At 40.4% G+C, this 143354-nt stretch overlaps 5 protein-coding genes and 1 long non-coding RNA gene across 8 annotated transcripts; 3 read left to right on the forward strand and 3 right to left on the reverse strand.

Moving 5' to 3' along the window:
- Positions 1–13246: 13246 nt before the first annotated feature.
- foxl1 (forkhead box L1) lies at positions 13247–14855 on the reverse strand. The gene has a single exon (XM_073472594.1). The coding sequence runs from the start codon at positions 14801–14803 to the stop codon at positions 13625–13627; it is 1179 nt and encodes a 392-aa protein (XP_073328695.1). The 5' UTR covers positions 14804–14855; the 3' UTR covers positions 13247–13624.
- A 3987-nt stretch (positions 14856–18842) lies between these two features.
- acd (ACD shelterin complex subunit and telomerase recruitment factor) lies at positions 18843–22777 on the reverse strand. Of its 3 annotated transcripts, none has more exons than XM_073472101.1 (2): positions 22509–22777; positions 18843–20987 (listed from the first exon to the last, which is right to left on the reverse strand). In XM_073472101.1, the coding sequence occupies exon 2, from the start codon at positions 20893–20895 to the stop codon at positions 19051–19053; it is 1845 nt and encodes a 614-aa protein (XP_073328202.1). In that variant the 5' UTR covers positions 20896–20987; positions 22509–22777; the 3' UTR covers positions 18843–19050. The 3 variants fall into 3 exon arrangements, with proteins under 3 accessions (XP_073328202.1, XP_073328201.1, XP_073328200.1); XM_073472100.1 differs by lacking the exon at positions 22509–22777 and adding an exon at positions 21236–21591; XM_073472099.1 differs by lacking the exon at positions 22509–22777 and adding an exon at positions 21199–21591.
- On the forward strand, positions 21847–36512 carry gan (gigaxonin). Its single transcript, XM_073472102.1, has 13 exons — positions 21847–22118; positions 22703–22890; positions 23083–23197; positions 23329–23679; positions 27364–27432; positions 27517–27668; positions 28111–28232; positions 28900–29012; positions 30236–30385; positions 31295–31431; positions 34644–34778; positions 35017–35126; positions 35213–36512. The coding sequence occupies exons 2-13, from the start codon at positions 22715–22717 to the stop codon at positions 35383–35385; spliced, it is 1803 nt and encodes a 600-aa protein (XP_073328203.1). The 5' UTR covers positions 21847–22118; positions 22703–22714; the 3' UTR covers positions 35386–36512.
- Positions 36513–46553: 10041 nt separating this feature from the next.
- Positions 46554–108033, forward strand: cmip (c-Maf inducing protein). The gene is made up of 21 exons (XM_073471599.1): positions 46554–47447; positions 70851–70976; positions 77032–77082; positions 77825–77986; positions 79717–79758; positions 80207–80269; positions 80381–80461; positions 81372–81475; positions 81710–81814; positions 84967–85416; positions 87754–87819; positions 92264–92290; positions 92382–92430; positions 92562–92669; positions 92797–92913; positions 97272–97412; positions 100835–100882; positions 101019–101165; positions 101268–101373; positions 101542–101612; positions 103107–108033. The coding sequence occupies exons 1-21, from the start codon at positions 47118–47120 to the stop codon at positions 103158–103160; spliced, it is 2448 nt and encodes an 815-aa protein (XP_073327700.1). The 5' UTR covers positions 46554–47117; the 3' UTR covers positions 103161–108033.
- An 8640-nt stretch (positions 108034–116673) lies between these two features.
- Positions 116674–117256, reverse strand: LOC141000608 (uncharacterized). Its single transcript, XR_012179557.1, has 3 exons — positions 117202–117256; positions 117015–117083; positions 116674–116928 (listed from the first exon to the last, which is right to left on the reverse strand). It is a non-coding gene; the product is annotated as an uncharacterized lncRNA (long non-coding RNA).
- Positions 117257–138186: 20930 nt separating this feature from the next.
- LOC141001652 (zinc finger BED domain-containing protein 5-like) lies at positions 138187–139495 on the forward strand. Its single transcript, XM_073472796.1, has 2 exons — positions 138187–139033; positions 139164–139495. Exons 1-2 carry the CDS (start codon positions 138187–138189, stop codon positions 139493–139495), a joined length of 1179 nt encoding a protein of 392 aa, XP_073328897.1.
- The last annotated feature ends 3859 nt before the right edge of the window (positions 139496–143354 follow it).

The raw sequence follows: 143354 nt of genomic DNA on the forward strand, positions 1-143354 counted from the left end.
CTTGTTTTCTCGGCATTGAGCCATTTCCACTACATTTAGTCTCATCATCTCCACATTCACACTACACATCTTCCTCTGAATAATGTTACATCAGTGCCTTTTGTATTTGCTCTGAATGGCCAGTGCACGCTCTCTTTTAATCAAGCGTATTTTTGGTGAAATGTTGACAGTAGATTGTCTTGTTTCCTGGATGAAAAGACAGTTTGAAACCTTACTAACTTTGTATTTAGTAGCACCCAAGTGAAATGGAACATTAAAGGAGTACATTAAGTTTTGGTGGGACTGACCTGTTGATTAACTCATGTTTTGGTGAGAATGTGGTCTCCAAATCCATGTGTCCCCAGTTGCTGATATCCATGCTAATATTCTAGCATATGCTAGGTTGAGTGATAGCTACTAACCAGCATTCCTCAAAGAGCTGTACAATAAGAAAGTACTTATAGACCAAATCACCACGACGTTGCGCTAACAATCACAGTCACTTCTGGGTATACAACTGGTGGTTGATTTGCATTGCAGAATTTATTTAGTTTGGGGTAAACTCAAACGTAGCCTGTGGTCTAACAGGTAAATTTGGTCTCAAATCGAATATGGGTGAAAGCGTTGTTATCACCAAGATATTAAAGCAATAAACATGCATTTTTGATGAATGAGACGTATATGCTTTGAAATAACATCATCATCATCACAACATAGAAAATTTTATTCTAAATAATGTGATGCTAGTGCTAGGGTGGGCAACATTTTTTTTTCCAGAGGGCCATACTTGCTTACAAAATGTAAGTTGAAGGGCCACGAATTTGGCAATTAAATCAAAACATTAAACACATGGTGCTGAATTATGTTAAACTAACTAAACTAATGTTGATGAATAATCATTGGACTTATTCAAAACAAAATAAAAGACTTTTAGCCTTTTTTTTGCCTCCGTGCCGGCGTCGGCCGTGGCGGGAGGCTGCCCGTTTGTCCGTCCGTCTGTCTGTCCGTCCCGTTCTTGTGTTAGCGTAGACTCGAGGATAATCTGATTACATTTTGGTGGCCAAAGGTCAAGGTCATTGTGACATCATGTTCATCATGGGGCCCCATTCTTGTAAGGCTGATATCTTAATAACGCCTTGAGGGAGTTTCTTCAAATTTGGGACAAAATACCAATATGACTCAAGGATAAACTGTTTAGAATTTTGTGGCCATAATGTGATTCCACCTACCATTTACATTGCTTTAGAGCGGCTACAAGTTTTCATTTTCTTCCCATTGAAATAGTGCTGGCATCATCAATTTTATTACCACAGTGGGACTTAAGAGGTATAAAAATGTTAGCTTATCATCCTAACAATTCTAGCCAACCACCACAGCAAAAAGCGTTGAGCTATATATAGATTTGCTATATCGAGATATTGAAACATTACAGCTGAAAACATGAATGTTGCCTAGGGAACAACTGAAAGCATCCATCCATTTGGGAAATCATGTGTTAGCTGTCATGCAAAGGTTAACCAGTATGCTATAATGTTAGCTAACATGGAGCCCATTATATACTGGGGACACAAAGTTAATATCAATGTTGTCATTAGCCGACTACAGAGTTGACTGATAAAACCTGGAAGAATCTTCAGCATGACAGCTCCATGTGTTATCTGCTGTCTCTGAACATGCTGAACAGAGATGTTAGCTATTTTACCGTCTTATGCTTACTTTTTTTTTTTAACTCTTTGCTTTGCTTGGACATGTCATAATGTTGATTCAAGTTGCTGGTACTATAATAAATGTATTTTTGATGTTTAATTTGTGAACTCTTCTTGGATCTGTGTGACGTGCTTTTCCTTAACCTGTAAGTAAATACGTGACAATCAAAGGGGGAATATGTAAGATGTGACAAAACATTTATAAAATGAACTAACATTTTCAACAGAGTGAAGTGTGAAAAAAACAACAGTGTTGACGTTATGGTGAAGATGTCTATGTACTGTGTTAAAGACATGTCTACTGTAATTAGGTAACGGTAGCTAGCTACAACCAAGGATAGGTAGGAAAGAGCAGCAGTTGTTGAAGGTGTACTTAGTGAAATATAGCCAGATTTCGAAGGAAGCTCCAAAAATACAGGGGGCAGCATTTCACCAGAGTACTCAAGACCAATAATACTTTTAGCTGAAGCTTCTAACAACACATTTTGTGATATGTTGCACATTTGACCACTTTGACAGTTATATTTCCCTGTTGATGGAGAAGCCTCTGAAAGACCATAACTTTTTTTTTTTTAAAGTTAACATAAAATGTAATTCTACTATATAAATATTTATAAAGCAATGAGACTTTATTGATCGAAGAGCTTGTGTAAATAAGAGTAAGCTGTTGACCGGGACCCTCTGTAGCAGTACAATGTGCAGGAGTGTTCCAGTGTTCTCAGCCTCCTCTCTGCCATTTCCAGCTCTTTGTATAAATAAACAGTAGTTACCCTGACTGTGTTCTGATTGGACACCATATAATGAGCTGTGAAAGGCCAGTCAGCAATGTCACACCATGAACACCCTCCTCCATATAATTAATACCAGAACTTAACCTACATAGCACAATGCAAGACACCTTTCGTCACTTTGTCTCTACATGTGGGTCCTCCATCAGAGGTTTTGAAGGGGTAAACAAGTCTTAATAACATCTGCACATCCTGTATGTTCATGTGTAAAATTATACATTTCATCCAATTTCTTCAATGCATGTCTGGACATCTAGCATTTAGATGTCCACCTTTGTTTCAGCCTAGGTCTTTTCTATCTGCAAAATGGCTTTGTAAAACAAAAGTGTTTGAAAAAACAATAAAGGTCAGTGCTGCAAGATCCTCTCCAATATAGCAAAATGCAGGAAAAGTTCTAGAGTTTGTGAACATTTCCAAAATACAGTACAAGTTCTTGTGTTCCTGTATTACAAAATAATCAAAGCTGAGAAGTCCACTCATTAGCTTTCATTTACATCTCAGGGTTTACATTCAAATCTTCTTCTTTAAAGACCTTTTGTGAGGCCCAAACATCACAGTGAGCGTCTATGCTGACAATTTCCTCCTGTGTTTTTCATGGGTGACTGATACTACTGCATGACCTGACGATACACAGTTAAAAATAATAATAATAATAATAATAAGCAAAAATAAGGAATATATCAAACAGGGAATAGATAGTTAGAAATAAGTAAACAGATATAAATTGAAATATGGAAAGATATAAACCTCATATTACTCTACTATTACCCAGGTAATTGTGTGGTGCTGGCTGAGTAGAGGTTCAAAGTTTAAGGCACTTCTGTTTCCTCATAGCCTTTATGCATGATATTCTGTAAGTCATGTATCTTTCTGTTTTCTTTATTGCATTTTCTATTTTTTATATAACATTTTGCTGTTGTAATAGGAGCCTATTTGGCTGTGATTTTTCTATTATAAATAATCTCTAATCCAAACATTATCACACAATCATATCTAATATCAATCTGAATCTGACTCAGTTTAAGGATAATCAAAGTGATCTCACATCAGGTGACTCCACAACTCTTTCTTCTTCATGATACGCACGCACGCACACACACACACACACACACAGACATCTGAAAAACACATATACGGTTCACTAATGTATTTTACAGCAGACACACACTGACACTCTGACAACACTCTGCCCATAGAAACATAACTATGATGCATCAATAGTGACTCTGACAATAACACATTCGCAAACATATTGGACTAGTACAACAGCAGCTGTGCAGTGTAAATCTGAACTGTTTTGTTGGAGCTGAAGTGCTCAAATTAGATGTGTGTATGTTTGCATATGTGTGTACGTGAGGACACAAACTCCGAACTCCATTGCAACACAATTCCTACTCTTTGCATAGACTTGTCTGTGTCTGTGTGGGTATGTGCATGCATGCGTGTATGCGTGTATGCGTGTGTGTGTGTGTGTGTGTGTGTGTGTGTGTGTGTGTGTGTGTGTGTGTAGGGGGTGGTGGCCCTAAGTGAGCCTGTGATGCAGCTCCACTTCCTCCTGGATTAAGTGTTAAAGTCAGGGTGGTCCCAGTCTGGGGGTGGTAATCCTGCTGCTGTGTACAAGTCCTCCTGCCAGTGTTCATACACACACACACACACACACACACACACACACACACACAAGCCTCATGAGACTGTGGATATTTATTTACAGTACGTGAAAGCAAAGCTGCAGAGATGTTGAAAAGTTTTGATGAGAGCAGTATTTCACTGGCCAGCCGCCTCATTAGTAAGGCCTACATGATGCCATCGTCTGCAGGACTGGAAATGTTTTGTCTTTAGGATTTTCAGTTTTTGGGGAATGCTGCTTTCACCACAACACACTGATGTTAAACATTAAATAAATATTTTTTTTCTGTGTGTTACACTACTGCGATGTATGTGTGTATTGAATATCAAGAAATAATCTCATTGTTTGGGTTGAATATCCAACAGGTGGAGAAAAATAACCAAAGTTTTACAGAGTTTTAGTAAACCAACCAGCTAGTATGAATGCCAAAGAGGGCTGAACATACTGTAAATGTAAATACTTGATGATTGATCTCAGCAGTGTAGGTTTAAGGACTTAAAGTCACAAAAATCAGTGATGAGATGAAACTAGAGAAGCATGTATGCTTACTGTGAGCAGTGCACTGAGTGATTTTGGATGACTAAACACTAGAAAATGTATTCCCTGCTGAAAATGCAGTGTGAATGCTAAAATGCCCATTGCTGGAAATGCAGAAATTGCCTCACACTGCCTCACCAAAAGTCAGGATTCAAATCAGTGATCTTGTGGTCCAGTGCATGGCCCTGAGTTCTATGCTCAAACCTCTCAACCACAGCTCCAGACAGACATGTTTATGTCCGTTTGTGTGCATAAAAGTCATAACACATGAGGGATGTGGAATTTGTTTTTGATTTTTATTCGTGACAGAACAAGAAAGAGTGAAAGGAAATGGAAATGGAAATGAGAGGGGATGACATGCAGTAAAGGGCTTGATTCAAACCCTGGCCCACTGTGTTGAGGACACATGGGGCACAAGCTCTAATAATATTACTACTATGGCACAACTTGTGGTATATTTTCATATATAGTGTCTGTCAAACTCGCAAAGAGATTCTGACACAGTTTCATAGTTTTTCCGGTGGTTGACTCTTGACCTGTACTCTAAGTAATAATACTGGCACATTTAACATTGATAAAGGAGAGGGGCTCTACTTGCTGTTCTACTTGAAACATTCAGACACTACTAAAGGTGTAATCAATCATCCAGTCAGCCATGTGCATACAGAGTGGTAGTTGCAGTAGTCATGATAAAGGTTGTAGTAGTAGCTGGAGGCGGGATTGGAACCAGCAACCTTGTGGTCATGTGCCCCCGTTCATTTTCTACGGCAAGATTTTGTTGAGAGGAGCTAAATATTATTAGAAGTATGGCAGGTATAAAAAAGTTGAATACAAGCACACCATTCCTGAAGGAGCTGGACATTGTGATATTTGAATGGTTTCTGGAGCTGAAAGCATGCAGGAGTTGAAAGGGGCCAAAAAAAACGTGGAATCAAAACAACAATAATAAAGATTCAAATAAGAGTATGATTGTGTCCATGTTCACAGTAATGAAAACTCATTAAGTTACAGATGTGATGGAAGTGTGTTGGGGCTTTATCATACTTCCACATTAGGCTTTAATGCATTATGATATTGGATACATAAACATGTCATCCTTATAAGCAGCTGTAATAATTAGCATTTTGAAATGTTATGTGTTGTTTGGACTGCTTACAGGTGCTATATTATAAATACACTGGGACTGAATAGGCCTCTATAGAATTAATGCATTATGTAAGACATAATGACCCATAAACACCCGGTGTCACATCTGATATGAACATTTAATATATTGACAGAAAAAGTGAAGGATAACTATGTGTATTGTATAAGACATACATTTGTAAACTATTTGATGAAAAGATATGTGGACCGAAATATGACCAGATTCATTTTGAAGGGATTTGATAATGATGGTTGGACAACATGCAGGTATCACTTTCATCATCCAGGATTGTGTTACTGTATAAAAACTAAACAAACCTTTATAATTCAAAGCCTTGGGAATAGTGGAGGGAAGAAAACTAAATGACTGTCTCTACCTGTTTGGCTTGCGACCCTTTTAAACCATGTGTTGTCTGCTAATATGACTATGACCAATTCAATCAAAGACTGAATTTTACCTTTACAGATTTGTTTGATTTTTCAGACACAAGGGGGTAAAACCATCCAGTGTTTCACAAGAAAAGTTAGAGAACCCGTTTCTACTGTGCAGAGATGTGTTTTGTTTTTCTGTTCTATTTAAGGGGGCAGACAGTGTAAGTAGGTTTGTACATTCTGTGTGTGGGGCAGATTAGTTCAGAAAGTTTGAGCTGACTTTAAATATCTTCTTCATGTCTCATTTTAAGGCATAGCTGACAAGTCTCCATAGTAACAGAGAGAGATAAATATTACTTTTACTCTAAAAAGTGTCACCTCTGTTTCATGTGCAGCTCAGTGCTAAATCACAGAGTTTAAAGCTCGCTGGTTCAAAAGGGCTCCTAATCCCAGTGTTTATTATATTTTTTCACTCTCTACATAAACCAGCTCCACTTGTTCAAATACACACTCAGCACCAGGGGAGGGCGGGGCCATGATGAAGATTGATGGACTTGGTTCAGGCCACATTAGCTGCTAATCAAGTTAGGTTTCTTGGCAGAGAACTCTATACATCATGATGTGCCTCAGATGTCCTCCAGATCAGGACTGATGCTGTTTACAACCTGGACACAAACACACACATACAGAGAGACCATGTATGCATGTGGATATACAGTACACCTGTACAATGAATGAAATTAAACACAACAGACCTGCAATGCATCTTAACTCTGTAATGTGTCAAGTGTGTCAGAGAGACCCTGTGGTTGTTTGTGAGGCTGGAGTTTGTGCATTGAATTATGCACGGAATTACACAATTTTGTATATTTTCGCAGCTTATCCCTGCAGTGACAGGAGACATCAAGTTTCTGGAGGTGGAACAACGCCTTAACACACTTTAGTTTGTCTTGATCTTTAATTTGTCACCAATCTGTTTTTGCAAATTATAGTAATATATCATTAATATAAATGAGTTAAACCATGTTCCTGAAGTCATGTACTTTGGCTACAGTACCAGTCCACCTAGCTGACCCAACAAGTTATAAAAAGGTCAAGGAAGCCCAAAGTCAGTTGTGCATGAGTACACTAAAAGAGCGTGTTCATTGAAAGTATCCATTTTCAACTAATGAATATGAGCGAAGCTAACTCCAGCGAGAGATTAAAGGTGCGCATGGAATAAGTGGAATAGGTTAATGTTACATACAAAGCAGCATTATTATGGATCCCACTGAACATGGCCTCTGATTGATTAACAAGTCATGAACACGGCCTCTGATTCATCAATAAACGCAACCCAAAGCTTCATGGGATTGCAAGTGGTGGTCTAACAATCATGCTAACAACACCAAAAACTGTTTTCAAGAAGGGAGATAAATAATAAGAGAGGACATTCAGTGATGGATTTATCATTACTGATTTATTTCACAAAGTCACCAAAAAGACACTGCAGTTCAGGCTGGATTACAAAGCTGCTCAAAGGGAAACGATCACACCAGAGGCCTTGTTAGCATGCCGGTGTCCTTCTGGGCAAAAAGCAGATTAAGTCACTAACATGCAGCTTTCCAGAGATATTTAGTTTGTCATATACAACACATGTTGATATAGTATATGACATTATGGACCCCAGACAATGAGGTTGGGTCGTAATGTGTTAGTTGACACTGTAAATGTAATAAACTAGATACCAGACTAAATCTTATGAGTAATGCCCTATATAACTTTGTTGCTGCTAAAAGTCAGATGAATATGCAAGAAATGAACCTGAACTAGTTCATTCTTTGAGCTTTCATGTTGTCTTCTATGCCAAGGTCCTGATTGTTGGCACCCAACACCATTGCCAGACTGGCCTCACTGACATAAACAAGAAGCTACATTTTTAGAGCTAAGTTGGTTTGAACACGGCCTGCATGAGTGTGTGAACCAAATGTCTTTGGATCAAATTGTGAACATGTGCCCTGGCTAAACATTTTTGCAGTAAAATATATGGACTGGTAGTTGACAGTCTTTTAACACGTGTTATCGAACGTGTTCTGCATTAGCTTTCCCTCGACATCTTCCCCAGCCAGTTTGGAGACTAAATTTAGTTTGCAGTAATAATTCACAACATCTTCATATAAATACTTGTCCATATTGCTGCTCTCTATGACCGATAACTACAACAGAGCAGTGACTCAACCTGATGAAAGCTTTTACATTCAGTGCTCTAAACACATACTGTCTGGTAGGTCTTTTCCTCTGTCAAACAGGAAGTGATGTGTTTTCTGTTTCTGGTTTGTTTGGATTCAATAGGAGAAGAACCCAGTTTGAGCAGTGATGGCCACAAAGGCCCATGAGGGAAAGGGGGAAGCCTGTGACAGTCCATTCTTGACCTTGGGAATAGTGTGACAAAAACACAGTACCACTCTACAATAAGACACCTTTTATGAAAGATATATAGAATGTAACTATTGGCTTTATAAATGGCTCATGTACTTTTTATCCATTGTTTGATGCACTATTAGAAATACACTGAGAATAGGTGGCACAAACACCAGCACCATCCTTTTTGAAGCAACAAATGCATGCTTCAAAAAGGATGGTGCTGTGTTCTTTAAACTCTTGAGGCATTTGTCCAAATCACAGACTGGTGTCGGAAAAATAAAACCTTCTCGCTTAGGATAGCAAGTTTTTTTTACCTCAAGCATCAAATGATAAGTTCAAACCTGCAGTCATTAGTGTGGAAATACAAAACTGAAAACACACTTCCTTACATCGAATAGTTTGTGTGACAAATCCAGTCTTAGCATTGCTGCAGTGATGTCATTACAAGCCAAGTTAATTTATGATAAAGAAAGTCCAGTGATATTTGTATACGCTCCTAAACTGCTACACTACAGTCACCTTACGTTAACACTGCAACATGTACATCACAGCCGCAAACAGCAACTAACATGTCATGGTCCTATAATTTAAGTTTCATTTTCTGTGTGTTTTATGTGTTTTCTAGGTTTTTGTGGTGTCTTTTGCCCTGTTTCTGTTTTCCCTTGTGCTCCTCACCAGCAAGATTTTCCTGCCACACCTGTCTTGTATCCGTCTAGTTAGTCCAGCCCTGTTACCTGTGTTTTCCTACCTATCAGCTCCTTCCCTGTTCCTACTGTTTTTCCACTTATTACCCTCACCTGTGGTTCTCCACCTCTCTCCACCTGCACCTCATCACCTCGTTAATTTAGTTTGTATTTAAGTCCAGTTTTTAGTTGTCTCTGTCGAGTCATCTGTTGAGTTTCCCTGGTTCTGCTGTCGTGTTTGCCTGAATTAAACTTCATCCAACCATCCTCCTGCCATCTACTGCATTTTAGTCCACCTCTGCTCTCATTGTGACAGTGTGGCTCGACCAGCCATGGACCCAGCAGAGACATCCCTACCTGTCTTCCAGCCTCTCATCCATCCTAACGACTCTGATGGTGAGTCAATAATTTAGTTTTTCCGGTCCGTCCCTGATGAGGATTTATGCTCTGGCCATAAGGCTGATGGCAGCTCACTGAGTCTGTGGTGTGAGGTTCCCAGCTACCAGCCCACGCCTCAGCCCCAGGTTTCCAGCTTCCAGACTGGACCTCTGCACCTCTTGTTCAATTAGGTTCGGGTTGGTGAGCCTGCTAGCCTCTGGCAGCTCAAGCTCCAGTGACACCTAGCCACCAGGCCGCTAGCCTCTCCCTAACACCTGTGCCAGCTAGCCAACGGCTGGCAGGCCCCCACTCAGACTTTCCTTGAGCTCGCTGGCCTCCAGCCTGCTGAAACATTTGTTGACTCCCAGGAGTCATTAAAGCCATTCATATAGTCTTACTTCAAGGTAACTTTACAAGCTCTATCCAACTACTTCCTAGCTTTCAAACTACAATTGTGGTATATTAACATGAGATACTGTTAACAGCTTGCTTTCAAATTGAAAGCACATCTTTCTTCAGGAAACTGAGGAAAAAAGAGTGTATGGACGAGTTTCATCTAAACAGACTTTAAGTAAGTAAGTAAATGCATTTAGGACAAATAGCAGCTAAAGAAACTTGGATTGGAGGATGCCTTTCACAAACAGGTGCAGATTATGATAAACTACATTTAGAAAAAACAGAAGTGTTGGTCTGATTACTAAACTAATCCTAATAATACAAATAATCCAGGATCTGTATCCAGTAGGCTGTTTGCTGAGAGAAAAGCACCAAAATCATAGAAGTCCCAGCCAGAGAGTTCAGACTGGTGCTAATGCTCAATGTACTGTAGGTTAGAGTGTCCAACCACAAGCCATCAGCCACAGTTTGTTTTCTCAGATCACAAATAAAACTGAGAGGATTTCCCTTTAGTCTGTGCTGCTTTCTCATGAGGATTTGTTACTGTTCAAACACTCAGACCATCAGAAAACTGTCATCTATTGATTCCCTAGTAAGACCTTGTTCACCTGAGGGTGAAGAGCCAGTTGCAGTGGTTCATGTGTTGGTACGAAATGTACCCAAATCCCAGAGACAAAGTGCAAAGCTTTCACTTTAGCCTATCTTTCTCATTTCTGTTCTTTCCTCTCCTCCATTCTCTCCCTTCTGAGGTTTTCATCATGTTTTATTTACACGTCTGACCAAAAGAATCCTATACACAGGAAATGCTTGTGATTGTGAGTTCCTTTCCTCAAATGTGGGGAAGTTTATTTATTTCAACAAACATTCCTGATTTGCACAGCGCCGGACTCGCACAGTCAAGCTTTTTCAGATGAGTGTGTAGGCCTATATTTAGACATGCCTGCTCTGTTTGTAATGATGCTGTCAGCAGAGCTCTTTGATTTCATGCAGGTGTCATTCTACTGCGAGATGGAGCCTTACTGGAAATGTACATAGGTTTTTAAAAAAGGACCATGTAGTGGGAGAGTAATTTAGAGTGACTCTCTCACTTGTCATTTAAACTGTAGTTTTCAGGAATGGGTGTTTTATGACCCATGGTCCACAGCCTTTATCAGGGGAACCAGAGGGATACTGATTCTTCTTTAGGTTCCTGGGAATCAAAAATCACAGTGAACACGGGGTCGTCACTCATCACCATCCTGCTGAAAAATCATTTTAAAAAAAGCACAGAAAATGATCTACTTCTAAAAGTTCTGGTGCTGAGTTCTCGTCGGCCTAGTCACAGGAGCAATAGAAAGCATCCTGACTGGAAACATTACAAACCGGCATAGTTCATCACGGCCCAGCACAGGAAGGCTCCACAGTGGGTGATTAACAGCACCTCCTCACTGGTTCCATCTACAGAGCATCAGCGACATCAGTGAAGTGAGACATCTGCACAGAGCCCAAAGGATACTATATGACAACTCAACCATGAATAATTTATTTTTGATTATTATATATTTATTAGTCTGTATAGCTTTTGTTTTGTGTTTGTATGTAGCTCAGGGAATTACAAGCATACATGTCCTTGTGTAATCTTGCGTTACATAATGACACATTAATCTTGAATCTTAAAAGTTATTGAAATTGGAAACGATTGTTTGACAGAAGAGACTCTTGTGTCTTACGGTCGACTGATACTACGAGTGTTGCTGGAGTTTTGTCCTCTTTAGACTTTTTTCTCTTCCCCATGCACCTTGACAGTATTGTTCCAGAAACCCTCACTCTGCTTCTCAGTTCCACCTCGGCAGATGGAGTTTGCTGAGTAATTAAATTCTATGCATGACAACTGAGCAAACTTAATCTGCTAAGGAAGACCATGAGGTGTGGCTAGACACTGGTCCTTGAGTTAAGCTTTTTTTTGTCAAGTTTACTAAACTCTAGGAAAACTCTAAAGGATGAAGTCATTCAGTCAACCAGGGCTCTTATTTCAAAGAATGCTGCTACACTTGAAGTGATCCAGTGGCAGTATTAAAGGAACAGTTTCGTAGTCTACAAAACATTTCTGGAACTTTGCAGCAAAACTGTGTTGCCATATTCTCTGAAACAACTTGTTTAACAACTAAAAAAATACAGAAAATGACTCCATACACTTCATCTGGCATATTCCAAGTCTCTGAAAGGTCCCAAACTGATTTGAAAAGACATCATTTACACAAGAAGCGGTACACACTAATGCTTTTAGCTTAGCAGCTATAGTGAAGATTTCAGCTTATAAAAGGTTGCAAATAACATTTTAATCAATCAATTTGGGATCTTGTCTCTCAGGCTTCCAGAGACCTGGACTACCAGGCGAGGTGTATGGTTGTTTTTTCACGTTCTAAAGCACGTCCCCATCTACTTCAGTTGTTCAGGAGGATGCTGCATCACTTTTTTGCTGTGAAGCTCCAGAAATGTTTTTGTGGACTACGAAACTTCACCCGACTTTTCAACGGCATGGTGGTGAGTGGATAATTCAATTATTAGGGGAGTGTTCCTTTAATGTCCAGTTTTATTTTACTGTTGAATTTTTGCATTTAAATAAACTAGTTATTGTGATAATATCCTCACACACCATTCATCATTAGTAGCACTAATAGAACTATGAGAACTTAAATACAGTGAAGTCTGTCATTTTAGGTTTTACCAACACAAAAACAGACACATTTAAGGGTGATGTGATCATGAATGATTTTCCTGTTTCATATTATTTCACCTGAGTGATTACCAGAAGAAGTCAAGATACTAAAAACAGAAAGTTGAGGCCCGGCTATCCTCAGAGTGTCATAAGATTTATATTTCACAACTGCAAAGAAAATACACAAATGAGCATGTTATCTGTCTGTTTCATGTTAGTGCAAATCTACTTTTGATCACAAACAGGAACAACTGCAGGTGACATGTCATTCAAATAACACCAGCCCCGTCTTCCAGCAGTATCTCTATTGTGACTCACAAGTTGAATTAATGACGCTATCATTTTATGAACAAACTAAACTATTTTGCACATGAAATTCAGAGCAGAGTCGAGTAAATTTGATGACATTAATGAGTACTAAACTTTATTTTCATATTGTACAGTATCTCCAGAGTTCCAATATACTGTATAGGCCACACAGGCTCAGCCATGACATTCAAGATTCTTCTTTGAATTAGGAAAACATATTTACTTCAAGGAGTCTTATCATCATGAAATAAGAGAGAAATGCTCAATATATCTTTCCCTAAATGATCATGTGACCATGACATCCTTATACACTTTGACCTTTTTAGTTGAATTGAGCAGTAGGTTTCCGTACACTTCGAGGAGCAACAGTTTGGGAAACAGCGAAAGCCATAAACCTGACAATTGCGCATGCGTAAAAGTGAAAGCCTCCCTGCTGCTTTGTCAATTTCTGAACATTGCAGTAGATGATGAAGGCAGAGATTCTGAAAAGAGCAGAACAGTAAACTGTCTCAGAGTAAATCATCATGCAAAGCTCATCACACACTTTACATGTTTACTGATCCGTGTGTAAAATACATTGGAGTCTTGAGTCATAGCTGTACTCATTTAAAATGTAGTACTTTGTCGGGGTAGGTGAGTGACATGTAAGAGCAGAAGGGGAATCCCATCTGGTACAACTGATGCGGTCGACCACCGAGGACCACAGGCGAGCTGAGAGCAGGACCTTGGCGCTCTGCGCATGTCTCTGCTGACAGACCGACGAGGTTGCTGCGCATTTCGTCTTCACTTTTCGATAAGATACTCTCGATGCTAAACCCTTTCGATTTATCCCTGCTCTGAACGTTTCCTTTCGGTCTGTCCTGTGCAAGTGCAGCAAAGTTTGTGTTCCCTGCGCATCTGACGGCGCAGAGCGGACCCTTCTCTCTTTCTCTTCCGCTGAACATGGACCTTCTCTCCCCTGGCTCCCGGCGGAGCGACGCGCCGAGGAGATGCGCACCGTCAGTCCAGAACGGAGCGTGTCTCGGAGCGGGACAAGGCTCAGTTTGGAGTGCGTCAAGCCTCCTCCCGGTGGACGCCACGGTGTCCTGGTTAGTGGCCACTTTCAGTCTCTGTATGGGGGGATTTTGTGTCTGTTCCGCGTGGTTAAATTCGACAAGAACGGCTTTTGAGTCTGGTTGCGTCTCCATCCTCCCTGTATCCTGCCTCGATGGTACCTCTGTCATCCCGGAGCCGGTGTGGTGTTTCAGAGAGGATTGAGGGTCCCTGTAGGGCCCCGGGCCCTTGGTGCGCTTGTGTCCAGCGGATTTGGCGTCCACAACCTCCTGCTGGCTCCTTGCCTTTCTCTTCCTCCGCCGGTAGTTGCCGTTCTCAAACATATCCAGGCACTTGGTGTCCAGCGTCCAGTAGCTGCCTTTACCGGGCCGGCCCTTCTCTCTGGGCACCTTGATGAAGCAGTCATTGAGGGAGAGGTTGTGGCGGATGGAGTTCTGCCAGCCCTGCTTGTTGTCGTGATAAAAGGGGAACCGGTCCATGATGAACTGGTAGATACCGCTGAGCGTTGCGCGCTGCTCCGGTGCGCTCTTGATTGCCATGGCGATGAGCGCGATGTAACTGTAGGGCGGCTTCTGCGGAGGCTCCTGGTGGGCCGGTACGAAGCTCAAACCAGCTGGTACGACCCCTCCGCTGTCCCCTCCGTACAGATAGATCAATGGGGGACCGGAGAGGCTCAGAGCCGAGGACGGCACTCCGAGCGACGACAGGCGGCCGTGGTAGAGAGTCATGACGCCGAAGTGTGTCCCGGTGAAAGTTGAGGCTGCTCCCGGAGCTCCTCTCCTCCACTGACTGACTCCTCAACCTCATGGGGCCCCAGAAAATGTTAATAATTGTTGTGCGTTTGCTGTGTTATGTTGACTTTGTACTGGGAAATAAATTGTCCATCATAAACAGTCGGTGGTGTTCTCAGCCCACCCACATTAATTAAAATTTCATTGCGCTGAAACTCCCTCATGTTCCCCCCGTCTGCCTCACAACCAATGAGGTGCCGGGTTATTCCCTCATCTGTTTATAGAATTAGTCGCTTGATAAGTCTGCCCACCCAGGTTGAATCAAGCTGTGTTTATTTGGAAAAATTTCCGGGCACCCAATACATAAACGCACTGATGTGCTGTTTGAAATATCACGTCCACCGCTGACGCTGAGAGTTGCTCACACAGAGAGAACAAGCAAACATTGCCGAGTCCTTTCTGGGAGTTGCTGTGGGTTCGCTCAAATGAAAACAAAGTGTCTAAAAGGGAAAATAACTGGAACAGTTTCTTTGACTCTTGTCAGACCTTCCTCCAGTCCGACAGAACGGACACCGAGGGGCTGTTTATGCGGCGGAACTGATTCTATAGCAAACAGCACAGAGCTTTGATTCACAGAACATGTGAGGACAGTGACTGCTGGCTGACTGACAACATGTCAGCTGAATGATCTCAGTAACGACTACAGCTACAGCTGCTCCATACACAGCATGCATGTGTGAAAGATAAGTATGCATGAAAGCATGATTATCCTAAACACCAATACAGATATCACACACAACAACAACAACAACAACAACAATACCTTTGTAAAAATTCACATTCTTGATTTTTTTTTTTTCATATTTAATTTTTTTTAGTTATTTGGTTCCAGGTTTTTAGAGCAAATAGACTAAAACACTGTCAGTTACTGGGAGTTACTTCTTTATTTTTATTTTATTTTTTCCCCGCAAACTATTCTGGTAGACTTAAACCATCTCTGTAGTTCCTATATGGTTCAAATACGTCATTTATGTCGTTACTATTAGAACTGTGACACAGGACACCGTGCTCACCACTTGTTTCCATTCCTTTTAGTGCAGTTTCCATATCCACCACCTTCTCTCTGTATTTCTGATCGTGTTTGTCTCAGTGTACTTCATGTTTACTGTTTGATGTACACACGTTTTTCTATTTCATTTGTAAAGAGACCATGTACGATATTACACTCAAAATACAACCATTTGATGTATGGTCCAAAAGTTAGATTTAAACTCATTTTCATCTGCAGCCCCTGTTTAAGTTCACAATTAAAAAAAACAATGAGCCAAACAAACAAGAAACAAGAACATTTCTTACAAAGCAGAACCAGTCAAAGTAAAGTCAGTCTGGAGCTGAGGAGCTTTTGTTTCTCAAGTGATTTGCATGGATGATTTTCTCTTTTACCAGAGTAACATATTTAACACAATATCTTCATTTTCGTCAAGTAATACATTTACTTTTTACATTACACATACATCACACTAAATGATACCTAAACCTGTAAGTGACTTGGACAGAGCCATATCTACTTGATGGTGCCTCTGCTCATTAGATACAGTAACAGGCTTTGTTTGTATCAAAGCTGAACTTTGAAACATGGACTTTTAATTTTCCTGTGAGAAGCTGCACGCAGGCTCGTGGGGCTGTATTGCCTTACAAGGACAACATAGACAGTGTATTATTTGTAGATGTGAGCATGATGCTTTATATTATGTATTTTCCTGTTTATAGGTCAAAGGAGGATTATAACAACTTTACAAGTGCGCACAGCTGGCTCCTGCTTACATTAGGGTTTTTTTGAGCTTTCATTGGATAAACGCAGAAGTTGCTCTTTTCTCTGTTTCTCTCTCAGCAGACGGTGATTCATTAGCAAATAAAACTAAACTAACATGCAATATTAGACATGTACAAACCACAGCAAACAGGATTTGACATTTTCAAAGGACATCTGCTGGGAAGTTCCTTCTATCCATATGGCAGAAAAGACATTTAATAATTTATATTGATGCAACAGACAGCATTTAGATATCAGCCAGTGCTCTACACATATGAGCCAATGATGAGAGCAGTTGGAGTATTTAAGAAGGCTATTAACCACTTATCACAGTCGTAATGCTATAGGACCAGTTCACCCAAAAATGACAATTCAGTTATTATCTACTCACCCACATGCTGATGGGGTCGCACCTCAACAAAGGCCCACATTGGCAGTGTTTACCACCCAGAATTTTAAAAATGCAATACTTGAGAGGAAAAATGTTATACATTTCTTCCTAAACTGACGACGCTAATGGCAAAGAGTAATGTCAAAGATATTATTTTCTTTGCCTTTTCTAAGTTTAGTAAACAAACATTACCCTAAAATACGTAACTCACTCTTCATTATATCCACAAGGTAGGCTATTCCTTGTAGCTACTTGAAGTTGCCCCTTGGACATGTTTTAACATGTAAAAATATGATACAGATTTTAAGATTTCATCCATTGCAGAAAGAAAAGTTTCTCTTGGCTCATCTCAAATCTCAGTTTCACACATTCAAGATAAATATAGACACATTAATTAATAATAATTAAAGCATAAAAATGAAAAGTTCATGATGGAGTGTTGAGGGTGAACTGCTCTGTGGTCTGGTGGTACAGCAGCAGATACTTCTGTATCTGTTGTCAGATGGCAGCAGGGTGAACAGACTGTGGCTGGGTGGCTGTTGTCTTTTAGTATCTTTGGGCTCTGTGCAGACATCTCACCTCACTGATGTCACTGATGCTCTGTAGATGGGTACGGATGATGTTCTGATCACCCAGTATAACATAGTTAAAAAGGTTGATGTTAAACACCACTAAACGGGACAACTACGCCACCTGCTGTTGTAAATTTTACCTGTATTAGAAGTGGAGCAAATGGAGGATTTGATGCAAGGTAACATGTCTGTGGACAAAAATAATGTAAATTAACTAGAAAAGCACATTGAAGTTGAGCTGGTTGTACTTATATTATTTGTCCTACATTAAGTTTGCAACATTTTTATTAATTTAACCACTAAAGTAAAGAAATCAATACAGAAAGTTAATATTTTTGATATTCATCTGCTGTTTGTCCACAAGAGATGACAAGTCTACCGACCCTTTTGTCCTTTACAAAATGCAGGTATGTTACCATATGTAATTGTATACAGTGCAGTAAAAGGCTAATTTCTCCTTGTAAATTTAAGAAACAATCTTTGTTGTCATTTATTTTATTTACGTGAATTTAAATCCACTATATGATCACTATGCATTGTACAGAGTCCTATGTAATAACATATCTTAATCCAAAAAAGGAGGATTTGCTGCAAAACAGAGCTCCCTACTCTTTTGTCCTTTGTTATAAAATACAGATGTGAAATAAACCTGCTGCCTGAGAAGATTCATTCAGGTAGATGACACACCACACAGGTCACACACGGATGAGCATAATGCTGTGACATCAAAACTAGTGTGGAAACAATTTACACAACTGAGTGTGTAAGAATGTGAAACCTTATCCACACTTACACTAAGAGAGGCCTTTTGTGTGATGGAGGCTGAGGGCTTATTCAGTCGCTTTTTATGCGCTTTAAAACAAGTCCACATCTACTTCAGTTGTTTAGGAGAATGATGCAACCCCGGTTTTCTGTTAAGCTCCTAGTTTTTTGAACTACAAAACTTAATCCTAATTTCCATCGGCTTGAGGGTGAGTAGATAATGACATAATAATAATTTTTATGTGAAATGTTCTTTTCAAAAGGCCCTTATGTGTCAAAAGTGTATATCTGATGTTTATACCCTAACGTTGCCAAGATGATTAATGGAGTATTAAGCATTAATACTTTTTTTTTTTGTCAAGTTCAGTGGACAGCTGAGTGTAATGTTACAACATGATCAAACTTCCTACGAATATTTCTTCAAGATGTGGTTGAAAGTTAAGGGGGGAAAAGCTGGCAAGTGAGCCTTGGGTCATGTTGAAACAAAGCAACTTTGTTGCAAAATGTGTTTTTATTTATTTTCACCGAACACGTTAAAAATTTAGCATGTACCAAGATTTTTTTACCAACTCATGTACACTCAACTATACAAAGCTGCTCTGGAACATTAACATAAAATATACAATATCGGAGATTGTAATGTCGAACATGCTGAAAACAACTACTGAAACAACAACAGAGCTTCATCTTCATCAACATTTGGAAGTTAAAGTGAGGTAACCTCGGGCCTTTCAGATGACGTCTGATTGGAGGTTCCTGACGTGTTGTGTGGATTATCTCTCTGTTTTGGAACAACAAGATACTTGACAGCCCAGTGCAGCCAGGACTTAGCTACTTTGAACTGACTGAAGTCCTGCAGATTCTGTCCCGACACTCGGTAAGAGTAAGAGAACAGCTGACCATCACTGTGAACAGTGGGCGTCGTTCTCCTAACAGTCCTTGCAGTTTGACCCTGTTGGTAACTGCTGCCCTCTGTGGAGCCTGTCTGAGTGTCAAAGAGCCAAGACGGAGGACTCCCACCAATCTGAGCTTCTGCCTCTTCCTCATCCACTACGGCAGTAAGTGCTTCTGGTGTGGGCTCACTTCTCTTTCTCTTTGCCTTTCTGCATTTTCTCTCAACAGTCTCCTCCATGTCCTGCTCCAACATCTGTCTTTCTTGGTCCAAAGTCAGAGGATTTTGTTGTGCTGTGTTGGTGCAGTGTTCATCTGTGGCAGACAGCAGGTTGATAGAGGGTTCTGGTGGCGCCACAGAAGTTGAAGAGCCAGCAGTGGTGGGGAGGCTAGATAAGTGTTGTAGTTTCTGGTACGGCGGGAGGTAGCTGTGTTCTCCCTTGCTGTGCTCTGATGTGTGCTGGGATTCCTTCGAGCTGTGGACAGGAAGTTGCGTGCTGGTTAAGATGACAGCACAATCGGGCTTGGCCTCAGCAGCAGTAGGATTGTGTGGTGAGTGGGTTGGTGTTGCGTCTGGGGATGGATTAGAGGATGAGGAGGTGTCACATGGTGGAGGAAACATATCCCAGGGGTTTGATGAGGATCTGATGCTTCTGTCAGTCATCCCTGCAATCATGACCCCATGTAGCATGCTGTCCTCCACCAGAAGAGATGAGGGCTCAATGGTGTTGTGGCCTGTCACCAGAACTGCTGGCTTGGCTATTCTCCACTCTGCATGATCAACAGAAGGCTGTGTGGTCTCTGATGGCTTGGAGACCTGAGGCAAATCTTGCTTTCTGTCCCCCGTAGTAGCAGGGAGCCCACTTGCTGAACTGCTTCCAACATTTGGTGGTGTTGGCAGCTGCATAGTATGTTCCTCTGGGAGGAGAAGATACTTTATAGGGACTCTAAAACATTTCACTCTTTTATATCCGACCCTTTCAACGTCCCAGCTCGTGGCTGTGGCTGTGTCCGCTTGGGTTGACAGTGGGGTGTAAATTGAGGTTGAGGGCTGCGGGTTCACAGGATGGCTGCTCGCTGTCATCAGCCTCTCCTTAACATCCTCCAGAAGAGCCTGCATACAGTCATGCTGCCACTCCCCCAGCAGCTCTGACAGATCAAACCCACACTGGCTTGCCTGAGAATCCTGCACCTCCTGACCCAGCATGGCCCTCCATGTCTTAAAGATCTCCTGTCTGACGGAGGGCAGTGTCGTGCAGCAAGGGGTGTTGTCTTTCACTGGACCGGCTGCAGTGGTAGCCAGCTCTCCAACTGATAAGAAGAACCTGCATTTAGTCTGTTCGTGGGCCATGAAAAACTGCAGCCGGTAGTCCTGAATGCACACTGTTGTGTTGACCAGACTGGTGAAAGTCTCGCGGTCCTCCTTCTCCTGAAGATGCTCCCAGGCGGAGGCGGTGAGGATGGCAGGGATCTGGAGCATCCCGTCGGACAGGAAGAGCAGCCCTGTGGGGGTGTCAGAGCCCTGAGCCTGGTCCTGAGGCATCGCACCCACCCCGATGACATGAGCCTTCAGCCACCCGCTGCTCTCCTCCTGGGTGCCATAACTCAGGATCAGACTCTCTATCCATGGAGACAGCCTGCTCCGAGCAGGTCGAGGCATGTTTGTAGTGTCAACCTGTGTGTCGCCAGTTACGTTCCGTCAGAATATTTACGATGCACAGTAGTTCCTCCACCACAGCATCACCACGGGAGCTAGAAAAGAAAGACATTACCGTATAAAACACCAATTTGCTGGTTTAACGGGACACATTATTAAATCGCGGGAAAAAGATATCATTGAATCTAAGCGTTGCAGATTTTGCACATTAGTGCGTCTCCACTGTAGTTTTACAGTAATGTTGCACGATGCTCTTAGCTAGCACAGTACAATATACTAGCCTACACAAGTAGTCGACACTATTACCTTTATATAATCATGCGTAAAGCGTGATAATATTTACGTTTGTCCAAAGTAATGGCGTCGACGTTTGTTTTCATATTACCCAGAGGTAACAGCGGCCAGAGTGACGACAGGTTTTCCTTCAAATTAAAAGCGCAAATGTTAGGTCTATGTACTCTTGCACAGACCCGTAACTTATGGCCATGAATATTTACGATGAAAATAAGATTTGCGTATTCATTAATTTTTTATTACTAAATTATACGCTTAAGTATACCCACACAATACGAGTTGGGTTTTAGATTTTACTCACACCGGAAATACAATTTTGACGGCTTTATGTTGTCAAAGTGGTTTTGGGGCTCCGTTCCGCTTCTTTTTGAAACTCACTGCTTACAATCATTTCGACATCTAGAGAATAAACACGCAACACCGTCTTAGTTGTCTTAGTTTATAAAACAAATTACGCGAAGTCATCGGTACAACTTAACTAATATCTGTTACAGACGTTACAGAAGTAAAATCCTCTTCCTATAAAGGTTCCTCCCAAAGTATTGGGACGTTGTTTATCTACACGGTTTCCACCTAGCTGATGGTGCATTCAGGTGCCAGATGAATTCTAGCATGGAATGGCTGTGATTGTAAACGTCTTAGATTTTATGAGAGCTTTGATTACACAATACTGTCGTATGGGAATATATATATTTTTTTTATCGTTTAACTTTTATTGGATATATAGCCAATACAATTTGTTTCTCATACACACAAATACATATCAACATGGTGGAGGCGTATTTCCCATATTTCCTTTTGCAGCGAACGCAGCATAATACATGTCTTCACGTCCACTTGGAACATTTTCGCATGGAGAGATTTATGTTGTCCTGACTGTAGTTAGGTACAGCGTATGCCCATAAAAGAAAAAAACGTGTCGTAGTATTAAGGTAAGACACCTAGGAAGAGTAAACTTGAATTGCTAAAATGAAAGGACTGACATAACAACTTTGAACCATTTTAAACGTACAATGCAGGGCTGCAGACTATGTTTATGTGTTTGTAGCTTTACCCATTTGCCAATTATTTGGCTCATTGACTGTCGGCTAAGTCACCTCCTCTGCTACTGAATTATGAATACCATGGCTAGCGACATTTTATCGTCTTCGACATATGAACTGTTGTTTGTTGACGGTTGTTTTGCTACTAGCATAGCCCATACGCACCATTTTCTCCAGCACCTTCGCCAAACTTAATCTAGAAACCTGTTAGTGAAAGAGACAGTTGTGTTTTTCCACAGTAATCAACAAAACCTCCTAGCTGCGCAGTATTTCAGTTACCTTGTAACGTTGAAATGTTAAGCACAGCTCGCTGCTGCCCACCGTGTTGTGTTATGTTGTGTTGTGTTGTGGCAGATGACTAACTAAGGGAGTAGCCTGCAAACGCATTGTAAAGCCATTTTTAATGTCAGTGTTGTGTGTTGTCTTTTTGTGCAAACCGCACTGAAGACTGTCTCCTGTTAATTTGTTTGAAGTCAGGTGTAGCCATGCCCCATTCTGAACCCGGTTCGACGGTTTCGGACCCTCAACATTCCCAGAAACTCCTCCGAGTGCTTCGCGTCTTCTGGCATGAGCAAAGTTTTCACGACGCGCTCCTGGTGGTTGATGGAGAGGAGCTTCCCGTCCAGAAAAACATCTTGGCTGCTGCAAGCCCTTATATCAGGTCAGAACATGTGCCCTGATCTTTCAGCGCTGACTCAGTTACACCAGCCCTAATATGGTCATGCATTAGTTATCTTTTGTAACATGGGTGTGTCCACTTTCACAAGGACAATGGTGCTGCCAAGAATGATACATGTACAACAGGTTTTATTGTCATAATTGACATTAAGTTGTGTTAATGGTTTCCTGTTAGGACCAAGCTGAACTACAATCCTCCAAAGGAAGATGGGTCTACATACAGGATTGAGCTGCAAGGAGTCTCCATGTCCATCATGAAACAGATCCTGGACTACATCTTCAGTGGTGAAGTGAGTGTGGAGACTTTTAAAAAGCAAAATGACACACGCACTGTTTTTTTGGTCTGGTAAGCATAGGTTATTGTTTGCGTCCCCACCTTCGTCTTTGTCTCAACACCTGCATGTCTGTCCTTCATACACAGATCACTTTGAGTGAAGAGACCATCCAGGACATGGTGCAGGCATCTGACCTGCTCCTCATGACTGACCTCAAGTTCCTGTGCTGCCAGTTCTTGGAGAGCTGCATTACTGCAGAGAACTGCATAGGCATCAGGCTCTTCTCTCTGCACTACTGCCTTCACCATGTCCACTACATCGCCACCGAGTTCCTGCAGACACATTTTGCAGATGTGGCTGTCTCTGAGGAATTCAGGGAGCTGCCCCCGAATCGGCTCTGCGAAGTGCTGGCCATGGAGAAGTTGAACATAGGCAACGAAAAGCACGTGCTGGAGGCTGTGGTGCGATGGTTCGCACATGACCCCGAGGGTCGCAGGGTGGGTGATGAGCACTTCAGGTTCAGTGTAAAGATAAGAGGCTATGAAAAATGTAGACCTGCAACTCTTTTGCAACTAGGAACTGCTGATTTGAAAAATACTAATACATTTTAGTGATTGATTGAAAAAAAAAGTTTCAAGTTTTAACTACAGTTATATGGTCAAATTGGTTAATGAGGGAAGCTTTATAATAAATAAGAATGAAGTTCGTATTAAGATTAGATCAAGACATTTACCTTCTCTCTGATACCTACTCAGCTAATTCATTGCAAGAGTTTTCTGAACCAAAAGGTTTATTTGATAAGTTGGTTTATGATCTTTCTCTGATTAGTAAGTTATACAATAAATGAGTTTTCTAGCCTCAGATATTTGTGACATGGCAGTAGAAGTCACTTTGCTTTGGCCTTAAATAAACATGAGGGTTTAGGAGGTATTTGGGGATAACCTCTTACTGGATCATATCAGGGTTTCTTCATGTTTTAATCCATTTAGTAAAAATAATATAACCACAGTATTTAACCCAGATTTTGAGTTAAATCATGAAAATCATATAGTCTGTAATGCAGTACAAACGTTTCAAATCTATTTGCACTTAAACTGCTTTACTGCTATGATGAACACTGACTAAGATAAATGTAGAGTTGATAACACAACTCAAACTAGTCTTAAGAGTTGATTTTTATAAGGATGAAAACAAATGGCTACCTGAAACAATAGGCCAATACAGGACAAACAATTCTATTAAAACCTTAAATAATGGTTATCTTCCTTTCAGTTAGTCTAAAGTAGTCCATCATTTCAGTGTAGGGCTGGGTAATATATAGATATTTTATCATTATTGTGATATGACACCATGTATGGTCTTAGACTTTGGATATCATATTGTGATATGGCAGAAGTGTTGACTTTTCCCGGTTTAAAAGGTAGCATTACAGTAAAGTGATGTCACTTTCTGAACTAACCAGACTGTTCTACTTGTTCTAATACTTGCCTTTGCCCACTTAATCCTTATATCCACATTACTGATGATTATTTATCAAAAACCTTATTGTGTTAATATTTTGTCAAAGCACCAATATTTAGCCATACAATACTGTCTCGATATCTATATCGGGGTATTTGGTCAAAACAATCGTGAGTTTAGATTTTGACGCCCAGTCTTAGCATTTATAAAAATGCTTTTGAGCAGATTTCAAGGGATTGAGAAATAAATTGTGTGTCACGGTTTAGCCTAAAATGTGGAGATACTATTTTAAGGCTATGTCGCCCAGCCCTTTTTCAATATCTTTTGTAGGTTGTGTGTCCTTAGACTGCTTTCAAGGGCCTGTCTCTGCAATTCCTATTTATTTTTTCGTGTAAAACTCCTCATGATACACAATTATACTTATCCATTAAGACAGATGACACTAATCAGTTAGCTAAACGTCAGGCATGTCTGAAGGACATGGATGACCTGCAATTTTCTGCTTCTAAACTCAGACAGAACAGAGGTTATTGTGCTGAGCCCTAAACATCTTAGAGGCACACTATCTAATGATATAATAATAATAATAATAACTTTATTTATATAGCACCTTTAAAAACAGGGTTTACAAAGTGCTTTGACAAAGAAAGCAGAAGCAGGATACTCAGGAACAATTAAGACAAACAGAGCAATAAAGTGCAATAAAAACATTTCATATAAGAGCAATGGAAACATATAAGAATTGGTAGATCATTAAGTAATTATATAGGGTAAAATACAGAGAATACAAACAAAACTGGGAAGATAAAAATAAATAAATAAGAAGTGATAAAATGAAACTTAAAAATTAAAAAGTAAAAGAGGAGACGACATCACAAAAAGGCAAGTCTATAAAAGTGGGTTTTAAGAAGTGATTTAAAAGAAGTTACTGATTCTGCAAGCCTTATCTCCTCAGGTAGGTCGTTCCAAAGTCGAGGGGCTGTGACAGAGAAAGCTCGGTCGCCTTTAGATTTAAGCCTCGACTTTGGAACAGCCAGGAGACATAGATATAGCTACTCTGGACGTTATTTCTCTGGCCTCCAGCATCACCGAAAGGAATCTGGGAGTTATCTTTGATCAGGATTTGTCCTTTAACTCCCACATGAAGCAAATTTTAAGGACTGCCTTCTTCCACCTACGGAACATTGTAAAAATCAGGAACATCCTGTCTCAAAAAGATGCAGAGAAATTAGTCCACTCTTTTGTTACCCAAATGATGGATTATTGTAATTCTCTTTTATCAGACTGCCCCAATAAGTCTCTATAGTCTCTCCAGCTGATCCAGAATGCTGCTGCGGCTGTTCTGACAGGAACTCATATTAGAGAACATATTTCTCCCATATTCGCTTCTCTGCACTAGCTTCTTGCAAAATCCAGAATTGAATTTAAAATCCTCCTCCTCACATACAAAGCCCTTAATGGCTAGGCACTGGCATATCTTCTAAAGTACCATATTACCCCACTCATACGCTGCGCTCTCAGGATGCAGGGTTTCTTGTGGTTCCTAGAGTCTCCAAAAGTAGAATGGGAGGCAGAGCCTTCAGCTATCAACTCCTGTTGAACCATCTTCCAATGTTGGTTTGGGAGGGAGACACCCTCTCTACGTTTAAGAGTAGACTTAAAACTTAAAGCTTATAATTAGGGCTGCACATTCATGTATCATTAATTAATTTTACTGACTGGCTTCTTCCCCAGAGTGTCTGTGTGCTCTCGTCTCGCAGGTTCCCATAGATGGTGGTCCTGCTTGAGTCCTATTATTATTATTATTATTATTATCATTATTATTATTATTATTATTATTATTGTTGATATTATCATCATCATTGTACTTTTAGTATTATTGATACTCATATCTCAATTAGTAAGGCTGTTATTATTGCTGTGGCTGCTGTAGCCCCCCTCTTCCCTTCTCTCTCACTGTTTCTCACCCCTGCTCTCTCCCTCTCCCTCTCCCTCCGTCTGTTTCACTCTCAACCCAACCAGTCGAGGAAGATGGCAGCCCACCATTGAGTCCGGTTGTTCTCCGGGGTTTCTGCCTGTTAAAATGCAGTTTTATTTTTTTGCCACTGTCGACAAAGTGCTTGCTTAATCGGGGAATATGGTCTAGACCTGCTCAATTTGGAAAGTGTCATGAGATGACTTTTGTTGTTAATTGGCGCTATACAAATAAAGATTGATTGATTGAAATGCTTACTTGAATAGTGAATGTGATGTGGGAGGGACGCTTGTTACCAGTGAGCTCAGAGGGACAGTGTAGCAGCTGTAGTGGTGAGTAAACACACACAAAGTCAGTTTAACCAGCTTTATTAAATCAACCAGGGTTTACTCACCTTTTTATGTATGGGCTGCTTCATGCAGCTTGTGTGTTACACGTGCCACCCTGTGTTGTTCAGAGGATGATGCACTGAAGGACTACACAGTGTTGTAAATAAAATATTCATATTTTTTTTAATCATTTAATTTATGTCAAATGTTGAGGAGTCTGCAGCCAGCTGATGCCAATGCCACTAATTTTAGATTCAGGTTACTGGAGCTACTTGAGTTCCAGAGGTATCTGTATATCAAAAGTTAATTGACACCCTCAAGCCAATCAGAATCCAGTATTCACCCAGATCACGGTATAAATGCCATTGTTTGTTCCATAAACCACAAAGTGAGTCTTATTCTATCTGTATTTGCAGGTACACATGAAGGAAGTGATGTCTGCAGTATGGCTGCATGGCCTGGACATAGGCTACCTGAGAGAGCAGGTAAGGAAACACTAAAGTGTTGCCCAGATTTAACTGTATACCTCATAGTATTACCAGTAGTATAACAACATGGTATCCCATCAGGCCTTGGGAGAGCCGCTGATGAGGGAGGTGATCAGAGAGCACTGTCAGCCGGTGCTGACAGAGGGTCAGCTGCAGGGTGAGGCTCTGCTCGCTGCGTTCAAACCCAGAGGTTACTCTGAGTGTATCGTTGTCGCAGGGGGGGAGGATCGCAAGTGAGTCACTGTCCACCATCTTTATTTTATCATTTATATTCTGTTTGGACATGTAATTATTTATCAACATGATGACACATTCTGTCCAATCCTGGCCTACAAAGAAGCCTCTTGAATATATTTCACCAAATTTTGAGGGAAAACACTAAGCAATTCAAATCTTCAGAATTTCTTTGGCATGAAAATATGTAAATTCAAAGTCATTTTATTCAAATAGAACAATCTAAAGTTGCCTTGTGAACAGTCTTGAATTGTAGTTGGTATGCAGCCATTTTCTGTCATGTGTGAATGATGTCCAAGACACATAATGACATGTCTCAATGACAGATAGAATAATGGTTTATTAGAGTAAAATGTTGAAGAGATTAAAGTAGTGCTTAGTTCACCCAGATCACGCTGTCTGCTCACATCCTGTTCGGTCTGGTGGTTTTGTCTTGTACAGAAACAGGAAGGCGACTGCTGTGACGCGTTGCATGTGTCCACTCTACGACACCAACAGACAGGCCTGGATCGAGCTGCAGCCAATGAGCATAGCCCGCCTCGGCCACGGGGTGGTAGCTGCCGGTCAGTGCTGGGCTTAGGCCAGGAAAATCCATCATCACGGAAGTGATGCAGATAAAATATGTGTGCCCCATGTCATGAACAGTGTTGAGGGTAACACACTACAGAAGTAACACATAACAGTTATATATTACTTCATTAACATACAGGTTCAGTTACAATCTGAGGCAACATGTTGCCACCCGAAAGAATCCTGCTAAAGGAATGCAAAAATGGCTGTAGAGTCAGACTCTAAATGGATATACTCTCATTACTTAGAGTTTATCTGAGAACAGGGCAAAAATGTAATAATCAAGTGCAGTCTTTGTATTGGGAACTCTTTACAATGTGACAGCAGAAGTTTTCCTGCGGTGAGGCAATATTACCCTCTTACATTTTATAATGCCTTGTTATACTTCTGTGGTTATTTTGGTGAAAGTAAAGCAAAAGTAGTGTAATCACTAGCACATTACTCTACACAGACCGTAATATTTTAAAGTAACTTGCAAATCAAAGTAAGTAGTAATAGGTAATACATTACATTTTGAAAGTAACTTGCCAAACACTGGTTATGATGATTTCCTTCAATTAATGATTCTTTCATCAGAATTAGGGTTTTAATAGAACAGTGCAACTAGCAGGTTCAGTAAATATGAAAGTCCATGTTAAGTCCATGTTTTGTGTCTTTTAGAGGGTTTTCTGTTTGTGATGGGAGGAAGAGATGAAAACAACACTGTCCTGGACAGTGGAGAAAAATATGACCCAGAATCCAACACCTGGAGCCCCATACCAACAATGCTACAGGTATACTCAGCCCGTTGTCTGACCTCACTTTTGGTGAGGTTTCAGGAGTTAGAATTATCCCTCCATTAAATGTAGATTAACAGCTGAGAATGAACTTTGAAGTAGAGTTTCTGTCCCTTTTTCTTATATTGAAAAGGTTTGAAAATGTGTATTTTGTTTGTAAGTTTGAATTTGCTGCTGTTCAATTTGTTTAAGCAGGATAAATTATTTGTCCATCATCCAAACCATGTTTTTGCAGCCATGTTACATTAAAGATGACAGAATATTTTTGCTGACTTGTTTATTTAACTTTATGACCACTGGGTGTCAGCATTGCTGCAAAACAGGTTCAGTTTAAACCATGCTGGCAGAACAGGCAGATTTGACGTGGACTAAACTACCCCAATCCTCTCCTTAAATTTCATTGGTAAAAGTGAGTCATTCGTATTGATTATATATTGTTGAACACTCTAAACAGTAGTTATGTGTCAAAATTATATTTCAGTATATGACCCGAATTCTAAAACTGTTGGGACGTTGTGTAAAATGTAAATAAACTCAGAATGCAATCATTTTTAAATGAACTGTGTTTACTAACAATAGTTTTACAAAGTGTTCCTGAGCCCATGTAGTAATATCCTTTATACAATCATGTGTTTTACAAAGTGGTGAACCTCACCCCATCCTTTCTTGTGAACGACTGAGCCTTTCAACAATGTCCGTTTCATACCCAATCATGATACTATCACCTGTTACCAATGAACCTGTTTACCTGAGTGAAGGTGTTTTGGAGCATTCCACAACTTACCCATTCTTTTGTTGCCCCTGTCCCAACTTGTTTGAAACATTTGCTGCGATCTAATTCAGAATAAGCTTATATTTTTACCTAAAATTCAATGATGTTGATGAGATAAAACATCAAATATATTGTCTTTGTACTGATTTCAATTTAGAATCTTTCAAAAAGAATTAGCAAATTATCACATACTGCTGTCACATATCACATAATGTAAGGTAAGTCCAAAGATTTGGAACCTCATTACGATTTGTCAGCAATGTACATTTTGGAATTGTTGATAAAAATTGTTTTACAAACCCCAGACTGTATGTGGTCAGAAATGGAATGGTGTAATACCTGTGCTTATGTGTGATTTCAATGGAGCATTAGACCCCAAAGAGTTTGTGTGTAGTTGAATGTGTGGGACATTGCTATGCTTTGACTGTCATGTCACTGATGTACATAGGCTCGTCAGAACTTTGGTGTGGTGGAACTGGACGGTCTGATCTATGTTCTTGGAGGAGAGAATCAAGAAACGGAGCTGATCACTGTTGAAGTGTTCGACCCTCACTTCAATACCTGGAAAATGCAAACCAGTATGACCATGATCCGTAAGGTAACAACATGCAGACAAATGTCACATTTCAAAGAATAGGCATAACAATGGCACAACACAGTACTTTACATCTAACAAGTAAGCGGGGATATAATGTTATGTTGTCAGTGCTATTTATAAATAATATCAGACGTGTAGGAGAGCTGGGCAATATTACCAAAAATGTCTTTGTACTGAAAATGAACAGAAAATCATGGAGGCAAATGTATTTAACATTTTCACTAAGACACAAGTATTTGTTTGCTGAAGAAGGGAAATCAAACTAAGAAACAGTATTTCAAATTTGTTGCCACTATCAAAATATTTCCTATCACAAATGGATCCAAATAAGACTTGAATGACCTGTTATTTCATTCTATTAATGGTATGTTTTAGGTTATGGAGTGACATTAATTTAACATACACTTGAACAATGGACTGCAGTGTCAGTAACAACCTCCTTCAGCCTCCAGCCTGAGGCTAGGGAGCACAGCAAAGACTCTTAACAGCCCCAGTGCTTAAGTTATTGGTAGCTTGTCAGCCTACCGCTGCATAACTGCTGCTAAACAAAATTCTGAAAAGCTGTAGCTCAAAATTAACATTAACTTTTAAACTCACAGTTTACTGGTCAACAGGTAAGACTAAGGCAGAAAATGCCAGGAAAATATTTCTTTGAAAATGTTTGCAAAACTCTCATCTTATCTCATCTACTCTTATTCAGTTGTTGCCTGTTTTTGGTCTCTCACACCAGATTGTTATCTTTGTCATGACCATGTATCAGACACACCTAACAATGTCACTAAAATGACCAGTTAAAAATTGCAATGCAATTGTGGAAATTAGACAGAACTGAGATCAAGATATTCATTTTCCACAGTGAACCTTTTTATAAATTCTGACTTGTACAGCCTTGTCTGACTTCTGTTTCAGGTCGGCTGCTACGCCTCCATGAACAAGAAGATCTATGCCATGGGTGGGGGCTCCTACGGGAAGCTGTTTGACTCTGTCGAATGCTTTGACCCCAAAAACCAACAATGGACGGGCCTCTGTCCTCTGAAAGAGAGAAGGTAAAACGAACTCTGATTGTGTTAACATACAGGCAGTTTAAAGTCAGCATCTCTTTTCTTCTTGTCATGTTATTGTCTTGTTATCTTCTCTTTTTGTCACATGTTTGCACTTGCTTGTTGTATAATACATTTAACTTCAGCCTGTATTGCACAACAGGAAATGAAACATGGCTGCGTGGTCAATGATGCTCTCCCAGAACTGACGGTTTTAGTTTCAGTTTGACATTGACATTCATTATGACTGTCAAAATGTTACTCAAGAAGATGAAGTAGCTATGACTGAGGCTGTTGAGTCATACCATGTACATTTTGTAGTAGTAGCACAACCTGTGATCTTAAGGTGTGAAGAAAGAAACACACAACATTCAGTCTTTGGGTTTGCATCTCTCTTGATTGGTTGTACCATCTATGTATTTAGACTTCCAGAGACAATCAAGCCTAATGTATACACTGAATCCTTAAGGAGGTGTGTGACGCCCTGCCTTGGAGAGTTTCCTTTTGTATTGTCACCAATTTCAACCCAAATGTCAACTTGAAACAGCACTGTAAGGAACTGATTTATAACTTTACTTATAGCAGTAAATAATAGCTGAAGTCAGTTTTTTCTTTTTCTTGGTTTGGAAAGAATTTATTTAGCTTTTGTCTGATCATGTTTGTGTAGACTCATATTGCCTTGTGATTCCTGGATTAGTCACTGTGCTGTGAAACCTTTGATGATAAGTAGGCCCGTCCCTCACCCTGTCAATACTGGCCTCTTGATGGTTAGTTAATCGCTTGTGTGCCACGATTCTTTGACAGTTGAACAGCCCCATTCAACTGTTGGCCTAATAGGCTCAGCATTATATCTCTAAATAGGGGTTGGCGATGTGACAATATATACAGCATGACAATATAATTTGTCAACAGAGAATTCTTGCTATACAGCAGCGTCTCTCCAATATCTTTGGTTGTATTAGGTCACTGTGAGCAATGTTCTGAAGCAGGACTGTTTTATGACAGGGTTGTAATTTGTGATTTTTGCTTCATTTTGATAAATGACTATATCTGCATTTGTTAGGAATTAAATGTGCAGATAAAAATGGCAAAATAAAATCATCAGTTTCAGAAGTTTTCTGAAATCAGAAGTTTAGATTCACCTGTGTTGGGGCATTACGCAACATTTATAGGGGAATTTGTTTAATTTGGCAATCAATAATAATGATAATCAGAGATAATTATTAATTATAATAATATTGAAATCTAATTTACATTAGATTGCCTCAGGAGGACCACCCTTGAAGAAGGGAAATGATAGCCAATTCAGTCTCAATAAAGGTACTAAACTGTCAGTTTGGAACTCTGATTAATAATTGACTTAATAACTACAACCAAAATTACAGCTTACGCACTTAAGAGTCGAAAGATTTTGGAGTTCTTAACACAGAAGAGGTTGGCGACATTCACTCTTGTACAATATTAGACAGCATGTAGGTTCAAAAGCCTTTTATTTAACACAAACTATGAAAACACACAATCTAACCAAAATGTACTATATACAGGTGTGTGTGTGTGTGTCTGGAAGAACCGAACAAAATGGTGTTTAGGGTTAGAAAAACTACAAACAAAATGACTGACTGAAGGGAACTACGACATGGCTGATGAAGGGTGGACAAAGGTCCAAGATGGCGGCTCACCACATGTTTCTCTGACAGGAGAGAAACAAAGAAACAATGGTGGTGCTCACACCATGTGCTGGCTCTCATCACATGTAGGTGTGATATGGTCGAGGCTGAAGAAGTGAGTGTGTGATGTGGTGCCAGGTTGTGAAAAGATGGTTAGTTGCATGCAGGATCCTTAGTCTGTGTGAAGCATAATTTAACTAACATCAACTTAGCCGTGTGGTAGAGCCAACTACCAATACCTACAATAACACCCGAACAGTGAAAAACCGCATAGATTCAGCACATGTGCATTACATTAAAGGGGTGCTGGTGGTTCCTTAGCCGATGAGCCAAGCAGGACAACATTGTAATCCTAATGTTGGAACAGTGCTGTCCTTGATGTGCAGCGTTCCATGAAACTTGGGGGAACCAGTTGCTCCTTTCGTTGATGCTAACTGAGCTAGGGTACTAGCAGGACGTCATGGCGCTGCTGTGGAGAGAAGTCATGTGGGCCTGCTGGACCTGCAGCTGGCAGCTCTGCAGCAGCTTTTGGGTCACCCTGACCAATAAGTAGCTCACATCTGGGTGTCTGGGCAGTCTTTGCAGCTAGGTGTGAAGGCCTGGGGAATTCTGGGGGACTGAGTTCATTCAGAGTCCATTTTGAAACCCACAATGAACGACTTCATCTGTGGATCCCAACACCTGATGTTTTTGTAATCTTTTGCACACTAATGGCTAAGTCTATTTTATACAAACGTATAATTAAAAAAAAAACAATGAGCAGTGATTTCTTATGTTCTTATTGAGCTGTTCTGCTGTGTCTCATCTTTCTGGCCTGTCAGTTGTCATTCTGGTTGAGTCATTGTACAGCATTTGTTCTTAATGTACAAAACATTCCTTCTTTTTGCAATCACTTTTTACCAATGACATCTATTTGGAAAGATGACTTTCTACAACCTAAAAGCATGAAAGACCTTTTTAAAAATAATGTCCTCTCTGCACCACCAATTGTAAGATTCCAAACTTTTGAGCAGCAGTGTATATCCAGACAGAAGATATGATCCATATTGCTCACTCCTATCCAGTGTTGTAAAAAGTAATGTCATACTTGAGTAAAAGTAAAAATATTATGTTAAAGTATTACTTTGGTAAAAGTGGAAATCATTCATATGCATATAGTACTTCTATAAAAGTTTTGTACAGTATCTGTACGTAAGTGTCCAAACTACAAACATTATACATATATTTATATGTATGGATATCATCCATGTTGTTTTTTTGTTTTTTTAATCGATTGCAGATAAGATAAATTAATTAAGAAATGCACTACTTTGGCTCTGATGCAGCAGTCTGCAAGGTAACTAGTAGTGTCATTATCAGACAAATGTAGTGGAGTAATAGGTACAATATTTGCCTCCAAAATGTAGTTGAGTGGAAGTGAAAAGTAGCAAAAAATGGAACTACTCAAACTCCAAGTACCTCAAAATTGCACCTAAGTACAGTACTTGATTAAACGTACTTAGTTACATTCAATAGCTGCTCTCTTACATGCCCTGTAATTTTCCTTGTCAGGTTTGGTTCAGTGGCGTGTGGAGTTGGCCAGGAGCTCTACGTGTTCGGTGGAGTTAGAAGTCAAGAGAATGACAACCCCGATCAAAGACACATGATGACCTGCAAGTCTGAGTTCTACCATGACGAGATGAGGAGGTCAGTATATGGAAATGCTGCTTCTGACGAATTTGTTTAAAAACAATTGAAAACTTTTACTAAATATCTAGTATAAATATTGAGTTTAAAATAGGATTCTTAGCAACCTGGAAAATGAGAGAAAACTTTTTTGTTATTATAGAAAATCAAGAAACTAATCCAGGAAAATGTCAATAAGATTACAGAATGATTGTCATTTTTGTTGATACCCATATCTGTTGTTGTATGATGGATGCAGGTGGATGTTTCTGGATGACCAGAACCTGTGTATACAGACCAGCTCATCCTTTGTTTACGGTGCTGTGCCCATCGGAGCCAGCATTTATGTAGTGGGAGACCTGGACACAGGTCAGTAAGACAACAACACAGTTCAGATGGGGTTACAGGAACGTATGTATTTGAATGTGAAACACTGGTGTTTTCTTTCTGTACAGGAACAAGCTTTGACTACATCCGAGAGTTTCGCCGCAGTACCGGGACATGGCATCGCACTAAGCCCATGTTACCCAGTGACCTCTCCAAAACAGCCTGCGCCGCCCTGCGCATCGCCAACTGTCGACTGTTCCGCCTTCAGTGGAGCCAGGGCATGTTCCGAATCCGAGTCTGAGTCCACTGTTGCACACTGGTATTTTCTACCTGCTCTAGGTCTGGGTTAAGGGATTTTATGAACACTAAAGTATTATAGATGTTGAAGATTGTGACTCTCTGCTCTGGGGTTTCGTACTCGGACCCTTTTCCTGTATGACTTGAGGGGACAAAAGCTCATCCAAACACATTTTTGACATTATAGGTTTTATGGCATTTTTTAAATAATTATAAATATTTTATTCTTTTTATCATGGGATTGGATTTGGGCCTACTTCTTTTTTTTCCTTTCTTTTTAAAGGACATTCCTCATTTATAATGTTTACAGGTGATCGGTTACTCTGGTGAGAGATTTAAACTTTAAGCAACATTTGACAAATTAACTACCACATTATCATTTGAGGGATTATGTTACACATTTTAAAAGTACTGTTGTGTTGCAATTTGCATTTTAGGATCTATTATGTTGTTTGGTGTTGTATTGGTGTTGTATAGAGGGGGGAAGTAGTATGGGCCAAATGTAGGCAAAATGATAATTGGTTTAATATGATTTGATATTTGCGGCAGGTACAGAGGGGTTTGAGGGTAGGGATTGTTTTAGTTATCTAAATCTTGAATGGGAAGTGAGACTTAAGTGGAATTGGAGAGCAAGCCGTCACATTGGGAGAAATCCAGTGTCGAAAGCAAATACCTAACTACCTTTCACTCCTGCTACTTACACGGTATAGACCAGAATGCATTGTAACCACAAAACAAGCCATTTTGAGTAATGGCCCCTACACACTGTACTATAATAATGACCTTGTGGGTCCAGTGCACGTCGCTCTCTGTAAAGTCTGTGTGTTGCAATCTGTGTCAGCCTATACAGTATCAGTTTTGGGACTTGTCAGACTGTGTGATGATGAATGCCTGGTGAATTGAAGTGCTACGATGTAAGTTGAAAAAAATCAAAAGCTCAACTCACATTAACTCATGCCATTCATACGTGTTACTTTCTAGTTTTGAAATGCAGCAAAACAAAACCAAGCTGTGGACATGGTGTGGGCACTGTTGTAGCTTTATGCACAAAGTGGTCCTGATAGAATTTGTGTTTTTGACTTGCCAAAAAATCATTTGTTCACATTCTAGTGACAAAGCCCCCCCCCCCCCCCCCCCCCCCCATCTGTAGGAATCATTTCTGTTGTCCATCAGAAGAGAGGGGGGAAGTAGTATGACATTTTTATTGAAGCACAAAGTCTGCGGAGGGAGGAGGAGAGGCTAGTGTGGATAGATAGGTCAGACTTTAACATGGGAGATTTTGGGAGTATGTTTTCTGGCGACAGTCGATGTTTTATTTGAACCATTTCCCAACATTAACAAAGGACTTTTCATTGTAATCATGGTGGCAAAGGTTTCCTAATCTTACCTAAGCAGCAATTTTAACCCAAAGCATAATCTTTACCTGACCCTAACCAAGATGTTCAATTAAATCTTAACTATCAGATAGAAAACAGTTTTGAGAGGCACAGACAAATTATGTCCTCCTGTTGATAGGGGCATCGCAAAATACATGTACATGTTGGTCTGGATGTTGCAAAGGACATATATTGTTTAATTTGGAGGACTTTTTGACTGTCTTGGGTTGCCAAACCTGTAAATTGGCCATCAGTCTACAATGTTTCATCCTGGACATCCCAAAATCACATAGTGTATAAGGACCTTTAGTGCCATGATTGTCACTGTAAACCTTTGCTCTGCTGTGATGCGGCAAATTAATCACCAACAGTGTAAAAATCATTTAAATAGTAGATGATAAAGGTTAAAAGAAATTTTACAGTCAGTGTTTATCTTTGACTGAGCTGTGTGGGCCCAGCCTGCTCAGAACGTCGCTGCGGGTGACACTCTTGAGTTGCTGGATGTGTTGCTGCCTTCACGACCTCTGACCTGGCTTTCCAGTCAGTACAGTTTTGGCATCCCTTGACGGCATTTGTTCTGTGTGAGTTACAGCTGCTGCTGTCTGTCCACAGCTCAGGGGCAGCACAAACAAAGTAGATACACACTCAGTGGAGTGTTAATACAAGCTCACTTAAAATTCTAAGTAATTCTGCAATACAAAAATGTAAGATAACCCTGTAAGTTTTAAACAAATACTGTGCAATGATGTGTTCAATGTGCAAAACTAAGAAAACTGTGGCATTAGAATCAGTTGGAGTCAGAGTTGTATATCACTTCTATAATAATCTTGTAAGCCAGTAATTTTTAAAAAATATTTGAACATTTTTGAACAATGGGAATCTAAATAGAAAAAAAAAACACCACCAAAATTTAAAACACAGAATTCTATATATCTTAAACTGACAGAGGAGCACCAGCTGAGTGTGGTGCTCATCTTCAACATTAACTGTTGTAACCTTGTAACTACAGTAAACTCGCCACTTAGTTCACTTTGCCACCATTTTTACTTCGGTCTACAGCTTCATTAGGTGAACTGTCATCAAAATATAAATGAGAGTAATATGAGAAACTATTAGCAACAGAAAGTAAAAGACTTCCAATAGTTTGTCTTTGTAACATCACCTCATCAGATATTCAAATATCATTTGTCGACTGTTTTACTTTGGTGTTCTTTTGTTTTTACTGAGGTGAAGATGGCTGTATCACACATGTGCTCATGTACTCATAAATAGTAACAACACTGTGCCAGAAATCAGATTCTGCTGAGGTCAGCTTCTTAACAGTTCGAGGTTCCCTGTTGCAGGTATTTTCTGCTGTAAATGGTTTATTGCCTTCAGTAATGTTGTATACACAGCCGGAAAACAGGCTTTGATCGTCAATGATGATCAACTTAGAAAGCTATATCAAAGATCTTTTTGAATATTATGTTAGATAAATGAAAGGGTCTCTGTTGCTACAGTGTCCCACCCTAGGTCAAACATCCATGTCAGAAAAAGAACAGTATTGTACAGTATCTTCACACTGATATGACACACCAGCTAAAAAAGGTGTTTCCTGGAGCTCTACAAAGCAGCAAGACAAGTCTGCTGAGGCCCGACTGAGAATATCATGCTTCCTTATTTTTGCAATGACACTTAACATTCCATAGTCTCATCATTTACAGTAAATACACTCCATTTCCGAGCTGCTCTGTATCGTAAACAAAGCTTGTTCTCACATGTTAGAACTGTATGACTGTCTGTGTTGTGATACACTGGAACACACCATAAGGGAAAATAATAGCAGTCTAAACTGAGTCATGTTGTGAAAGATGGGGAGTTAAACTCCCGTTTCAGTTTGTGCTTTTGTAACTGATGAATGCTAAAAATTTGTTACATGTGTGTCATTCATCTACGTCAAAGGAATTAAACACCAAAGTGGTCAACAATATCTCTCATCCCATTTATTCCTATTTTTTGTTTGTATGCAACCAAACACCAGATGCCAATATTTTTTATGAGAGCTAGACTTTGATCACACAACTATTTCACAAGTATAAGTAAGTATAATCTGTTAAAATCATCCTCTTACTGCCCCTTTTATACTCTATGATGTACCAAAAGCTGAGTGACTGCCATTAATAATGTTCTCTACTCAATAAAAATATTTTTTATTTTACTGTAGCTTTGATTTCTGTGGTCAATGTTAGGATTGAAGATTTGAAGATTTTACCAGAAGTGAGGCTAAAGTTCATAAAATTTCTTATTCCTTATTAATGTCCTTATTCAAAGTCATAAAATTTGAATAAAACAAACAACTTTACCGTTAAACAGCCTTTTCCTTTGGCACTACATTCCCTCAACAGTACAACATCTGGCGCTGCTTCTCCACTCCGGCAGCGAGATGACTACTGCAGGTAATACATGACTAGGGATAAGTACCTCACATAACCCCACATCAAAAGACCTGAACTGTCACTTCGCCCGCTGCTGATGCCCAACTCTCTCACACTCCACTGCTGCTTCACACCTCTCCTGTTCCCACCTGCCGAGTCTTCTCGTCCACCTGGCTCCTGGTCAGAGCCACTGTAAATCACCTCTGTATTGTAGCCCCTGTTCTCAAACTGGCATCTGTCAGTCTCAGGCTGCTAGTTAGTTGCTACAACCAAAGATAGCTACAGCAAAGGGCAGCAAGTCCAGTTTTATGAGCAGCAGAAAGTGGTTATGCTGCCCCCTAAATATTTGCAGCTACCTTCTAATTCTGGCAATTTATTACAAATTACACCTCTAACATGAAGATGGCGCTGCAAAAGTGAAGCATAAATTCTGCTCTCTAAATGTTTAGGCTAATCTGTCTATCTGTTTATATATTGATACTTCTTTTGAACAAGTGGAAATTTGAAAAAATCTGGTGGCATCAAGCTAATTTGTCATGGACCAAAGTGAAACTGACCTGACAGTGGTTCTGGCTGAGAGGTCAACAAAATCATTAGGGATCATCTGTGGACCGTGAGTGTCCATTATAAATTTCCTCTCGATGTGGCCGATAGTTGTTGGAATATCTTGTTCTGCATGAGATGGATTCATAGCTGGTTGGTCCCACTTAGAAGCTGTCATTTCACTCTGCCACTGGGAAGACTAGAATGCCTCCTCTGTTCATTTCAGCAGTTCAGTACTTTGGTAACTCTCAATGTTCTCGTTTCCCTTGGTAAGGGTTTAAATAACGCTCTCTTCAGCAGGTTGTGTTCCACACAAAATTTCTCCTGATTACTTTGAATGTAGGTGTAAATTAACAGATAATGCTTTATGTGTTCTTCCTAAATTGGAACAAGGTAACAATGTGCTTAGTGTAAATTGAGTGTCTAGCCAAGTTTATCAGTATCAGCAGTATACAATGTATGTGTGTTGATCAGGAAAAGTCTAGACAAGGGATTAACAGGATTACGTAGCAGGACCAGGATGGAGGTAATTCAATTTAAGTGAGCAGCTCTCGTGACCACTCCCAGGACTAGGTCCTGTGACTGATGTGGGGTGGGGGAGGGGTTGCTGACATGGCACTTAAGAATCAGGTACATTATCAGGTTTACAGTAAGATACTGCATGGCTTATAATGGCTAAGACTGATCAATGCTGCACCATTGATTGAGATAACTGAGTGTTAGACAGATCAAATGCTTTGAATCAGTCAACTGTGTGGTACAGTACAGAAATCAGTCATGTTATGAAGGTTCTTCACTGGACCTGAACATTGGACAAAGAGACCATTGAGAATCTGAACGAACAGCAGATACAGAATAACAAATTAATAAGTTAACTGCAAAGCATTGGTGTCCATCCACAATAGTTTCTTTTCTCTGAAGTCAAACCTATAATAGGAAAAAAGATTTCATTCAATCTTATTTCATTGTGAATCATTTTCATTTCATGAAGTGTCTCTTTGAAAGCATTTCAGTTTAAGGGCTTCCTTCCCAGAGACAACCAGCGTTGTATTGATCGGTTCAGCAACAAAATACAGCATGTAATTAAATTGTATCAGGTCCACTGATACTGTGCTGAGCTGTACCAGAGAATGACATTTCAAATGCTGACATCTTATATTCACAAATTTAATAGTTCTGTTTAACGATGTTCATTATGGATTTCCAGCACTAATTTTGAATGTCCTCAGATATCAAGTCATTTCCATTATTGCCAAATCAGTACATCAGTATGGCTCAATGACACATTACATTCTTACTGCATTGTTTTCTTCCCCCTTTGGTTTCCATTGACTGTTGTCAAAACAGCAGACAGGCTGCTGACATGTTGTAACCCATCTCCAGAACAATACTGGCTGGAGTCACAGTGGTGTTGCAGCAGGAGAGACTCCACTGATGGGGGACTGGGGGTGGAACAGAAAGAAAATGAGGCTTGAGGGGAAGTGCAAGGCAGCCCGGTGGGAACATGTGGAAACCTCAGAAGTAACACTGAGGTGGTTGTTGTTGTGAGTCAGACCCTTGAGATAGGGAGCTGATTCCAAGTCTCAGTCAAGCAAATCTTGGCGGTAGTAGCAAATATTCAACTAGAACTTTGAAGGCCGAAATGGAGAAGATTTCTATGTGAACAGCAGTTGAACATGGCTCAGTCGGCTCTGAGAGAGCAGTAGTATACAGACTGTTGCACCTCGCTGCTCAGCCTTAACACTCACCAGCGTTTTAAAAGCCTTGTTCCCTTGGGCTCATTCCTTTGTGAGTTTCAGAACAGTGATGTGACGTCATCAAGCCAGATTTTTTTCCACCTGCATTTGACATATGATATCATCCCTTCATGTGTGAAATAGAAGCAACAGTACATTCAACCTGAAGTGCACTTTTCAGTTTGATTTGGGCGATAAAAATGGCAATTTTCTATGTGTTCAGGTTATACAGTATATGTAAAGATATGAGCACTCAGCAGAGACATTGTAGAGAAAGGTCTCAGAAAAGAGCACATTTTTGGGCTGGAAATTGCAACGCTTAACCAACTGGTCAAACATTACATTTGCTAACCTCAAACAGTCCGGTTTTATGGACCCCTAGAGTGTTCAATTTTATATAAATGATAAAGGAATTATGAAATAAATAATATGAATAAACTAAATTCATGGTTAATTGAACTTAACCTGTTCTTTTTCTTGGGAACTTATGTCAAACTATCCTAAAACACCTATCCCAGTCTAGCACAAAGTAAATTCAAATCTGTTGTTAAACTGTTTGGACTACAGGCATGGTTTTAAAAGGATATACGCTGATTTCTTTTCCCCAAGCTATTAATCTCAATCTATAGGAGTCTGAACACACGGAATAATTTATTTATTTTTCTCACCTGCATTTTTTAATGCCTGCAGATACCTGCCCGCATTTGATGGAAAACACAGTGGGTCCACATCATATAGTCTTACATGGTACAGGTTCAAATTCAATAACAACATTACTGAAAATGGACACTTAACATTTGTTTTTCTGAGGAAATATCTAGGCACCTGACAAAAAATGCAATTTTATGACCTCAAAATACCTCTTCCTGAGAATAACAGGGGCAAAAACTCATTATAGTTTTTTTTTTCCTTATGTACATTTACTTTATGCGTATAACATAGTAAAAAACAAGTGCTGAGGTGGGAAAACAGCCTATGCAAAGAGCAAACATAAAATGACATAAACTTGCATGATTTTCAAGTTTATGGCTTTAAAAACTGATCTAAACTATATATTACTGGATTTGAAATCACATTGACTATATGATGCATCAGTCATCCGGAGGCTGGCATGTACGTGGCTCAGGAGTGGGGAGAAAGAAGAGATAGTGATTCACATGTCTACACGATCACTCATTGGCTGTTTTAGGCTCTAGGGTGGGCTTAGAAGCCCTTATCTGATCAAATGAGCTGTCAATCAAACGTCTATCTCAGGATCTCTGGCGTAGAGGGAAAATGGTGTCTGCTGTGAAATGAGTCTTTTTACAGATAGTTAGTTTTTTGCCATTTTGTCACCATTTAATCATGAAAACTGTGTTTTGGACTAAATATGTTACTGAAATGGATCTACTGGACATTTGGGAATAAGAGAAGACAGTTTTTGTTGGAGTTTGATGCACATGGGAACTGTTAGAAAAGTGAAGAGTGACAGTACAGATAGAATGTTCCTACTGTCTATTTTTTTCTTGTAGATGCCCTTTTAATGTGATATGATCAGGTGTGACTGTTAAGGTGGTTGCTGGAATGCTTCAGAAGAGATGACACTACAGCAGAGGGAGATTACACAGGAAAGACATTATCAACCCCTTCTGCCGTGGTTGACTTTCTCTGTAAACATGTTTTTTATTCTATTACCTCCACCAAGGAGGTTATGTCTTCACCATTGTTTGTTTGTTGGTTCTCGGTTGGTTGGTTGTTTTTTTCAGCAGGATTACACAAAAACTACTGAATGGATTTCTACCAAACTTGGGTGGAGGATGGGTCTCAGCCAGAATAGACCCCATTAACTTTTGGTGCGGATCTAGATAAAGGCACAGATCCAGGAGTTCTTTTCTCACTCTCTTCAATATTGTGAGATTAGTTTCTCAGGGAATAATGCATGAATCTTGATGAAAAAATCAGGGATATTTAGGTGGCTGGTGTTTATGAGTGAGTACAATTTGATGCAGATCTGGCAAGCTTAAATTAGTTGTTGGTGGTTTGAAATTTAGAGTGATGCAGGGCTATAGAATTTGATACTGGATTAGACTTGATTGAAATAAAGGTGAAATTTTCTGTTGACCGGACTATAGGATTTACAAATTATGCTGTTCAAATGATGACAGCAAAAAATAATACTCAATAATTGAACTAGAGACCAGACCACACCAATCTTTGAACTTGGCCTTCATTTTGATCTCAACTACACACCTGTAAAGTTTTGTGACTGCATCGTACACCTTTATGGCACTATTGCAGTGACAAAATCTATGCACAGACAGACAGACAGACAGACAGACAGACAGACGGACGGACAGACACACATATACACACCTGACGACCAAGAACTCAAAACTGCTTCTGTGGTAGTTCCCACTATAATAGGTGTCTCCAAGACCGCAATGTGTCATGATTAAACACAGATACAGATACACAGACAGACACAAGGTGAAAAAAAACTGCTCAACTGCTGACGCAACCTTATTAATCAGCCAGTGACGAGAGTATGAAACCATTAGGACTGATAGTACAGAAGGAGAACTTGTTTTTGAGTGCATGGAAACATGAGCATTGACTGATTCATAAGTGACTGAGTGTTAGGGTTAGGGATGGTTCTTACAGTGGAAGGCATGACTTCAGGGCCTTCTGCCCAGCTGGAGTGTACATAACAAAGATGATAAATCTCTGCCTACGTGTGGCAAGGCTGTAACTCAAACTCCAAACTTGACATGGTGGAATTTATCACTGGGCGTAGTGAGACTGATAAAGTCAGCTAATGGCCCCTAGAGGCTGCAATATTCATTACACACTATGATATTTATATTCTGAGAGAACAAATAACATGCTGATGCTCCTGTTATTCTTGCTGCTTGGAGTGCTAACATGTCACGTTTAACTTCAAGGTGGTACTGCAGAATGGATCATAGTCTCACCAAATCTCACCTTATGGACCATATTGGGTAAACTACTGGATTGTCCAAAATAAAAAGGGTTCATAGTCTGCGGAGCATGAATGTGCTTTTTCACAGGAATCTGTACAGTTAATTTAGCTAAAATGATGTACAAGAGGAAATGTTGGCCACATGATGATGCAAGAGGAATAGTCATCCTAAAAGGTGTGTTCAGACAGAATGTGAAACAGTTTTAGACTCAGTGCAATTACATACAAAGATAATGGAAAAACATTTGGTGAGTATTTTATAAGCTCATTCAATATAAATAGACGTAAATGTTTCAATTTGACTAGATTTAGGCACAAGCTATGATAATTAGTTTAGCTTTAAAGGTCTTATTTGTAAAATATAGCCAAATTCAAAGGATAGCTCAAAAAATATAGAGGACAGCATATCACTCGAGTAACCAACAACTGCTGCTCTTTGCTAAGGACAATTAGTTAGTTAGCTAATTAGCTATTGGCACAGTTAGCTGTGGAGCCAGTGGCCCCAGAGTTTGCCTGGACTGGGACCTTGGATCACAGAGGGAGACTCCAGGCAACTTGTCTCTGCTTAACTGGGTTTAGTAGCCTGAATATGGCTTGATACCAAACTGGAACTGAACACAGCCTCCAAAACCAATAGAGGTCAGTTTGAACACAGGGGATACAGTATGGAGGTGATTTACAGCAGCTCTGACCGGGACTAAGACTCGGGGGATGAGAAGATACTGTAGCCATGCAGTGGGGGAGGATAAAAAGTATGTAGATATCTCTGCAACACAATACATAGGAGATCTATGTGACCGATCTATTTGACATAACGTCAACTCTGTTGTTTCTTCACATTCTGTTGATAATGTTAGTTCTTTTTTTAATGTTTTAAACTAAGATTCTGGCTATGTCTTAGTTTCACATTGCTCCTTTAACAGTATAAGTCTAATTGAATAGTGTAGGAGACATGAGACATTAGTTATTCCAGAATCTGAGCTATGGCCCTGAAGGACAAATGCAATTTTGAATGATTAGTCTTGAGGGAACAGTTAAATACTTTATATTGTATCCGGCGCAGAGTGTTGTATTGATAAATGAAAAAGTACTTTCAACCATGACCAGTTTGTAATTATAAGGAAAAATGACTCATAATAGAACCCAGGAAACACAGTTTTTCATGTTTTCAGATTTATATCAGCCCTTAGGGTGTTAAAACTGAAGCTGAGTGACATCATGTCCTGGTTCTTCCCTTCAAATAACCCACATGTTGATGTGTCAGCACCTTGTCAATCACCTCTGTCCTCCTTCCCTGGAAAAAGGATGTTGATGTCGACTAGTGGTGGGGCAGCTTCCTCAAGTAGCTACTGTACTTGAATACAGTTTTTAGAGTTTACTTGAGTATTTCCATTTTGTGCTACTTTATACCTCCCTTCTACTACATTTAAGAGGCAAATGTTGTAGTTTGCAGATTCAGATTAATAATACAAAATATAATAATAATAATAATAATAATAATAATAATAATAATAATAATAATAATAATAATAATAATAATTGTTATGTAGGTAAAATTATAGGTTAAGATACAAATGTATTCATCCCTGAGGGAAAATTCACAAACTACCCAACAGAATAATTGTAATCCAACAATATAATAGATAATAATACATTATTATAAATAATGTGTACTTTTACTTTTGCTACTTTAAATATATTTTGATGCCAAAACTTTGGTATTTTACTGAAGTACAAATTTGAATACATGACTTTTACTTGTGACCTAGTATGTATTTTCTGTGGTATTGCTGCTTCGTTTATACACAATCACTGACTCTCATCTCTGATGTCGACGCTGCATCATTTCCAGTGAAAGGAAAAGAGGTGGATTCACTGGAACTCCGTGCGCCCTCCTCCATTTTTTGTGCGCAGGGGGGTGGGGCGGTGCGGGGCGGGGGTGAGGTGGCGGAGGAGAGGGAGGAAGAGAGGGAGGAGGACGAGGAGGAGGAGGGGGTGAGGTGAGCGTGCGCCCTCGGCAGACAGTCAAGCGCAAAAGACACACGGCTCATCCGCTCGCCTCCCCATTGACGTCAGTCCGGTATCACATGAACGAGGAGGGACCAATCGGCGCGGCGCTGCCGGAGAGTGCTGGCTCCTTTACACCAAGATAGGGGAAAAGACTGAATAAAAGGAAACCGAGCCAGGGAGCCTGTAATGACTACAAAACCTAACGGAGGAGACGAGACTCGCCGCCTTTGGATATTTCTGTCGTTTGGTCGTTACTCCCATGCGTTCCTTGCTGTGGATTATTGTGTTTGGCACCGGGGCGGACGGAATGGATAAGGCCATGGCCCTAACATATTGAATAGCTCGTTGGTGGTAAGGGGGAGGCAAGACGCGCACCGTGGAGACAATTCATGGGGCATTGTACGGGGAGGAAAATGGTGGATTATTTGCACTGTATCATAAAAACCTTAGTCCGTCTTGATATCCTGCCATAAGACACTTTGGTGGCATTTCTGCGCCTGTCTCCGCCGTGTCTACAGCTACTGAGGTCTTGTTAAAGCGGTCGGTAGGTAGGTACCCCCCCCTCGAGCTCGATCCCAACGACCTTATCCATTTCTATTTTTTATATACATGTAGGATTGTTGTTTGGTCGCGACGCGTTCACCCTCCCCTGCCTGAGAGGAACATTTGGAAACAATAAACTGCTGGATTATTGAACCATGGATTTCAACAGCGGCAGCGGTGGCGGCGGCGGGGGCAACGAGCTGCACAACAACCAGTTCTATCAGTGTGAGGAGAACAAGCCTCTGCTGGGGGAGATGTCGGAAGGTAATAATAACACCAAGCTCGGCGCAGGGCCGTGCAAGAGAACCCTGCACCACTGCAGCAGCAGCGGGATGCGATACAAGCTACTCCACGAGGGGGACATCCAAGTGTGCGTGGTCAAACACCCCCGCACCTTCCTCAGCAAGATCCTCACCTCCAAATTCTTGCGGAGATGGGAGCCGCACCATCTCACGCTCACAGAAAGCAGCCTGACCTCGGCCACCGTGAGTTGCTTTCTTGTGTGTGTGTGTGTGTGTGTGTGTGTGTGTGTGTGTGTGTGTGTGTGTGTGTGTGATAATATGCTGCGTTTCACATTCCACAGGCAGCTTTGGTGTTTGTCTTTTCTTGTCTGGACGCAGCAGTCGCACACCGAGATTACGCACTGTCTGTTGTTGACGCAGTTTACAAGAAGGCAGCGTGGCACTGCCTCCATCGGCCGGTCTGTTGATAATATCGGCAACACTGTTGCTGCGGCCTACATCCACTGCTCTCCATCACTTCCGCGTGCAACACTTTACTGTACCTGTGACCTCATCTGGTTCTCACACCGGGGTGCAGGGGACGCACAGGTCCCCCTCAAGTGGAGGTGTCAGACACCTGTGGATGTGTGTTTTAGGGGTCTGTTTGTGTGTCTATATGTGTCTCTTATGGGTCATTGTCCCCAGGATGCTTTTTAGAGGATTGATTTAAATAATTCAACAAAAGATCTTAGTCCCAGGAAATAAAAACCATCAGCAGGGGGTCAGAGGGGCCTGTTGTGTACGCCTGTCATGAAACCAGCTGAGATCCTCTCCTGCAGCAGCCTGCATCCCCATAACAAACTGCTGTTTATGTTTTGCATTCTGACCGTCTTATGGAAGGATTGCAGAATGGAGAGACAGGATGATGCTCTAATAATGTGCCATCTTCAGTTATATTAGTATTATTGTTATTATAACAACCTTACAAGCCGCTTTAGCATTAGGGAATACATAGAGTTGCTGATATGGCAATCTATATGTTCTGCTGAATAGCTGCCAGGCCTATTCTCAGCCTAATCACTTCAATGTCAACAGGCGTGTACAGTATGTCATCATAAATATTCCTCCAGTCACCAGAATAAAATATGGCATTTTGTTTTTCTGTAAACCACTGATATGTTCAAATGTGTACCTGTCATATGTATCATATTGACATTTCTACAATTCAGTCATATCACGTTCATATTCATGTCAAGAGGTGGACAGGATGGTGGTGGCGTGACAGCTGGGCGAGATGGTTGCTAAGCCAGAGATGGCTAGCGCTGCAATGACTAGTCAATTAATTAATTAGTCAATTAAGAAGGTTAATCAGAGCAGAAACGTAAATTGCCAATGTTTGTTCTAGATATTGTATTGAAATATGCATGGATATTACTAGGGATGCAACGGTAGAGTTTTCCCACGGTTCAATATGCATCACAGTTTTTGGGCCACGGTAACGGTACGGTTTCGATATCTTAATATAAAACTACTCACACTAGCAAAGGCAATATTGCATGTAAAAATAATTAAAAGCAGATATAGTCAAACCACAAACCTTATTATAACAATGTAACACTTATCTTAATTGCCTTCCATAAAAAACATATGCAGTATCCAATCAAGTTAAACAGCAAACATTATTGTAGTATTGTATTGTACTGTATTGTATTGTGTTGTTTGCCTTTGTGTATTGAACCTAACAGGGCGTATTGAACGGTTCGATAAAATATTGAATATTGTTGCATCCCTAGATATTACTATGCATGGCTATTTTAATACCCAATGGTGAAGTGATAAATGAAAAGGTGTGTGAGAAGAGTGTAATTGAGAGATCTCTAGACAGCAGCAAAATGATATATGTTTTCAGAAACTCTGGATTTATTATTTTCATTAACATAAAATATCCTCACTGTTTTCTTTTCTATACTTTACTAATCTAAACACATGAAGTTTACAAGCACAAAAGCCTGGAGAAATCATAGACACTGTGTTGTTGGTAACCACAACAGGAGTCATGTCGGTGGTTATCAGTGGTAATTGTTAGTTATTAAGCAGTATAATGCCAAAATAACAAAAGCCTTTATTTCCCCTTCTGTTGTTATCAACACATCTGACATTTTCCATAAAGCCAGGCCCATTGTTTTATCATCACACCTCGTTAGAGGCTAGGTTTGCCTATCACAACCATGCTACAGGAGTTTGCTGAATTGTTTACTGCGGTGTGCTGTTATCATTGCAGAAAAGACTTGTGGATGTAGCTCAGGCTGAACACACCTGAACTCAGTTTATGTGCTTGTTTGAAGGGGATTTATGCATTTTTAAAGTCACCACACAATAAATCTCCATCATTTATCACAATAAAACATTTAAGTGATCAAAGGATATAGGCCTTTAATGGAAAATCCTTGAACAACTAAATTGATGGATGGTTGGTTGATCTGTCATTCTGATTAGTTTTGCCTTTTCATTTTTTCTCATCAACACTGATTACTTGTTGATTGCTTATATGCATTAGCTTGTTGGCGAGGGTGTAACTTGATGATATAAGTTAGTGACGCACTGAAAGGGTATTATGAATCAATGAATCCATGAAAAATGTTTGGGTAGATAACACTTGATCGTTATGCATTATGTAATGGAGGCTTCTTTCCGTCGTTAGCATACACTGGCTATGATGATAAAACTGATGGCTTAGTTCCTTGTGTGTTGTTCCTGTTTGTTAACACACATTACAAGCTCTGTGCAACCTTTGACTTTTTGGCATCAACATTAAAGCACACTTCCATGTAATATAGCCTGCTGATTAGCTTTTGGCTAATGGGATGCTGTTTGCGGCTATTAACCAGTGTTGGGGGTAATGCAACTCAAAGTAATGTTAGATTTCCTCAACTCAGTAATCACATTGCAGTTACAAATCAAACGATCGGTTGTTACTTGCATCAAATAAGTTCTTCAATTACCTGCATAATGGGCGGATAGAAAAAAACATGCTAGTGACTTGAGTACATTTGTTTGGCCCGTTCAGCAGCTCATATGCCATTTAAGAGCATTAAAGAAATCTATTGTGTATGTCCTCCCCATTAGAACAGGGCTTATATTTGGGCATATCTAAGGTTTAACTTTATATTCATTATATTCTTCATCCTAGTGTGAGCTACAGAGACACCTTAAACTTGCTTAGTTGATAAGTATAGAAGATTATAAAAATGGGATTAAGGACCATTTGAGCACTGATTGCACATGCTCTGTTACTTAACACTGGTGAAGTCATTGTCTTGATGCAGTTTGCTGATTGTTTCCAGTCCAGTGTGTCTTTTATCTAAACATTTTTATGATGTTTGTTTAATTGTTGTTTGTTCCTTTTATGTGCTACTGTCTTGGCCAGGACTCCCTTGTAGAAAAGATTCTTAATAGTAAAGGTTAAATAGAATAAAATGGAATGTTTACTATTGTGTTTAAATACAATGCTGAGGGACTTAATTATATCCATCCTGCTTAAAACTTCCACTCCACTACATTTATATTATAACTTTAGTTACTAGTTACTTTACAGATTACTGCATCGGAGCCAAAGTAATCGATTATTTAATGTATTTGTTTAATCCTCAAAAATAAAAACACTTGTTCCTATAATCAAACAATTAGAATATAGAATATATATATATATGTATATATATATATATGTATATGTGTATATATATATATGTGTATATATATGTATATATATACATATACATATACACATATATGTATATGTATATATATACATATATACACACACATATATATGTATATATATATATGTGTGTGTGCATATATATATATATATATATATATATATATATATATATCTATATACATATAATACTTGCAAAGTCCAACTGACCATGTTGGTTGGTGAGTAGAATAATACTGGCGTGCCTACAGTACATGGTGCAGCAGAGACAAGGAATAGGCAGCTGTTGCCTGTTTAGCAGAAGAAGAAGCTGCCCTGTTTACCCTGAGAACAATTCATTATCAGGGACAGAAGAGACCATACATCTACTGTATGTTTTGAAAGTTTAACATTCGTAATGAGTCTGACAGTATGAACCCCATGATGTCTTATGTGCACTTAGTCAGTTGAGTCACTTGTGGCAGAGACAAGGCTTCTTGGTTGAGTGATAAGAAGAGCCACGCAAACACTTCAGCGAACATTAGTTTGACAGGTCAGGTATGTGTGGGTCAGTTATATTTTATTGTATTATACTGGTAAGAATTCACAGTTGCAATTAACATCCAGTGAAATAACTAGTTTGGTGGCTTTTTGGATTGCTCTGATCACATCTCCCAGATCTGGGTTGAAATAGTTTGCTGTGAGCTCCACTGCATATAAGTGAGTCGCTATTGATTGTGGCAGCGACGTGAAACATGGGCAGCCTTCGAACTTTGGCCAGTAAACAGCTGGGAATCTGCTCTGTGGGAGAAGAAATCAGGCAAAACATATTTCTACATATCTTAAGTCAGAATTCATGGAAAGTGTCTTGCATTTGTTGGCCTTGTGCACTCAGTGCTGTGGTGTTCTTGTAATGACACTTGCCAGGAATTTCTCGTCACTCAGAAAATGAAGGGAATATATATAAGCCTATTTTTCAAACCAACCACCAACCGGAAAGCAGTATGTCAGTACAACGTTGTGACAGTATGTCATTTCTGCCATAAGGGTCTTTCAATTACAACAAAACATGTAAGTAGCGTTGGATCATTGGAATTGTTGTCAGACATTTTGAGGTTAGGGTCGGTTAGTTATTCCAGGAACACTTTTTTTATGTTTGTAGAAAATCTCTTAACATCCTGGCAGCAAATAATAAATAGAATACTCTGAGAAAAAAGAAGAAGAAAAAAATCCAGTATCTTTAGTAAATCACAGGCCTGTAAAAAGCCCATTCAATTCTTCCATTTGAAAACTAACAATAACCATGTTCATTGTTTAAATTCATTATGATAATGTTAGGTGTTTGTGAGACATGAGGTAATGCTAGTTGGATATGTTTAGTGATGACAACAATGTCCTATGCTCACAGTACACAGCCCATGAGCCTTGTTGTTTACCAGCTAGCTAACTCAATAGCACAAAGCCTCCGAAAAAATGAGTGAGCGGCTGGAAAGCTAACCCAGTTAGCACAAAGCACATATCCACAGCAGTGTGCAGTAACTGTGATGCAGGATAGCCTCTGCTTCTCTAATACTGACATCTTTGTCTGTTTTTCTGGGTGTGCTTCAGCATGAAAGTTAATTCTATAACTATAAAAACTGTAGTTAGACAAATAAAAAAAACCAAACTCAATGTTATTCAGAGTTGTAGCAATTAGAAGATCAATCAATTAGTTGATCAAAAGAAAATTAGCTGCCAGCTATTTTGATAATCAATGTTTCAGTCATCTTTCAAACAAAAATGTTCAGCTTCTTAAATGTGAGCATTTGCTGCTTTTCTTTGTCTTGAATGACAGTAAATGGAGAGTCTTTGTATTTTGGAATGTTATTTGGGCAAAAGAAGCAATTTTTTAGTTTTTCCACAATTGTTTGGCATTTTCTAGACTTAAAGATTAATCTTGAAAATAATTGGTAGATTAATTGATAGTGAAAATAGTTGTTGCTGTATATGAGAGTCTAGCTTAAAAGACATTATGTAAATTGTACTTTTGATGCCTCATGCTACTATGTCAACCATATAGTCCTTTTCAAGCAGTATCTTTCCAGGGACCTCACATTCTTATAGTAAATGCTTTATTGTTCTTGCTTTAAAGAGCCAAATGCTAACTGTCATAATTGACCCTGTACACCCCCCGAGACGAATGGAAATGTTGTTATGCTGTAAGGGGACAAAGTGATTTTAGCACATTTAGCACATCGTAGAAAATATGTTTATTACTCAAAATGGTGTAGTGGTATGGTGGTGGTATAGTGGAACAAGTGGTGGTATAGTGGAACAAGTCTGTTTTGTAGTCATGTGGATAATTTATCCAGAAACTCTCTCAACTTTTTTTTTTATGTGTGTAGATGGTGACGGCCTCTATACAGCAGTCATGTGTCTGTGAGTTGGTTTGTCAACGATGTCACATATTCTTCGCTCTGCAAAGGCTGAAATATGAGGAAGAGGGTTTTGTTCAGGGCGAAGCATGAATGTGCATTTCCTGAGTAGAGTTGTTGTGCTCGGTGTTGAACAGAGTGGTTATGTGGGCAGAAGAACAATGCTGACCCATTTGCTCTGCTTTCTCACAGAGAGACTACTTCTAACAAAGAGGCAAAGAGCGTTGACTCTGCGTCTCCAACAACATCCCCACACACTGTAAATAATTGAGATGATTGTGAGAAAAGAGCTTTGTGAAAGTGAGTATGGCTGCCAAGAGGCTTTTATTAGTTTCAGTAACAAAAGTTGCAGCAAATGTTAAAGCAATCTCCATTTCCCCAAAGCTTAAATCCTGCCAAATAACTTTTTCTCATTTTGAGAAGTTATATAGAACATTACATTGTGTCAGTGTTAAATGTAGTTGTTAAATTCTTTAATGTTTATTGGACAATGCTTCATTCTCCATGAATTGTGTTTTCCTTAATGTACAAAGCTAGAGAGAAATCTCACTGGGCAACAAGTGAGAGTTGTGACTCAATTGTCTTTCCACTCCACAGACCTGCCTGCCGCATCTATAAAGAAACCCAACATACATTATATTTACGTAAGAAGGGCACTAGTGCAAGCAAGCACTTCCTGTGTTGCGCCTCGCTCACAAAAGCCCTGAGATGAAAAGAAAGGCTCATTATTTCTAGCAAGGCGCGACAGTGGATCTTTTTAGAACTCAGTCAGTTAGACCTGAGTGTTTTCTGGTACCATCACATCACCCAGCTGTTTTTTCCTACTTTTTTTTAGGATTGGTGTGATCGTCATTGCTGATTCTTTTTGGTGTTCAATTAGAAAACAATAATAAAATACAGAGGCCATAACATATATATAGAAGTGCACCTGTTGTATATGTGTTTGGGTGTGTGTAAGCACACAGTGGACAATAAGAAAGATGTTCCCCTTTTTTCCATGTCTACAGTGTTGCAGTTCCAGTTTAGCCAAAACAAAAGCAAACCACAGCCACTTCCTTTATTGGGGGAACACACCATTTGACATGACACCTTGACTGCTTTTTGCTGTTAATGAAAAATCTTTCTCTGATGACTCTATAAGTTCTCAAAGTTGGCCAGCCAGTTGTTTCTAGCACAAATAAAAAGATTAAATTAATTAAAAAATAATTTATGTTAATCACTATTAGGCTGTTTTATTTTTTGAGGTAAAAATGCTTGTTAAATATGTAGGACCCCGAGCTATTATTACTTTTCATAATCTGAGCACAGCGAGCAGTTTGTCACTTTGTGTCAGTCAATTAAGGGAACTTGGGATTCTAGTACTACAGAAGCCCTGACAGGCAAGTGAGAAAAAAGAAATTTAAGGAACTTAGAAAGATTTTCATACAGGGTTAATGTCATAAACAGGAGGAAAAAAATGCAGAATGTATTTTTCTTATAGTACTATTTTGCATCTTAACAATACATAGGTGCCTGTTTTTGGCTGGTAGTCCACCACAAAGTTTCAGCTCTCGCCCCCTGAGGGGAAAAGGTTTAGGCACTCCTGCTCTATAAATTCAGAAAAAATGCACACTATCAGAACAAATGTCTGAAGCTCAATGTACATGCTGGCGACACGCCCCAAGATTGTGTGGGAGGTGAAAAGTTTCACCTTTACGATGTATGAAAGCCACAAGCAAAAGCACGTGCTTAATTCCCACAGGAGAGGGCACAGAGCCGTCTTCCACTCTGCTCCACTGTGTAAAGGAGCTTTAAACAAATGTAAATGTAAGGTAAATACAGAGGGGGTAATGAATTACTTTGTCATGTATGTGGATAGTGGCAACATCCAAACGGCCTAATCAGACCTGAGTATATAATAAGGCTGCACAATTAATCAAATATAATCAAATCACAGTATGGTCAAGAGCAATATCCAAGAACAAGCTTAAATTTTTTGTAAAGATAAAATGTGTGACAAACAGCATTATAATGGAGTACTGCAGAGCTGCAGAGATGTCCTGGCCTACAAGTCCTGGTCTCCAGATGTAAGAAAACATGTTTGTTTGGTACAGACCCCAACAGATGTCATATCATCATGATTTTAACTGTTTGTTTTTTTACAGTAAAAATAAAAATTGTGATGCAAAAATTATCACTCCCACTAATTGTGAATCATATCGAAATTGTAATATCTGCCAAAAGAATCACAGTATGATTTGTTTTTTAGCATATCATGCAGACCTAGTATGTAAATTAAAGTCGGACTGCTTAAGGTTTGTAGAACAATTGGATAAGAGGCCACAAGGGACATTAACAGGGGAATAATAGAAGCTCAGATATAACATAACAATAGCAGAAGTTGAGAGTAAAGCAAGCAAATTGCTATATCTACATTTTGCCAACATTAGCCACCATAAGCTACTGGTCATACCAGACTGAGTATGGGAGAATGTATTGACATCAACAAGAGTGTGTTTTATTACTCAATTTTAGGTACATATACATGTATATGTTTATATATGTGTGTGTGTGTGTGTGTGTGTGTGTGTATACATACACACACACACGTACACAACTCAACTTCCTGATGAGGTTGGATGTTCCCTTTAAGTAGGCCTCAACCCCAACCAAGCATGACCCTAATCCTAATCTCAGCCATCTTGAAACTAAACAGAACAATTTGTTATTTAATCTAATGGCACATGTACTCAATCAAACCTACATTTGGACTTGAACTGCAAGTCTAAATGCTAACTGTTGGATTGTCTTTTAAAAATAAACTAAAGTTTACTCTGTGGAATCTTCAATGTGGGACAGACATAGTGGAACAGGACATGTATATGATAAAGCTTCAGAACAACGAAGAGAGTGTGTGTCTTAAAGCATAACCAGATGATGATGTAAATAAAGTACACATCCAGATCAGCTGATCACAGAGCACGTCACACTGCTCCTCAAAGCAGAAGCAGCATAACATAACTGGGCTGCCAGACCCTGCTGGTGGCATTGTTTTAATACAAAATAAAGGAAGAGAAACGACATGTGGTGAGTACAATCTGTGAGCTCACACACACACACACACACACACACACACACACACACACACACACACACACACACACACACACACAGACACACACACACACACACACACACACACACACACACACACACACGGCTTTAAAGGCTGTGGACAGTCCTTTAGGACAAGCTGCAATACATGTTCATATTCAAATAGCTGATCCTACCAGTTTTGTTTGAACACTGCAGCCAGTAGAACTTTAGTTATAGTTTGGAATGATAGTGCTTTCAGCCATATTGATTTATGATATTTAGAATAGATTGGAATTGGACCTCGTTCTGCCTTGTTAAGAGTGTGTGACTGATGGATAGTGCAGGAATCCAAACAAGAGAGTATGCAAGGAGCTTGACATGGAATGGAGACTGCAGGCCTGCAGTGGTCATTCTGTGTGTGTGGCTGTTTTTAGTCATGTCTTTCAGGGAAACTCTGAGTTGTTTTTAACCACAATACCAGCCAGATCCAGTGACAAGTGACACACACCACCTCTTCTAAGACTGGGCACTATGAAACTTTATCTCTTGTGTCTTGACAGCCTGCTTCTAATTTACATCTCCCATAACCTTCTTTGCATTTGAATGTTCATTGATGTCACACTGTGACACTTTGCCTTCTAGTTTGCATGATTAGCAGCTGCAACAGCATTGGCTGAGAGAGAGAGAGAGAGAGGGAGAGGGAGAGAGAGAGAGAGAGAGAGACATTATGGCAATATGTGGTCCTGGTGACGCCTATTGTATGGTGAACTAAAACAGAAGAGGTTTTGAGTAATTTTGCCAGGTGTATATATGTCTGTCTATCTGTCTGTCTGTCAATGTGACAGCCATGCAAGATACAGTCACAAAACTTCACAGATGTGTAGTTGAGACTAAAATGAAGACCCAGTCTGAAGATGGGTGTGGTCCGAACAAGCAGGGCGATCTAGGGACATAAGAAAGGGGCCCATGGCCTCCACACTTTATGGCCCTGGCCCACATTTGATGAAACTATTCCTTGATTAATAAACTTATGAATTTATATTCAAAATTGTGATTCATAAGTTTAATTTCTTTCTACTTGCTCATTTAATAGTTTGCAAGTGACATGAGCCTCAAAGTGAATTCAGAAGATGTTAAAATAAGGAACTAAATTCAAATGAAAGCAAAACAAAGCACAGAATATGCTTAGAAGAGTATTTTATGTTGAAAACACACTGCAATGTGTTAAAATGTTAGTTTTTCATCCTCAGCAGGAGCACTAGCTGTGGACTGTTCTGCATGAGAGCCGACAAGGGGATGAAGAGAAGAGTTTTTTTAAAAAAGCGTCAAAGATAATAACAAGCATATACACAGACAGGATATGACAAGGTCATGAAACAAGCATTTCACATTAAGACGGGTCGAAGTTCAAGTCATGTTTTTAGTTCCTTCATGATTCCCCAGATAATCCAACAAGCTGTTGTGAAAGAATATTATATAATATAATATCTGTAGGTAATAGACCAGTTAAAAAGATAAAGAGAAAGCAGGGTAAAGGGTTGGGTTATGAACAAAAGGCAGCCTGGTGTACTGTGTGAACCCACAATTCATCATATGTGATACATTTAAAATGCTATAAAATGAAGACACATGAAGTCAACACTGGTCTCCTCTTATTGGCTGCCCTTGAAAAAAGTATGTAGTTTCCTTTGGTGGAGGCTTTGATACTTATGACCATGTTCACAGTTCAAAGGTTCCACTATATACTCGACTATTAAGAGATTAAGGTGTGTAGACTTCTTTACAAATTGGTGTTAAAGGCCTAATTTACATCTATTTCAAATACAGGCCTGATGATTTAATGCTTCCACCATTATGAAAGATATACCAGCTGCATGGCCTATATTGGTGGCTTCAGATGTGTACAGATAACAGTTTGTGGCTGTTTTTTATGCTTTTTTTCAGCCTGGAAATGGTGAAGTATGTTTAATCAGGTGTTTCATTATCAGATGTCTGATTGAAAAAGAGAACTGTCAGTTATAGATTCTCCAGCCTACTTGAAATGACGTCCTCGGGTCATTCATCTGTGGCCTTGCTACACCACAATGAGATGTGAAACTGTGTCATAACTCTGAGCAGCTTCCCTTTAAATGTCAGACTGGCTAATTCAGACCATCATTTCAAAAAAATGACTTTCTTTAAGTTTCTGTTTCTGTAAGCCACATTCCTAAGCTGACATTACGTTGTATCTAATGCAGTCAAAGTTTTCATCTGTTGTTCTATTTTTGTTACTTTAAAGTGTGAAGAAGTCATTTAAACATGAGAGAGTTCCTCGACCTGTCAGTCAAACTGAGCCTCAACTGTTAAATTGCAAGATTACCTTCGTCAGTCTGCACTAATTACATGTGGAACAGTTTTGCAGTTACTCCACAGTATCTTTGCACTTTAAGGGAAGAAGCAGTCATTATCTACTCACCCTTTCACCAATGGAAAGTAAGGTGAAGGTTTGTAGTCTACAAAACATTTTGGGGGGTTCACAGCAGAGCAGCATTGAAACATTCTCCTTAACAACTGAAGTAGATGAGTAAAACAACAGAAAAAAACACCAACAAACACCAAATGGCTCCATACAGCTCGTCCTGTGCAATCCAAGTATCTGGAAGCTCCGAAATCCCAATTTAGTTGAAATGATTTATTATTGCCACCCCCGGTGCATGGTAATCTTGTGCACCCAGTTCAGACAGGTAATGCTTTTAGCTTTGCAGCTCCAGTGAAAATTTCATCATCCAGTAAAGGGTGCAAATAACGTCTTTTCAAATCAATTTAGGATCTCAGGACTCTTTAGACTTGTATTATGCTGTATGAGTTGTATGGAGACTCTTCTGTTGTTTACCCCCACCTACTTCAGTTTGTTTGAAGAATGCTACAACACTGCTCTGCTGTGAAGCTCCAGGAATGTTCTGTGGACTATGAAACTTCACCCGACTTTCCGTTGGCATGGGGGTGAGCAGATAATGACTATGACTATTTTCTTTTCACTGTTCTTTTAACATCTTGCTCTGACAAGTTACTTTTTTCTTCCATCTGGTAGTGTGAGCTCTTTTGCGCTCCAGTTTATTACATGGAGGTACAGATTGACTGTGTGTCTGTGAACAATACATTATACATATAGTTTTATATATTGAGAACTAGCAGTGTTGCATTTTTATGTAAATAACTGAGCAGTAGAAAGATATTTAGGCCCGTTGACTTGCTGATGGAACTGTGTGTTTGTGCACACATCTGCCATGTGTCACAATACCCAGGGGCGTTGCACCTCCCACCCATTTTTTCAAATTAGTAGTTTGGACTAGGGCTGCACAATTAGTCGCAAAATAATCGAAAATCACAAGAACTGCAAATATTTTCTACAGGTAAAATGTGTCACAATACTTTTGTAATGAAATGTTGTACTGCTGCAGAGATGCTCTGGCCTACAAAGCCTGTTCTCCAGATGTAATATAACATGTTTGTTTGGCAGAGAGAGACCGGGAGAAATGTCTCATCATCATGATTTTACTAGTTTTTCAATGACAATGAAAATTGTGATGTAAAATATAATCATCCATAATAATCATGAATTATATCGCAATATCTGTCAAAGATAATTGCAATATCACTTTTTGACCATGTTGTGCAGCCCTAGTTTGGACACCCCCACTTTTCTGCTGGGTAGAGCAGACAGGCGTACTGCCGTTCGGCTTCCCTGCCACCTGACCCAGAGACACTGCAGCTGCGACAGCCAGTCTTGGTGGTGTGTTTGGCTCACAGTCCTCTGCATTAGCTGCACTGCTGGCTGTTTGATTTAAGCAACCGCGAGAAAAACACACACAAAGCACGGGGCATTGACACCACACAGCCACTGAACAAACAGTTAGGAAATAATAACGTGTCACTTACGCTGACAGAGATTTTCGTTGTCCAGGTAGTCCACTGGAAAAGAGGGAGGGAGATTAGTGGGACCCACGGCTGAGTGCCTGTTCTCAGCTGTCCTCCTGTGTCCACACCGCCCTGGGTGACTGAGAGAGGGAGGGGGCAGAGTGAGCCACAATGAATTTACTGTTTAATCAGACTACAATAGAGAAGAATTAGTTTTCATCAGGCTATTTCCTAACTGTATATTCAGTGTGGTGTTAATGGGTTGATGTTGTGTTGTATGAAATATTGATCAATTTACACTTACTTTTTAATTACAATTATAATTTGATGCAAATAAAGTATTGCATCATTTAAGCTGATATACTGCGATCATAACATCATTCTGAGTACATTTCAATTCGGAGAGCATTTACTTTAGTGCCTTGCTGTTCAACTCACCACCATTTTTATTATAAATTAATCACTGAATCAGTTTACACGCTTTTTAATATATATTCAAATATGTGAGCTGCGGCACTTCCTCTGGATGAAATTGTAAAATGCAGGCCTACTGATCATTTTTGTCATGCAACTATATCCAAATAAAGTATCAGTCCATCTGTTTAAATTCACCACAATACATGACATGACAAATACACTTCATACAAATGCACAAAAATTGTAGGGTAAAACCCTGAAACCTCCAGTAATTTTGTCCCACCGCCATTTTTAATGCTTCCTATGCTCATGCACAATAGTGAATGTTGGCCTGCTGCTACAGTTTGTAGGCTTATTTTCCACTGTATCCTTCCTTGATAAGTAGACCCGCAGATGCACGGTTCTTCAGTCTGATTTACAGTTCTGTTTGGGCTGGCGTTATATTTGGATCTAAGCTCTTACACTCCCATTTGCTGTGTAAGTGGTGGGCTGAGCTGAAGTTACTCCCATAATTATTGTCCTGCTGGTTTTGTTGACGGTGGGCTAATTTTTTTCATGTGATTTTTGTTTATTGTAGCGATTGTTGTAGCGGTCTCTGTTTGACTGTTACTGCTGTTGTTTTAGTTGTTGTGGTTGTTTCTGTTTTATTTTTAGGCTGGTTGTTGTTGTTTTGTTGTTGTGGTGGGTTGTCACAGATGTTGTGTGTTTAGTTGATATTGACGTCATTCTGTGCAGTTGCTAAATATTAACTTCGGCCACATTGCAAGATCTCTTCATGTTTTAGTTGAAAGTCTATGATAGTCAGCTTATCAAACTTTTGAAGGCATGTATTGAGTTAGTTAGCCTGGTTAGCCATGCATTCCATCCAGACTGAGCTCAGAGCACCAGAACTTGTTAAAGACTTCTGGAGATTTCTCTGCAACACAATACATAGATGACGTAATGTTGAAACTGGTATTTTTTTTCACATTTTGTTGATAATTTTAGATGTCTTTTTAATGTTCAACAAAAATGCTTAAATATTGCACCTGTAAAACACACAGGTCCTCTCTAACATTACCAGCAGAATGTGAAGAAACAACAGAGTTGACATTATATCGAAGACAGCTATGAACTGTTGCAGAGACACCTACTGAAGGTAACCAGCTAGCCTCGACCATTTTGTACCTCACGAGGCGACAGACTGCTTCTGTAGTTTGCAATTTGGGAAACTCCCCTGGGACCTCCAGGGCCCCTGGCCCTATATGATTCATATAATGTGTGGTAATTTGATTATTTGCAATTTTTTTGGTGATGTCTACTAATATTCTGTAAATAAACTGTGGAGGGTTTTTTGTAAACTAACAGCTGTGTTGACATTAACTTTAAAATGTGTGTGCATGGCTACATTTCTTGGCACATTCTCACCACCAACTGACTCACCGGACATAGACTGTTGATATAAGCCTGCCAATGGCCAACTACCAAGATACAATTTCATAATCCCCCTTGCCTGTGGGAAACGGCACCTTCCAAGTTAGCAGCCTACATGCTACACACTAGCCTGTTGTTAATGATACCAACCTAAACAAGCTTACAGCTCTGACCTTTTCTTTTGTAGGAATGTAACCATGTTAATGCTAGTTTGGCTCACCTCCACACATGCCGAACAAGTCCCCAAATTCAAATCCCCAACAAGCATCAAATTATTACAGTTTAGAAGCACAAAACAGCAAATTTTTACTTGAAAAATAGATTGAACAATTGTGAAACTGTTGACGATCGTATAACCAACTCACCATTTTGTAGTACTGAGGTAGGGTCTCATAGGACTGTATTGCTTCATTGTTTTTATGGACATGCAGTCTTACTTCTTGATAACAGACATGGCTGTAATTTGTAGAAGCTGTCATTAATTTCTTTATTTAGGGAGTCAAGACTTAGACATATAATTCTTTGGCTCTAGATGTTTCTTGTAACTGTGTTTTCACAGAAAGTAGCAGTGTCAAACCACAGATCTGCGTCACCAAACAGCTAACTCAACAGAAATGCTCTCTATCATCCACTCTGTGCAGGCCTACACGCAAGCTGACGATGATGCAGCTCAGCTGTGTTTTTGTCCTCCAAGTTTACGGGCAGCAGTTTTGTTGTTCCTTCCCAAAGCGAGAAGTAGAGCAGCTTATGGTTCAGGGATCTGACTCCTTAATGCCCGACAACATCACAGACAAATTCAGTGGTGTGGCTAATACCCTGAACAGACATTTTTCTGTTTGTGTGTGATCAATGTGTTGTCCACAGCAAAGGTCTTTGAACAAAAAGATCACATAACCTCGGACACCCTTCAAATCTGGGTCACTGCTAAATGTCCTTTTGTTTTGAAACTTCTGTTGTGTGATTATTGTTAAATATGAGACAGGATGTGAAATGATAACGCTTGTTTAATGATAGGAACAGGAAGAAATGTGCACTCAGATGCCCTCTTGTTGACTGCTATCTGCCATCAGCAGGAGGGTTGTTGTCGCTCTGTGTGATGCAAACAGAGTGGCTGCAAAAGACCACGGAGACTTCCTGCAAACCAAACTTTAACCAGTGTCCACAATGTCTTTGTCTCGCTCGATGTGCTTACATACTTAATGTGTAACAGCTTATGGATACAGATATGTTATAATTTGTAACTTTGCTGCTTTATCAAAACCAGAGTTCTTTTTTTACAATGTGATTAGTCGTTTATTATTATTAGGATAAACAGCAATGATGGACCAAGGTTACCAAGACTAAAAAAGTTTAGAAGGGAAGGGAAATAAAGGTTTAAAAAAAGTTTGGAGAACAGAAGTAAACGAGTAAGAAATAGGCCAGGGAAAGAGGGAGCAGCGGAGTAAAAGAAGTGGGTGAGAGGACGACAGAAGAAGGGATGTGGAGTAAAAGCAGACCAGGATAGAAGGATTATTTGGAGTTTGGAGAAGAAAAAGCATGAATGGTGAGAAAGGAATGAAAAGGGAAAATAAGAGAAAGGGAATAAAAAGAAGAAACGGAGACAGCAAAGGAAGGGTGAAAGGAGGAATAGAAGGAGAAGAGGAGTGTAGGAGAATATAGGTACAGGAGAAAAACGAGATAGCAAAGGAAAGAAGAGAAGGAAAAGGGGACAGAGAGTGAAGGAAGGGAGAAAGAGAAGAGGTGAGATGGAAAAGAGGGAAGAGATGAGGAGGAGACAAGAATGGCAAGAAATGGTTGAGAAAGAAGGAAAGGAGGGACCAGAGAAGGAAGGAAAAAAGTACAGAAGGAAAGAGGGAAACCAAATGAAACAGAGTAGCAGTACAAGAGTAAAAGAAGAAGAGGGAAGGAAGAAAACGATCGTAAAGAATATGGCGGGATGAGAAAAGGAAGATAGGGAGGACCTTTTAAATTCCTTCTATATAAGCAACTCTCAATATGAAACGAGAAATAATAAACCTTACTCCAGTCTCAACATGCTAACACTACTACAGTGTCTATTGTTCCAGGTATGTATGTAGTGAACTGATCTTTAAAGTGCCTGCTCCACCTCTTCAGTGAACTGACGCAGTCAGCAGGAGCTAAACACCTGATACCTGCTGCCTCCTCTGCAGCTCAGACTGATTCAGTCAGCTGTTTCGCTCCTCAGTCTTCCTCCGTCTCCTCACTATACATCCTCTTTCTTCTGTCTCTGTCTTCCACTCATGTGTTTCCTGCTCTGACTCATCAAAGGCCCAATTAGAAAGTTTCCTGGCCCTGCAGTGCTCAGTGAACATAACATATCAGGAGCTGATAGGCAGTGACTCAACTCAACTTTACACATGCTGACACTCCTTCCAACAGCACACCTGAAGGTTAAAGGAGAAGGCTGTTGTTTTTCTATATTTTCTATATTTTGATTTCGACTTGAGCCTTCCCTGTCCTGTCTGTGGCACACAACCCCAAACCCATTTGTTTCGACTAAAGACGTACGAAGCAAATTGTCGAAATGTAAAAATAAATAAATAAATAAAAAAGGTCAGTACTTTTCTAAAACAGCTGGGTATTGTAGTTTTTAGAAAATGTTAGTCAAACAGGAGGAAATTGTACATTTATAGGGGACTATGTTCAGTGTTGAAATAATACACATGTATTGTGCTTTAGTGAGTATTTCTGGCAGCAGGATAGTGAATGCGGGATTGAGTCAAAATAAACAACAGTTCATGGTAATGAAGGAACACGTTAGCCAGTACCACTGTGTGGCTCACTGGTGTGTTTCTAATCGTGTTGGGCTCTGTGGAGCTCCACGGCACAGAGGAAGAAGATGTAGCAGGCTTTGGATAGACCGGGTCTTATCCTGGCATTTACTGACTACCTTTAGTCCCATCTTTTAACATTTCAACATTGTGTTCAGTACTATTCAAAGGACTACAGTACTACTATATCGGTGTTGTTTGCTCGCAGGTTTTTAAAAACATTGTATGTTTTCACACCCTACAGTCTTACCACTGGTTTCCATTCTTATCTGCACAGTATGAAAGTGAACCTGCAGACAAAGGACTTGCTTTATTTAGGTCATCATGTTTGCTTACTTACCCTCTGTAGTGAAATGTATGCAGGCTAATGGCTGCCTGAAATGTCAGAAAATACACATTTAAACACCTTTGCACTTTGCGAGATTGTTTTAATGATATGTGATAGTAAACACAATGTGCAGTAAATGGTATAAGTCATACAAACTTACTGATCCTTTACTATGGGGGAAATATTACAGTAACATTCTTGTAGCCCACAAATTTATACAAACGTTATGTTTTGACGTCAGCTGAAGGATGAAACCCTGAAACAAATTTCAACTCTACAAAGGTGACATTTGATAGAAGGTTGTCACCCAACAGTGAGACATAGTTGTTCATGTCCCCCTCGGAGTGATGTGTTGGGATCAGAGTTGGTGTCTTACATATTTTTGAAAATACAGTGCATAGATTGTGCTTTCTTTCCATCTGTCTTTACCCTCCCTCCTTTCTTTCATTTTTCCTTCCAACATTGCCGCCTGTCTGCTTCTGGAAACAGAAAAAAACATAACATACATCTCCATCCTCTTGTTTCTATGGCAACACAGTAGTGAGGAGAGGAGACAAGAGGAGCTGTAGCCTTCTCCAACCCTCCTCCACGATGGAAAGCAGAACAGAAAGAGACAGAATGAGAAAAGAAAGAGAGACAACTGTGAGCAGGAAAACATTCAATTTGAAAACAGACAGACAGACAGACAGACAGACAGAGTCATAGAGGGAGAGAGAGAGAGTAGGGTAAAGGGAGGCAGGCAATCACTGCATGCTCTTGTGCAGGATGGAGTATCTATGGTAACCTCAGCTGGTTATCAGAAAATTGAAGCTCCTTCTGTTTGTCTCCATTCTGCTCTGCCTCTGCCTTAAAACACTATTTATCTCTTTCAGCACATAATTGCATATTTTGCTATTTGGCAGTTTTGTCGTGTAAGTGTGGTGTTTGTGTCCAACTCAAGCAAGAAAACTCGTTCAAAAACAGCAGACACGCAGACACGCAGACAGTCAGATGGACAGAGGCAGGGGCTGACGTTTACTCTTCCAAGGAAATGAGACATCACGCCCAGACCCAATATTTGCTGTGGACGTCGTCTGTAATGAAAATCCTGTAAGTGTGCAATTTCACAATAGGGATTTTGTGTGTGAGGAGGGGGTGAGACAGAAAAGCCAGCTTGCTCAATCAGCGGCGGAGGGAGGTGTAAATAAAGGAATAGCGTGTTTGTTGGTTGGGTGGGGGGGAGGGGTGGGTTGCCTGTTTGCTCTATAGAGAGTGAGATGGAGGCAAATACAGAGAACCACCTGTCTGCTGGACTAAACTGCAGAGAGACGCTCTGGCAAAAGCAGGCGTTCCATGTAACTACTCAGATGTGTTTGTGTTGAGCAGAGCCGTGACAGTGTGTGTGGAGGAGGCCAGAGACAGGCTGTTTATCTGTCTGAGAGCAGCAGCAGCAGCAGAAGAAGAAAAAGAAGGGAGGCAGCGGAGGACTGTTTACTGAAACACTGACTGTAGCTTGACAGTACCAGTTTATTCATATCATAATGAAAGTAATTATTTGGATGTTTACCTCTGATGAGATGGACACTGTGCTGTATATTGACATGTATATATGTATCATGTATATGAGCAACATATTTCTCAACCAGTTCAAATGCGACAATCAGACTCAAGTCCAAATAATTAATTCAGGGGCAGTTTGGCCAGATCTTTAGCTAAAAACACAAGATAAAATAACTCCCATTATCAACAGCATGTGAAGAAACAACAGTACTGTACTGTTGCATATGTACTGTGTTGCAGAGATGTCCCCTAGCTAACCCTGTCCTGTCTCCTAAGACCACTTTGTACCTCAAGAGGTGATAACTGATAGGCCTCGTAGTTTCAGTTGGGAGATGTGTGTGAGTTCACTACTTATGCTAATAAGTAAACACAATGATCAACAAAATGTCAAGAAAATAAAAGAAATGAATGGGGCGCCCTGGTAGCTCGTTTGGTAGAGGCTGTGTCCTCACTGCAGCGACCCATCCCACTTCCTGTCAATTACTGTCACAATTAATTGTCACTGTCCTGTAAATTAAAGCCATGAAAGGACAAAAAATAAGATGAGCTTCGTTCCCTTGTTAACTCAGCATAAAACACACTTTATTCAAACTCAACGGAAACTCATCAAAACAGTCTTTGTATTTCCACAATCACCAAATCATCAAAATAAATCCTCGACTCACAGAATAAGATATAAAATAATTGCAGCTCTGCACATTGTTTTCACCTGCTGTTGACGTCCAACTCTCTGTCGCTCCTCTGCTGCTTCACGCCTGTTGTGTCCTCTCATCTGGTCAGAGTCATAGTCCTGACCTTAGCCCTGTTTACTGTGAGCTGAGGTTTCAGTGCGGACAGACTCCCCATAGGGCCATTTAGCTCCACTGCTAACTGAGCTACTTGCTAACTGCAGCTAGGTGCTACAGCCTAAGAGTATAGTGAGCCACAGCAAGCAGTTAGGCTGCCCCCTATAGTTTAGCTACCTTAGGATTCTGGCCATTTCTTATTAATTACACCATTCATTTATTATTTTCTTCATTCTACAGTGTTATTATTTCTAAATTTGAGCCTTTCCCTCTCTGACAAGAATTCGATATTGGAATAAATGGTTGTATATTTACATTTTGAATATCTGTAAATATTGGCCTCAGTTAAACAAGACAAGTCAAGGCCTTAGAATGCCTTTTTTGGCCTCAAACTCACACCCATGATGTCATGAGTCATAACAGAGCACACACTCACACATGATACTGTAGAGCAGTGGTTCCCAAATGGTGTGGCGAGGCACACTGGTGTGCCGTGAGGCAAGTCCTGGTGTGCCTTGGGAATTTGTTACCATAGATTATTATTGAAAAATACAACTATACAACAAGTAATGAATGAGTTTTTAATTTACTATATCCTTTAGTCGTACCCATTTGCTTCCTAATACAGAGGCAAAATCTATACCCTAATAAATACTTTAAAAACCCCTGAGGGAACTAAAAATAAACATGTAGCTATACAGACTGCAAGGAGATCCTCTAAAAAGTAATTTCAGTGTAAGAGATGGGGAAAAAGTCCACAGTCCTGTATATCTTACTTAACCGTTATCCCTCAAAATGTTTTATGCACAATCAAATTACATACAATGTGTTTATAAGTTAGCTTTAAAGGTGCTGGTAGGATTTTTTTCTTTTTCTTTTTTCTTTTTTTTTTTTTTTAGACACAAGCTAGCTTTTCCTTCTTGTTTCCAGTCTTTATGCCTAACCAATCATCATCTTCTCTAACTCTTAGCAAGAAAACTAATAAGAGTATTTCCCAAAATTATTTGTACATAATTACTTTAAAAGCAAACCCATGCAATGCCTGATTTAAGAGTACAAACTGGACACTAAATATTAAGGATGTGCACATGTGAACTGTATATTGCTTTGCTTAAAATGGCTAAATCAGACAGAAGGCACTCAACTTGATATTCTTTGCCAGTTTCATACTGAATCAGCCATTTCCAAGACACAGTCAACAACACTTAATTCACTTTTTTGTTTTGAGCTTCCTTTTTACTTTTCACCTGATGGAAACCTGCTGTGTCCTCATCCAGTTCCCATAAAAACTACAGTTTTGGTTTTACTGTCTTTTAAATGAAATGTCTTGGAGATCCACTGAGATATGCTGTTGTTTAGGTAACACTTCATTGTACAGGTCTGCAAAATTCATGGCATTTCAAAGATTTCAGTTTTTCTTTGAAGTTACCACAATAATTACCTCAACATTTATTGAAAATTACCCCGATTACGTTTTATCTGCTGTTTTACAATAAGCAGTTAATAAGAAGCTGGTAAAAATCTTTTTTCCAGGAAACTTCCAGCTAGTTTCTACTTTACTTCTGTCGATCATGTCATTTTAATTTCTATCTAGTTTCTGTTTAATTGGTGAGAATGTACTACAGTTTACTGACTTGCAGAAGTTGGACATAAACTAGCTGGAAATGAATCTGCAGCAATTCACTTCAATTCAGTGGCCTGCTGAGGGGAAGTTAGGCAGAAAATAAATGTCATGATCAGCAGAAATTAAGCGGAAACCAGCCAGAGGTTTCCTGGAAATGTATTAAAGACATTACCAGCTATTTATTGACTGCTTATTGGAAAATAGCAGCATGTTACTATTAAATATGGCTAAGGTAAATTTTCCTTACATTTTGAGATAATAATTGTGGTAATTTGGGATGAAGTTTCTGGACCCATAAAATGGAGTTGTATACACTTCTTCCATTATCTTCGCTGTTGTCTTTATCTGTCACTAGGTGACGCACTCGAGAACGGTCAATCACACTTTAAAATCTGTTTCTCCACTGACAACACAGAATAGAATCCATGTATGTAAGACAATCATTTTCTGAAATAAGTTGCACAAAGGTTTGTGACTACATTGCTGCGGTCTGTAAGGACCTGATGGCCATATCCAGCTGAAACCTTCTACTTTCACTCAGCTGCAGAGAGCTGACTCTTCTCTTCTATTAAAAGTCAGAGAGATAGAGAAAATATCAACCAGAGCATTCTCAGAACACTCTGAGTATCTCAAGCTTTCTTAATATAAATGGCCTCAGAAAAATGAAAAGTAAAAGAAAAAATGCTGCTGATAAATGCCAGAAAGCATTGCTGTCTGATTAGGGTGCAAAAGCCACTGCAGATGACAGCTGCAGGGCCCATTTGTGTGGATATATACAGTTGGTCTCCCAACAACAATAATTAGTACTAAGTCATGTAGTGACGCTCATGTCTGGGAAATTAACTGGTGATTCATTTACTGCCATTTCTGCATTACTGACAGACACGTCTTATTATAGACATACTGTGGCATTAAACATTTCTCTTCAAACTTCTCCTGGGGGTTAGAAGATATACAAGCTCGGTTTCCTTGTGGCTTTCAGTCAGCCTCGTTATTTTTATCTGTTTAGGTTCTTTTTTTTCGCTCTAAAGACTCCTCTGTTCCTAAGTCCGGAAACTTGTGGTCATTTGTCAGCATTTCTGTAATCATTTTGAGACTAGCAAACAGGTTGTGGCCTGTCACTCAGTTGCATCTGCTTTCAGCTCTCACAGTGGTGAGACTGGGATCAGAGCTCTGTATCACACTGGGTTGTGTGTGTGTGTGTGTGTGTGTGTGTGTGTGTGTGCGTGTGCGTGTGTGTGTGCGCGTGTGTGTTTGTGTGTGTGTTTGTGTGCGTGCGTGCGTGCGTGCGTGCATGTGTGTGTTGACTTAAAGCTACATGAACAATGTCTTTGTAGGTGATGTTTGTATGTTTGTGTGATTAATGCTTTTGCTAAATTGATTTTCCACTTTGTTTCAGCATTCAATGACTGTTCACTTGGAACTACGTCAAATGTCACCACAGCTGATAAAGACTACTCTGTGTACTGTATAACAGCATTTGCCATGCAGTGTTTGGAGGTTTTGTTTGGCCTTGTGTTTACCCAGGGCAGGTTAGCTCAGGATATGTTTCTTTTTGTCTTTCCAGCAGACTGCCAGTAAAATGAATGCCTTTCACTCCTCTGGCTCTGTTTAAATTTACAATATGTACTGTAAATGTTAGACAGTGGCAGACTAATATCCTCTTGCTTTCTCTCTCCTCTCCAGCCCACTGGTTACATGGAGACGTCATTGTCCTACAGCTCCATAGAAGACCTGCAGCTCCTCTCATGGGACAATGCTCCAAAGTACTGTGTCCAGCTCAGCTTCCCTGGTGGCACTGTCCTGCTGCAGGTAATGCATGTGTCTACAGTCTGCTTTTTGCTTGTTTAGTACACTTTATATTAAGGTCCTTGTAATTAGTAGGGATGCAGCGATATACAGAATTTAGTGATACTGCAATTAAAAAAATGCCGCAATACTGTCGTGGGAGTGTGATATCGACCAACCTATCATGTGGTTATTTTGCTTGTAAAGTTCATGGATCTAACAAAGGGAAATCAGTATGAATGCATTCTACTATTGCTCCTTGTCATTGTATTGTTGTGTTTGGACAACAGAGGATGCAGTCATATTTCTCAAAAGTCAGACTCATTCTCATAAGACCCGCCCTACTCCACCTCTGATTGGTTGGCTTCGTTCTCAATGCGTGACTCAAACTGCTAGCTTACACAGATGTCTGTTTTTGGCAGTGTTTGAGTTGTAGTAACACTCGGACCTCTTCACTCATTCTCCGGACACACTTTTCGCTACCAGAGTGACTCTAGGCTCGTTAGGTGGAGCGAGCAGGCTGATGGTATGTAGGGTGGGCTGCCGTACCGCTGCTCCGCCACCTGTCCTGTCTGCTTCACCTAATGAGCCCAAAGACACTGCAGCTGCGACAGCCAGGCGGTGTGTTTACCAGCGGGGGAAACTACGGCTCACAATCCACTGCATCAGCTCAGCCGCTGGCTGTTTGTTTTTACAAACCAACTGCGAGAGAAACACAATGCCATTACCACCCAACAACCACTGAACACACAGTTAGGAAAGAGTAACGTGTCAGTTACGCTGAAATATTTTTATGGCCCTGGTCATCGCATAGTTAACTGTTTATAAATGCATACTAGAGTATGAATTATTCTTGAGCTGTTGAGAACTAGCCTCTATTTTGGGTCTGCTCGAAAATTACATGCCCACAATTAACAGTGTATCTCTGGAACTACAAGCTCGAATTATCAAGGTATCATAATAAAGGGAACACTTGAAATATTTGGTCAGATGTGTAAGTATAAGTATATATGTCACTGGGTCTGAGTAAATGAAGTGGACACACAACAAGCTCGCAATCTCTAGCATACCATAGCAAAACATCTCAACATTACCTCTGCCAACTTTTATGCTAATAAAGTGAATCAGAGCAAAATTAGAGAGGTTTTAGTCTAGAGTACTCAGGCAGAATCTCCAAATGTGTCATTTTGCCACATTTTGGCACTATCTGTGCCAATTAAAATTTCTCCGGTACCAAACTATATTTTTCACTTATATGTTACCAAGTTTGGCTCTACTTGGGCTTAACAAGTTACATAAGTTCCCTATGGCCATTCTGTTCAATGTTATTTTTTTAAACAAAGTTTTTGTAGACAGATTTTTTACATATACCAAGCAAAGGAATGTATCAATTCTAGTATTCAACCAATCAAACTCAGTTTATATTGTCACAGGTAAAATAGGCTGAATATTGGCTATTTACAAATCCCAATTTAGACACACCGAGTCTGAGACTTTAGTAAAATAAAGAAGCCTTTGTTTACCTAAATGCACTCTCCTGGTAAGAATGTTGTTTATTAGCTCAGCTAACGTTACTTGATTAAATATAATGTACCTGTGTTTTAAGCCTAACTGCACTGTCCTTTAAAGTAAAGTAACATAAATCATAGTTTGACGCTTTCAGTTGCTATTGTAAACCATATAAAACCACACAGGCCGTCATTTTTGGCCCTGGGTGGCAGAAGATATCAAAACAGGCCAACAGATAGACATTCAGCACCATATCACCAGATAATGCTTTTTGGCTAACATGTAAGCAAACAATGTTTGCCTTTATATCTGCCACATTAGTATCCCACTAGAGTCATGTTGTATCCACTGATAAATGTAAGTCCAATATTCAATCTTCTTTTAACTCTGTTTTGGTCTCCAACCCCTGAAAATAGTTGCTAACTTAAATGCTCATCTTTCTCTGCAAGCTAGTCATTCACTTCTGCTCTCTGCTGGTACTGGACAGGTAAATTAGCTTATTTTCTCAAAGTACTTTCTGGAAATAGCTGCCTATTAATATGATTATAAGATTAGAGTTGTGAGATAAATGTACAATTGAAAAACCAAAACATTTTTAGCATAGCAGTTAATAGCAGTTTAAAGTTTTTAGCCTTGAAAGCTTTTTCTGCCGAGCACTACAGTATTGAGTCTGGTGTTCATGCATCACTGTGGTGACACAGAAAAGCACACCCTCTCATGTAATATTGTTCAATTTAGTAATACAAAAAGAACAGTCTAAGATTGTGGAAAAATAAATGCGATCTCATGATAGGCTAAGTGAAAAAATTAAAGTGGCTAATTAGCTCAGCTCCTCGATTAAATACACCTGTGTGTTTAGCCTAACTGCACAGTCCTTTGTACACTGAGTAAAGTTTTTGGTTGGTTTGACCCTTTTAGTTGCTAGTTTACAACATAAACTATATAAAACCAGTTCCATTTTTGGCCCTAGGTGGCAGAGAAACACCAAAACACAGGTACACAGTCAACACCAACCCCTGAAAATAGTTGTCAATATGTTCAGCTTTCTTTGCAAGCTAGTCATTTGCCTTCTCCTCTGCTGTTTAATAATATACTGGTAATACTCAACTTAATATTCGGAAAATGGTTGCATATAAGTATTATTATAAGTTGTGAGACACATCTGTACTGTTGATAAACTTTTAGTAAATGATGGCTTGAAGTCTTTAGCCTTAAAAGCTTTTGGCTGCGGCTGCATGTTAAAGAGTTGGGTGTTCATTCTGTGTGTTTGGTGCCATAAGCGGCCCTTTCGCATTACACAGGGCATTCCATTCATTGGTAATAAAAAAAATATCACATCATGCATGTTTGGGGTTACTAATTAAAATAATTATTTTGTCACGCTGAGTCCTGGGTATATCAGCAGTGCAGCAAAAAGGATACGAACACATGATCCCTGCCTGAAACTGCCAGTGTAATCTGGCATTAATTCTGGGGCACCAGTTCATTAAAGTATAAACTTTCGCAAGGTCATTGTATCCACTATCATGTATCACAAAACCCACTTGTATAAACAGATTGAATATCTGGGGACAAGGCAGAGGCCTGCCTGATTACTGACCACTGTTTGGTCAGTGGCCTGTGATAATTGATTAGAATGCTATTTTAAAGATAACCCTATAGTGGGAACTTGGGTCCTGATTACTCCCCATTGGTATCTATTTTTAGTAGTAGATTTGTGGTGGATTTGGTTGGTGATACTATTATGATCAAAAAAGTGCGAGAGTAATGCTTTAGACTCAGTACAGTACTGGAACCGTACTGAACACCTTACACCATGTGCTTTCTGAGCTCTGAGAGACTTCTCTGAATTCCTGAGAAAATGTTGTATCCACTTTAACCAGAGCCATTGAGTGAGCACATTTGGTACTGTTACCCATTAGCCCAATTGCCTCAGATACACAATTCAATCCATTATGGGGGTCAACCGTGTATATCCATGTCTTCAGCTGTGTTTGCCAATGCCTGCTGCCAGCTGTTTGGACCACTGCCAGGGCAATTCAGTTTGTGCCTCAAAGGAAAATATGTGCTGGTTTCCATCCACAACCCAAGACATGGTTTTCTGGCTATGGAAAGAACCTTTGAAAATTTGAAAAAGATTTAATTGTCATGGAAAACTGAGGAGGGTAAACGTTTAGAGATCAAGATAGTAAGTCAACCTGAAAACTCTAAAGAGAGTGGACACTGAAATCCCAATCTGCCAACATACTGGCTAGGGCTATGGCAACACATTACTCATTGGTTGGAGAGGAGGGGAGGGGAGGGGAGAGGAGGGGAGGGGAGGGGAGGGGAGGGAAGGGGAGAGGAGGAGAGAGGAGGAGGGGAGGAGAGGAGAGGAGAGGGCTGTGTTGCATCTTTAACGTTTTATTATGTATTATTTTTGATATGAATACACAAGTAAATACTTTGCAAGATCCTAGTTAATATCGTAGGTATTTGACATGAGCCGACATTTTCCTCATCATAGGCCTCTTGCTGTGAGCGAGGGGCACTGTGACACGACAGCTGTCAATCAACGGCAGTCCACAAATTTCCTCAGAGACAGCCTATTAACCATAATTTAGACAGAATTCCTAAAAGACCGTCATAAATTGAAGTTATTTTATCCCTGAAATGTCATTAAATGTAAGCATATTAACATTGTTTGATAAAACAGCACTGGTGATGTAAATTCATTTTAGAAAAAAAGGACAGTTAAGAATTAATAATTGGAAGAATGAATTAGAGATTTTACAATAAAATCTTTTCCGATTCCGATACCTGGGCTTTGGGTATCGGCTGATACCGAGGACCGAACAAATACCAGTGGGTGTTAATAAAAAACAAAAGAAGAAGATTTTTTTCTTTGAACAGCTGCATATACTACCAACCCTGTATGGATATGATATGATTGCTATCATTGTTGTATGGCCTGGCTCAGGTAAAACCTTGCAAAGAATCACTGCCATACAACATTCTTCTTAGAATAAATAATTCCCTTAAAACAGAACTCACTTCCTTGCAGCACCGCACTTGGAAGGACAAATGTTGACGGCTATACAGTGTCCACCCAGTGTGCACACTCAGCAAAGACATGGTGGACACATCAGAGGTCCAAATGTCAGTAGTAAAGCTGATTGCCTGCACGTCTTTCAGCCTACATGATATGTGTTTCCTCACTGTCTCATACAGTTTGGGGAGAGCAGTTTGTCGTGCTCTCTGCTGGTGTTGAAATTGGCAGCACTCGTGCCACTCCTCCAAATGACAGCCTTGCATACTGAACATGTGGCTGTTTTACTGGTGGGGTTATCCAGAGTAACATATTGCCAAATAGCTGACATGTTGCGAGCTCCGTCTGACTCACGTGAAATCAACTTCTTCTTCGCTGCTCTAAAAACAGTAGTTGCCAGGGGCAACAAACGCAATTTCCGGTTTGGCTTTTAGAGCAACGCAGAAGAATTGATTTCCAGTTTAAGCAGAGGTGACAGAGCTAAGTGGGATGTAGCAGGGTCCCATTTCTAAATGATGTGGTATCGGATCGTTGTAGAGACCCGCCAATACCGATACCTGCATTTTCGACAGCATTCCTGATACCGGTATCAGAATCGGAACAACTCTAGAATGTTGTAGTGACAGCTAGCTAACCTCTAGCTAACACCCAGTTAATGTAAACGGTCATGCAGTGGGTGATAGGGGTCATACATAAAATAATAGCTTGTTTGTAGGGGTGTGCATCTCTCCCTTATAAGATGATCCGATTTGTATCTAGATACATGGGCTACGGTACAATTCAGGGATCATACTTTGTATTATGGACCGATTCGGTACAATTCGTTATGATTGGGTACAACCAGTTTCACACGCACATGTTCTTATATTCATGACTAATATTAAGTCTTCACAGCAGACACTCACGGAGCTGATTTAAAAGTGAAATCAACACCCTGTGCATAACAGAACATATAGGGATGGGACAGCATTTGTATGGAGGACTGAAAGCATTGAAATAATAAATAAAATAAATAAATGTCTCGATAAATTGATTAATATGCATTTAAATGCACCAAAAACAATGTATGAAATAAATGTAGGCATAAAATAATATATTATGTTAAAATGTTACATGGGAAAGGACAAAATAAATAAATACATTTTAAAATGAATGAATGAATAAATTAAAGGGGAAAGTAAATAAATAGTTAATTTGATACAAAGGTATTTTTTTACAGCAGAAATATTAATTTAGGTCACACTCTTGTGAGTCAAACCTGTAAATGTGAAGGCTTCAAAATTGGATTAGGTCTTGAAAAAAAAACTGTGTTTTGACAGACTGTAGAAAATGACTGCAGTACTTGTTGACTTATTGTGAACCTTTTACACAGATGCCGACATTTCTGTTTTGCCTCTTTCAGGACTAAGAGCCAATGTTATGAATTCATTGTCTGTGGGTTTGCTTTCTATTACCTGAGATCACATTTAACAAATTTATTGTGTCTCTCTGTATTGGCGTGTGTGTCTGTGTGTGTATTTATGTGTGTGCGCGTTGCTACAGGCTGCAAACAGCTACTTGAGGGACCAGTGGTTTCACTCCCTACAGTGGAAGGTAAGGTTACTGTCTTTAACTATTTATTTTGTCATTTTTTTCATCACAGCGTCATGTTGAGGCCTTTAACCCCCTCTCATCTTTATTGTTCCATATGTTTTAGACTTTATTAGGATGACCACACGCATTAAACTTGATGTTGATTGATCATGTTGAAGTCCAAAAAATGGGTTCTTGCTGTATTACAAATTTTCAGTCTTTCAAACCATTTTATGGCACTTTGCAGACCTTTATGAGGATCAAGACTCTAAATCTGTCAGTACAAGAGCCATGGTGTGCTCACTGAGCTAAATAAAGCTATACAAGGAAGTATGCCTGAGGTAGTTCACAATGGTAGAGCTCACAGTTACTTCCTATAGTTTTAATTTTTTTCTGTTTAATTTCCGACACACTCAGCACTGTTTCTCAGACACTAATCAAAAGCTGTCACATAGAAAGCACTGCCCATATACACAAAGGGACCATCATATGTAGGCTTAACAAACATTTCCTGTTTGTGTGTTTTCACTGCACCATTTTGAACTACAATCTCCTGTGCCAAACCAACAAGCATTTGAGAGGTAGTGACATGAAAGAGGCCTAAACTCAAATTACCCAAAGGTGAAAAATAGGAAATAATCATTCTTTGTATCAGATGTGTTGATGTGCTGGTTTCACAGAACAATGCAGTCAGCAGCTACAGAAAACGAAATGATATTCTTAATGCTTGCTGTGTAGTCATATTATATCATGTTTCTGACAGAAAAAGATCTACAAGTACCGTAAGGTCCTGAACAACCCAAGTCGCTGGGACGTGGTGCTGAAGGAGATCAGAGCGCTGGTGGATATGGCTCTCACTTCACCGCTGCAGGATGAGTCCATCCACCAGGCTCCACTGCACATCATCTCCACCCTGCTGGCTGAGGTAGCAACATGCACACACATATGCGTGCATACTTGTCTTTTATTAGTCTTGTAGCTAAAGCTAATCTTAATTGTTTTTCTTATTTTCTTTACTTGATAAATGATCCCAATAACAAAAAAATAAATAAACTTCAGTTGTGGAAAGTAACTAATTACACTACTTGTTGATGAAGGTTCTCAGTCATCCAGGTCATGGTAAGCAGCTGGACCTGTTTCAGTTTCCTGTTGACATTTCACCTCTCATCCAAGAGGCTTCCTCAGCTCAGAACTGAAGAAGCCTCTTGGATGAGAGGTGAAACGTCCAGTTGCCTACCGTACTGCACTTAGAATTACACTACTGTACTTAAGTAAAAATTTGCCCCACTTATTAACCAATTTACTTAAGTATAGTATGGAGCCTCAAAATAAAAAAGACATTGTTAAATAAATAATCAATTTTTAAAAAAAAAAGTTTTTTTCATTGTTAAAAAATACTTTTGAAAAAGGGTTAAGGATGATTAATGAACTCTAGTAAAATGATTTATATGATAATAAGAATGGTGAAATAAGAAGAGCTGAATTTTTATAAAATAAAATAAATAATAAAATATATATATATATATATATATATATATATATATATATATATATATATATATATATATATATATATATATATATATACATTTACAATTATTTTAAATATGGTTATATTCATTTCATATTGAACACTCACTTTAGGGCTTCATATTCTTGTAGTGCTACTTAATACTTCTACTCCACTACTAATCAGAAGATATATTATACTACATTATATTATTATATACTTTACATGTTGAGATTTTTCATACAGAACATCACTCACAAAGCTATGATGATTAGCAGTGCTGATTGGTCAGGTTGTGTTTATTTCAAACAAACCAAGCCATGCAAGTGTTTTTTGCTTCACGTCTTTGTGCTAAGCTAACCAGCTAAGCTAACCAGCTGCTGGTAGGAGCGTCAAGTTTATTACACAGTTTTATCAATTTGCAGCACAATCGAGAGAGAGAGAACACAACACAGAGAACATGACTTCATTGACTTTTTTGTGGCTTATTTAGTGTTGTTTCGGTCATAGATAGCCCTCTCACATTCCTGGATTTCTCAATAATGCAAGGCGGCGTCATACGCATGATTATACTTCATGTCCACATTGCGCACCAGTACTTGTGCTTGTGCATGAGCAACCGTACCGTGCCGAAGCACACCTCTTCCAAACATGCCAGGGCCAAGAAAGTGTACTGTGCTTGAACACGGTACGGAGCGCTCACACTAGTCAAACAAACTGCACTTTGGGGGTCAAACGTGCTTGGGCATGGTACGGATTGCCTTGTGTGAGTGTGCCCTAAGAGATGATTGCCTCATGTAAATGCACTGCATGATCTGACTAATCTCTCTCATTGTCATGTTGGGATTTGTCTATTTTCTCTGATGTTGCTGTCATATCCTCTAAGGCAAAATTTTCCAGGGAAGCTGTTTGGATAGTCTTGACGTCGCATGACACAGTGCCATATAATATAAAACAGGAATCTCAACCACACCTTAAACCAGTCCCGGCTCATACCTAAACGTGACACCAATCCTTATTTGACCATAAACCCTAAATCCTAATGTATAATTCCTAATAGAGTTCCCCTTTATTCTTTGCTTGTGAGGATATTTGATTGTACATACACACATACTGATGTTCTTTATTCTTCTTCTTCCCCACAGAACTCTAATCTCAGCACTCAGGATCATGAGAACATCATTGTGGTGAGTATGAAGTTCACTGTCACCACAAACTGATATCTGATGTCAGGCTCAAGTTAATAATTAACACCCTTGAGTCCGACCTCTTGTTGTTTCGGTCTTTAAACTGAAGAAAAATATTGATTCTCATCATGTGTTTGTTCATGTTACACTTGTGTTTTTGTGTGTTTTCGATTGTTGCTGTCGATGCCCATATGGCGGTATCTGGGCAGAACAGAAGAGTTTGATGCTGAGAGAGGTCGTGATGTTTGTGTAGCTCACCTGTGGGCTGTTTTTACAAGGCTGCTGCACCTGACAGCCCAGATCTGTACTGCTGGCTCCCAGCCAGGGTAAATAAGAGATAGGATATGGAAATATTCATCTATCTGTGTGTGTGTGTGTGTGTGTGTGTGTGTGTGTGTGTGTGTGTGTGTGTGTGTGTGTGTGTGCGCGTGTGTTGGTTTGTGTTCAGGCCATTGCTCCTCTTCTGGAAAACAACCACCCACCACCTGACCTGTGTGAGTTCTTCTGTAAGGTGAGGTCCCGTGCTTCTCAAACTGCACCAACAGCAAACTTACAGCTACTTTAATAAAGTTAAACAGATTGAAGCATTTAAAGTGCTTCCTGTCATTCCCTTGTGTTGCAGCACTGTCGGGAGCGGCCGCGGTCGATGGTTGTGATTGAAGTGTTCACTCCTGTGGTCCAGAGAATCCTCAAACATAACATGGTGAGAACTCCTCTGTCAGGAGCTGCCCGGAGCCCTCAGTAGTAGGGCTGGCACTTAGACATGTCAGTTGTCATTTAGTACTGGTTCTTCGCTGCCCAGTCCTCTTTTAATGCCTGTTAATTACATGCATATAATGATTTTGGTCATTATGTGAAAATGCTTCTGTTAAATTAAGGTCTTTTGTAATAAGAGTTATTCAGTAGGTAATAAGGCCCCTTGAGACCAAATCAGCATGAAGTCGTCACCTCTGGGAAGAAAACAAGCCATTTTAAACATATATGCTAAAATATGGTTGTACGGCTTTCTGATGTCTCTGCAGTGCTTATTTCATGTAGTGTGCTGCTTTGCTAGTGTCTTTGAGATCTACCTTAAAGCAAAATCTCATAGTTTGGGATAAACTCATTCTCTTTAGTCTGTGGCCCAATAGGTGAACAAGGTTACCAACCTATCATCAGTTAAAGTGTTGTCATTAATGAGATATGAAAGCATCAAACATACAGCATGACAGACACAGATAATGAGTTTAACTAACTTACCTGTTATGTCACTGTTAAACCTTTACTCTGCTTTTTTGTTGCTTTATAAAGATTAATACCGACTTTACTTTGCATTTATTAGCAGTTAACTAAGAACTAATTAACACTATGCTTTTTTCAGCTCCCAGATATAAAGTGAGAACAATGCCTATGGTTAATAATCCCTTAGTATTCAAGGTTAAACTCGATAAATGTGTTTGTAATGATCACACAAGCAGAATTCAGATGTTAAGTCTTCACACGCTCTGTTTTAGACAAGTTCTTTCCAAAGAAAGTTGTGGTAATTATATACACATAATCCTCAGGTTCTGTTTTTCTGTTTTTGCACTTTGATTTAGTTTATGTATTTTTAACACTGTGCTTGTTTTTGGCAGGATTTTGGAAAGTGTCCTCGACTGCGTCTCTTCACTCAGGAGTACATCTTGGCTCTCAACGAACTGAATGCTGGGATGGAGGTCGTCAAGAAGTTTGTCCACAGGTAAGAAACTTTAATGCAAATACACAAATAGTTTTTTTTATTTATTCATTATAAGTAATACGTAATAAATGAATTGCACAGTAGAATGTGAGAACATGCCCTGTCTGATTAGATTATGTATGTGTCAATATATATAGATAATACATAATTATATATTTCAGTATGAATATTTTAAGATTTGGATTTATGTTAATGGTTTCCATGGTATCCAACCTGGACCTCTGTGTGTTGCAGCATGCACGGGCCAACAGGGCAGTGCCCTCACCCACGGGTCCTGCCAAACCTGGTGGCAGTGTGTCTCGCTGCCATTTATTCCTGTTATGAGGAGTTTATCAACAGGTCAGTATTCGCTATATGGATGGACACACACATGTGGTCGATTCCCATCTTTTTTCCAGAGTTTGTAAACTCTTTTTGACCCTGTCAGTTTTTCAACTCCCCCTCAGCTTATACACTTACCTTTCCACTCATGTCAGGACATCTTGTTTATCTGACTGCTGTAGTTTGAGCAGCTCAGATCTGTCGGGCCTGAAGGTCAGCAACATGGAAGACTAGACAAGGTACAACTACCCTGGGGCCGTAAAAAGGCTACCTGAGTGCACTCTACATTACTTAAAGGGACTATTTGTAAGATATGGCTGAATTTTACTTTAAAACATTCAAAAAAATGAACATTATCGACAGAGTGTGAAGAAACAACAGTGTTGACTTGTAGATGTCTGTGTACTGTGTTGCACAGATGTCTCCTGAAATTAGCATGCTAACCAGCTAGCGCCGGTCCGTCCTAATCCGTGTATCATTCGTTCATTCGTTTTTCAAAATAAAACCAAAAATAAGAAAACGAAAAAACAATTCCTTTTCTCAGTATTCGTTTCCTAAACTAAAATGAAAAAACGGATAACGACTCGTTTTTTTCAGTTTTCGATTTTATGCTCAAATGAATAATAATTTCCCGTTTCATGTTTTATCCCATTTTGATCTGAAAAAAGTTCAATGAGCCGGAAGCGGAAGTGACCGTCTCTGTCTCTGTACTGCGAGGGCGCGCAAAACAAAAATAATGGCAGGACTTGAGGATCATGCAGATATAATTGGACAGCTTTTTGAGGATGGTAAAACGCATGCCGAGATTTCTACCACGCTCTGGTAACGTCAGAGAATTGACTGGCTCTGCTAACGTTAGCTTTGCTCCAGGCCACTTCCGGGTGACGGTAATTTCCGGTGTAGGTACCAAATGCTTGCAACATGAAACGGGAAACGCTCGTTATCCGTTTTTTCCATTATTCATTTGAGCATAAAATCGAAAACTGAAAAAAACGAGTCGTTATCCGTTTTTTCATTTTAGTTTAGGAAACGAATACTGAGAAAAGGAATTGTTTTTTCGTTTTATTTTGAAAAACGAATGAACGAATGATACACGGATTCGTCCTGTCTCCTAATACCACTTTGTACCTAAAGATGTGATAGTCTGATCGCCCCCGTAGTTCCAGCTGAGAGATGTAAGAGTGGCAAGTTCTCTACTTAACTCACAAAATGTCCAGAAAGGAAACATTTTACACCTTTTTTCCATATTAAATAGAAAAATAAAACCATACACCCTCCAAATTCAAGTTTCTCTCTTCTACAGAGTAGGAAGCTGAAGCTATGTTCAGTCTCAGTCTGGTGTCTGGTTAGCTGAGCCCTGTTGCCTGCAGTGAGTCTCAGTGTTGTCAGTCAGAGTTAATGCTGTCCCCTGTAGTTTTGGAGCTACCTTCAAATTCTGGCCATTTCTTACATTTTACACGTTTAATGACAATGTACGAACATCCTGACAAAAATAGCCTACCCAACATGAAACATGCCTAAAAGCTGATTTTATATTGTCTTTACACCAGAGATAGCTCACTGCATTGTCGTTTATTTACAGACAGTGCTGATGTGCTCGTATAAACCTTACAATTGTAGGTTCTGTAAGTCAAGTACTGTAATCACATGTTGTGGAATTTTTTCAATTTTGATCAGAAATGAGCAAATTGTTGCAGCTATAATCCCCTAACCCATACCATCTGATACTGTACATTCTCTGTAACACCTCTGTTATAAAGAGAGATATACAGCCAGTCACAATCTGATTAGAATCTTATTACTGGTGTGAGAGAAAAGCTTTGCCACTGTTAAGGTTGAAAATTCCTATTATCTATTACCTGTTTATCCGGCTGGTGTGGCAGGAGGCTCAGTCTTTTGTTTACCTCAGTCCATTGGTTCATTGATCAATTAATATGAATATTATATATTATTAATATTAATATGAAGGAAACAGTATGAACAGTACATTGGAGATGTTACCAGAGTGCAGGTCAGTTACCATAATGTCATCAGACCACGTTGTTCCATTTATAGCCTAAACTAATTAGCAATGTCCCAACATGTTCATGTAAAGAAAGAATACCTCTACAGTACAATAACGATACATCAACAATAATTTAAAATACAAACATTAAATAGAAAATCATTCAAATCATGACATGATTATGTTTCCCTGACGTTGCATATAAGGCCTGGTTGTTGTAGTGGTTTGTCTTGGCCGATAACTGACCTCTTCATTCTTTGGACTATACACAGTATCACAAGTGACGAAACACACCGAAGCCTTCAATAGCTATTTTACAAAATTTGCTGCTATGAACTTTATATTTAATCTTGGCAGAATTATTGAATGTGGTTGGTATTTAATTCAATCTCATCTTCAAATATATAAATTCATGGGAATGAAAAGCAGTTGCAATCCACTCTGTGTACCAACCCTACACTAAACTTGTTAAAAGGTAGAATTTTCTTTGCACAACATCTGGGATTCCATTTTTTGCATAATGGTACAACAGAGCAAACTATTTCCAAGACATAGAGCACTTTTCCATAGTTGAAAGAAAATCTTTCTTATTGGCCTCATTCCAGTGATGTACATTTAATCTTATTTGTATCTGTTGTGTTCCATAGGGGTTTTTGTTGACTGCAGATGTGTGACTTAGGCTATCTTAACTAATTAGCGTCATCTCCTTAGCTTCCTTTGCCACAGGGAGGGAAAGTGTTAGCTAAGTTTTCCGAAACTCAATGCACACAAGGGAACCATCACTCTGGTAGCCATCTCTCGTGGCTCTGTATCGCTCTCTCTTTTATCTCCCAACTGTAATTGCACTTTGTTATTTTTAAGCTTCTTGCTAGTCTTTCATGGACATTGCTGTTCTTCGACACTTGAAGGAACAGTTCACCCAAAAATGAAAATTCATTCAGTATCTACTCACCTCCATGCCAATGGTGAAGTTTCGTAGTCCACAAAACATTTCTGAAGCTCCAGAAATGTTTTGTGGACTACGACACTTTATCCGACTTTCCGTTGGCATGGGGAAGTGTAGATAATGACTGAATTTTCTGTTTTTGGGTGAACTGTTCTTTTGATGTCCCTTTACTGAGTATAGGTTTCATATATGCTCCTATCACTTTTCCTCTCCCTGCAGTCGGGACAACTCTCCCAGCCTAAAAGAGATCAGAAATGGATGCCAGCAACAGAACGATCGCAAGCCCCCAATGCCACTCCGCCTACTGCGCCCTGAGCCTCCTACGCCTCCTGCCACCCTCCTCCCCCTCTCCACCAACCCCAGTCCTCCTCAGCCACCTCCTCCCGTTCCCACAAACCCTGCCCTGTCCATTCCCATTTCCTCCCCAACTCCTTCCCTGCCCCTTTCCCCTCCTCCATCTGTCGTTAACTCCAGTGAGATCCTGGTGGAGCTGGAGCGAAACAACAACTCGGCCAATGCCAGACGAAAGGGCGGGCCATCAGGGGGTGACAGTGAACCGAACCTCATCGACTGTCTGCTGGTCAGCCCGGCTGTCAACACTCTGTCCATCCAGCTGCCAGCTCAGGCCGACCGAGTGCTGGGCTGCTTCGCTCTTATCCTCAAGATGCTGTGAGTTTACACAGAAATCTGTCACTGCTGCTCAGTATTAATGTAACAGTCCACACTTTTGGTTTCAGTTGTTTTCATTGAGTTGATGAGGTGAGACTAGCATCAGTTTTAACTTTAAGTACCATACAGAATCCAACCACAGACTAGCAGTTTCCCTCTGCATCCAGTCTTTTAAACAGGTTATTGCAGAGTATCTTTGCAAGTACACTGATTCTTTGGCACAACATTACCACCCCTTGAATTATGATGGACTTAAACTGATATCGCTTTGCTGGAAACAAGCTTAAAAAAAAGTCTTCGTAGAGCTAAAACTGTTTGTAGCCCTCCCATTCCCAAAGTGTTTTACTACATGACAACATGATGACAGACTACAGGATGTTAGCATTATTTTTCAGCAACAGTGGATCATGGGAATGATGGCTATGTTTAGACCAAAATACAAAGAGATTCTAAACCTGTTTGTCTATTTTCTCAAAAATTCAAAGCCTAACGTGATGTGGTGCAATTTCAAGGACTCTGTCTTATAACTTTTAAAACTTAAGTTGTATTTTTCTCACGAGACTGGCGCTTCATATCCAGAACAAGTCCCACACATATGAGTAAAGCATTAAGCATATACATGAGGAAGCACTTACCTGAACATGTCAGCTCGATGATTATAACAACAATCATCAGGTAGATTTCAGCATTGAAGCAAGGAACTATGAACATTGATTCATGATTATCATTCTATACACAAGTATACACTTATTTGTGAAATAAACAACATTTGGAAGATCCAAGTTGAAACAGTAGGTATTCCACATGAACCCACATTTTCCTCATCCTGGAGGCCTTGATGTGAGTGAGGGGCACCGTGACACGACAGCTGTCAATCAGTGACAATCGACAGATTCCCTCAGAGACAGCCTATTAACCTTTATTTAGACAAAATTGGAAGAATGAATTAGTGACAGCTAGCTAGCCTTTAGCTAACACTCAGTTGATGTAAACGGTCAGGCAGTGGGTGTTGGGGTTCACACATAAAATAATAGCTTGTTTGTCGAATCACATAGGCATAAATTGCAGGGGGACAAGGGGGCACGGCTACCCCATCCTGGGAAAAATATAATTTCCCTCCCCAGAATATCACTGTAAACACAACTTCCAGTGTTTGCAGTAGCAAAGTATTTCTTGTTAGCTGGCAGGGAGTATTAGCTACTCACATCGGTTAGTGACAAGAGATTTTACATTCAAGATATTAAATATTTTCTATGGAATAGTTTTGTGATTCATACAACTCCATACATTAATCTTGCCATAAGCTTTCAGTCATTTAGGTTTGTTGTCTACTCCCAGCATGTGCATGCAAGTCATAGTGAAGTTGCCCATCTACAGATTATACAGTTAGCTTCCATAATACACAGTAAAGTGTCAGCTCACCTGTCAGAGGAAAGTGCGACACACTGGAAGAAGCTTTTTCAGCTTTGTGTCTTGGATATATATTCTATGCTCTTTTGCTCACAATAAAGAGATAACGTAGAAATAATTACTGCATATTCAGCTCACTTTTGTCAAATCTACTTCCGTGTCAAGATTTTAACTGTCCACATGGCCAGTGACAAACAAACCTAATCGTAGCCATTCCCCTGTACTAAGATGAAAAGTGGCACAGATTAACAAAAGCATTAGTCATTAGATATAAGGCACACACAGTCTCACCTAATTGTGACGTGTGAACAGATTTGTGAACAGCGCTTTTGTAAGGCCTATTAACAAAACTTGTGTCTTGATGAAGCTACTTTAAACTTACATAACTTCAAACCAATTTCATATTATAGATGTTAAATGTCAATAACCCAGGAAGTGTCCTAGTTAGTAAAAGTGACATTTTGTGAGTGTGTGTGTATGCCTGAAGAGCTGATCAGTGTAAATGGGTTAAACAGCCCTGAATGAATGAATGTATTAGTGGCAGTGCTGGTTACACAGTGTGAAAGTGGAGCAGCAGTTACGTGTGTGTGTGTGTGTGTGTGTGTGTGTGTGTGTGTGTGTGTCCTTCTGTCGGGCTGTAGGTGTGGTAACCAAACGGGATGGCCTGAAAAGTGATAGTGTCTATGCGTTTGTATCGTTTGTACAAGTACAGTGTTACTTAACTCACAGTAATTCGATGCAGCTCTAGTTTCTGTTAAAACAACACCGTAGCTCTGCGTCATCGCAACACTGCTCATATTTCAACTACTGGTCAGTCCTTTAGTGCCTCAGCCCCACTCCTCCAGACTTAACCCTTGTCTTTATATCATTGAGGTCACTCTCTTCATTTCTGTCTTTTTTCCTTTTCCGTCTGTCTATCTCTGTCAGGTCGGACTATGATGACTGGAGACCTGCTCTGGCCAGCCTGCTGCAGCCCATCCCCTTCCCTAAAGAGTGAGTACTCACACATACATAGCTCAGCTCACACTTTCACTGTAGGCATCAAATGCATTTTATTCATTTATCTAGTATTCTGTCACACAAGGGACTTACCTTACCAAACTTCAATAAATTCATATTCTCCAAAAAAGAATACTGATGCCTTACTGTATTTTAATGGCCTCATTTTAATGTTGTTTACACATATATACTATTGTAAATATTTAAGTACTTCAGAATTAAACTATATAAGCAAGTGGAAAAGTGAAACAACATTCCCTGGGACAGAAACATGAAGCAAACACACAGGTCACTTCCTCACCAGGTTTTGTCAGTATATGTAGCATCACTGGCAAAATGTGAGCTTGGATTATGTTTTCTGATATTGTGGAGTATGTGAGTTTGTATATTGATGGAATGGATGTTATATTGTCTATATTTAAAGAGACAAATGGCAATTGAAAGACAAAGATGGAAAAGAGAGACAAAAATCAGCTGTTTACAATATTTTATCAAAAATAGCATTATCCAGGAGGATTCTGTGAAGAGCAGTCATGTTTCACTGCCTCGTCATTTTTGTCCCGTTTCCAGGAAGAATTGCCTTATTGGTACCAGCCCTGGTACCTGTAACATATATACATGTAGAAAGTAAAAGTAAGTAAGTAAGGAGTAAGTAAAAGTAAAGATCGTTCATAGTATTTTCTGCAACTAAGCAACCAACCACAGAGTATACAGTCTTCCTGTTTACACGGCACACACATGCCCAGTGAACGTGAATGGTCATGTGACGTTTTCAAGTGTGTTAGTGTGGACGGAGATGATGTTTGAAACAGTGCTAAAACACTCATCTGGACAAAGATAGTTTTTGCTTTAAAAGCCTGTTTTCATAACTACCTGTGTACATGTGGATTCAAGTGTTGAGGCCTCAGCTTGACTTTTAATTTTCCTGTGATCATCAAATGCAATCGTTTCAATGTACACAGCGTCTACACAGCCTGTGTGGTGAAAGTAGCAGTGGCTTCAGTCCTCCATATATGATATTGAGGTTGTGTTTCAGCACCGCACAGCCCACCCTACTACATCACTGTAGTTACACATTTAAAATACAAGAAAATAGATAGTGCTAAGAGGGAAAAGAAAGTAAATCACAGGATTTCTTACATTTGATAGAGGGAAATCTGAAGTATGTCAGTGACTCTGCTATAAGAAGAAGTTGTCATATTAGTGGTTGAAACGGTATAAGTAGTACTAGCAGTAGTTGTCTTAGCATACTGTGTTTCAGTGCAGTCTAATTGTGTTTCAGAAAAATATAGAATAGACTCCAACAACACCAGTGCAGCCATAACCATAATCACACTGTAATCATCAGTGCCGGCCCAGTGCTGCACACCACCACCCTGCACTACCTTCCCTCCTGTCTCCTACCTTCCACTTTCTCACATCAGTCTCTGGGGATGTATACATGTCTCCAGCAGGGTCCTGATGGGGCCCGGCTGCTGACGTGGATGGGGTATCTCACCATGCCTCCGGGGGGTCCTAAACTGGAGGGGTAGCTTTTCTCTCTCCAGAGAACTTCTTTAATTGGCTATAAGCAGCCCCGAGCCTTATTTGTAATTGGTGGCTGACTTAGAGCTTCATTAGTGTTGACGCACCTGTTGCTTACCTGCGCCACTGTTACCTGGTAGATGGCTGCAGGCGTCATTAGGAAAGGGAACAATTTTCCCCAGCACACTGTAACTAAGGATATAATGAGTCACACCAGCGCACACACTCACAGTGATGTGCTCAGATGAGTTCATGCACTCATGTGCAGAAAACATGTAACTAGATTCACCACCTCTAAAGTTGACTAATTAATGCACTATATCTTCTTTGCTTCATCCACATTAAAGCTGAAGTCTGGAAACACACATTGTAGTTTTATAGGGGGGTTATTTGCGGGTCTATTTCTTTGCCCGGAGAAGTTACTCCACAACTAGTGGACACACCAGGAACTGCTTCCAGGAAAGAAAAAGTCCAACGTATAATTCAAGTAGAAAAGCAAATTCTATTTGCACCCTTGTTTTCTATGGATTTTCTATGGAGATATAGTTGTGTTATTTTGTGACCTTACAGAAACAGGCTACTGTTTTCAGCCTCCTTTATGCTATGCTAAGCTAATTTAACTGGCTGCTGACTGCAGCATCATATTTACCATACAGTTATAAAAAAATCCATCAATCTTCTAATCCAAGTCTTGGCAAGACGCTGAATAAGTTATTTTTTCAAACTAGTCCCTTAATAAATAAACTGATGAATTTTAATTTTTTTTCTAAATGTCATGAATTAGATCTGCCATGCAGCTGAATGTGTATTTATCTCTCCCTGCCCCTTTAAAGAGTAACCACCAATTTAACACATTAAAGTGTATTTACAGGTCTGGGGAGTATGACTGCACATGTGAAAAAAGTAGTATAAAGCCTTTTGTGGCTCCAGAGGAAGCTGCACTTAATCTGCTACTTAAATTGCCTCCGGTGATGTCACTCAGTGGTTAAGTTGCATTGTGGGTAATGTCGACACCAGGAAAAGATGACATTTCAGTATGGAAAGTTTAAAGGAATAGTTCACTCTAGAACGAAATTCAATCATTATCAACTCACCCTCATGCTGATGAGAAGTCCGGTGTAGTTTCTTATTCCTCAAAGTGCAGCTGGAGACCCGCGGGGGTACCTTCCTGCAGCAAAAATCCATATAACGGGCGTCAATGTGCCCGAGACAAAAAGGTCCATAAAACTACACAAAAACTTTGTAATATTCCTCCATACTGCTCGTCCGCTGCAATCCAAGTGTCCTGAAGAGGCGACATCCAGAGTTTACTCGAAACGACGTCATTTAGTACATTTTTCTAGCCTAAACAGTCACTATGCTATATCTGCCTGGAGGCACCCTTGCGCGTGCACGCGAGTCTCCCTCACAGCCGCTTGCACTACGGAAGCCGCGCCAGACAAGATCATATTTACATCGATATTTACATCCAGCTGTGAGCGACCGAGCGACACGCAAACACAAGAGGGATCTGCCTGCACTAGTGATTTGAAACTTTGAAACTCACAGCAGGATGTAAATGGATGAGATACCAAAATTAGCAGGTTTAGCTACATGTTCACGTGTAAAATGATGAACTACACATTTGAAGGTTCACCTTTAGTGAATCAGTACAACCTTAAAAACATAATGTCATTAAATTAAAATTATTTAATCTACCAGGATTTTGTCAGTTCAGAATGTAACTCTATTTGTCTGATGTGATTTATAGCCACTGTCACCACAGTTAACCTCTCACAGCTGCTAAAACATAATTGTAGTGATTCCCCACTGGGATCATTAAAATATCATCTAAAGTAACAAACAATCCCTGGAACTGCACATGCTCATATGTGCACATGTGCTGAAAATGTCATAATGAGCTCTGCACTCCCCCTGAAACTGCATGTTGACTCCATCCACCATTATAAAGTAACATTGTGCTACTGTGTCATCAGCTCAACATCACCGTAAGAGGTAGCACAAGCAACACATGTTAAACATCAACCGCCTCCGCCCCTCCCTCACCCCCCACACTGCCGCCATCCTTGTCCACAGCCTTGTCACCTCCCGCCTGGACTACTGCAACTCTCTCCTCTTTGGCCTCCCTCACAAATCACTCCATAAACTTCAACTGGTCCAGAATTCAGCTGCCCGCATCATAACAAGAACCCCCTCTATCCACCACATCACCCCTGTCCTTCAGCAGCTCCACTGGCTCCCGGTTCATTTCCGTATCCAATACAAAGTCCTCCTGGTAACATTCAAGGCCATTCACAACCTCGCCCCCCCATATCTGTCAGACCTCCTCCATGTCCCCACTCCCTCCCGCTCCCTCAGATCCTCCTCCTCCATACACCTGTCTGTCCCCTCCGCCCGTCTCACCACCATGGGGAGCAGAGCATTCAGCCGCTCTGCCCCCCGCCTCTGGAACTCACTTCCACCCCAACTCAGAAACATTGATTCACTCCCCAACTTCAAATCACAACTCAAAACACACCTGTTTAAAACTGCCTATTCCCTCTGATGCCACTTGCCCTGTCCCATCCCTTGAATCTATTGGAATTGTTCTTATTTTGTGTGTTTTTTATTTATTTTTTCATTTATTGATATTGATGTTTATTCTAGATGTATTCTTTTATCTCCTTTGTGTACGGTGTCCTTGAGTGTCCAGAAAGGCGCCTTCCAAATAAAATTTATTATTATTATTATTATTAAACTGACCTCTAAATATGATTGTATGCATTGTAAACATCAAGTCTAAGCGACCTTGCCAGACAAGCATGCATTAAATTAATGTTTCCAAACAGAAAAAGTTTGCTTTGTCATGTTTCTCAGTTCGTAAGTATTTTGGGCTGTAATATTTCACATTTCTCTCTGTCCTCCCTCTCTCCAGGGCCCTTGCACATGCCAAATTCACAAAGTAAGTAACTCTGACATCATAAACAGATTGAGTCATTCTAGTTTAAAAAACAATCTGACATTTGTGTCTCAATGTTTCTCTGTCTAAATAGGGAACTGAAATATGTTATTCAGAGGTTTGCGGAGGACCCGAGGCAGGAGGTGAGTGTGTGTTTGTGCATGTTTTCCAATGTTTCAGCTTTGGAGCAGCTCTAGAGCTGAAAGAAGGGTGTTTTGGGTGAGATGTTTCTTGATACGGCCCGGAAAAATAATCATGTGTGTTTGTGTTCCAGGTCCATTCGTGCCTGCTGAGTGTACGTTCAGGTAAAGACGGCTGGTTTCAGCTCTACAGTCCAGGAGGTGTGGCATGTGATGATGATGGAGAGCTCTTTGCCAGTATGGTGAGTGTATGGACACACACACACACAAACACACACACACACACACACACACACACCCATAGTCAACCTGAACTATATATTGGTGGTTGTGGTTGCTAACAACTGCCCCCCCATTCCTCTCCTCCAGGTTCATATCCTGATGGGCTCCTGCTATAAGACCAAGAAGTTCCTGCTCTCTCTGGCTGAAAACAAGCTGGGGCCCTGCATGCTGCTGGCCCTGCGTGGAAACCAGACCATGGTGGAGGTACATCCATGCTTGTGTTTCTATGAATTCTTCAATAAATAATTGTATTTATTGCCCTGATTTATTCTTAATTATAATAATTTCATGTTCTATTGGTGCATTAACATGTAGTTTAGTTTATTTACCATTTAGTGTCATTGTTTTCTTGTTTTATGTGAATCAATTGGAATCACATTTTCCAACAAGTTTATTATTTGGAGAATCAAGTGTTGTTGTACTGGTATATATTTGATCCCAGCGAGCACTGACCAGGATTTCAAAGTTGATTTCCATTTGAAAACTGGGTGCTATTTGGTCTGAACGTCTGACACCTCCTTTCAACCAGCTAAAATGTGGTTACAACATCAACCTGTCACAAAACATTTGTGTGATCATTTTGATAATTGTTCATTTGTAGGTTGAAAGACAGATGATATCGATGAGTGTGGATGTATTTCTATCATATTGACATATTGCACTGGTCAGAGACATATGGTCCACATGAAAGCGTAATTTCAACACATTTAAGGTTTCATATAATATGTCATAAATATGGAACTATTTAGGCTGTGAGCAGCAAACAAGAGATTTCCAGGACATCGTAATGGGAGCAGTTTTATACAGTTATGTACAATAAGACATTGGATTCACTGTACCGTACCATAAAGCATTACAGCTTTGACTTGTCCAATTAGTGGCTTCACATCTAGGGAGTACAAGGTGCACTTGTAGCTCAGAGGGTAGAGCAGCCATCCATCAGTCAGAAGGTTGGAGGTTTGGTCCCCAAACCCTTTGGTCAAATGGCATGAAAGGAGGGTAGGCTATTTCAAGATTTGTTATAGTCATTTTTCATCTTCTATAATTTGCAAATAGTCATCATTTCATTGCCTGACTAAGAAACCAAATCCAGGTTGCAAATCCTGGTGACATATGGTCTCAATGTAAACGTTTAGTCAACGTCTTCAGATAAGTGAAAAAAAACTTTCACCTGTGACCATAGCTGTTTTTTAAATGTCTTTACAAAAGGGAAATGCTCACTGGGGCGTAGTAGTACAAGTAGTAACAGTTTAAGTAGTAATGGTTGCAATTAACACTGTACTAACATTTACTGTATTTCATTATTGATTCATATGATGATTCTACTCTGAATTGATAATTATTTGTTTGATAACTTGTGTTGACATAGTTCACTATTTTCTGACATTTTACAGACTATAAAGCTTCATTTGAAGCTTACTATCGTAGAAAACAAACAACTATTCACATATAGAGACTGGACACCTGTTTGGCATCTTTTTCTTTACTACTCAGTTCTATCAAAATATTTGCTGATACATTTTCTGTTGGTTGACTAGTAATTGTTTCAGCTCTAGTTTTTTAGTTCTAGTAACACAGCTAATTAAAGGAAGGTTACAGTGACTGAATTAAAGGGATATTTCAGTGATTTAGTATTGCAAGGGGAGACAGACAATTTTTTTTAAATGGTCTAAATCAAAGCAGCCAATGTCAAAATACTTGTGCTTAGTATGGGTCGATCTTTACAAATGCTAGGTCATACATTTCCCATAATGCAACCAATAGAATTTTTCATTATATCCCTAGCTGGTATGGGATGTATTGTATCAGTATGGCCAGTGTAGTATTTATTTTCTACCCTGTACACAAATTCATCTGGGAGAAAAAGTTGGAATTTAGGGGGCAGTGCTTAGAAAATCGTGCAATGTGCAAAACTATAACAAAATAGCTAAGAGCAATGTGTCCATCTGTGGGACAGAAATTTTAATTAAAACTGAATGTGGTAGTAATGATATGATTGGATGTGTCCTCTGGCATTTGCTGTAATGACTTCACTGAAAAAAACTATTCTCTCATAAAAGCTCATTTATTATCTATTTTCTTGATGAGTACGTACTAAGGGGTTAAATACAGTTAATGTTTAATATTTGTCTCTGCAGTGCAGTGTTGTAAAAAAAAAGAGTCACAAAAGTCGTACTAATTTTGTGTTAAAATATTACTTTGGTAAAAGTGAAAGTAACTAATAAATAGTATTTGAGTAAAAATATTATCTGATAGGGTTGTTGCTCGAATGAAGTGATGCATCCCTAGTTTGTAACATAGGATTCCTTTTAATTAATTGATTAATTAGGGCCAAAGCACCAACCAGTGCGAGGACTATATTGAAACGATCTATTGAGAGTTATTATTTAAAATTGCCCGAAAAAAATCAAAATCAAAATCTTTTTCCTCCTAAAGAATTAGGTTTTTTTGCCGATGTGCACGTGTTGTACTTTAACAAACTCCTCCTACATATTTAACACCTTTGGGATGAAAAGTTATCAAAGGTTTTAACTTTCATTGAAGGCCATGGCCATGGCAGTGGGCCAGCGTGGCTTTTTTTTGATGATTCACCATGAAACAGGAAGTGCCTGAAAAGCCACTGTACATGGTCGAATCTGCACCAAACTTCACACATTTGGTAAGAGTCCCTGACATGTTGTGATGTACTCAGATGACCTAGTCTGCCTCAAGCATGGTGAGAGAACACTCAAGACCTTGATGACGCTGTATTGTGAACATTGTGAGTTTTGCCATAAAACAGGAAGTTGTTGTAACTCCACTGTCCATGGTCTTATCTGCGTCAAACGTCTCATTTTTGATATGAGTCCTGGCCTGAACTCAAGTACCTGCTAATATCCAGTTACAGAGCACCACCTAGTACCAATAGGAAATTACATTTTTCTATACTTTATACAGCAGCCATGAAAGAGGAAGTTGCTGGAACTTTACCCAGCCTGAAGACATAAACATGCAAATATTAAGTTGAAGTGATGGCGCCTCTGGTGGCAACAGGACATTTTTCTATACCTCTATGTACTCTTTATAATTAACAGGTTGACCAGATCCACCTACATTTGCTATCTACATTTGCTCGGAAAATCCTTAAGGCTGTGATGATGGTGTGTTTGTGACTTCTGTGTTTGTGAACACTGTGACTTCTCATTGGATTCTGATGATGTGGCAATGTGTTAGTCACCTTGAAACGGGAAGTCGTTGAAACATGAGTGTACATCGTCCAGTCTTTCCCAAATTTCACATGTTTGAACAATATCCCGCCCAAAACACTTCTACATGCCTATTAGGAGGTATAGTCATTGCCCCACCTACTGGCAACTGGAAATAAGCCTTGTCTGACAATCATTTCATTTACACCAATTTTTCAAGGTGTGGTCTGTCCTTGACGATGCTTAAACCCAACATGTAATTACTCAGTTTTCTCTAGTGCCAAATAGTGGATACAGGAAGTTACACATACATAGTATAGTACAAGTATACGTATGCTGTTTTTCCATTACATCTGCCAGCCTGGCTCTACTTGGTTTGACTCGGCGCCGGAAGCCTGGCCGCGGCTGAGGTTTTTCATTTACATCACAACTGGGCTACCTGCTTGATGGTGTGTCTTAAACCACTTGTCCCAATCCTTGCAGTACTATCGAAGGATCACCGCTGACAAAGTGGCTCCGCTAATTCAGTTACAAACAACTTTCATTTACTATAACTACTTCACAATAAAAGCCCCCGTTATTTAGTCATTTAAAAGCCTTTATTATGAAGCAACATTACAGGAAATGTTGTGTTTTCACCAGCAGTCACTAAAGATGACTCCTGAAACGGCTGAAAGCAAACACGATGAAACAGTAAAACACAGCAGATCTCTGAAAGTATAAGCAGGACAAGGACAGGACTGAAGAGATTCAATTAGAAGCTACAAGTGTATTGAGAGCTTACGACAGACTTTTAAAAACGTCTTTCTCTCAGGTTTTCCGCACAGAAATGAGTTCAGTATTAATTTTAGGGGGAGACGGGTGCTTGCTTACGGGTTGGCTGTAGTCGTGAGTCGTTGTAGGTGTAGCTGAACTTGGTGCAGTAAAATAGGTGATGGAAAAGCAAATCAGCGCGCTGCGGTTTGACTAGGAGCGGCAAAAAGTGCTAGTGGAAAAACAGCAATAGCAAGCAGTGATGAAGCGGCCCTGGCACCCCTTGGCATGTGATGAAAAGTTATTAAAAGCTTGAGTTTTCCTTGAATGGCGTGGCCGTGGTGGCATCGCAGTGGATATCAATGATTTGCCATAAAAGACAAAAGTATAACTCGACTGTACATGACTTAATCTGCACCAAACTTCACACGGTTGATAAGAGTCCTGTTCCGAACACATTTATATGGTTGACGAAGCTCCTCACACCCCAGCACGTGGGGTTGCACAAATATTCCCTCAGGCTGAGCTGTACTCTGCATAACAAGTAAACTGTTTGTCACATGTAAAATCTGTGGAGTGCCCCTTTACCTCTTACAGTGTGTATGTGTTTCCATGTGTGTCCAGATCCTGTGTCTCATGCTCGAGTACAACATCATTGAGAACAAAGACACCCAGCTGCAGATTATCTCCACCCTGGAGAGCACCCAGGTGGGCCTGCGGATGTACGAGCAGCTCTGCGACCGACAGAGAGAGCTCAAAGAACTGGTGAGTTACTGCACCATCACACACACACACACACACACACACACGCACGCGCGCGTCACCTCACGTCATTACTTTATAAGGTACACTGAGGCCTGAAGTTAACACAGTGCTGTTCTCTTCGGCAGCCTGCAATTCTTGTAGATCTGAACTCAGAACATCTTGTCCAACTCATCCCACATTTCTGTTGGCTCCAGCTCAGTGGAGTGAGGCCTCTGCAGGAAAATCCAGTCACCAGTTTCTCATTACATACGCATTCTTGTGTCCTCAGTGACGCATGTGACTTACTTGTCAATCCACAATTCTGACAGCGACTGTAATAGGCCCCAGAAGTTCAGCAATAAGCATGCACCAGTGTTTCCCACAGAATGAGCCTTCCCGTTTCTCCCTCCCAGCATGTGTCTGCTCTATAAACTGTCTTCATCAGCAGAATCTTTCATGAGGTCGCCCAGTGAACTCACCTTTATCATAACAGTGGGTGAGGCGCGTGTTTGTTGTTAATGAGGGAGCCTATTCAAACTGTACAAAACCATTGTGGTACCAAATGACATGGCACCAACCACTTACAAGCATTTAAGGAACAACAGTATACGTAGGCCTACAGTAAAGAATAACTCTCTATCTTGCTCTCTCTCGATTTCTCTGAAGAACTTGTGAAATTTTCAGTAGACGGGAGGGATAGACCGAGGGCAGATTGTCCACTAGTGAATTACATATGGACTGATAGAAGAATAAGAGTAAAAATTGTTAAAATTGGTCGGCAGGTATACCTGGGCAGCTGTTAATATAAACAAATGGAGGACACAAGATTCATTTAGGAGAATTATGTTTCATGTATGAACAGCTCCATCGTCTATTGTATGGTTAGGCCTAGATGAAGACAAGACTAGGTATGCACAGATATATGGCTGAATGTCGGTACAGATATTTTAAATATAATAAAATTAAGCCTTGAAAATAACCTTCATAAAAAAGGTTATATTCAAGAATTCCAAAATTCCAAATCATGTGCTCTCTTCGCTTCACCCACTGCTGTAGTTCATCAAATTGTACAGATGTCCTTCACATCTCTTGTACTCTCATCCAGCAGGCACACACTAACTGGATAATTCTTCATTTTAAGACACCTCTCAGTAAACATCAGCACTGGAGTGTGTAAATTAATGTAGCTCGTCTGGGTCTAAAATGCAAGTAAAGATCAGGGGTCTCAATTATAAACATTGTGTACATCACAAAATGGGGTCTGAAAGAGGCGTACGCCACTTTTCCAAAAGTTGTGATCTATAAAAACAAAGTTGACGGGAGAATGTGCGCACCTGTAAGTAAACTGTCACCCATGCATACAAACATTTTGGAGACAAGGGCAATTGGCAACACAGATGTTGTTATGTTATGAAAATATTATCATCGGTTGTAGAAATCGCACAGCCAATTGTGGCTGCCACACACACACACACACACAAACACACACACACACACACACACACACACACACACACACACACACACACACACACACACACACACACTGCCTTCTCTAGTCAGCTCACCTGGTATAGCTTCAGAACCAGTACATATGGATTGTGTAAATTAAGAACATGTGTAAATAAAGTCAGTGACAGCTCTCGTACAATCATTACACTCTACATCCTCATTATGAGTCTTAATCATAATGCAGGCCGCGGTCACCGTAACTAAACTTAAATAAATAATTATTGTTCACGTATCAGACTTCCACTTTCAAATGATATCCGAGGGTCGGGGATAACACCGATCCTCGTGATTGTTTTGTCAAGTGGAACAGTCAGTCCGATCGCTGTAAACATATAAATACTGTGGTGCCACTAGTGCGAAACGCTGCATGGACTGCACAGACTGTCACTGTCCTCACAGTACTAGAGGACAAAATGAATGAATGTATACAGTATGTTCTTTGTAACCTCCACCTCACCAACGAACACCTCGTTCCCTGTGCCAGGAATGTGTATTTTGTTCGTCTTTGATTCACCGTAAAGAACCATCATGCAGCGGCTCATTTCCATGCATTAACATTCATGAGGAACTTTGCATTGACCATTTATTGTTGAATGTGTTTGGAGCGGGCGGTATATGAGGCGGATCCATGTGCACACATTTCCAAGTTGATTTGGGATTTATAAAAGGAAAATGTGCACTGTTGGGCGTAAGCCAGGTTTTATAAGTCAGAATATTTTTTGGTGTACGTGCATTTCCTCATTTGTATGTACGCAAACGTTTAGTGTGGATTCTCTGCTGAGTTTTATAAATGAGACCCCAGAGCAGTAACAGTAACCGGCCCTCTTAGCTCAGTCTGGATACTTCACACACTGAGTCATAGCCACTTGACTCTGTCTGCACAACTGAGCTTCCATTTATATGTGGAGGTGGTCCACTGTGCACTTTGTGCACACTTCAGCATAAACAAATAGAGCTCATACATACTGTGTACATTATTAAGTATGCTATGTATCGTATCCAGTATGTCCATTACAGTATTTATGTTCTAGACTACTCAGATTCATCTTGATTTAGGGGCACTACTTACAAAATCAGGCACTGTGCAAAACTTGCAATAACCAACCAGCTAAAGTCTTGATGAGACTGTACTTCATGGTTAAATAAATGGTTTATTTTGTCTGTGCAGTGCAGTGCAGTGTTGTAAATCTTCAAGTCATACTTGAGTAAATGTAAAATTGTTGTGTTAAAATATAACTTGAATGAATGTCACCCATTTAAATAGTATTTGAGTCAAAATCTTGAAGTATCTGATAAATGAACTAATGAAAGTATCAAAAGTACAAGTAAAAGTGAATTATACATATATTTGTATTTATTCTATACTTTGCATCGACTGACTGTTTGATCCCATATTCAGTATTTTCCTGTTTATGGAATCAGTTTGTTTTGTACGATTTGCTAATTAAAAAAATAATTAAAAAATGTGCTACTTTGGCTGTTTTGCAGCAATCTGCAAAGTAACCAGTAAATAAATGAATCAAATAGTTGTAGTGTAGAAAAAAAGGACAATATTTGCGTCGAAAATATAGTGGAGTGTGAGTACAAAGTACCAGAAAATGGAAATACTCGAGGAAAGTACAAGTACGTCAAAATTGTCCTAAAGGACAGTACTTGAGTAAATGTACGTCATTACATTTTATCACTGGTGCATTGCAGATATCCTCTGGCAAGGAACTCTAACAAATACAGTCAATACTAATAACACCATTTAAAAATGGGATAATTATATTTTTAAAATTAGGTGAACAGTATTCATGTCCCAGCTCCTCAATATGATATGAATGCAGCATGCGTGCAAACCTGCTCACACACACCATCTACTGTCTGACAAGGTTCCTGCAAGGCCCTCAGCTCAGACGCCATCTTTTTTTTTCTGTCTTTCTTCACAGCAAAGGAAAGGCGGCCCCACCCGGCTGACTCTACCCTCCAAGTCCACGGTGAGATTATACTGATTCATCACTGCTGCACACAAAAGAGTTTTAACCTGTTCTGTCCTGGCTGATGTCAGTGCATTCAAAATACTTGCTTTTATTTATAAAAGGCTCAATGTTTTTTTTCCTCAACACTGTTTAGGATGCGGACCTGGCCCGCCTGTTGAGTTCAGGTTCTTTTGGGAACTTGGAAAACCTGAGCCTGGCCTTCACCAACGTCACCAGTGCCTGTGCCGAGCAGCTCATCAAGCTGCCTTCACTCAAACAGCTCAACCTCTGGTCCACACAGGTGAACACACAGGAAAAACAACTGTTAACACACACACTAGTAATCACTAATGATTCGGTGTCTAATGTATGTCCTGTCTTTATCTCTTATGCCTTCCTTCAGTTTGGGGACGCAGGGTTGAGGTTGCTATCTGAGCATCTGGCCTGTCTTCAGGTTTTGAACCTTTGTGAGACTCCTGTCACTGATGCTGGTCTGCTGGCTCTCAGTTGTAAGAAAACACACACAAAATGAGTCATGTGACTGTATTTTATAGAAAGCAGTGTCAAGAATGGCTAGAAATGTCACAGTAACTAAATAATCCAGAATACAAGGACATGCTCAGAGTTAACATGTTAACAATAATTTGTGGCTGATAATAACTGTTTGTCTTTTCTAGCTATGAAAAGTCTGTGCAGTCTGAATATGAACAGCACCAAGCTCACAGCTGACACGTATGAGGACCTCAAGGTAATATTACCAGACAGCTCATGTCAAATACAATTGGTTCATTCACAGTATAAATATAGAAATAGATACTGAAATTATCTTTTTCACAAAATGTTAATAAAAAGGAAATACATCTATTCTCCACACTAAACAGACAGAAAGTACAACCATACACCATCTGAACTAAATGAGCCATGAGCTAATTAGCTAACTGTAGCCCGCCACAGCTAAGGATATTTAGCAGGAGCATCTTTGTCAGTTACCTTGGTGATATGCTGCCCCATGTATTTTTTGATCTATGTTCGAATTCTGGCCATATTTTCCAAAGTGCACCTTTAAAAAATTATGCAATACACATTTCTATATTTTCTAATTTGTATTTAAGTTTATGTTGTCAAATGAATTTACATGGGCTCAATCTTTTCACTGTAATCTGTATTGTAGAAAAGGTCTAAATACACAGCAGGTCCTGTCTGTTTATCAAAGACCTACAACCTGTCATGGGTCGAATTCACAAACATTTTGTTCCTGAAAAGAACTATCTGTGTAATTTATTACTCATTAGAGAGAAAGAAATGTTACATTTCCAGTTGGTTTATTCTAATTAACTGAGAATGTAAACCAGAGTATTTCAGGGTCATGTTTTTCTGGACCAAGGAAAGAAACTTAAGCTTTGTTGCAATTTAGTTCTGGTCCGGTTCCTGTTCACTGTGACTTTTTACAAATGAACCTAGAGGAGTTAACATTAAGTCATACAGACAGGTTAGGGTTAGGTAACACATTGATTCAACAGTTTTGCCGATTGTCATCCTGCATCATTAAGGCATGGCAGTTTCTGCAGCACTTCTGATGTGTATTTATGTTCTTTTGTGTCACAAAGAAATCGTGTCACAATGAAAATTATTAGCATTAGTAGACTGCTAATCAACATCACACATATCAGTAATGATCGGGAGGCTTTTTACACTGTCACACATCAATTAATGGACTGAAAGTACACTGAGTATGACACAGCACAGCAGTTTTAACAGCTTTGACCTGTTAATCAGGGAGTGATGATTTTACATAAATGCACGGCCTATAGGCTACAGATTGGTCGTAAGATAGCTTTCTCAGCAGATGGATTTATTAGAAGGCCTACTTTAGCTTTTAAAAGCAGGCTAAAATCACATATGTATTGTCATAATTCCTAATTCAGTTATGGCGGAAAGGAAAATGTCCGCCATGAGGTGTTTTTGCGGTGGCTCCATATGTGAAAATGTTCAGGGCCCCAAACTGTAGAGCTGTACCAAGTTTCATGCTTTAATGAAAAAGTGAACGATTTTTTCGCATATCACCCGGACTGTTAAAGTGTACAATTCCAAATTAAGATTAGTATAACATTTCCAACTATAAATGAATGATTGATGACCTCAAGATGCACTCATCAATATTTTTATTTGAACAATATATTCTTGATAGTGAGAATGTTTGAAGGTATTGAGGCAGTGTCCATCTGTCTGTGTCTCTCTGCAGGCCAAACTGCCCAACCTGAAAGACGTTGATGTCCGGTACACAGAGGCCTGGTGATTAGCCATGCTCACACCCCCCCATACATAACCGGACACACACATAAACATACTCACACACTGCACACAGGCTCAGATACACACCATGAAAATTGTGTGGTGATGTCGTCTCCATCGCCGCCATCGTTAGGCTCTGACATCATCCCAGCGTGAGGATCACCTGATGTAACCAGAGGAGGAGCCTTCATCAGCTTCACACATCATCACCCACCCCTGTAGTGATGCCATCACCAGGAAGGAACTGTCTAGTCAGCATCAGGATTACCTTTTTTCTAAATGAGAAATCATTATTGACCTTGCCGCTCCCCTTACTGCTGTCACCGATGTTTCAAGGACCTTGTTCTTACTGACACGATCAGAGGAGGACCCGCTATATTGTGACATAAGAGACACTTTTCTCTCCGTCTTTATCCTTTGCCCTGTCTTTTAGATGTGGTCTCTCAGTTTTCATATTCAGTCTAACTCCAGCTCTCCAGCTGTGCATCCATGTCATGAGATCAACCTGAATTGACCCTCCCCCCTCAGAGCCTTCCTCTCTTTTTCTCTCTCCTGCCATCCATGCGAAGAAGGCTGGATACAGCAGCTCACATTCCAGTTCGTCTCCAATCTGATCCACAATGTTGCTCTCCAAACAGATGTGTTGAACTGTTAATCATGCAGTCCTCACTCTTGCGATCTTTGGCTCCAGTTGTCAGGTTCAAATTTGTCTTTTCAAGTATTTCATTGGGAAAATGAGGTGCTACCTCAGAGAAAAGCAGAGTTGCAAGACTGTGCCTACTCCTCATTTACACACAAAAAAGAAAACGGTTTTTATCAACATATTTTTCCAGACATCTGTGCTTTCATATGTTGTGTGTGTTTCTATATAATTCTATATATGAACATAACCCACAGTGATGACATTTCAGAACCATTTCAGGAGCTCTGCGGCAAACTTAAACGCCAATGGTGTTTTACAATTACGATTTGTTCTTTTTCTTTTGTCCTCAGTGTATATACTGATGATCTCCCATTACTATTTAATAGGGCAGTTGTGTAGCAGTAGCTGGGTGGTCTGGGACTGCCTAATATTTATAAGTTGTGTCTTTCAAACCTCCTTTACTCTGCCTCTCCTGGATTCTGTCCGGACAGTAATGAAGTACACAGGCCCAGTTGTCTTTTTTTTTTTTGCAACATATAACACAAGAAGCCAACAAGAGGGTGCCTGTACATGGATCTCTCTGTACCATGCCATGGTGGTAATGTAGACCTGTAAAGTGGACCTGTAAACAAGACTCATCACCAGCTGAGAGTTGTATATTTTCATATCCTCTGCTATTTTTTGGCTCTGTTTGAGACTGTTTTGAAAAGAAGAAAGGACACTTGCCAAACATCTTCATCAAACGTAGTTTTTGTTTTGTGCACGTGTGTCATCAGGCCAACGTGAGTGTGGTTTCAGTACTGATCAGGGTTTCGAGTGGAACCTGTCATGACCTGTCTGTGGAGAGACAGTGACACCGCCGCTGACCTGTTGAGGTCAGGGTGGAGAGTCGCAGTGCCTCTAGTGGAGCTGTTGATGAGTTGCCTATTGTTATCTTTTTATCTGTCACACCACCTGTTTTGAACTGTTGCTGTATTTATATTCCGTCATAATACATGGGTGACATTTTTAGGCTGTATGGAGATTCTCATCCAAGGATGGTGATAAAGTTGATGTACATATTCCATCCCAATGGGCTATAAGGGACAAAAGATTGGAAAAAGGCACATTTAAGCCATATTTGCCCATCTACATTCCTTCTAAATGTTGCTGTTTTATTGTGGCAACATTTCATACGATGTGGTAACTGCCCTGACACACTGCAAGTCTGTCAGAATCTCTTTTTCCTCTCTTTATATTGATTTGTCTTCTGTCAGTGACCCTAGAACACGAGAAGACGAGTCAGGTTTCAACCCCTTTTCCAGTCAGCCTAGCTCTGACTGCATCCATCCATTTTATTTATTTGTGTCGACCTCCAGAGTGCTCCGGATGTTTGTTGAATCAAGGCAGAAGCTGCAGCAGAGGACAGGATGCCGTCCGCTATGAGATCATTTGTTTCCTATTTATTGGGTGCCATGACAGATTTCTGTTTGGCCTGTAGACTCAGTTTGTGTACGGCCATCTTTGGGTCTGGCTTTAGGACCTTGTGCTCTCTTTCATAGCCTGTATGATGTATATACGAGTGTATATAGTCGTCTCTTACCTTCCTCTCTGAACCATTTTTAAATCCCATTCTGTTTTCTTTTTCTCTTGGCCTCCCTTCATCGGCAGGCTGGTGTTGCCTTCATCTTAATGTGTGTGTGGTTGTTTTTTCACACAAAGTGCACTGTAATCTAACAAATTATGTTTTCATAATATCTTTTAAGTTTTCAGCGTCTTTGATTTGATCACTTTAATCAAACATTTGTTTCCTGTGTTCTTGTGGTTTAGTTTATTATGTTTTTTTGCATGTACATGTTGCTGTATCATCTTATATTTTTATTTTGTAATTTTGTTTTATAAAGGTTTGAAATATGATAAAGGGTCTGATCACTATTCACCGAGGTTAAGGACTGAAATGGAGAGATCCAGTCTAACTGTTTGAGTGGTTGTTGAGCCTTGACAGATCCTATTGGTCAAGGCAGTTAGGGTTTGATTAATATTGATTTTCTAAAAAGCCAATACCAATACTGGTACTTTTGGACTGAAGCTGCCTGATGAGTTTAAGTTTGACCATTATCATATCAAAAAATGTTCATATTTCTTGTTCCCACAGAATTTTGTTCTAATCCTGCCAGATAATCATATCAGAGGTGGACCACAATGACTGGCCATAATCAAGTTTAAATAAAGTTGTGGGTTCCACACATAGTAACTGATAAGTCAGTGTAACATTACTGTAGATTTGTTTTATCCCAAATATGTTGTCTGAATGTTTGAAAGGAATAGTTTGACATGTTGGAACAAAGGTTTACTTGCTTTTTGGATGAAAGAAGGATGAAAAGATTGACATCAATGCCATGTCAATCCATATAATAAGAAGCTAGTCAGTTAGCTTAGTTGACCATAAAGATTGGAAACTTGGGGAAACTGTCCTGGCTATGTCCATATTATATCTCTTTTATTTAAGAAAATCAAAGTGGATAAAGTCTTTCCTGGTTGCCTGGCAACGTCACAGTGATAACATGAATGCAGGAAGTCACTGCGCCCAGTCAAGGATTTGAGAGCAGCACGGACAACATATTTTTGTAGGCTAATCTGGAAGTTAGTATTGCCCTGGTTCCTTCCTCAAAAAGCCTAAATGATTTTCCAATTAGAGTTTAGATAAATGCAGAAAATAATATATGTGTCAAACACAATTTTTTATCACCCGTTGTAAAGCCTTCCTGTCCTGGGCTGTGCACGAACAATGCTGGTTTGTGATGTTTTCAGTCAGGATGCTTTGTAATGTTTCTCTGTAAAAGTTGACCAGAATCTGGCTCCATAATTTAGCCTTCCTGGGTTTTTGTATGAAGTAGAGCCTTTTCTGCACTTTTTTAACCAGGGTGGTGATGTGTGATCACCAAGATAGGTTCTCAGTGTTGGTGATACCCAGGAACCTGTAATTGTTGACCTGCTCCCCTCCAGCTCGACCAATGTAGTGTGTGTCTTTGCTAAAATCAACAATCAGCTCCTCGGTTCTGCTGACCTTGACCGTAGATTGTTCTCTGTGCACCACTCACTCCTCCAAATAGAACTCCTGAACTCTCATTATCATTTACAATTCACATGTGGGTTGTCTAATGATGTATTTTATGTCATAGAACAAAACACAAAAATGTCTCAAGCTTATATTAAACACAGATCTTATTTTAGGCAACTGAAAACCCATTCAAAAATCCCACTAGTTTAGAGGTGAGGGAAATGCAAAAATGCTAACTTATTTTCCTGCAGAATGATTCCTAAAACACAGTCCTATAGTCAGGCACATAGAACTCCTAAATCCACAATGTGGTTTTGTTTGTTTTGTTTGCTTAGCTATTGCAGGTGCTGGTAGGTAGATTGTGTTACCTTTGGACAGAGCTGGGCTATTTCCCCCCTGTTTTCCTGCCTTTATGCTAAGCTAACTGACTGTAGCTTCATACAACGTACAGCCATGAGAGTGGTATCAATCCACTCATGTAACCCTGCATGTAAGCGAATAAGCATATTTCTCAAAATGTCAAACTATTCCTTTAAAGAAGTGGACAGTCTCGAGGAAATCCTGTCACTGAACTCATCCCACGGTTCTTAGGCCATTATGAGCTGCCACATGCCCAGCCTGGGTGCCAGCATGTTGAGGTTATAATGTAAGGTTTTTGTATTACTGTAGTACATGCAATGGTTGAACTGACACTTCTCTTCTGTTCTGTCATGTCTCCGTATCCTGTGGAGCTCACTGTGCTTTGTTGCTTTCCATTCCCATCCTGATTCCTCCTTCTTGTCTATGATCTCTGATGTTTTTTTATTCTACACAAACTGTTAAGAGTTTCTACCATGTCCAAATCCTGTACAGCTGTGCTCGAGTCTTAAAAGTTGTTATGGAAGGAATGGGGTCAGATGTGGCACAGCCTGAGAAATCTGACAGACTGAAGATAAAAAACAACTCTATATCCCATAATTCCTTGTAGTAAAATCTTTTTTGGCAGCTGGAAAAGGGGCGCCCACCATGTTTCACTCTATTTTTCAGTCTTTCTCCGCATTGATCTGCTTCTCCTGCTGGGTTATTATTATTATTGCTGCTGCTGCTGCTCTGTGGCTGTTGTAATAAAAATACAAAAGATCTTCAACAGGAAAAATAACAACTATGATGTGAAATAATTTCAATGAAAAATAAATTGTCTGTGAATATGTTTCAGCTGTGTGTGTGCTGAGTTCTTTTTTATCTTCACTGATACTAGAGATGGCTATAGCACTACAGTACTATTACAGTAATATCCAGCCACCTCAACAGTCAACAAGTACAAAAAATATAAAATACATGTCATCTTTATTTTATGAATTGCTGTATTGTGGTGCAGTGCACAGTGGATCATTCTCTAGTTAGTTAGTTAGTTAGTTAGTTTATTTCGAACATGTAAATAAAAGAAATAAAAAAAAAAGCATTATCAAACAAAATAAAAAGACATTCACCAATCAAAGAAAAAAATAAAGGAATGAAGGAAAAGCGAGAAAAGGAAACAAAACAAAAACTTGATTCCTCCATTCCCCTTCATCATCCCAATTTTTAGACATAATTATGGCAGTCATGATACACACATCCTAATACCCAAAATAATAATAATGCTGAAATGAAATGAAATTACATGTCCAAAAAGGAGTAGGAAGAAGTGTAAAACTTATTTACTCCTACCCCCTCTCACCCACATTAAATACCCATATCAAAGTGCTTCCCTATTCATCATGTGCATCTGGGGAGTAACCTACCAACAAGAAAACAAAGACAATTGCAACCAGTGAAATCCCCATAATGTTTGTTTTTTTTCTCAGTGCAAAATTTAACATTGAAGAATACATCCACGCACACATACATACCCACATACAACACACGTATACAAACATAAATACACACACACACATATATATATACGCCTACATACACACATGATTCACCCATACATGAACATACTTCCATGTACAGAGGTAACATAAAAATCCGTAACAAATAAATTCGATGAATAAACAATGAACAGCTGGTGATATTTAAACACCTTCCTCACTCCTATATTGTATAAACATCTTTTCCTTATATTTCTTTTTGAACTGTTTTATGGTCCTGCATTCTTTTAACTCCACATTCATACTGTTCCATAATCTTACTCCAGCAACACAAACACAAAAACTTCTCATTGTGGTGCGCACCCTCAAAGTTTTGAAATTATATTTTCCTCTTAAATTATAACCCCCTTCCCTTTCCGTGAATAGTTTTTGAAGTTTTTCCGGTAATAGATGATGTTTTGCCTTAAATATTACTTGTGCTGTTTGAAATGCCACTTGGTCTATAAATTTTAGTAGTTTTGACTGTAGGAATAGTGAGTTAGTATGATCCCGATATCCAGCTTTATGAATGTATCGTATTGCTCTCTTTCGAAGTATGAACAGTGAGTGTAACCTGCGTTTGTAGTTATTGCCCCAGATTTCAGCACAGTAGGTGATATATGGAAGGACTAGGGAACAGTATAAAGTGTGAAGTGCTTTATGATCCAAAAGCCGTCTTGCTCTGTTTAAAACTGCAGTGGTCTTTGAGACTTTTTGTTGTACGTGCTTGATGTGGGATTTCCATTTATTTTTTCATCTACTGTCACCCCAAGAAATTTAATTTCATTTACCCTTTCAATCACAACACCATCTAATAAAACTTTTATCTGTATATTATTCCTCCAACTACCAAAATGCATTATCTTTGTTTTGTTCAAGTTTAATGATAATTTATTTTTATTAAACCATAATTTTAGTTTATCCAATTCTGTGGTGACATTAAGCATTAATTGTTGTAAATCATTTTCAGAGCAAAACAAATTTGTATCATCCGAAAATAGTACAGGTTTTAATATTTTAGACACATGGCATAAATCATTAATATAAAGTATAAATAATTTGGGTCACAACACTGACCCCTGGGGGACACCACAAGTAATTTGCAAGGATTGGGAACAAAAATCACCCAGTTTACAGTTTTTTTTACAGTTTTAATATACAGTTTTACAAATTGCTTTCTGTCATCCAAATAGCTTTTCATCCACTGTAAACTTAAACCCCTGATTCCATACCATTCTAATTTATTGAATAATATTTTATGGTTAATTGTATCAAATGCTTTCTTTAAATCGACAAATATTCCTAGTTTATGCTGTTTTTGATCTATAGAATTTATTATTTCCTCTACTGAATCCATTAGTGCCAATGCCGTTGATCTGTTTGCCCTGAATCCATACTGACTGTCGGTGAGAAGTTTGTGTTTGTCCATGAAGTTGTCCAGCTGTTTTGTGAAAAGTTTTTCAAGAATTTTGGAGAATTGTGGAAGCAGAGACAGGTCTATAATTTGTAGAGTTTGTTTGTATGTTCCCAGATTTGTATAAAGGTATGACTTTTGCGATTTTCATTTTATTAGGAAATATACCGGTTTTAAATGATAAGTTGCAAATGTATGTTAATGGTTTTGAAATACCCTCAATTACACTTTTTACTTCAGTCATGTTGATGTCATCACAGTCTGTTGATTTTTTGTTTTTACATCCATTGACAGTATCTACTACTTCTTTTTCTTTTACTGCTGTAATAAACATTGAACTTAGATTCCTATCCATAAAATTGTTCTTCCATCCATCAGGAGTTATTTGATCAGGAATTTTGTCCACTAACTCAGGTCCCACATTAACAAAGAATTCATTGAATTTTTTGACAACATCAGTCATGTTTTCTTTGTCATTCACAAAAAAAATATTTCGGATGGCTGTCCTGTCTTGGTCCGTTCTTTATCACCTTATCATCTAGCACTGGTCGATATATGCTGTAACACTAAGTGAAGTATTCAAATTCAAGATTTAATGTTTTTATGGCTGCACTATTGTGTCATATGGAAATATTTCATGTATGTGTCTGACATATTACTTGAGGCCTATCTGTTGGGTAACTTAAAGCCACAAAGTTAACAGAAACCTAAAAAAACAGAATAGAAATGAAAGGTAAATGTAAAATAATGAATAAATAAATAAATAAATAAAATAAAGAAGCACATCCCTATTAGCAGTCAGGTCAGTTCATCATTCAGTCCATCATTTTGTATGTCATTGTGTTCCAGGAAATTGTGTAAATAAATACAAAATGTTCCAAAACGTATCCATTTTATTTTTTGTAAAACAACTTATTCTTAAAAAGGTAAAAAGTCATTCCCCTCAGCCACTGAGAAATTCCACACTTGTTTGTTTCTTCCATGAACAGTCATTGCACCCTTTGGCCTCTAAAAGACAAAACATTATGCAGGCAGCCTTACATTATGTGAGGTTACAAAATTATCTGGGTAAATATTAAGAACACAAAGTTTAGGATTAAGAGGCACCTCTTTGCCAATAATCTGACTAATCAGGTTCAGCACCTTTTTCCAAAAACAGATTATTTGAGGACACTCCCACATACAATGAAACAGAGACCCCTTCTGGTGATTACATGTAATGCATGTGACAGGGATATTTGGGTTAAAGTGGTGCAGTGGTGCTGGAGTAATGTACTGTCTGCTTCACCATTTATACTGTAGTAATTTGGAGTGTTTGTTTACTGTTTGGACTTGAGCTAAGGAGCAAGGCTCTGACCATTCCTCCTTTGTTACATTCTCTTTCAAATCTGTTCTCCAAGTACGTGCACTTGCTCACAAACATTGAAAAACCTGTGTCGACCCGCTAATTTCGGTGGAAAAGCAGCAGTCAAGAAGTCTTCAAGAAACTCACCTTAAAGTATCACAACACTCAAGTGCAGATGGGTGGGTCAGGTTTTCCATTCTTCATTTCAAAGTAAGGCCAGAGGGGTGGCTATTTTATTCCATAGATCTGTAACTTTTACGTGTGCTGAGGTGATTGCCAATTGTTGGTGGTAAACTGTTAAATACAAATGTTAAATACAATGGTGGCTTCTTTACATCTGTTTTTTCCATCGTTCCTGATATATTTACCTATATGTTAATCTTAAGTGGTGATTTTAATTGTTGGTTAGATCCACATCTGGATGATCCTCCACTGATCGTACCGTGCCATCTTCTGCTGGGACTGTCCATACGTTTATGTCTGAATTCGCTGTTTCGGATCCTTGGAGAATTTGACCCATCTGGTGAGGTTTATTCTTTTTTTCCTGTGTCCACCACACTTTAACGCATATAGATTGTTTACTTGTAGATTATACTCATTCCATTTCTTTAATTTTGCTTAATCCCAACTGTTATGTCTGATCACGCATCTGTTACTATGGAGGTGACCTTTCAAACTGTCGAGAACTTGCGACCGTCTGGGGACTAAACACTCAACGACTTAGCAACAAAAGTCTGTCACTTTCAGTTTGGATCAAACTGAATTTTTTATAAACACAAATTCGACTCCAAACATGCCTGCATCCATAATCTGGGAGGCCCTGTGGGTTTATATACAGGTGAAATTATTTCCTACAGTGTACATGAGAACAAACTTTAACAATTTTTCGCAATAACACGTTTTTTCCCCAGTTAGATGAAATTTGTGCTGCATCAGCATCTCCACATATTTATAGAGTGCTTAACTCTTCTAACAGAAATTGACTCACTATTAACAGATAAGGTTACTGAACTACTCATTAAATCCAGGAGCATTTATTATGAACAAGGAGATAAGGCTGGTAAACTATTAGGTTACGTTACGCCAGTTATCATCACTACGCCAGATTACTAAAATTCATCTGGGACGTCAATAGACCACAGGGAGATTAATGACGAGTTCAAGAGATTTTACCAATCCTTATATACTTCTGAAAATGAAATGGATGCTTTGGAGTTGGATGATTTTTTTCCAGTCACTTGCAGTGCCTTTCGTTAGCTATGATCAAGTTGAAAAATTAGAACAACCCATTACTGTTGAAGAGTTGTCTAGTGCTGTCCAATCTCTCCAAACCGGGAAAAGTTGAGGATATTTGGCTGAGTTTTAGAAAGATGTTATAAAAATGTTCTTGAAAAATGTTCTAATGCCCCTATTATAATTGAAGCATAATGAAGCATTCACAAATGGTATTCTTCCACTGACTTTAACTCAGGGATATAAACAAAGATCCGCTTTGCTGTGCTTCATACCGTCTGTGTTATGTTTGGTGGCTGGCGGACCTAGAAGCAGAGACATGAGGTTAGGTGTTGAGTAAAAAGGTTTATTTTCACAATGAGGGAATTTGACGAAGACGAGGGCAGGCGGGTGAGCTGGTTGAGACGAGAGTCAGGGTAGAGTGGTCTCACTGGGTTTCCAGAAAGGTGCAGGACTCACAGGTGAAGGCAATGGAGCGGATTGCTGAGCAGAGAGATACCAGAGCTATCTGCACGAGAGCCAAGCAGGGAAATAATGTCACAAAAATACATGAGAAATCCCACATGATCAAAAGATCTCTGCTTATTTTATGGAACTTGACTGTGTAACCACAGACATTTTACTTTTTCATTATTTGTGGAAAATCAAAACATGCACACTGTTGCTCACTTGTACTGATTTGTGACACCTGACGGCTGCATATTTAATACTGCAATAATGTCATTGCTAAATCTATTAGAAATTACACAGGCTTTATTTTCTTTAAAATTGCTTCTGTTAGAAATTCATATTTTTTTTCCTTTCTTTTGTGCTTTGTGTAGTTTTGTGCCATTTTAAGATGTTCTATTGTTTAAAAAATGTTGACACTTTTACACAGTAAATCTATTTATACAAAAAAGTAGTAATTTGATCAAATTGAATACTGATTTGATCAAATATTCACTGATTTGACTAATATAAACAGGTAAAAACAGAACAGACTAGATTAAGTCTAGTTTATGCTCTACCACCCACTAGACACCATTTAGACAAAATGGAAAAGGACCGGTACATGCTGAAGCTCTGTGACAGCCGATCAGTGTTAACCTTTTATTATTATTATTTCTTTTATTTGAACAGAGACAGTGCACAATAAAACATTAACCCTGTATATAACAAGGAGAGATGCATTGCACCGGGTTTTAGCAAGTTGCTATTTTCCACCTGTAGTCCCTGGGCAGGTAGATGGAACATACAATAAATTAAAAACAGTTACTTCATTCACAGTTGTGCAAAATTTCAATTACAAAGCTATGAATACACACATTCCCACATCATCAAAACAATTTAAAACAATTTACCCCCCTCCCGCCAACTTTTATAAATAAATATGCCCCCCCATCAAATACACACACACACATACATCCACCCACACACACACACACACACACACACGCACACACACACACGAAACGTTTTGTGTGACATGAAAATGTTTTAAAATCCGCACATGTAATCAGCTCTGTTGGAAGTGTGTTCCATTGATTTGTTGATGATTTACCAAATGAAGTCCTGTGTTTAGGAATACTGCACTCTCCCCTAGTAACTGATCGGGTAGCTCTTGTTGTTTATTCTGAGCAAAGTGTAACCATTTTTTTCAAAAGGAGGAGCAGTAGCATTATGAATGATTTTAAACAGTAGGCATACATTTGTGTGCATTATTAGATTTTCAAGATTTAAAATACTGTATTTGGTGAGTATATGACAGTGATGATACTGACGTGTTTTTTTGTCGTAAATCTTAAGGGCACTTTTATATATTGATTCAAGTGGTTTTTAGGTTGTTTTACATGCCTGAGACCAACTTGTCATGTAATAGAAAAGATGTGGGAGAATCATTGCATTTAAATATGTATGTGATGCTTCAACAGTAAGAGAACCTGGGGTCCGTTCCATAAAGCAGGCTTACCAAATAAGCCAGGCTTATTTGGTAAGCCTGGCTTATTTTCCTGTGGATTCGGTTCCATAAAGTGAGCTCAGCATAGTTCAAACTAAATTACCATGGCAACTTATGCTGGCAAACTAGCCTGGTCTGGACCAGGCTAAATGTCAGGCTTAGCCTGAGTTGCCGCTTAACCATGACACTTATCTGAAAGAAAATACATGATTAACTATATTTTATGACTCCATTAATCACCATCAATAAAATATTAAATAAAATACATCATGAAACGCTCTTTTAAAGGCTGTGTGTTGGTTACATTTAAAATATTAAATATTACAATTAGAAAAATGCCTGAAAAAGTAAACTAAGACAGTTCTAGGGGGTGTTCCCCTTTTTTTGTAACTAATTAAGTTCCAGCCTATATAAACTACCCCAATCCACGCCATTTGTCTGGCAGTCATGGCATGTCCCCTAATAGAAGAGGTTGTGGACGAGGGCGCTGCTCTAATACGCAGGGCACTGCGACGGGAGCGCATCTTTAGAGATCGGGCTGATCCGTTGGCTCTTCCGGACCACCATTTAAATGAAAGATATAGGTTCTCCAGAGAGGGTATCCGTTATCTTTGCCAACTGATCGGCCCTCTCCTTGCGCACACCACACGGCGTAATCGTGCGCTTACAGTCCCACAGACTGTGTGCGTGGCGCTTCGTTTTTTCGCCAGTGGCACATTTTTGTACACAGTCGGGGATGCAGAAAATATTGGCAAAGCCACAGTGTGCCGCGCTGTGCGCATGGTCTACGTGGCTTTAAAGAGCTTGTTGAATATATTTATAACTTTTCCCGGCCACAGGGGAATTCGTGCCACTAAAGAGGCATTTTATGGAGTCGCAGGTAAGTTCAAGCATTAATTATAAAATTAAATATTTTAACTTTTCATGTTAGGCGACAATCCTGGGACAAACCTGTGTCATTTTACTTTTCTAGCTTTTCCAAACATCATCGGAGCCTTGGACTGCACTCACGTGCGCATCAAGTGTCCGTCCGGTCCGCATGAGGCCAATTTTGTCAATCGAAAATCACAGCACAGCATTAATGTGCAGGTAAGTCCCACTGCCTACTACGAAATGAATTGCGCCAAATATCATGGTTGCAAGAGTGCTATCCCAGCAATTAATCGTACATTTATGATTAAAATTGTGGCTCAAGAGTGAAATGTTTCAGTTTAATTATCGGTTGTTTCAAGCTGCCCTCATCCTTCCGTTAAGACGTTTACGTCTCCAATGATGTATATTCTTTTTTCCCCAGATGATCTGTGATGCAGAGTGCGTAATAACCAATTTGGAAGCCAAGTGGCCCGGCTCTGTGCACGACTCACGGATATTTCGGGCCTCTTCAATTTCTCAGCAGCTTTCACAAGGTAAGCTTGTAGGCCTACTATAAAATACAGCCTGATGTTAAATCCTAAACAGACCCTCGTCAATTTGGCTCTTAATTTTGTCCAGGCCTATATTCCGGAGTGTTGTTGGGAGACAAGGGCTACCCCTGCCTGCCCCATCTCCTCACGCCCTATCAGGACCCCCAGACAGACGCAGAGCGAGAGTTCAATGTGGCACACAGTCGCACCAGGGCCCGGATTGAGATGGCATTTGGCCTGATAAAGGCAAGATTTCAGTGCCTGAAGCACCTTCGGGTGACACCACACAGGGCGTGTGACATCATAGTCGCATGTGTGGTGCTTCACAACATCGCCTGCCTGAGACGAGAGAGGCCCCCAAGAATGGCTGTGGAGGAGGACCTGCTGGCACTCGAACAAATTCACGATGACGACACGGGTAGAGCAGTCAGAGACTCCTATGCAAACAATTTTTTTAGTTAAGTCCTCATGTTGTTTTTGTTGCACGCCCCACCCCCCCACACCACACACTTACACAAGTCATTATTTCAGTGTTTTATTTCAGTCGCAATTAGCCTGTTGAGAGAGCGTGACACACAATTAAACACAATTCAAAATGCGACAGTGTCATGTGATTATATTATGCCCTTACATCTTTCTCCAATTGTTGCATTTCCAGCTTCAGCTTTCTAATTTTCAGCCTTTTATACTCCATTTCTACATCAAGTGCTTCAATCTTCTTGTTTAAGAAGCGTTTGTAGACAGCTTTGACATTTTCCTGTGGGAAGTTTAAGTCACTTTTGAATGTTCTTGGCATTGTGCTCGACATTGTGCTCTTCTCATTTTACACTCACTCTGTCAGCTGTAGTCCCAGGCTGAGAGGGAAGAGTCTCACTGTACTGCGTCTAATTGTTGAGGTGGAGAGTCAAATTCATGATTAATACCGGAGCACCCAACTGCACACGAATGGTATTTGATGTGCAATTATTACCTCTGGCCTCCTTGAACAGACGGACACAGTCTCTTCATCCTCCTCCCTGAGTGCTGATGTGCCTTCACCCTAAAAGCGTCAACTGTTAAATCACTTTACAACGACCTTAACAAAAACTAAAGCTCATTTCAGATCAAACTGTCATATTCAAAATGAAATACAATGAGTAGAAACATAGGATACTTACAGGATCCACACTGATTCCCGGGGGCTCCAACAGGCGCACGGTGTCTCCCACCACTATGGGGGAAAAGCTGTTAGAAGGGTTTTTGTATCTACCAAATTTTTAAATTGTAAGAATCTTTACCTTTTATGTAGTCAGCCCTTGTACTGGGGGGCATAGTTTGAGAGGATGTCCCCCCTTCAATCCCCTCAATAACCGGACACCCTTTATTCAATTGCAGAGCCAGCTCCTCCGCTGGCGTAAATTGTGCAGGTGGTGGCCCTCCCCCCGTGCCGGTTATGTCGTTTTTTTTTTTTGCTGCTGTGAAAAAAAAAAAAAAAAATCACAACAGAATAGATGATATCCAAGTCTGTTTAAAAGTAAAAAAGGTTTAATGTTACATTTACAGCCTGTAGGTTTTGTTATATAGCCTCTACTCGGGCAAGATCTTTAAACAATACGTTCTCATAATTATGGTCAAGCTTTTAATCAGAATCGTATTTATTTGGTATTTATTTAATGTGAATTTACTTACGCATTTAATCGATCAGCAATTTCCTGCCAGCCTTTCTCTCTGGCTTTATTTATTGCTGCTGTATTACCTTTCTTAGTTATTAGAGGTTTAAATTCCTCATAAGCCTCCATTATCAGTGACTGCTCCGAGGCAGTGAATATTGCCGCTCGATCTTTATGACATTTCGCCATTGTGAATCCGGTTGATCTGTGTTCGACCTTATGGGCTGCTTATGAATGGCGTGCACACGCAATTAGTCTGGCTTGCTGAGCCTGTCTTGAATTAGTCTGATTGCGTAGACGTGGCTTGGCCTTTATGGAACCGCTTTAGCCTCATCTCATTTGTTAGGCTTATTCAAGCGCCGCTTTTCTGAGCTTGCTTTATGGAACGGACCCCTGGACAAACAATACACTGTTTTTGTTTGTTTGTTATTGTTTATTTAATTGATTTAAATCCACGGGCAAGAAACACTGAACTTTTTATTGTCTAAATCGGACACTAAAGTGTATGTTCTACATACCTCTGGAAAAATAACTTGACGGGCAACAAGCTCTTCCAGTCTTGCAATGAGTTCTCCTGTCTAAAATAATGTTTGCCTTTAGGTATTTCATATGTAGTGACACCATGAACTTTTTACTGGGTAACATAGGGGTTAACATTTAGCACAAAATGCATGCAAAACCTTTATGTCATTAAGAACAAACAGGTGGTCGGCATAGTGTGCTTTAAGTGTTGGGTCATATCCTTCATTTCTGAAAAGGTATATTCTGTCAGGATGTGAGAGGAGGGGAGATTCCCCTTCAACTCAGGTGTGGGGAGTTGTCAGGGTTAGAACAGGTCAGGAAGTCATATGAGGGGCAATGTCCCAATCAGTCAGTCTGTGTTGTGCTGTGGTGTTGTTGTTCCTGTGCTTGTTGTGCTTTTCAGAGGTGCACTGAGAGGCTGGGCAGGGTTTCCTCTCACCAGAGCTGCTGACACACACACACATACACACACACACACACACACACCTGCAGCAGATTGGCAATCGACGCCTGCTGAAAAGCCCTGGGGCCTGTTTCAGGAAGCAAGTTTAACAAACTCTGAGTCAAAACCTGAACTCTAGGTTGACCAACTCTGAGCTGTCAAATTCAGAGTTTTCAGTTTCAGAACAGGTGTTAACAATTAGTTCAATCAACTCTGAGTCAAGGTTACCCTGAGTGAAGCTCGTGCATGAGGATATAAAAAGCCCTCATCAGTGGAATGCAGATAACATGATCCACCATGGCAACAGGTGAAAAAAGCCTCGATCCTCCTACTTCTCCCCAGTGGAGTTGGAAATATTAATGACTGCATATGCAGAAAATGAGCATATTTTCAAAAGAAAAAGCAATACTGGGGCAGCAGCAAAATAGCGAGAGCTTGTGTGGCAGAAAATTGCTGACCGAGTCAATGCGTGAGTATTAATTGGAGAAAAAAAAGAAATGTTTCGTCTTGAGTGTTCCACTCATTCAACATTTATATTCTATGTGTGTTTGAGCGCACAGGTGCAACCCAACAGGCACAAAACGGACTGCAACGGGCAGCAACTAAAGATGAAATATAAAAATATAGTCCAAACAGGTAAGGTATAATTTAATTACAAGCAATTGTGGTGTTGTTATAGCCTGCTCTCATTAAACAGCATTCAGTGGCTACATTCAACATGTGATAGCGATATTTAAGTAATTAGGAAAATCCCCTAAACAAAGAAGAAGCCAAATCTTCAGCCATCCCATCACTGCCAGTATTTAATATTGTCTATATGAAAGCCACACCTAAATCCCTGTTGTACATGCATGTCTCCAAATTTGTGTTTTTTGGATATGTTCAAATTTGACCTCCAGTATAGCCAACAGAAAAAAGGCTGAGGCCCGCAAAACAGATGGTGGTCCACCACCACCACCACTCACAGAGGCTGAAGAGATGCCCTCAGTCAGAACAGTGGGTGACCTATTGCTGAGGGCATCTCTGGGGGGAGCTCATCAGAGCCAGCCACGCCCCAGGACACAAGGGCCTACATAAGAGGTAAGTTATTCAAATGAATGGCATATTTACATTCATCCTTTTTCTACTGTTAGCTCAGTAATGGCCATCCATTCATCATAGACACAACTTGGCACACTGATTGTTCTTGTAGCAGTAGGCTACAGTTCTGTTATTGACTGCTGTTGCTCTCAGATATCAATCTATTTCAAGGTGACTCGGAGTCTGAAAAATTGTGATGGGACCTGCCCACTATTGTAAAAAAAAGAAAAAAAAGAAATGTACATTAGGTGGGGCACTTTTCTGGGTAATCATCAACTGACTAATCTTCTTCTACCAGTTACTGATGGTGTAATCTGTCTCGTGGAGCCTTCTGCTATAAGAGACCTCCATGATGTTGTAAGTACTCTTAATATTCCACAGAGTTGTCATGATGGGTAGAATATAACACAATAATTTCTTTTTATTACGGGAGGATGATGAAGACACCCTATCTGCCGCCACAGAGAGGGAAGTTGCAGAAAGGCCTGTTGTGGTTCACACCTCTTTAAAATAACTTTGGTTTCAGTTAATGAGTGTTGTTCCACAATGCAACTTGCAGCTTCTTTCTCTCTAACAGAGCAATGCTGGAAATTACAATGAGGAAGAGGGTCCATCAACCTCCACAGCACAGCTTACCTCAGTAAGATGTTGTTCAGCATTGACCCACAACTTACTATAATACTAAGTAGACATGGCACTGTGAAATTCAACGTCATTTGTGTTCCTATAGCTCCCTGTGAAACAACTGTACAAGGTGAACTTGCAGACACAAATCAATAAGTCAAATCTGGAAATGGATCACATAAGGCTGCAGATTAAAAAGACACAAATGGAAATACAACTACTGGATCATCAGTTAAGGGTGGGTGATGTGCCCACAGGTGGATGATTTTCAATTGTTTCAACAACAAAAGATTAACTGTACAACATTTGTACTTCCAGGAAATAAAGAAGACCTCATAAAATAAGAGGCATATTGTCTTTCTTTGACACTGGGGAGGTGATGGGTCAGTTAGAAATGGTTGAAGCATATCATGTCTCTAACAGCTCTTCCATCTCGTGCATCAGCACGGGGGTTAGGATTATTGTCTGGATCATCAGACCGCTGATAATGATAAAACATCCAATCGGGGTCTGATAATCCTCTCCCGACGGAGATTTCTGCGGAGTATTTGCGCTTCGACATCAACTGGCTCCTCGAGAAACGGACACGCCATGTCTGCCACTGCCTTCAGTCTGCAGGCTTCAACTTAAGAGCAGGGGAAACTCAGGGTTAGTTGAAGCAAACCTGCCAGCGAGCAGGTTTGTTTCACGGAGTATGTTGCCCGGGTAACTGACTCAGAGTTACACTGAACTGGCTCTATGAAACCGAAAAACCAGAGTTTCCCTCATCTCAGGGTTGACTAAGTCAGGGTTTTCACTAAACCTGCTTTCTGAAACGGGCCCCTGGTCTCCACTCTACCTGCTGCCAGATGATTTTGTCAGTACTGCGTGGTACATTCACGCTTGTGCTAATCTCTTGTTTTCTCGTGTTTTTCCCTGTGGTTTCAACTAAGAGATCTAACTTCTTCTGCCTTCAGTGATCTACCTCGTTTCATCTTCCAGCAGCACCATTTCCAGTTACCCAGCCTTCAGCACCTCTGCAGCCACCAGCCTTGCCCTGAGTTCCCCTGAGCTCCACACTCCACGCTATCCACCAGCACCACCATGAGGTACCTCTCCTCCTCTCCGACAGATTCTCCAGCCAGAGCCTGTCACTACTCATACCTGCATACTCCCTGTGAAGCCTCAATAAATTTCCTTACTGCTCTACTTCCTGCCTTGTTGTCCCTACTACACTTACAAATTGTAAGAGGCAATTCTCTTTACCTAAGGTGTTAACAGGATGGTAGATAGGATGACATTTATTGTCCAATAAAACATCAACGGGTCACTGCCCTGGATCAACACAAACATCAGGGGAGGGAAGGAGTACAAGTATGTAACCACTGTTCTGTTGTGCATAAGACTGCAGAGAACACTGTGGGTCTTCTCTCCATGCTGCATGTATCAAAGAGATCTGATTCGTCACACTGAGTCTAAAATTCTTCAGGGATTTAGCAACTCTCTACCTCAACAAGGAGAATTTGTCTTACACTTTGTTAGCCAAAATGCTGTCTGCCTGGGTGGATTCCAGACTATCTATATGCCTGCAAGAAGTAAAAGCATAAACTATGTGGTCAGCTAGTAATTGTAATACAATACATTTTATCAGAGAAAACTGTCAGGGTGTGTGCCGTGTCAGTTTTGTTGTGTTGCTTACCTGTTGTGTGTTTGCTTGTGGGCTTGTTTTCCTACCTGTGTCTGCCCTCCTTTTTCCCCCTCACCTGCTCATTCCCAGTGTGTGTGCTTGTGGGCGTGGTTTTGCCGCTGCAGCAGAGAGACACACCTGTAATTCATCTACTCTTCAACTGCCACTACATAGGCCTGGGGCCTCATGTATCAATGTTGCATACGCACAAAAACGTGGCGTATGTCATTTTCCACGCCAACGGTCAGATGTATCAAAAGTGAAATGACCGTGGAAATGTGCTGTGCCCCACGCCAGCTTCATGGCTGGCATACGCACGTTTCTACAGCTATTGTTCCTTTGGCGACACTTTGAGGTGATGCTGGGAAACTGTTAATTATGTGAAAACAATTAGTCCTCAGAGTAATGTGCACATCAGAGACACATTAATGGACAATTAACACACACGTGTTTGCAATCATATGGATGGATATAAAAGCATGCGCAAAGTGATGAAAAAATGGCATTAACAATGGCAGCCTTAGCCTTGTTAGAAGACATCGCAAATGGCAATGTCAGACGTGAGAGGGTGTTTAGAGAACGGGAAGATCTGTTGGCGAATGACGACAACTGGCTCATGAGTCGTTTTAGGTTGCTGAGGCCAGTGTTACTGGAGCTGTGCGCAGAGCTGCGGCCGGCCCTAGAACGAAACACAGCCAGGAGCCAGGGGTTGTCCGTGCCCACACAGGTGCTGACCACTCTGGGGTTTCTGGCAACAGGAGCCTTCCAGAGGGAACTGGCCGACCGGTCAGGAGTGCACCAGTCCACTCTGAGCCGAGCCAGGCCAGCTGTGTGGGACGGGATCATAAGAATGTCATCCAGGTACATCAAATTCCCATACAATGCTGTTGAACAGGCCAACATTAAAGCGCAATTTGCAGCAAGAGCCGGTTTCCCTAATGTAATCGGAGCTATTGACTGCACACATTATTCTGCCCCCAGTAATTACATTAGAATGCAGTGTGCAGTGCCCCCTAGTGGTGGAGGTAGTTAAAACCACTCAAGATTTAGCAGGGCAGCCATTTTGAAGTTAGCAGTGGAGAGTTGTAATCACATCTACATCCACCCTCTTTCTTTTGACACGATCAGGCACAATCTGTAAGTACATTTACACAGTTATACGTGTTACTGTTTGTTATGTAGATTATTCATATATAATTTTTCACCAGTTAACTCTCTTCAAATACTTACCATGGAGTTGTTGAATATTCTTAGATGAAGACTATTAGCCTACATGAGTGTGTTATTTCGTCTGTATAATTTGATGCTGTACATACTGTACATTGATTCTGTGTTTCTGTTTGTATGCAGTTTTACAAAAAGACTTCCATAAAAATACCTAACGCTGGATTCCCATCTTCGTGTTTTTACTGGAAAATTGTTAAGCTCACTGTCTACACCATGCTCTCATTCCAACACATGGTTAGGGCAGAAGAGTAAAAAGATTACCTATACGTCAAAAGCATAACTGTGGATTGGATACACATTATATCTCCTCCAAGAGCAAAATGTCAGATAACAAGGAAGTGTCCAACCTGGAGGTCAGGTCAGAGTGTGGAACTTCAAATGCTAGCCAGTCATCATCTTCAAAACGCTCTTCCAAGTCAAAGTCGAGCCAGATTGCAGCAACGGCACGGGCAAAGGCGGAAGCCGCACGCAAAAGAGCTGAATATGCAAAACTTAAAATTGACATGGAAGTTGAACGAACCCGTATTGATGCAACATTGAATGCTCTTAAAGAAGAGAGTGAAGCTGAAGCTGCACTGGCTGCAGCAAAGGTGCTCGAAGCTGCTGCAGAAAGTGAAAGTGGTAAAGCTGACTTGGCCATTGGCCCCCCTTTATCGCCGGCTGTATCAAAACAACGAATTAATGACTACATTGATGCACACTTCAGCCCCCAAAAAGATGATAAAGGCGATATCAAAGGGAAGTCAATATACATTCCACAGCCCCAATACAAAGCCACTTCACATAATACCCACAGCATGTTGCGGCCTGTAGCATCTCATACAACCCAGCGTTTTGAGCCACCCCAGGCCACACAGCGGCCAGTCTTCCCTCATGCCAGCGTCAATGCTTTCAGTCCCTACACACCACAGGGCAACAACGCAGCAAGTTCTCCACATAAAGTCAGTGACAGGCTTACACCCAGGTCCACAGATGTCTCTGACCTTGCTGCTTTTCTCGCTCGTCGTGACCTTCTCACAGCAGGGTTCAAGGTGTTTGATAATCGGCCTGAGAACTATATGTCGTGGAGATCCACCTTCTGTAACGCCATAGACGGCTTGGATCTCAAACCCAGTGAGGAGCTAGACTTACTTACCAGGTGGCTTGGTGGGGAGTCACTTCAGCATGCCCTGCGGATCAGAGCAGTCCATGTCAACGATCCAGCGGCTGGACTCAACAGGTTATGGCGACGGTTGGAAAAGACTTACGGTTCTCCAGAAGTTATTGAGGCTTCACTATTCAAACGTCTTGAGAATGTACCTAAAATCTCTCCCAAAGACAACCAACGTCTCCAAGAGCTTGCAGACCTTCTTCTGGAGGTAGAAGCTGCAAAGAACGAAGGTTACCTGCCTGGCCTCAGTTTCCTCGACTCAGCTAGAGGCATAAATTCAATTGTAGAGAAGCTTCCATACAACCTCCAGGACACATGGGTTACTCAAGGGACCAGATACAGGAGAGAGAACTTTGTTCATTATCCACCCTTCTCTTTTTTCGTTGAGTTTGTGAACAGTCACGCAGAAATGAAGGTGGATCCCAGTTTTGCCCTTCAAGGCTCTAGCACAGCACCCTACAAAGATGAGAAACCTCCCACCAGGCAGTGGAAGGCCAGGACTCCCATCTCTGCTAATAAAACTGAGGTTAAAGCCTCCAACTCTTCAGACAGTGACAAGTGTCCTATAGATCCAGAGAGACATTGTCCGATTCATAAGAAACCACACTCTCTCAGGAAGTGTAGGGGTTTCAGAATGAAGAGTTTAGAAGAGAGGAAGAGTTTCTTTAAAGAGCATTACATTTGCTTCAAATGCTGTATGTCCACAAACCATAGAGCCAAAGACTGTAAGACTGTAATTCGCTGTTCAGAGTGTGACAGCGAACGTCACGTCTCAGCTCTTCATGATGGTCCACCTCCCTGGATGGCAAGAGAGCCTGTGACTTCACCAGAGGGAGATGGCGGGGAGCAAGCTGAGGAGAACTCCCCTGTAACTACATCCAGCTGCACAGAAGTTTGTGGGGAGGGCTCGCTCGGAAAGTCGTGTTCCAAAATATGTCTGGTCACTGTATATCCCAAAGAATATCCTGAACAGAGAAAGAAAATGTATGTAATGCTGGACGACCAGAGTAATTTGTCACTCGCCAAATCTGCCTTCTTCGACATGTTTAACATTCAGGGAATGGTCTCTCCTTATACATTGAAAACATGTTCTGGCATAACAGAGACCAGTGGAAGAAGAGCCACGAACTTCATCATAGAGGCTATAGATGGCGGAGTATCGATGGCACTGCCAACACTCATTGAGTGCAATCTGATACCTAATAACAGAGAGGAAATTCCTACTCCAGAAGCTGCTACACATCACCGTCATCTCGAAACCATCGCCACCAAGATACCACCTCTTGACCCCTCAGCTGAAATCCTTCTGTTGCTTGGAAGAGATATCATCCGGGTTCACAAGGTTCGCAGTCAGTGTAATGGGCCACACAATGCGCCATATGCCCAACGCCTCGATTTAGGATGGGTAATTATAGGAGACGTGTGCCTCAGGGGAGCCCACAAACCCATTGTGAACACTTTCAGGACGAGTATCCTGGAGAATGGTCGAGTTAGTTTCTTCAGACCCTGTGAGAGCAGCATATATGTTAAAGAGAGGTTTACAGGAGAGCACCCTAAACAACCTCCTCTGAAGCCAGTTCAAGATGGTCTTGGCAAGCAGATCTTCAGTCACACCGTCGAGGATGATAAACTGGCACTGTCGGTTGAAGACGAGATCTTCCTCCAAATCATGAATGAAGAGTTCTCAAAGGACGACTCCAACGGTTGGGTGGCCCCCCTCCCATTCCGGTTTCCAAGGCAGCGCTTGCCGAACAACAGGGATCAAGCCCTCAACCGTCTCCTGTCTCTTCGGCGTACTTTGAAGAAGAAGCCGGAGATGAGAGATCACTATGTAGAGTTCATGGAAAAGATCTTCTGTTGTGGACACGCAGAACCAGCTCCCCCTCTGAAACATGATGAAGAGTGCTGGTATCTGCCAAGCTTTGGCGTCTATCATCCGCAGAAGCCTGGGCAGATCAGGGTCGTATTTGACTCAAGTGCCCAGTACAACAATGTATCTCTTAACGATGTGTTACTCAGAGGCCCGGATCTAAATAACAGCCTGATCGGTGTGCTTGTCCGCTTCAGGTCCGAACCTTTTGCAGTAATGGCTGATGTTCAACAGATGTTCCACAGCTTCTTGGTCAAGGACGAGCATCGTAACTACTTGCGCTTTCTGTGGTTTCAAGACCACCAGCTTGATGGGGACATCGTGGAATTTCGTATGAAGGTGCATGTGTTTGGGAATTGCCCGTCCCCAGCCGTTGCCATCTACGGCATTAAGAGGACGGCCATGGAAGGAGAAGAGGAGTACGGAACTGATGTAAGACTCTTTGTCGACCGCCATTTTTATGTCGACGATGGACTGAAGTCGTTCTCCAGTGTGGAGGAAGCCGTTGATGTGCTGAAGAGAGCACAACACATGCTCGCACAGTCCAATCTCCGATTGCACAAAATTGCATCTAACAGCCCAGACGTCATGAGAGCCTTTCCAGGTGATGACCTTGCTAAAGAATTGCAAGGCCTCGAGTTTGGGCAGGATTTCACACCCATGCAGCGCAGTCTAGGACTTGGGTGGGACCTGTCCACAGACACATTCCACTTTCGAGTGGCTATCAGTGAGAAACCCTTCACAAAACGTGGTGTGCTGTCCACTATCAATAGTTTGTACGACCCTCTTGGTTTTGCTGCACCTGTCAGCATCCAGGGTCGTTCAATACTAAGAGACATTACCTCCGATGCCAGTGACTGGGATGCACCACTCCCAAAGGAGAGTCATGAGAAGTGGCAAAGATGGAGAGATTCCTTGCAGGACCTACAAGAGTTGAAAATTCCGAGAATGTATACGTCACTCCCATTGTCTGCAGCTCAGAGAAGAGAAATGTGCATTTTCTGTGACGCATCCATCAAAGCAGTAAGCGCTGTTGCTTACCTTAAGGTGACAGATGACAGAGGTCACAGCGAAGTGGGGTTCATCTTCGGCAAAGCAAAACTTGCCCCAAAGCCAGAGATCACGGTTCCACGACTTGAGCTCTGCGCCGCCGTATTGGCCGTGGAGATAGCCGAACTGCTCCAAGAAGAGTTGGACATGAAGCTGGATGATGTCAAGTTCTTTACCGATAGCAAGGTGGTGCTTGGCTACATCTTCAATGAGTCAAGGCGGTTTTATGTTTATGTCCACAATCGCGTGCAGCGAATCAGACGGTCCACAACGGCAAGTCAGTGGAACTATGTGTCCACCGACCACAACCCAGCTGATCATGCTACCCGGTCGCTACCAGCTGACCAGCTGGTCTTCTCTTCGTGGCTAACGGGACCTGCTTTCCTCACCGATGAAAGTCAGACTCAAGCATCTGACAAGGGTTTCAGCCTTGTCAACCCCGAGTCAGACGCAGAGTTACGGTCAGACGTTACTACTTGTGTCACCAGTCAGTCACACAGTAAGCTTGGCAGTGCACGCTTTGGAAGGTTCTCTTCTTGGAGTCCTCTCTTGAAGGCTGTTGCCCGGCTTGGACACATTGCCAAGTCCTTTATCAAGGATAACAAGGACAATACTTGTCACGGCTGGCATAAGTGCAACAAACATCTTGATGAAGAGCAGCTCAATCGGGCCAAAGCTACAATCATTCGCACTGTCCAGAGAGAAGTGTATGCAGAGGACATCAAATGTCTCCAAGAAGGGCGGCCTGTCCCTAAGTCAAGCCCACTCAGCAAGCTTTGTCCCTTCATCGACTCAGATCGTATTCTTCGAGTCGGAGGTCGGTTAGCAAGAGCCCATCTTACATCAGATGAGTTGCACCCCATACTCATGCCAGGCAAACATCACGTCGCTCTACTACTCATCCGGCACTTCCACGAGAAAGTTTGTCACCAAGGCAGACATTTTACGGAAGGAGCTGTAAGAGCAGCCGGTTACTGGATCGTTGGGGGAAAGAGATCGATCAGTAGCATCATCTTCAACTGCGTCAGTTGTCGCAAGTTGCGAGGCAAACAGGAGAAGCAGATCATGGCTGACTTACCTGCTGACCGATTACACACAGATCCTCCTTTTACATATGTAGGACTGGATGTGTTTGGTCCCTGGTTCGTCATGTCACGGAGAACTCGAGGTGGTCAAGCCAATGCGAAGAGATGGGCAGTCATCTTTACTTGCATGAGTACGCGGGCGATCCACATTGAGGTGCTGGAATCCATGGATACATCATGCTTCATCAATTCTCTCAGGCGCTTCTTTGCCATCAGAGGCCCTGTGAAACAGTTCAGATCTGATTGTGGTACCAACTTTGTGAGTGCCTGCAGGGAGCTTCAGATCGACAAGAAGGGTTGCCACAACACGAAACTCGACAGTTACCTCACAGACCAGGGGTGCCAGTGGAAGTTCAATCCCCCACATGGTTCACATATGGGTGGGATCTGGGAAAGAATGATTGGTGTCGCACGCCGCATCCTGGATGCTATGCTCCTGGAACACGGCCATGCCAGGCTTACACACGAAGTTCTGGTAACTTTCATGGCTGAAGTCACTGCAATTGTGAATGCGAGGCCACTCACTTCAGTCTCCACAGATCCAGATCAACCTGTCATACTCACCCCAGCCATGCTCCTCACCCAGAAGGTTGGCACTCCTCCTGTACCACCCGGCCAATTCGACAGCAGTGACCTGATGAGAAGTCAGTGGCGGCGGGTCCAGAGCCTGGCTAACATATTCTGGGATCGGTGGAAAAAAGAGTACATAAGTGGGCTTCAAGGACGCCGTATATGGAGAACCAAGAGGCCTAACCTACAAGAAGGCGATGTTGTTCTTTTGAAAGATGCCCAAGTAAAGAGGAACGACTGGCCGGTTGGGCTGGTTACTAGGGCCTTTGCTGGTGAAGACGGGTTTGTCAGAAAGATTGAGGTGAAGATCATCCGGAAAGGTGAACAGAGACTATTTCTGAGACCAGTGTCAGAGGTCATTCTCCTGGTTTCCAAGGACACTACATAGAGAATAAGACACTGAGACCTACCCTTTGATGATGTTTGTTGTTATTCCTGTTGGTTTGTTGGGTTGCCATCTCATAGATGCCAGGCGGGGAGTATTCTGCCCCCAGTAATTACATTAGAATGCAGTGTGCAGTGCCCCCTAGTGGTGGAGGTAGTTAAAACCACTCAAGATTTAGCAGGGCAGCCATTTTGAAGTTAGCAGTGGAGAGTTGTAATCACATCTACATCCACCCTCTTTCTTTTGACACGATCAGGCACAATCTGTAAGTACATTTACACAGTTATACGTGTTACTGTTTGTTATGTAGATTATTCATATATAATTTTTCACCAGTTAACTCTCTTCAAATACTTACCATGGAGTTGTTGAATATTCTTAGATGAAGACTATTAGCCTACATGAGTGTGTTATTTCGTCTGTATAATTTGATGCTGTACATACTGTACATTGATTCTGTGTTTCTGTTTGTATGCAGTTTTACAAAAAGACTTCCATAAAAATACCTAACGCTGGATTCCCATCTTCGTGTTTTTACTGGAAAATTGTTAAGCTCACTGTCTACACCATGCTCTCATTCCAACACATGGTTAGGGCAGAAGACACATGTTGCTATAAAAGTGCCATCACAGGATGAATTTGTTTTTGTGAACAGGAAACATTTTCATTCAATTAATGTTCAAATAATATGTGATGCGCAAATGCAGCTCACCAACATCGTGGCAAGGTGGCCTGGTTCAACGCATGACTCGTTCATTCTTACCAATAGCATGGTTGGTAACAGGCTGGAGGCTGGCACGGTGCGCGATGGGTGGCTTCTCGGTGAGTAAATAATGTATCTGTTTAATTGCTCCCCGAATGTAAACCAGCACAATGCCCATTTGGGCACGTGCATTCAAATATGTGCATTTGTTTTTCCCTGGTGAAAATAGAGCGGCAGAGCTATCTAACAAGCCCTTTATTGTATCCTTGTGTTCAGTATTTGTGTCAATAAACGCGTACGTAAAGTTGGAAATGTCACACTGCAGTAGCCACGGCGCACTTCTGCAGTCATCAATATAAGTGCGATCAGTCTTGTCAATCCTTGTAATGAAGTTGTTTTGTCCTGTTTGTTTCCCACTAACGGTAGCACATTTTATATATATATATATATATATATATATATATATATATATATATATATATATATATATATATATATATTAGTGATTCAATCAAGTGGTGCATGAACAAAGGAAACTAAATCTATTTCACATGTTGTATACTTCCTTCATTTGACTCCAGGGGACTGTGGCTGTTGACCCCTCTCACTAACCCCGGCACAGAACAAGAGAGGAGGTACAACGACCTCCATTCCCGAACTCGGGCAGTGGTGAAGAGGGCAATTGGCCAACTGAAGGGGCGCTGGCACTGTCTGGACAGGTCGGGGGGGTTGCTGCTGTACACAACGGAGAAGGTGTGCCGCATTGTGCTGGCCTGTGGTGTCCTGCACAACGTGGCACACCGCCATGGCATACCACTGCCTGAACACATCCACCCACCAGAGGAACCGGATGCCGGACCCGTCAACCTCGACCCACCCCGGGAAGCGATACGGGCCCGGCAGCATCTGATTTCAACAATGTAAAGAGGCAAGGACACAATTTACTTTTTAAGTGCATTTATTGCGTTGCAAATATCTCCAAGGACATTGGTAATTTGATCTAGACGATCACTGACGCCACGGATTGCTCTAACAATTTCCTCCTGTGATTCCAGCACAGCTTGTGTGAGGACACGGCCAGTCGGGCGGACGTCAGCAGCTGGCGTGGAGTCGCCGGGGCACGTGGTGCTGGTGGAGCCGGTGGAGACCCCGGGTAGCATGGTGCTGGTGAAGGTGCTGGTGGAGCCGGTGGAGACGCCGGGGAGCATGGTGCTGGTGGAGGTGCTGGTGGAGCCGGTGGAGACACCGGGGAGCATGGTGCTGGTGGAGGTGCTGGTGGAGCCGGTGGAGACGCCAGGGCGCGCGGTGCCGGTGGAGGTGCCCTCTCCTGGCTCATAGTCTATTCATAAATGATGATAATAAAAAAAAAATGAAGTAATTAAACATGAGTCAATGTGGTTATATCCTGGCAACTTTACGCACGAGCATGTGTAATGTGAGCAGCCTATTGTACGACCAGTATAATGACAACATTTCTGAGTTTAACACATTTACCTTGGGGATGATCTGTGTCGCCTTCATGGGCCCCCACAACTCCGGTTAGAGCTGTGTCCTCCGCTTCACCTCCACGTCAGCCCATTTTTTTTTTTATTTCAGTGAGTGTGCGCTGCTCCGACCCCACAGCGTTCACTGCCTCACACACACGCTCTCACTCACATTTCTTTTTTTGTGTGTTTATCCCTGACGAGAGGCTACCAAATAATACAGGTCTTCTTGTCTCAACTTCATTTAATAGCATTTCGAGCTCAGACTCGGTGAAGTTGCGCTTCTTCCCTTTACTCATGCCGTAAATCTGATGGTGCAGAGAGGGGAATCCCCGGTGCAGGCCCTATTTAAATCAATTTGCATATTTAAATGGGGGCGTGGACAGAGAGGAGTTTAGCACTTATACATGTGCGCTCAATTCCATGTTGATTGGGATGTACAAAGGAAAAGTGCTTGGATCCATGCGTACGCACATTTTGATACATCTGATTTTTTTTGTGCGTACGACAGTTTCTGGATTCTAGCCTACGCCATGTTTCAGTAGGAAATCCATGCAAGTCTTAGTACATGAGGCCCCTGGTCTTTTCTTCACTCCGGTGCCAGATTTGTTCCGTCTTATCCAGTGACTCGCGAGTTATATCAGCATTATATCAAGTATCCTATCTCATGGTTTTGATCTTGTGTGTGATTTTATTTTATTTTTTTCCTGTCTTTGTGTGACGCTACTTTTCTGCTTGGCTCTTGTGCAGATCTCTCCAGCGTCTCTCTGCTCAGCAATCAGCTCCATTGCAATCACCTGCTCACCTGTGTGTCATGCACCTTCCCCGAACCCCAGCGAGACTACCAGCTACCAGCTTTGTCTATCCACTCATTGTGGAAATAAACCTTTTAACTCAACACCAAACCTTGTGTCTCTGCTTCTGGATCCACCAGTAACAAAACAGTAACAGCAAACACTGACTTTTGAGCTAAAATAAAGCACTTTAAAAACAGTGGAATTTGTTGGATCCAGCTTGCTACAGTACAGTACCACTAGAACTATAAAAAAAAAAAAAAATCACTGTTCAAAAAATGGACTGTCATTTAATGTAACAACAGAGATGGGTTTAATTAAAGCAAATTCTGAGATTTATCAGAATTTCTTATTTTGAATGAGTTTATTGAATAGAACAGGAGCATGCGTCCTATACTTACAGATATGTACTAAGGTCTCGATGACAGCCGCATAGGGAGTCTTTGGTGGTTCAGTCTCCATGCACAACTGCGCATTTAAAAGTGGATCCATCTTCCACAGGGTTTACACTCCAAGTTTTTTACTCGACTGTGTAGTGTTCTACAAGACGAACCGAAATGGTCTATCCACTTATTTGGCTAGTATTACCTTAAAACTGTACAGACCTTAATTATGCTCTGCTTTTGTAACAAAAACATGGCATGTATCATTACAAATATGCTGAAAATTGTTGTTTTGGCTTCTTCTGTAAAACCTCTTGTGTCTGGTACCCACTGAAACATGCAGGCCTTTTTTTTCCTCAGGCCAAGCAATGACAGTTGGAGTCTCACTTTTTTTTTTCCTGGAGCTGAATCCTGCTCTCCTCATTGTGTAGTTTTTGGAGGTTTTCTTTTGTGAGTAGGACATTCTGTGTGAATGAAACAAAAAAAACACAAGTCTGAATTCTCTCTGAATACACATTGGCTTTAATCAAAGAGTTTAATATATCTGACCTGAACACTCAGGCCTTTGGTCATCTCAGCAGCATTCTGTCTCTGTACAGTTCAACACTGGTTGTGTCACAGTCTCCCTAACTCCTCCAGCCACATGTTTCTCCAAGGCTCTTCACTGAAATGTGCCCCTAATCCACCAGATGCCCTCTGACTTTCCTTCCTTTCTATATCACCTAACTGCCCCCACATCCAGACACCAATCTGCCCTATCCATCCACTCTCACCTGTTTCCACTCTCCCTCATCAGTCAGATACTCAGGCAGCTCATTCCCACTAGGACTCTTCCAGTTCAATCCTTGTTCCAAGTGCTGTATCCTAGGCAACTGGGCTTGTTTCAGTTTCTTGAAGATGTTTCACCTCTCATCCAAGAGGCTTCTTCAGTTCTAACAAACTGGAGAGAAGTTGGCTGGCTTTAAACTCTGTGTGGGAGTGTCCTTACAGAGTTGTTTAGGTCACGTGAGCTCTGAGTTTCAGAGTCGTTAGGGCTACTTGTGGGTCGCTGACCCAACCAGCCTTCATGTGGATTGTTTGGGCTAGGTGAGCCTAGGTGTGAATGGTTGTTAAGCTGTCTGGGGAGGGAACTCAGTACTGCATTGTAGGTGGGTGATAAGTAATGTCTTAGGCCACCTCCTCTGTTCAAAGACGGTTGTTCCAGTTTGACATAGATGGATTCTTTAACTCCTCTTTTAAACCATCTGTCTTCTCTAGCCAAGATGTTTACATTGTTGTCCTCAAAGGAATGATGTTTCTCCTTCAGATGTAAGTGGACACCAGAGTCTCGTGTTGGTAGGTTGAACCAGTATATGATGTTTATTAAAGATCCTACTGAGTTTCTCAGATGTTCCTGCGACATAAGGAATGACGATGTTGTTATGTTTTCTTGTCTCCTCCTCTCTGTCTGCTCTGGATCTTTTACAGGTTTTGACAAAGGTCCAGTTTGGGTCGCCACAGGTTTTAAATGCTCCCCTGATGTGCTTCTGTTCCTTCTCCTTCCCCTCTGACTTAGTGGGCACGGTCTCAGCCCGATGGTTTAGGGTTCTGATGAGCCCCAGCTTGTGCTCCAGTGGGTGATGAGAGTCAACCAGCAAGTGCTTTGTAGTACTTGTATTTCTGTTCTCCACACCTTTTCTTGTGAACCTGCCAGCCTGTCCATTTACCCCTGCCTGTCTGCCCACTGATCTCCACGTAAGCTTTCTTTGATAAATCACTAAAGTGACCCTGCTGGCTTGCCTGTCTTCTGCGTTTGAGTCTAACCCCTGTTGCTCAGCATACCAGCCCTGACAGTTATTTCTTTTTATCATGGGGTTTTGACTTGATAAAAGCTACTGTTAAATCTACAAAAGTTTACTTACTGAGAACACACAGATCCCACAGTTATCATGGCCTCTCTGCCTCCATTGCTTTGTTTGTAATTAATTTGTCTAATTTAAACCACTTTGTCTGAATTTGTGTGAATCTTAATAGAATCATAAATCTGATTTCCTGGTTTGAAAAGGCTGGTAACTTAGGGATAAAGATACAAGAAGCACATACTGTATATCTCTTTCTTTCTTTCTTTCTTTCTTTGACGTGGACAGTCCCCTTTAATAAACTTTACAGTCAAAGGAGCAGCTTTAGCCTTTACGGCTAATTTCCGGCTGTAGTCCCCGGACGGTTATCAGAGTAGGAAATCTAGGATACATTACATAAACGAATTTCAATGTGAGTAGCTTACATTACAAGGAGAAAGCAAGGGATAAAAAGATCGAATGCGAAGGATAAAAAAAAAAGGTACATACACGGCATGGAGCGGCAACAAAAAATTACTATGTCACATATTACTTCTGACGGGGGTTAATGTTTGTAGTTATCCGATAGCCATGTTTTGAGGTGTTTAGTGAAGGTGGAGTATGTATTTATGTCTTTGATAATGGCAAGCATTGAATTCCAGTTTTGTATTGCTCTAACTGAGAATGATAATTGACCGAATGTGCCTTTCCCGAATGGGGTTATAAGGTCACTTCATGTGCTTCTAGTGGTGTGACTGCTGTTACGTTGGATTATAAATGAGTTAAGAGGGGGAGGAGTGATGTTATGCAGGACTTTGAAGACCAGGTAGATGTTTTTACATTTGATTATATCTTCCCAGCTCAGTAGTTTGTTTTTTTAAACTGATGCAGTGATGTGAACTGTTAGGCTTTTGATCCAATACTTTGATTTTTTTTTTTTTAGAGGGTTGCTAATGGTTGTAATGACAAGCTGTTAGTTTGTCCCCAGCTTGTCAAACAGTATGTGAGATGTGACATGATCATGGCATCCATAAACAATTTTACAGCATTGAAAGTTAAAAGTGCATTTCTGATATATTTAAAATTGGCCAAATTAAACTTGACCCTATTGCACACTTTTTTAATGTGTGCTTTAAAAGAGAGATTGGAGTCGATGGTACTACCCAGATATTTGAATTGTGGCACAATACTAATGATTTTACCGGAGATTGTGATGTTCGAGACGATGTTACATTGACTTTTTGTGAAGAACATTCCTACAGTTTCATTGAGATTAAGTTGGAGGCAGGAGCGATTTAGCCAGTTGGTGATTTGATCCATTGCTGTGGTGAGTTTGGCAGCAGCCAAATGTTTTGTACTGGCATGCACATATACTACTGTGTCGTCCGCACACATTTGTGTATTGATTTCCGGGCAAACCGATGGCAGATCATTAATATATAAACTAAACAGAAGCGGGCCAAGTATTGATCCTTGTGGAACACCAGTGCATAGGTTGAGAGTTGGTGAACGATGATTGTTCACAGAAACATGTTGACTTTTACCATGCACTGTAAACCCGAATAAGTTCAGAATACTCAAAACTTTTGTGGAAACCAATTACCTCAAAGTTTTTGAGTAAGTTAGAATATTTAAGTTTGGAGTACTTAAATTTTTTTAATCATTTTTACTCAAATAGTACTTTTTTTTAATTTGAAAGTGTACTGTACTTAAAACATTTGTTTTAATTTGTATATTTTTTTAAATTTCTTAGTAATGATTTGTTCTGATGCAATGGTACTTTGCAATTGATCAACATCTTTAAACTCAAAAAATATACTGGTTAGTAACCAAAAAGATAATTTTACGCAACTCATAAACTACTATTTTTTTTTAAGTTCAGAATACTCAAATAAACTTCTTCACACAACAAATGTAGAATATTTCAGTGTTTTTATTTAGATGTCTTTTTCTCCAAACCACTTAGGACACAGCAACAGAACTGTAAGCATACAAACAACACATACACACATCTGTATGGGTGTGTGCATAAATCTCTGCAAACGTGTATTACAGATAAGAACAAGAGCACCAGGATCTTCAGTGCTCAATATCAAAATGTATGGCATCTTAAAATTGTTTATCCATGGCCATCCAACTTCCAAATGACGCTATAAAAGATTTGAATTTTGATTAAACAATAAGGATACCAAAAAATAAAGACTTCAAGTCTATACTATTTGTAAAGACAGGCCAACAAATACACAATCTGAAAATGTAAACAACCCGTTTGGTTGGAGGAAACCTTGCATATCTACAACTGTAAACATATATACATCCACACATACATTATATAAAAACATGTTTGTATGGTTATGTGTTATCTTCATAATCAAGGTCAGCAGCATTTACAGTAGCATTTTCTGTTGAAACTATCTCATCACGAAAGTCTGAACTATTTGCATGTATCCTACTTTTGTGTGTATTAAAAGAAGAATACACATTTGTGCTGTAGTTACAGTTTTTAAATGGGCATGTTATTGTCTCACGTTTTTTTTAAATGGCCCCTTAAATGAGTGAACAATGTTTCTTGTGAGAAGGGCTGTTTCAAGTTACACCAGTGCTTCTCAAAGTGTGGGGCGCGCCCCACTGGTGGGGAACGGAGACATGACAGGTGGGGCGCGACAAACGGGAGGAAATTTTCAATTTCACGCCTATCTTACTGTAAATGCTATTGACAATAAAGATAATTCACTCTAAACAAAACACACACACACACACACACACAAACAAAGTAATAGCCTAATAATTAATAGCTACAATTATTAAAAAACATTAGGAGACCGGAGAAAAATGTAACCTGGAACTAAAGTGCAAAAACAATGATTGACGTCGGAATGTTAATTGCAGCGGGCCAATATTTGCAGCGGGACCGTTAATATAATACATCCATGAGCGGGACAACAAAGTAGCCGGTAACTGTGAGAAACATGGATAAATTTGTGACACGGACCACAAAAGAGCCAGCGCCACCATCACACACACAAGACCAGACAGAGGGGCCAAGTCAACCAAAAATCCAACCAAAAAGAAAATATGACGAAAGCTATATTGGTCTCGGATTTACGGTTTCAGTGGTCGGTGCAGAGGAGAGACCAATGTGTGTTCTGTGTCTGAAGCCGTTAGCAGCGGACAGCATGAGACCAAACAAATTACGGAGGCACCTGGAGACAACACACCCCAGTCACGCTACCAAGCCACTGGATTTCTTTAAAAGAAAATTGGCAGAATATCGACAGCAGGAGCAACGCATGGTAAAGGCTGCATCAGTTAACTGTCAAGCACAAATTGCCTCATACAAAGTTGCATACAGAATCGCGCAATGCAAAAAGCCACATACAATTGCTGAGCAGCTGATTTTGCCCGCTGCTCTTGACATGGTGACAGCTATGATGGATGAGAAAAGCGCAGCCAAATTGAAAACTATCCCTCTTTCAAATGACACAATTGCGAGGCGCATATGTGACATTTCAAATGATCTTGAAGATCAACTCATTCAAAAAATAAAAGAAACACGTTTTGCATTGCAAGTGGATGAGGCTACCGACAGCAATAAAGACAGCTTGTTTATTTCATATGTCCGCTTTGTGAACAGCGAGTCAATGTGTGAGGATTTGCTGTTTTGCAAATACATAAAAAAGAGAGCCACGGCTGATGAACTATTTAAGATCATGGACAGTTACTTAAAAGAACACGATCTTAAATGGGAAAATTGTGTGGGCTTTTGCTCTGATGGCGCACAGACCATGGCAGGGAAAAGAAACGGGCTGCAGGCACTTATCAAGAAGGTTGCTCCAGATGCGCACTGGACGCACTGTGTCATTCATAGGGAAGCGCTCGCGTCAAGACAGCTCAGCCCCGAACTAAACGAAGTTTTAACAGAGGTTGTGGGCATTGTAAACTTCATCAAAACTCGACCCCTGAAAGCGCGACTGCTCGCTGCACTTTGTGAGGAGATGGGAGCTGATCACACATCTGTGCTGTTTCACAGCGAAGCAAGGTGGCTCTCCAGGGGCAAAGTGTTGTCGCGCGTCTTTGAGCTGAGAGTGGAGATTCGGCTTTTTTTGGAGGAGGAGCGCATGTACGAGGCTGCAAGCAAATTCAGCGATGAACAATTTCTGTTGAAGCTGGCCTATCTCAGCGACGTGTTTGGCAAGCTGAATGAATTAAATCTTCAGCTTCAAGGCAAAGACAAGCACCTACCTCACCTGGCAGACAAGATCACTGCATTCTCCCGAAAACTCGAGGCATGGGGCAGACGCCTCGATCAACAAAATGTAGATGTCTTTGAGAACCTGAGTGAAGTTGCTGAAACCATTCATACTGGAGCCACCACAGTGATCCCGTGTATAAAGCAGCACATCTCTTCTCTGAGAGAAATGTTTCAGAAATACTTCCCGAACAACAGTGCTCAGTATGCCTGGGTTATGGATCCATTCAGTGCAGCAGGTAGATTTTATTGATCATAATCATATATTTTATTTATGTTGTATACTGAAATATATTTTTATTCAACAGATTTTTTCATGTTTATTATGCAATGACAAATAAAGTAATCCTATTTTTATTCTATCTGCAGTGCCTGCTGATTTGAGCCAGGCTGAAGAGGACCAATTCATTGACATGACCTCTGACTCCACCCTGAGGCTGAGGTTTACAGCTCACACTCTTAGTGAGTTCTGGATTGGAGTGGAGAGGGAATATCCCCTCATCGGGCAGAGAGCTTTGTACATCCTTCTTCCCTTTGCCACATCATATCTCTGTGAGATAGGCTTTTCAGCTGTTGCTTCTCTGAAAACGAAGTACAGATCTCAGCTCAACATTGAGCATGACTTGAGAGTGGCAGTTTCCAGCCTGCAACCCCGTTTTGAAAGGATGTGCAGTGCAAAACAGGCACACTGCAGCCACTAATGCAGGGAAAGTTCACTTGAGTTGTGCCAGAGCACCTTGTTTATGTTTTTGTTTTTTGCACAGATTGCAAATGAAGTTATAATGGCACAACTGCACTTTTATTTTCTCTTTTTGAACTTTGTGCAGTGTAAAACAGGCACACTGCAGCCACTAATGCAGGGAAAGTTCTCTTGTTTTTTGCACAGATTGCAAATGAAGTTATGATAGCACAACTGCATTTTATTTTCTCTTTTTGAACGTGTTATTTGTTGTTTTTGATTTTGATTCAGTATCAAATATGACTGATATACTTGGTGCTAGTAATTTCAATAAATTTGAAATAATTTGAAGTAATTTGTCAAGATCTTTGTTGGGGCGACGGGGGGAAGTGGGGCTTGAAAATCCCCACTTGTTCAAAGTGGGGAATGACGAAAAAAGTTTGAGAACCACTGAGTTACACACACAACAGGTAAAAGCTGCCCTTTCTGCTTGTGCTCCATCACTTGCACTGGGCCTACACACATCTCTGTGAAACCGTGACAAATTAATTTTCAAGGCATTAAAGGACAGAAATGTACAAATACAAGAGTCATGTAGACATGGTAGAGGGCTAACTCTAGAATAATGGCTGTGTTTCAAGCGATAGTGCTGGAATAACTGTGCCCGGGTGTCTGCAGACACAGTACACAACTTGCACTTCCACTCGATTACTCAAACAAAAGTCACCATCAGTGTCTTTGTTTCAAGATCAATGTTTACCATAGAGGTTCTGTGCCATTCACTGCCTTTTCAATCTTTGTTAAATGCTGTGGTCTAAGCTATTTTTCGAAAAAAACTAAACAACTGTGCAACATATATAGCCTAGCCTTTATTATAGTTAATCTAATGTCTTAACAATTGGGGATGACATTTGCCTTTATAGTTATTTCTTTTATCCCTTTAAACATAGAAAACTGCATTATCTGGCTCACCAAAAAATACAGTTAAAAGCAAAAACAATTATCATCAACATTCCTGCCCAAACGTTAAATTTAATGGATACATCTTACATTAAAAATGAACATAAACATTACCTTGTTTGCCAAGGATGCCTTGTGCTGGGTACCAACTTCAGCCTACAGGGAAAGACAATTAATTGGTATGGAAGTAGAAGAAGTGTGTCATTAAAGGACAATTCCAGGCAAATTCAACCTGGGGCTATAGTTTACTAATATTTTAGGTCTTATGCAGTAGTTATATCTGTCCCCGCATCGCCACTGCAGCATATAATGGGAGATCTTAGGCTATTTCCATCCCACAAAACCACATTTTTTTTTCATAGACAACGTCGGATGGCTTCAAACATACACCAAGGGGGTTTGTTTACTTCAAGAAAGCGGACATGTTTGGAAACGGAGCTGAAATAGAAAGTACAGTTGACGCTCGGTATGTTTACAGGTCGTCTGAGGCTCCTGTTTGTTTTATCAACAAAGGAATATCAACATGGAGGCACGGCGTTTACATAGCAGTAAGAGTAAATCTGGCTGTTTACTCTGCCTGTAAACATAGTGAGCGCATCAACTTGACTCTCGCGCGAGCTCTGCGAGACTTGGTATTCCAGCTACGTTTACAAACATGTCGGCTTTCTTGAAGTAAACCCTTCGGTTCATGTTTGAATAGCCACCTGACGTTATCTGAAAAAAAAATGCAGTTTTGTGGGATGTAAATAGCCTGAACAGCTTAATATTCGTCTGCTCCAATTATACACAAACAAGCAGCCACCCCCCACCTTCTTCTTACTTCGAGGTGGAGGGGGAGGCAGCTTTACTGGACCATATCAGCTTATTTTCAACCTAATGTTAACATTACCAGCAGAAACACATTTATAAAGAATAACAATACCGTCGACTGAAAATAATTATTGTCATTATGATTGTTGCACTCAGTTCATGCAACACGTCCTCACCAAAGACCGGTAACTGTGACCGCGTGTTTTGCTGAATGTGTAAAAAAGCGCAGACAAACTAAAAAGTACGATTTCGTTGTTGCATTTATGCAATTAAACAACATGCAGGTGAGTTTTAGAAGACTTTACCCTTATACTTACAAGTTTTCTTAACTTCAGCAACTGATGCACTCCCCTCGCTTCACGACCACCATGTTGGTTTGATTATGCCTCGTTCGGTCCTGCTGTAGGAACACATGCCTGTTGCCTCTGACTCTTGGCTGCTGAGGCCCTGTTTATTCTTGTTAACTCTTTTCATCTGGATGAAGACTATTCACAGGAAGAAGGCACCTTCCAGTCTGCCACCTTATCTCCTGGCAGAGAGGACAGTGTTTTCCTTGACCATAAAATCTTCAGATGAGGACACTTTTAATTAATTTACAACCTAAACTCCCATTTTGAACTTTCTTTCCCCTCCAAACAGATAAATTCTTCCCTCACAGGTCAGTTTGAGTGAGCATGGAGTCACCTGAGAGAAAGTGTTAATACCAATGTCTTTACATTTGCAAATTAAGTAACACGTCTGATGGCTCTCTCTCCCTCTGTCTCTCTCTTTCCCTCTAATTTCTAATCCACACATTAGAGAGTGAAAGGACACTGGAAACCTTTCTCACTTGTTATTGTGACCCTCCCATGTCTGTTATTTACGACACATCTGGTCTCACTATCTGTGGGACATTACACCCAAATGGTCTCTGTATTCCTCCAGATTTCAGACCATTTCTAATTAACCATTAAGTCAGGATCTCACCCTCTTAATTCTAACAAATTAAGAGTCAGTAAAAGAAGTTCATAAAACTGTTCTTTTTCCCCTTTCTCTGTGATGAAATTTGACTAAAATCAAGTTTAATGTTTAAACGTGTCTTGGGTTTGGTGGAACCACAGTACCCTCTAGTGGTGAGTCCTGTTACGATTGGATTAGACTGTCGGGAGATCTTTTGTACGTTACGTTTTTCTTGATTACCAGTAAAAGTCTCTAATTTGTTTTTGTTTACAAGTATTAAGCTAGAACTAGAAGAAATGTGTATAAGTGATCAGTTCTATCAGTTCTACTGTATCTTTAAGTGTGTTTTTATGTTTTGATCCAGTGTTAACTTCTTTTAAATGTTCAGTGATTTTAATCAGGTCATATTATTTCATTGTTAGACAAAGTCCATTTATTTTGCCATGGTAAAGTTCTGAGAAAGGCGAAGCACGATCTCGAAACATTAAATCGATAGTTTAAATTCAATTAAGTTTCGTGAGTGTAGGCTTATGATATGGTCTACAGTGTGAACATCGTCAGCCCGCCCCTCGGTTCCCACCTGCCACTCGGGACTACAAAACCGAGAGATAGCTCTCTCTCGCTCTCTTCCTTTTAAATTTTTCAACCCTTCACTTTACTCTCTACTTTTGCGACACACTCTTAGGCAGAAATCTCTGCAAAATTGACCACGTGCGATTTTACCTCATTTTTATAATTTCGAGGTGTGGACACACTTGCTTTAAGTGCTTTCGTTTTTGTTAAATGCTAACAGAACAAAGTTCTGCTTTGATAGTTTTTGTTAAGTATCACTATTTTATTCAGTGGAAGTGAATTTAACTTAATTCGTCTTGTATTGAGTAATAACTGAGGACTCGCCCGGCCAGCGTTATTCTCTAGTTATTTTCGTCAAGAAAGTTGAATTAGTTCAATCAGAAGTTAAGAGCCACCACTCCATGCAAGAAGAAGAAGATCTTTATTAAGACCAACACCATTAATAAAGACGTGCAGTAACTGCCTGCTTCAACAAACCATTCAAGCTGTTTGCAACGAAAGAAAGACTTTGTGCCAAGCCGAGACCGGCCTGCCTCCAACGCTCACAAGCGGTGCCACCCCGCTGGGCAGCGGACCGGGACCATCTTGCTGAGTACTGG

This window comes from Pagrus major, chromosome 8 (genome assembly GCF_040436345.1).
Source record: "Pagrus major chromosome 8, Pma_NU_1.0".
NCBI lineage: Eukaryota > Metazoa > Chordata > Actinopteri > Spariformes > Sparidae > Pagrus > Pagrus major.

Excerpts from the sequence above, each read along its gene's own strand:
- foxl1 (XM_073472594.1), bottom strand. The coding sequence starts at position 14,803 with ATGACTCTCTACCACGGCCGCCTGTCGTCGCTCGGAGTGCCGTCCTCG.
- acd (XM_073472101.1), bottom strand. The coding sequence starts at position 20,895 with ATGCCTCGACCTGCTCGGAGCAGGCTGTCTCCATGGATAGAGAGTCTG.
- gan (XM_073472102.1), top strand. The coding sequence starts at position 22,715 with ATGCCCCATTCTGAACCCGGTTCGACGGTTTCGGACCCTCAACATTCC. Across the intron at positions 27,669-28,110 it reads GCAGGGGGGGAGGATCGCAA|AAACAGGAAGGCGACTGCTG; the intron begins GTGAGTCACTGT and ends TGTCTTGTACAG. Across the intron at positions 34,779-35,016 it reads TACCATGACGAGATGAGGAG|GTGGATGTTTCTGGATGACC; the intron begins GTCAGTATATGG and ends TGATGGATGCAG.
- cmip (XM_073471599.1), top strand. The coding sequence starts at position 47,118 with ATGGATTTCAACAGCGGCAGCGGTGGCGGCGGCGGGGGCAACGAGCTG. Across the intron at positions 81,476-81,709 it reads GTCAAGAAGTTTGTCCACAG|CATGCACGGGCCAACAGGGC; the intron begins GTAAGAAACTTT and ends TGTGTGTTGCAG. Across the intron at positions 85,417-87,753 it reads GCTCTTATCCTCAAGATGCT|GTCGGACTATGATGACTGGA; the intron begins GTGAGTTTACAC and ends TATCTCTGTCAG.
- LOC141001652 (XM_073472796.1), top strand. The coding sequence starts at position 138,187 with ATGTGTGAGGATTTGCTGTTTTGCAAATACATAAAAAAGAGAGCCACG. Across the intron at positions 139,034-139,163 it reads GGATCCATTCAGTGCAGCAG|TGCCTGCTGATTTGAGCCAG; the intron begins GTAGATTTTATT and ends TTCTATCTGCAG.